Source organism: Phaethon aethereus, assembly GCF_964289735.1.
Source record: "Phaethon aethereus genome assembly, chromosome: 3".
NCBI lineage: Eukaryota > Metazoa > Chordata > Aves > Phaethontiformes > Phaethontidae > Phaethon > Phaethon aethereus.
The window spans coordinates 110,904,102-111,048,280 of NC_138576.1; the positions used below are offsets into that span (position 1 = coordinate 110,904,102).

A 144,179-nucleotide genomic window follows, 5' to 3' on the forward strand; every position below is an offset into this window, starting at 1 on the left:
AGGTCTGTATACTACAGTAGGAACAAGTCTCTCACAGCTAACACGGAGACTGAAACAGTACGAAAGAGTGAGAAATCAAAACTTAGCTGCACAGGTCTATTTAATAATCAGTTAAAACTTAAACTGAGGCAGAGCCAGCACTGTTTTCTGTACTACAACACAAGACTGCAAGGCTTAAAAATCCTTCTGAGTGACCAAGCCAGCACGGTTGAATAGTAGTAGGTTCAGTAGTGTTTGGAGAAGCTTATGCGAAAATACTATTTTCAAATAAGTTTGAATATTTGAAATAGAAAAAATAAACCAAACAACTTCTCCTGCAACTTCCACCTGCCATCAAAACATCATTAAACTTACCAGCTTTCCAAATCTGGTGCTTACTTTACGACAATGTGATTACACAGAAACCATACAGCTGTCTCTCTTAGCTGGACAGTTTGGGTTTCTACATGAAAGTTCAGTGCATGTCATATTTATTTAACGTCTTTACGATTGTTCAATAATCCAGCAATTTGTTTCTTAATTACAGCAGAATGCAGTTGCTAGCTGCTTGCAAGAGCAATGTTGAAATTACATTCAGAGATAAAAAACTACCATTTTCACGTGTAGCAATAACTAACATTTTTCTTTCTCTTCACAGAATCAAGTGCAAATGTCTAACAATGGTGATAGTAAAAGACAATTCTCATGCAAAAATTCTTCCCTGGGCACAAAATTTGCAGGACATCTCAAAACCACCCATTTTTCCATCTTTCTCTACCTCTCTACCACTAATTGGTTTTTATTTTCGTGTTGTGAAATTTCTGTTGCTTTTTAAAATATCGATGACAAGCGAGTTCAATTAGTTCGAGCCCACCAAATATCTTCTGCTGCACCACAAAAAAGGTGATCATGGCTGCAAAATACCATCGTGCAAAGCTGTACAGGTACAGCAGTGCAAGCATACCCAGTGGGAACACCGTCCAATACAGGAGCGAGATGCACTTAACTGCGAGGACCCTGAGCTCAGATTTACACGGCGGAATAATGCTTCGCCCTGTTGCACTGAAGCATTTGCCACCTTCATAGAAGTGTCGGAGTCTCTCCTCTTTCTCTTCCCAACGCTTCCGGCACCAGAGCTGCAGCTCCTCCTTAGAAGTGGGCACTGTCTCTATGGGATATCTCTGGACGTGGAAGTGAATCTCCTTCGGGAAGTTTCCATTCAAAAGGTGCTTCTCCGTCTGAGGAATGTTTTGGGGGTATGCCACAGTTATGTCATGGATAGCATCGAGATTGTCACCTAGAAGAAAGGTTTGGGGGGAAAAAAGGATCAATACAGATCATACAATGGTCAGAACACTAATTCGCTTCAAGGCACGACTGAAAACTGTCCAAATTGTGGCAGAAATCCCAAAGATGCATTAGCTATGCAGAGTATGTTTTATCTGCTAGAATCTCTAAAAGTTGAAAGGTCAAATTTTTCCCAATCACTATCTGTTCTGAATCTGAGCAAAAACCTTTGGGAACAAAATTATACACAGTACAAACTAATGTAAAATTACAACAATGAGTAAGAGGATAAAGTCAAATTTAAAGGAGAGAAGATGCATATCTGGTCTTGGATAAAGACCACCGTATGTGAGACTCCTCTTCAGTTATTCATATCTGAAAAAGCTGAAATTGCTTTTAACTAACGAAATACACCTTAGTGTATGTTCCTGTGAACACTGAGAAAGATTCAGTTTGATCTGGAGCAAGCGGCATACACAATTCTAATTCACTGAAGATTGAGAAAACATATATGAAACAGATACCAGCTAAATCATAGAATCACAGAATAGTTTGGGTTGGAAGGGACCTTTAAAGAGCATCTAGTCCAACCCCCCTGCAATGAGCAGGGACATCTTCAGCTAGATCAGGTTGCTCAGAGCCCCGTCCAACCTGACCTGGAAAGTTTCCAGGGATGGGGCATCTACCAGCTCTCTGGGCAACCTGGGCCAGCGTTTCACCACTCTCAACGTGAAAAATCTCTTCCTTACATCTGAACCTACCCTCTTTTAGTTTAAAACCATTAGCCCTTGTCCTGTGGCAACAGGCCCTGCTAAAAAGCCTGTCCCCACTTAGAAGCCCTCTTCAAGTACTGGAAGGCTGCAATAAGGTCTCCCTGGAGCCTTCTCTTCTCCAGGCTGAACAACCCCAACTCTCTCAGCCTGTCCCCACAGGAGAGGTGCTCCAACCCTCTTGAGGGTTTTTGTGGCCCTCCTCTGGACCCGCTCCAAAGGGTCTGTGTCTCTCCTGTGCTGAGGGCTCATTAAATCTAGGGTATCTCACAAAGGATGGGGAGTATCTCTGTAGCTCAGCCAGCTTTGCAGAGCACTCAGTTAACACAATTTCTTTAAATCTGACCAGCCAGTACTGTAAGGAGGTGAGCTGCTCCTTACTGCATTCCAGATCTGGTAAAGACAAGGTACAGCATAAATCGTGGAGAAGCCCAGCTTTAAGTAAACCACATATCGTTAGCTATTTGGGTAAAGCGAGTATAGTTAACCATTTAAAAAGAACTGCAGATTAGAAATTCAAGGGAATACTGATGAAAAAAACCCTCTACTCTTCACTACCACGCCTGATCGAGCCAACACTCTTGAAATGATACCAGTATTGCCAAAGTAGGGTTTGCTAGCACATCTTTGTAACTAAGTGTTTTTACATTTTGCACTTTCTAAATACCCTCTTTATCCCCCAGCCTCTGACCAGACATTCTTTTTAGATTTCATAAAGTAAATTCTGCTAGTGTAAAACTGATCTAAAAATAGGCACATGGTGCGCTGGATGTTGCATAACTGTTAAATTCTGCCAGCAGTGATTTATCCCGCTGTTTTTATTTGGCTGGCTGTCTCGGGGCAAAATAGAATTGGAGACTAAAAGCTGTCTCCAGTTGCAGCGATTGAAGACTTTTGTTCTCGTAGATGATGTCATTTCTTGCAAAGATGATCAAAACCTACTCTTTACCCCCGCTCCCCCTTTTCATTTGCTCCCCTTCCCTGGCATTTTGCCTTTCCTTTACAGCTCAAAAAATGACAGGGACAGAATAGAAAGTTACTTTAAAAGGCCATGTTCAAAATGATGTATGTAAAGTTCAACTCCAAGTATCACAAGAGGGGGGAAAACCCTATTCAGCCTTTTGGAGTATTTTATAACTGTGTCATCTTATAATGATCTCTCTCGGACAGTTGTGTGGCGGGTTACTTGGGTGTTTGCAGAGCTACATGTGGCTCCTAGGAGGCCTGTCAGAGCAAAATGCTGGTCTATCCGGCTTTCGTCTAGCTACGGGATCACATCCTACCTAAGCGGGGAATCACTGTGTTCTGCACGGGTAAAACCTTTCCAATCTCCTTCTAAGAGATGCCAAAACTGAATGTGTCTTAGAAACCCAGCCCTTACAAAGGGTAACAATGGCCAGCCTGCTGCAGCTTAGCACAAAGCATCTTCATTTTAGGAACCGCTCGCATTTTCCTCCCCCCTACTCCAAATCCTTCTGCCATCAGGAGGAATTACAGTCATCCTACAGGACAGACATCCCCCAATTCCTGGTCCAGCCAGGGTAAGGCCTGCTACATATGCCTCTAAGAGATATCCATCTCTTACAATCTGTCTTCCTCCTGATCCTCCATAGCTCCCCAGGTCCTAGTGACACCTAAACCCTACACACATTACCTCAAGAGGGAGGCCAGAAAAGTTCAGCCTTCCTGAGATCCTTGTATAAAAAAAGCCTGCTTTGAAAAGAGTTTCTGGCTACATGAGTTTCTCACCCATCTTGCAGTCATTTATGTCTTTGCAGCTAAATAGCCCGTCTGCCATTACATGCAAATGTTCTTGGCAAATCAAGGCTTTACATATAAGGATCACTGGCATACAGACCACAGGCACTACGTCGTCGGATTTGCTTAAGACACAGATTTTCTGACTCCCTGCAAGTGGGACTGGCAAGACTGGGCAGGAATCCCTGCACCCACACGGCTGGTCTGATCTCTTCAGCATGCAGATATATCTCTGCCTGTGAATTCCTGATCAGAAACAGGGGAGCCTCTACTCCTTACCTATGGACTTGGAGCATTCGCAAACAGATACCTTCCAGCAGGGCTTCACGCCAGGCTGTGGAAGCTCTACGTTACGTTATGGCTTCTAAATTAGTCACCCAGAACAAAGATCAAAGAGCTGCGTACCGGAGGGTGGACACTACTCTTTCTGCATTACAATTGGGGAAACCGAGGCAAAAGATGATTATGTGATCCGCTCAGTGCATCCAACTTGAACCAGTGTCTCCTAATTCCCAGGTGCAAGGTTCCCCAACTGAAGTGTCTTTTACACAAGAAGAGATGAAACTTCAAAGGTAGATTTAGCACATCTGAAAGCACAGAAACATCAGAAAGAGAGAAGACCAGAATACCAAGTTTCATATGCAAGAAGATTAGAGCCTTTCTCAACAGGGCCCTTGTTTGGGTCATACATATTTAAAAACTCCACACAAATGGCAGCCTGAAGCTTTAATTCCATGGCAAAGCAAGCATCTGGAAAGGACCAGCTTCAATCAGTTTTCTACAGCTACAGAAAGAAGCAAGCCCTGCTAGCGTTATGTGCAGTAAAGCTGCGGGATCCGCACTGCACACTTGAACAAAAAGGATCTGCATATTCTCTGCTGATTTATCAATTTATCTTTTGATATGGACAGGGTCAATGCATCAAAGCACCTGCATTCATGAGCAGGGACAAAATTCCCTTAGGCTAGGTTTAACCGGACAGTTTTGAACCTGCATCCTTGGCTAGAGCATCTTTACCGTCTCCGTTTCCCACTGAAGTTAAGCTCGTCTCAAAGATCTGGAGATACCTAACGGCACACGTTTCAGATCAGTGCCGGTCACCCAGCAAAAGAAAGTGATTCTAAGTGAAGATGCAAGGCAGTCACTGATTTTAAACATCTTCTTTCCACCTGAATTTAAAGATCTGCTTAAAAAACCTGCTTCTGCACATTTCAATAAGAAATTGCCCCAAAGGAAGCCACATCATTCTACTTTTCTAGTGGGTCAAAAATGAAGTAAGCAAGCATATTCATTCATTGCTCAGAGAAGCTGTCTGTGGACAAACCACTTTTTGCAATGCTTTTACTGACATTTGAGGGATCTTCTTTATCCTGTGTATATCCACATCCCATGGGGGAAGGAATGAAGGACAGAGGAAATCAAATAAGATCTACAGTTTTGCATATGAAACCTAATTAAGCTAAGAAACTGCCGTTAAGGCTAAAATGCCAGGCAGGTAGCCCAGCTCTTCAGGACTGTTTCAGTAGCTTTACAGTCTCATGAATTTCTGCAGTAGTAGAACTATATATCCTTCATACCCATGAACAATATTCTGTCCTATGCTTTATAAAAGCACCTCAGAAAAGGAAAGCTTACTACAGTGCTCAGGAGTGAATATAAAGTTTATTTGTAATTATTTTTAAGCGGCTATAAACTGCATAACATGCAGATGATGATTAATCCATGTGGCAGTCTCCATTTTGGGATGAGAAAATGCCTCAAAAGCACCATTCTTTTTCTTTTAAAACTTTCTGTGCTCCAACCAAAGTTATTTATATTTCAGGCTCTGTTGATACACAACATTACTTCAAGTGACTACAATGCACAGCTGGTTGCTTTGGGCATTGCGCTCAGAGGTGGCAGAGGAAGAACTTACCGGTCTCATGACCAAGATACCAGCATCAGAGAAAGATGTCGTCTTTTAAAAAAACATTCCCAAGGAAAAATTAGGACGTTTTCTTTCACTGCACCAGCTGTTCCATCGGAATTTTTATTCTACGTTAGAAGTTGCTGCATCTGGTAGCCCAGTAGAGGCGAGGCTGCTGCAACCGCCTGCCCCAGATAGGCGTGAGTCTGAGCACGTATTGCCAACACACACACGCACAAATACAGGCGTACAATGCACGGGCACAGACAGACGGACAGCCATAGATCAACACGGACAGAAAACACAGCACTCAAGCAAACAAAACGGCCTCATTGTGTTCCCCTCTCTGGCTGATAAAGATGAAGGTCTGTTCAGTGGGAATTATGCACATACGTACAGGCTAGTGATCCCTCCAGCAGCTGGCCATAGACAGTCTATGCTGCAGCTGGCCCTGGGTCCTTGGTCTTCCTAGGTGCTGGTACCTGGATGCACGAGCCCCTGGGGCCACAGCCCCTCTTCCAGTGGCTGGTACAGAACCCTTGCACAGCCACATACGCACTGTCGATCCCGCCACTAACTGGCTTTAGACATTCAGGGCCACCCAGTAGCTGGTCTTCGGATCCTCCCTTCTCCAGCTGCCTCATGCAGAGACAAACATACAAATTGGTCTCAGTTGACCCCAGACTCCACAGTCTCTTCAGCCGCTGAAGTCCCTCCAGTAGCCAAACTGTGACTGTGTGACGTCTCTGGTATCTGACCAAAGCTTATGGACACTTTGATACCTGGCTCCAGAGCCTCTCGTCCTACGTGCCCGCTAGTCCTGCTGGACAGTCGCTAATGATCACACACTGACATACGCACCCACACGACAGACACGGACCCTGGTCTTTCCAGCTGCTGGCACTTGGACCTCTATACGTACACCCACAGAGTCCCTTCACCCAGGAAAATAATTAGAAATGGAGTTTAATGAGAAGATGGGGCAGACTGGGATGATCAGGAGCAAGACACAGCCAGGCAAGTGTACTGACCAGATCCATTTACACGGGGCCAGCCCCTTCTAACACTTATTCCTCTATTTTACCAAACTACTTCCTCCCAAACCACCTTGAACCATCCTTTTCCCCACTTTTGGCTCCTCCCTTAAATATCCCACAATAAGTCCTGTACAATCCCCAAACGCTCCTCTTGGGCATCCTGTAACAAGCCTCAGAGCCCTGCAAGCACTAAGGCCCCTCAGTCTGTAAGGTGATGGACAGGAGCCTCTCCCACTGACTCGCTGTGATGGGTGTCACCCCTGGCCCACGGGCCGACAGCTCGCCCATGGCAGCCCTCGGAGGAGCTGGGGTAGGGGCTCTGATTCTCCATCTGGATTTTGGGGATTTCCCTGCCTGCCCTTGTGCCTCTGTGCTCCTTTGCATGTGCGCAGACAAACCTTTTATCTCACCACCTATTATAAAACCTTACAACTAAGAGCCTCTTACTAGCTTCAAAATAAAGATGTCACAGGTAAACTGAAAATTACTTTTAGTTGTGTGTGTTCCAGAATACCATGTCAGCACAGTATTTTAATCCTAGGGGGAAAAAATCCCAGCCTGAATGTAAAAGGCAGGATTAAACTATTTTCAGCTTCTTTCAAACACATTCACAAAGAGAATATTGCAAAGCAGCTGCAGTTGGTAAAAACTGCCGTAAGTGATGCTCAGCCCCACAGCAGAGTCCCAAATAAGTGGGCTGGTTGGATAGACCCATCCCCTCTGCTATAAGCATCGCTCAAGCACTGCTCATTCCTCGGTTACGATTCATGTCAACGACAAGGACGCTTTCTTGGTCATACCCAGGACTGAGCAATGCTGAGCAAGCTTGCTGCAAGACAAAAGGATTTATACAAGCAGTGGCTTTAGGGACGAAATGATGATTCAGAACAGAAGCTGTTAAAGCCAAAACGATCATCGGTGAGCCAAAACGCAGGATGGGCCCCAGACAAATCCATGCAATGAACTGCTCAGTCTCTCAGCAGCCTGGAAGGTGAACAGGCAGCCAAGTCTCCTTGGCATTAACAGTGGTGGCTATTACCCATTTCCATCCCTAGCAAGGATCTCAGCAGCCGTTAATTTTTCCTACTTTAGTTATCATTGACATTACTTTAAATCATACAAGGATTATACAGTCTCTTCCCCTGCATCGATCCAGCAGAGAAGATGCTATTCTTAACCACAGTACATCACAGAACAGCACGCCATGAGTTGTTGAGCCGGAATGGGGAGAGCTATACTGAGATGCTCTCACAACAAAATATTCACCATCACCTTAAACTAAGCTGTTCTGTGTTTTCACACAGAAAGTGGGACCAATACGTGAGGCCCTTGTCCATTCCACCTCCCACCACAATATAACCACAACTGCTTCCTCCTGCAAAGCAGCATGCCTGTCCCTTCATCCCATAGCCCCAGATGCTTCATACACTTCCAGGCTTCCTTAAAACACTGGCTGTAGCTGCCCCACCCACTCCATAATATCCTCAACCTTACATACATTTCCTTAGGAAACCCAACAGAAGGAGGCTTGGCATTTCTGTAAATAAACTGATCGGCAACATAACCAAAGTAGAGATGGAAACAAGTAGAACAAAACTAGTTACGTCTCACAATAACTGAGTATTGTAAGTTAGCTTTGAAACAAAGATGCATTTTTGGACATTAAAGCAAAAGCCGTCTAAAACTGCTTACTGGGAAACATTACTGTCTTGGCTCCTGAGATTGGAGTCATTTTTCTTTGAGAACATAGTATCAGGAGGGAGCAGCTTCAAGGATTTACAGCCCCTCCTGGGAAGTATCATCCTTGTGAAGATTTAAAACTTCAGGCAGCCCTCTTTAAAGCAGCGGTGTCAGCCAGGGTTAATCTAAATCACTTTCAACTCAGTAGTTATTGGAAATCTTTTTTTGGGTAAGTGTAGCAATCAAATAAGCAAACAAAAAGAGACAGAATGGTAATGCTGGTCTTGATTAACAGAGAAGAGCAATCCTGCATACCAATTTTTTCTCTAGCTATCTGATTTTCCAACGGCGTGATACAAGGAGAGAGGAAGGTCTTCCACCTGCCAACATGAAGGACTTAAGGAAACTGCACCTCTTGTCCTTGAGGGCGAGAGCCTGGAGAAGGGACAGCCCAGGCTGCTTTCTGCTCCCCGGCAGGGAGGAAACTGGATCTGGATGCTGCGTACAGGACTACTTGGATCCCCTACGAGGTTGCTCCGGCCTGACTGGTACAAAGATCAAGAGGTATAAGGACATCCTCATAGCTATCAGCAATCATTACATGTGTTTAATTTTTTTGTTAAATACATTTAAATCACATAGTTTTGCAGCCTGATGCCACATCTCATTAAGGTGTAAAACAATATCACTAACTGAAGTTGAGGGGGGGGGGGGGAGCAGGGAATCCGTTTTGACTTTGGAATCTCTGTAAATACCTCATTTAATTATTTTAAGTCCATATGAGAATGTTATCATCTGATCTCCTGAATAACACAGGCCACAGGAGCTTACGCAGAATGCTTTCGGTTTTGCCATGGGATGTTATAAGACAGACATCTCACATTGCCTTAAAGCTTTTAACATGAGATAGACAATTCCTCTAATTAATTGGGGGGGGGGGGCACGTGTGTGTGTGTGTATGTGCATTATTTCTACACTTTTACTTCCTGACCATATAACTCAGCTAAATTAAAGAGCTGTCTGTGCTCACGTAGGTAAGTGTTGGTCTGATCTGCCAGCTTCCTAAGTTGCTCCTAAGGAAACTAAACCTACCGAGCTTCTGAAATCTCAATGTGAAGCATGTTTTTAAGACCTCAAATCCCTCTTGTAGCTCTCTGAACCTCCTCTAATATTTCAACATACTTTTAAATGTGTGGGTGCCGGAACCAGGTTTTCCAAAATGGCCTCATTAAGTCCACACACAAACATCTAGTACCAACATTCCTATTTGTTTTTTGGTTTTATGCCTCCAAAGACTACGTCCTTTCTTGTAGCTACAGCACCGCTGTGAGAGCTGATATTTAGCCCTGTTTATTAAGCGTTATAAAGCCCTTTGCCATACCCTGGAAGGCAACAGAGCCAGCAAGCTATAGTGAGCGTGCCAGGATGGCACTTGGGTAGAATTCGAAGTGACATGCAACAGGGCTGAGATGCAAAATCCCACCGTTCTCCAACAAAGTCCATTGAGCCTCCATGGCTGAACTGGGCAGTCACCTCCCACGGAGACAAGACACTGCTGAAGCGGTAAGGGGGAGCTGGCAGGTACCGCTCCACTGTTTCTGGGAAACTTCTTCCAGGCGAGGAAAATACAGCCTGGCACACCATCCGTGAAAGGCTGTTGATCCCTGGTTGAGTCAGGGCACACAAACAAGCTATGGGAGAGTTTTTCCACTCACCTGTGACAGAGCCTGAGATTCTCCCACCCCAGGCTGGTGTCTGCTAATTGGCCTCATGTTTGTTGCTTTAACATGTCTCCCCCCTCGCTCCCTCCATAAGTCAAAAAATGAGGACTGAAGCTAAGCAAATAATAATTTACACAATTTTTTTGTTGTTGTTGTGGTTAATCATCATCACTACACTAAGCTTGTAACGCCCATAAAATCTCACTGACTTAAATGCCTCTTTATGGATTAAGCGATTCTTTGCAGGACTATAAACCAATGTTTCTACCGCGGTAAGAGATGATCTCCCCTCTTGCGAGCGATGCTCTTTTCTTTAGGAGACACACCTGCCAGCTCCCTCCTCTCCAAACCAAATGAGAGCTCATACAAGAAGGAACACACGGTGTAGTTCAGTTATGGTATGAGAAGTCAGTACTGTGGGAAAGCTGGGAAAGCTAAGAGCGGATGAAGAAGTGTATTATCCTGGTCTGCAATTTAAGATATATCGAGTGCTAAACTGATTCTTAGTTCGTGGATCAAACTGTACAAAAATACTTAGGCATGTGTCAAGCCAAAATGAAATAAAGAAGATTTTGCTCGTAATTACCGCATGCGTTGTTTGCACAGCTACACTCTACGGGAAAAATACAAGAATGGGTCGTGGTGCCAGATTTCACGCGTTTCACAACACTTTACAACCTCCATGAAGGCTCTACAGACACCACTCTATCCTGCCACCTCCTCGGACGTGGGCCCTCTGACCCAGCTGTTATCAAAGCCACGGCCAGCTCATCCGAAACACCGCACGTGGCTCCCGGGTACCGCTGTCAGCACAAACCAACTAATGACTTCGGGAACTGAGTTTGCTCATTTAAAAGAGGAATCTCTGAGCAGACGAGCGAAGGGCGTGCAGGGCAGAGGCGGGGACCTGGCTGTCGCGACGGGGAACGCGCCGACCCAGTGGCTCCATCCACAAGACTGCCTGGGGGCTGTTGCCCTTTGGTTTTCCCTCCCTGGCGCTGAAGGGTTATTTTACAAATTGCAAAGCAAAAGCTGGTTGAGCCATAAATAAACTACAAAATATGTGGAGAGGAGGGAGAGGAGGGATAAAAGGGTTGGAATAACAAGCTATTTTCAGTCACTAAGGATGACCAGGCATAACTGACTCACCACTCTATCATTCCCAAACTGTATTTATCAAATCCAGATAACAAAAATGCCATGTTTATTCCCTGGCCTGCATATCTGCTCTCTCCCAGCCTCCCATACTACAAGTCTGCTCTCTCTCTCTCTCTGGGATTTGATTTTCATAGGTATGTTACATGTTAGGAAGGAGAAAACAAGTTGTTTCTAGGCTTATAGTACACCACTATTCAAACAGAAAAATACTATTTCATACAAGAGACAGACACTGATGCACTGGCATGCAACTCTCCAATTCCACTAAGCTCTAACATGAATTTCCTGGCAAAGAGCCAGCAAATTCAGACGAGAATCACAATTATGCTTGAAATAAAGATCATTTACTATACTGCAGTGAAATCCTTTTAAAAAGCATTGCATGTACTCTACCTTGTCATGGTAAGATGTCTTTCTAGACAGGCAAATGCGCATAAATTAGGAAATGGCTGATTTAAAATTTTTTTATAAAGAAAGCTAAACTAGTCATCCAAGTATTTCTTGAAAGCTATGTACCACGGCAATTAAACAAAAATATGATATCAACTAGCCTTAAAATAAATGATACATGCACACACACAGAGCGTGTATAAGCAGCTCAGGCTTATTCGTGTTATTTTAATATAACAGGCTGCCCATCTAATTCCACTGTTACTTGTGGGGCATTTGAAATCACTGGGAATCTGAGAAAGAAGTAATCCACCCGTGTACATTTCTTTGCTCTCTCTGCCTGGATGAACAATCTCTCTCCAATGCAGATGGAATTAAGCATCAATCTCTACAAGAGAAAACACATCTCTCTCCGAGGTAATCCAGTTCTGCCAGAATCCAGCTGTTGCATCGACAATTTCCACTGTCATTTCTGACTGGCCTCACTGAGTTAACAGTAAAGCAAAACACTCTGGAACAGTTTACATACGCAACTGCCATACGAACCATGCTCAACACCGCAGGATGTTACTGCTAGGTAAACAACGCAGCTGGCTTAAAACCTGGAATTTTTTGAAAAGTGCTATGTTGTTCAAGATGTAAGGAGTAGCAGTATGTATGAACTGCCATGTTGTAGCACAAAAGCATATGTTAGCTTTCAGCATCTCAATTAAAAAACAAGCATTAAAGGCATTACCCTTCCCAATCTCCCTGCTCATTCTATTAGATGTTATTTATTTCCTCCTAATTCTTCCACAACCATCGCTTATACACTTTTCAAATACATCTAGCTTTTTTTTTTAATAGTTCTAGGATATGCCAGGATGTAGGGTAGGAATCTCCTCATCATTTTCTCATCATTTTTCATAATTTTCAAATTGTCTTGGATAGAGGAACATTAGACCCCAGCCAACCTGCAGACTGACTGTGCCACTTATTTTGAGTCTTGTCTTTTGTGAAGTTGCCATGAAGCTGGTGTGAGACACTGCGAGGAAAAAAAATAATTCACGGCAGATATTCAGAAGGAAGCAGTTGTGGCAATTTTCGCTCAGTAATCAACGCATCAAAATGCATTCTATCTCCTCAGAAACACCATGGACTTTCCACTTCCCATCAGCCCTTGGTTAATGCCAACGGAAGAACGGTGCTATGAATAGCATAACACCATCCAACGTGGTATTGCAACAGTAGCAATAAGTAAACAAACAATGGCTAGTAAAGAAAAGAGATTTTATTCTTGGCTTCTAGTGCATTACATCCATTCTCTTCTGTAATTCAGATATAAAGTTCAGCTTCCTTTCCTCGCCTTACTCTATTTTCTTCTTTTTTTTAATGGCTACAGATGAGTAACCTTAGGTTAATCCAGTGCACTTTGCAATCTGTTCTTGTCACTACCCAAAGTCAACCGCTAGAGAGTAGTCTTTAGCTGCTCAGTGACCTGACACAGTTTTATAACCCTGCCCTCTTCAAACCGCCCCAGCCATCACTCATGGTTAGCGCAGCCTTCAGCAGCCCCAGGAAGAGCAATCTGGAATTAGTGGGTGAACTTGGATTCCTCACAATACAAAGGATGGGCTAAATTATATACCTAGTACCGTTACATTTGGTATACACGAGAAGAAACTGCAAACGCATTCAAACTTCTGAGAGACTTGATATTACAAACACGGCCCATACCAAGCCAAAACACTAGATGAAAATGTACCCTGCACCAAAAATAGAGTATGAACTAGATGTTGAAAAAACACCTGCTAGCAGCCACCTCAAATATTTGGATGGAGCGCTTCCACGGATGTCCTGAGCCAATCTCTTGCATTTCGTGCCTCGCCGATTTGTGCTATTGCCATTCTTGGTCACAGTGGTTTGTTTTCGTTTCTGTGTACAAAGCAAGAGGAATGCAGAACAGCACCAGCAGCCTGACAAGGCGGCATCATTTCAGCACACAGGAAATTATGAGGTTTATAACTTCTCTCTGATGGATATGTATACTAAAGCCACATCATGGTTTTGCTCCACCTTGTTTTAAACCCAGGGCAAGGATTCTGCTCTGAAAACATTTCATATGCTGCTGTTAGAAGAACTTCTGTCAGGAAAGTCTGTTTTATTATCTGAATTTGCAGCTGAGGCATATTTACACAGAAACGAGCTCATCTGTACATCTCACTAAGTGAAATCAGTTTGGGGCAGAAAAGCACTCGGGTTTCAATTAAACAGCAGAGCCCTAGTCTTGAATTAGTCAACAAAACAGAGCCTCTAACTTCCTTTAATCTTCTGTCTTTACTGTAACCCTCCAGATGTAACTTAACCCTTTGATAATCAACTCTAACACTACTAATTAAATTTTCATGGCTTTTTTTTCGCCACTGACCGACGACGCAAACCATGGAGCCCCTTGGACACAAGAGCGTACAGCACTGCACATAACAGGCTGTTAGACCCATGCTTGCCTGCACCAAGATATGAACTTATTGCCCCCAATCCCCTGGTGCTAAAACGGTTTCCAGCAGACCATGATACACGCGAGTGGACGAATCTTATTAAATTTAATCAGCCCTGTACTTGAGGGAGCCATCTTAATCATAAAGGGATTTAACGAAAAGCCACAGCTCCAATGAATACTCTTTAATTACAACTGACTAATATTTATCCACAAAGAGGAATTTGCTTCAGGATTAGTCTGAGACCTGGAAGATGCCAAAGACATCAATTTAATAATGGAATGCCTAATTAAAGTATAATGGAAACCTAATTGTGATATACTGCTTTGTAGCGCACATGATTTATTTAGAACAATTGCTTTTCACTGGGCTCATTAGGGAAAGTTAAACAAAACACAATAGTAAAAAAGAAGAGGGAAAAACAGGCACACTGGAACTTCCAAGATGATTATAATCAGCTGATGAAAGACAGTGACATATTTGTCAGATAAAGCACTGCCATCCCTCCACAGGCTGTGGTTAAAATTTCTAAAAAGGATAATGATTATATAGTTCCTTTCCTCCCCAACGACATGGGATCATACCCAAACCCTACTGCAGCTACTTGGTGGAGCTCCTCTGGTGGAAAGAAGCCATGAAGTTGAAGGGTCTGACGGTCTTTGGATCCTCCCCACGCAGAGAAACCTCACATAACGCACGTGCCCTCCCAGCCGCTACAGAAGGAGAGCGGCTAGGGCAGAGCAACCAGCACAAACCCCCTCCAGCCCTGCCTACCTGCAGCCTGCGGGTACCGCTGACCGCTCTCAATCAGGAGGCATTTCTTTAAGAAGGCATTGGCCCTGCGGGTACCCATGGCACATAACCAAATGTCTCCTATTTTCCTCTCTGTCTCTATAAAATGTATTTTGCTATATAAAATACAGAAAGCTGCTCGAGTGATTCTTCTTGTAAAACCAAACATCCTCCTGTTTGCATCCTGATGGCACAGGGGTGATGGTCCCTCCAGTAAAATGGGTTGGCTGCTACCCACCTCGTTCACTCAAGGCAAGGTGAAGGACGTGCACTGTTTGTCCTGCATCACGCTTTTACAGCATCAGTGCACACAGTGTTGTGCTGACCCCCTCTGTTTTCTTCTCTCTGCTGGTAAAGTGCTAGGGAAAACGAAGCATGGAAAGGAGCTGCTTCTCCACCCTGTCGTGCCCTGCAGAAAACAGGCACTGGGAGGTCCAGGAGCAGATGAGCTTCCTCCGACAGTGGCTTCTGGAACCTGTTTTTTTATACACATCAGAAGGCAATCCCGTGCTGGCAGCTGAAGCCACAGATGAGAAAATGTTGTAAATCCCTGTTGTACAGGCCTCTGTGAACAGAAGTCTAAGATTGGTTTCCTGAAAATATCTGCTATACACTTCCATCTCTGAACTCCCGCAGAACATCTAACTCCGTTGGCACTGCGTGCTAGAAAGCTCTGAAAGCAGTCACTACTAATGTTTTTAACATTGCTTTTTGACACAAATATGAATACGTACATAACTAAACCACAATGAATAAAATGAGCTTAGGCAGTTCAATTTGTTTCATAGGAGTTATAGAAACAAATTGTCCACAAGTTATGAAGTCCATTGTTGTGAGCACACAATTGTTTTCCTTAAATATTTTAACTTGGGAAAAATGAAGTCCCCGAAATTTTACACACTGCATTGAGAGGACAATGCTTGATTAAGGGGAGAAACTACTTGTCATAGCAGAAAATCCTTCTGAGCTATGTTTTCCATAAATACACTTTGCTATATCCAACACATTTGAGTTCAGAAACATTTTCCCTCAAGACCGCCTGAACAACACCCCTGTGCGTTGCTTCCCCCCAGCTTACCACTGAAAGCACAAATGGCACCGTGTAGTCCTCGTTCCACAACCTCCTCCACCGGGAGATCTCGAGGTGCACAGGGACATCAGTAACGCATCCCAGAAAACTCCGTGTTCCTCGGTAATACTTTGGCATTTTCCCTTGAGTGCTTGCGTACGTACCATGGTTCACTACAGTCAACATCCAGCCTCACTAGTCTCAACATTTTGTCTCAGTGGCCATGAACACGCTAGATATCACCTGCATGGACTTTAGGTGAAGATGGCTATTCTCACTCATGTTTGGTCTATGGACACAAACAAATGTGGAGGGAAAGTACAAGAGCCCTCCTGACCACCAGTACACACACCAACACCTCTGCTCTGGAGGAATGAGAGTCAGGGAAGAGACCTGGCTCAGGGCTGGTGGAAAGCTCTGAACTGCCCGCAGGAAGGCTTTGCCATGGTACAGCACAATGTCTTCATCAGCCCGGAGCAACTGGATGTCTCCCGTTTTCCACCCCAGTGGGAAGGAAAAAGGATGTCCTTACAAATGGGAACAAAGAAGTTGCCACCGGTTCACATGGCAGGTCAACAAAGGCAGTGACAGAGTTGAAGTTTACCTGAAGAGGTAAACTTCATCTCTCATCTAAGGAACAGTTAAAGTTACACTTTTCAAGAGCTGCAGAAGGACAAACTTCCAGTTGGTCTTTCACAAATAAACGATGGGGTGATGAAAAATCCAGGGTCACTTGCTGAGTTCAAAGACAGTTTATCTCTAAGAGGTAGTTCTGGTAAAAACCTTTCTCTGGGCAAAAACAAGCAATTGAGAACTTTGGCAGCTTTGCTATATTTTTTGAAACACAGAAAGCATGACAAATGTTGAAACCCAAAGTCCACCACTCATCTCAGTATATTTCCTGCCTAAGCAATGGTGACACAAACTAACTCTCACCACCTCTTCCACTTGCCCTGCTTCTGAGAGCATTAAAAACAAGTAAACGAACAAAACAATACGCAATTATAGCATGAATATCTCTGGAATTACACATAATTAGTGACTGAGGCAAAAGAAATGCAAAAAAAAAAAAATCTCTTATTTTTATTCTCCCAAAGCCATGTTAACCTACAGTCATAAGTTCATTAATTGACGACAGCAGCTTTAACTATGTTGCGCTATCATAGAAATGGCCTTTCAAATGTCAGGGCTGACAATAAAATTTATTGGTCAAACTGGCAACTTCTGTTCAGACACCTGCAGTAACTCATGGTTAAGTGGACTGCACACCAAAGTGACAAATTCTTTGATTAGTTTATAAGATATATTGTATGTCAAATCAAAAACACAGAGTTAGAAGAGTGACTATGCTGCTGTAGTAACAGCTAATGTCTCAGAGAGGTTACAAAATGGAATATTTTTCTAGATCAGTCTGTGATCTGAAAAGTTGTCATAGTATCACTCCACTCTCACCAACTGCAGACATGAATGAATAATTCTATCCATAGAGTAAAACCCTGGCACACTTTGGCATTTTAAATTGACTAGTACATTGAGTTATGGTGCTGCCTGTGATGAAACAACATTGCAGGCAAGAGCTCCAACATGGAAATGAATTGGCTACTGTCCATCTGTCTTCACTGACTTTCAAAAAACTTCTCCCCTGACACTAAGAGTGATAAAATAGGTACCAACGTGTTTTTAGACTCATTGGTAAATTATCTTACCTCATCCAAAATAGGAAACTGATGGAGGTCTGGAAGGCTGTCTAACTTTACTGTATTCACATCTTAAAAGCTATTTTGGCTGCTTCTCAGTTACAATTACAGGGCATGTTTCTATTTCGCACCCTGATCTACACACCTTCAGGAGAACTAGCAGAGATGTAGACGGTAGTAGACTGATACAGCTGCATCTACACTGCTCTCCTGGTATTCCCAGGGCAGGCACGAGGACAAATTAACTACCTGTTCCTAGTTACTTACCAGGACCGCCCTCCGCGGTCTAGCTGCAGGAAAATCCTGCTGGGATTCCCAGAAGGAAAACTTCAGATGTGTCCGATGCTTAGGAAAAAAAAAAATCTCCTTTATTTGCTGGATTGGGACTTGGTGGTCTTTGTCACCTCCAGCCAGGTTAACCTCAGGCAGGGTACATACATTATCCTGAGTGCTTCACAGAAAGGCCTTGGTACCACCTGCCAGTAGCTGCTCAGCAGGATCTGCAGAGAGCCTAAAATGGCAGTATCTTGCCAGGGTAGAGCAGGAAGACCTACTGCTGGGTCTCATCCCCAGCCCAGGCCCACGCGTGTCATCAGAGCCACCCGGCTGAGCATAGGATCCCTGAGCCAGGCAGCTCAATCAGCGACGGGTCCCAACAAGTCCAGACCCTGCACTTTGGTTTTACCATCTGCAATAGAAGTATACATTACATCTATCTATAGATGTCACAGGCATACTAAAACACAATTAGAGCTTATAGAGCACTTTGAAAAATATACGGTAGTACTCAGACTCTTGAAAAAGAACTGTATACAGTAAAAGGGAAAAAGACTAGATGAACAATTACCTTCTCTTGTTTTCCTGTACTGAAGATACACTTCTACTACCAACAGCTGAACTCAATCTATGATGTACAATTTTGAAGTATGCTCTAAAACCAGAAATGTATCCCCTAAAGCAAGATGAAGATGACTAAATGCTGAGGAAATACATATTATTAAGGAATGATTCTAAAATTGATGAAAAGTCCACCATTTTGTCCTGACATCAGCAGGACCTCAACTAAAAATGTTGATGCTACAGCTGATCTATGCAGTCGCATCTGATTTACTACACATGATGCTTTCTCATCACGGTCTACTGTCTGAAATTACTATCCAGTAACAATACCTGTCTCCTTTTTGAATACTGAAAAAGGGAACAGCAGAATAAAATACCACTAAATGCATGATGCCCTGAATTCCTGATTCTTAAGTAAACATTCTCAAAGGGCTGTTTTAAGAAAATATTTACTTTTTGGTTGTTATGGTGATCATCTTTTCACAGCAGTTTATAAAAATAGGAATGGCTAAAAATAAAAATCCAAAGGAACCTAAGGCACTAAAAAAGGAATATGGCATGCAGATTTGTCTGCCTGAGAATAAATCTGCATATAGTGTCCTGCAGCAGCACTTTTTACAAAGGGAATTAAAGCCATGAAATTAACATTTTAATGAAGTAGAGAGACCATTGACGTCAGGACTACTCACTGATTGCTGCTTCCAGGTGGCCTAATGAGATGAAAATGAAGTTTATATCTTCAGCAAGTCTAAGCCAGGCTTGTTTTGTGACTGTGATTGAATTTAAATGAGAAGATACTGCTGTGTGCAAACATGTCTAGGCTGGTAAGTAGCCTTATCAAATCTAGGCATAATAAATGCTTGATTTTAAATATTTTATGTTAAGAAAAGGGGTTTCAGTCTTCCTTTCACAATTCAACATAAATACAAAACCGAAGTTTTATCATTAATTGTATAGCGTGCCATAGCTTTTGTATTGATTGCTCCAGGGATTCCCTTATAAAATTTTTACTGCAAGATGTGCTTGTTTATCTATCAAGACACAGAAAAGATTGTGGATTAAAGGTGAAGTAGGAAATCGTAAATTCAGTGTAGCCTGTGGATGACCCACGGTGTGATGTTTTGGTACCAAAGGCATGTCAGGCATTAAGGTGCAATGATGGAAATGTGAGACCACCATATATTGTGATACACAATACTCAACAAACAAAGAACTGCAGCACATCATAAATTCCATGTTCCTAAATGCCACTGAGAACGCTGCATTTCCTTTTTTGTCTTCACTATACATAGTGAATAGATATGTACAAATATTCCTATTTCTTATTAGAGGAATGAATCAATGTTGGTTTTGCTTCAAATACCATATTTCTACCTAAAGAATGAGACAACCATCATGCTTGGGACACACCCTCAGAATTCCTGTGAAATCCTCTCAGTAAGTTTATTACTGTTTCACTTTCTACCCTGTGTTACAATATTAAAAAATAAATAAATAAAAAAATCAAACCCAAAGCCAGGCTCAGTTCATAACACCATACATATTATTTAAGTCTAATTCTCACCTCATGCCTGGGCTCACACATCTGTGAAGTAGTCTTCAACAGTACTAATTTCTCACTTCATAAGATGTTCTGACATGCCATCTGCTGCTGCTGTTATAATTGATCAGCACTAGAGATTGGAGAAGGGCTGGAGAAATACAGAAAGTAAATTGACTGATCCTCCAACTCAGCTCTTCTCCCGAGTCTGTAATCTAGAGCTAAGGAACAGCAATGAGGGGCTTTGTTTTAGTCTCTTGATGGAATATTCTGTATTTGTCCATTGCAACATATGTAGTTGTAGGTTCATAAGAAGCAAAAAGGTAGCCCATCAATAGCTCTTCACTCTGTAAAATCTGAAAACTTCACAGGAAACCACTGCCATGGAAACCTCTTGTTTCTCTGCAAGATGGGGCTACGAAAGTCTGCTACTTTTAGCAGACTGCTTGTAAGCCTTTTACAGACATCATCTTTCCAGACAAAATGCATCTCTGGATACAATATCTATACTTGCATTCCTTCTTTCTTTCCTTCCTTTTTTTTTCTTGGTCCCCCCACCCCCAACAAGGGCTGTTGCACACAGATTACACCTGAGGATTCAGTAACTGGGTTTAAAAAAATGTCGCCACTGGTAATGTAAGTAATACCATGCCTGAAGCTATGCCCAACCCCTCCGCAGCACGGCCAAGCGACCTTCCTCTCTGTTGAGGCGGAGATTTCCAGAAATCTCTTTCTGTTTGAGATCTTACTAGGTCAGAAACACAGAGAGGTTGCTTGGAAGGACTTCATGAACGTGCACCATGCCCTGCCGTGGGGACTCAGACGCAGGGAAAGTGCCTGCTCGAAGCAGGAGGAACAGCTGGCAGGCACGTATTTGAGATGCTCCTGTATCATCAGCAGAACAACCCATGTTCTCACGGGCAAATGAACACATCTGAGCTCAGGACTGCTGTCTGGCCCCTGGGATCTACCTTGAATACGAAGCCTTCTGATCCAATGCTTGCACTACTTGGGTCGTTGAGACAACTATCCTGGACAGAGGGCTCGATATAAATGTGCCTGTTCAGCATGCTACCAAAACAGAAATGTAGCCCGTTCAGCGTGGTAGCAAACACCGTTCTCTCCAAAATGAGGTTTTAAGCCACTTTTATTCCTGGGATGCAGGTGATACAGCTAAACCAATCCAGTACTAACCCACCCCCGACAGGAGAGATCTTGCTGTCTCTTGCCCCACACTGGATGCTCCCATTGCCCGCCCGGATCCTGCAATGAGCCCTTTCAGCACATGGAGCTGGCAGAAGCTCACCCTGCCAAAGAGCCGTGCTGGTACTGGGGCAGCCCGGGAATGGGAACCGCTGCCTACTGATGGAAGCGGGACCCAGGTACTCCCACCGCAAGGTTGCGGAGTCACGAGAGCACGTCAGGCTGGACTGGGTACTATACACACAGCATGTTTTCCCGTTAGAAACTTCTTCCTTCATCCACCAAAGAGGATAAGCGCACTCTGTTTCCCCCACCCACCCAAGATGTGGGTGCAGGCTTGCCTTCTTACGGCAGGAGACCCAACCTGCAGCCCACATCTGTTGTTGGGAAGATGCGAAAACAAGATTACACAGAACACAGCGTCCTCCTGTAATTCATATGAATTCTGGGCCAAGGGTTGGAACATTTTTTCTTCATTATTCTACTGTTGCCCAGAGTAGCATTTTCCTCTATTAGTTGCTATTGCCTAGAACAGCATCTGGAACAAGTTAGGTAGCCAGAGGAGAGTAACAGACATGAGCTCAGTGTGTTCCTAAGACCTGATTTTCAGAGATACAACACACCTGCAGCTTTCAGCAAATTCATTACAGAATTAAAGGGCTCAAAGCTATCTGAAAAAATCAAGCCCATGCTGATTAAATCCACTCAGGAAGTATGCCACTGCTTTCTGCACACCATCTAAATGCTCTGGAGGCTTATGAACATTTGCTCCAAGTATGGATAGCAGTATTTCAGCCTGGGAGGTGACAAAGACATGAATAACCTCAGCAAGATCCACATCCGAGAAGGATGTTCACAAATTCCTGGCTAGCAACAGATGGAAAAAACAAAGGCATGGAACCACAGCTGTTCCTTTTCTGAAATGGTGAAGGACCCAAGAGGACCTCCAAGCTACAAACTCCAAGAGAGCGGCACACCCTCCTGCCTCCCTCCAGACATGTAGGCACTTACTCTATTCCTGCAGATAAATGCCCTCCGCCATTCAGTCCCAAATTTCTTCATCACTAACAAAACACAAGGGTGTTTAGATTGTGGAATAGGTGCATGCCTCGCAAGCTTTACCACGAACAACTCCAGGCTAGGTGAGATGAAAATAGCAATGCCGTACCCAAGTTGTGCTAAAACTGTGGTTTTCAGCACTTTTTAATCCCTCCCCCCTCCCCCAGTATCCTTATGCATTCATTTACCTAGAGCAGCAACAACTACAGCATATTCCCAAGATTAAAAACTTCCAGGGAGGAAGAAAACCACACTACATGTCACCCTCGGCCATCAGTCAGCGCTCAGCTCTGACACCTTCACACACAAAATGCCTCCTGCTGTCAACAGGAGGTACTCAGAAACGGTGCAGTGCCTCAAGGGAAGAACAGAACGAAGACTGAGCTACGCTACTACCTCCAGGTGTGCATAGCCCTAAGCTCCTGGATATTTGAATTTTGCAGAGCCTGTCTTAAAAAAAAAAAAAAAAAGAAAAGAAAAGAAAAGAAAAGAAAAAAGAAAAACAAGTGGAATAGTTCCTTGGGTTTTTCATTCCTCTCAACCAGCAGAAAAAAGCCTGAACTAACTTCAACTTGTAATTTTGGGTTTGGGGGGTTTCTCTGTTTGTTTTGGTGGTGGTTTTTTTTTTTCCCCCCCCAAACTGAGGTTCTGTGTTTCGGTACAGCAATTTCTACAAGGTGTTTCCTGCCTCCCATCAGTCCCCTAACTCTTTCATGACGATCTTAACTGATGGGGAATTGACAAAACATGTATCTTCCTTATTACAGTGTAAGGTGCTTAAAGGTACTTCCATGACATACTCATCCGATACTGTCTTTAGTAAACAGCACATTTCAGGCTTCCAGTGCTTTTTCAGTTTCAAAGTAAGAATTTCTACTGAACGCTTAATACATACATTTGTAAACTTGACAGATCAAACAGTGCTAACGCTTGATGCAACATAATTACTTGTTACAGAAAACACTGTTGAAACTGAGTAAACACATTTTTGAAAAAAAATTAAAAATAACCCACAGTACATCAAATACTGCACCTAAGACAAAACCCCTGCTTTGCCGAGTCCTTCAGTCTTGCTTCCCTGACTTTATACTGCTTCACAAGTGGCAAAGCACTTGACCAAAGAATTAATTGCAGAGACAGAAACAGTAACTTTAAATCCCACCTAGGGTTGTTTATAGGAAATCATGTGACGCACGTACCTACTCAGTACTAAAACTCTGAGTAAACGTCCCTGCAGAGACCCCGGTTCAGCCAGGAGAGACTCACAATCAAAGGGGCATGAAAAGAACAGCCCTGAACTAGATGCAGGCGCACTCTTCCATGACTTTTGCTACAGCTGTGAAACAGTATTTATAAATGGTGGGTAATGCATTTTCTCCAAACGAGGTTGTAGTTTGTGCACTTAATATTTGGAATTTACAGGGTTTTTTTAGGAGACAGAAGGATCATTTTCTCCGTATACAATGTGTACAAAAAAACATGCATGCTTAAACCTGTCCAATTATCTTTTCTGCCTTTATGAAACACATCTAGAATTTCCATCTTAAGTTACACATAGGATTCTTTATTCTAAGCGATGTGACTCACCCATGTAAACGTAACCTGCCAAGAACTCCTTACTGTAGTCAACTGCACGGCAGGCACATTACTGGCAACACTGCACGTGAATTACCTCAGTCCCTCCTCTCCCACTCACCACCCCAATCTCCAAAGCGTTAAAGCTCAAAAAGATGTTTCATGCTGCACTTTGGGAATACTCCCACCGCGTGCAAAATGACCAAAATTCTGTATGAAAACATTTTTCTTTTAGAAAGGATTCATCTCTTTTTGCATGTTTATCACGCAGTCGCTATGTTTGGAGGATATGAATCAAACACTTTGGTCCTGGTTAGGACCTGCAGAAAGTTATTATAATGCAATTCATTACAACAATATTTAGTTTTATGGATGAATCTCGAAGCAATCCAGTGGGTTCCAGGGAGGCTTTTACTAGGACAGAGGACATGCTTCACCTTTAAAGATACCCAGGCTGGTTGCTGCAAAACTTGATTCAGATTTTTAAATAGTTTCTGGTGTTTCACCGCCTACTTCTGAAAATTAGCTTCTAAGTGCAGTAGATCCACCTTTTTCTGTTGCCTAACTAAAGTAATCAACAGTTTAAGGACACCTTATTCAGCAGAACTTGAGTTTGTACTTTTCCATTTCTTAAGTGGAAACACGGATCACACAACTAAATGCTACGTTCACTTCTTGTTTCATGCACAGAATTGCAATTAAATGTTAACCTCATACATTTAGAGACGAAATCAACCAAAGTTTCACAAAAGTTATTTTTATATTCCACTCCGAAATAGAAAGGAAAGGGGCTATTTGGAAAAAAAAACCTGCAACCATTCTGAAATGGAGATGATTGAATTGCATTTGGTTAGGTCAAAGTCTGCATTCCTTAACCACGTTACAGAACTGAATGTCCTGTGTGTGAAAAAGACTCCAGTCCAGCCACTACAGAAAAAGATGTTCGATTTTGTTTTAGAGAGAAAAACATCGACAAATGTAACCTACTCTGGTATTCTGGAAATATTTTTTCCATATACCAAAACCTACTAAATTAGAGCTTAAAAAAGAATGCAACTTGAGTTTTTAAAATTTATTATTAAAAGTACCAACTCCTGATCTGAAAATCTACACACATATATATATGTAGTTATATCTGTATACTTACATGTCTTAAAAAAGGAAGCTGAAACTTTCTAGTCCTGTGGTTTTAGAGCAAAAAAATTATTCAAATTGGACAGAAACTGACTACTGACAGCATTCTATTAAACGTGCAAAACACAATTGGAGGAAAAATACAATAAACCAAAAAGCAAGCATGTTTTTTTAGTTGACAGGGTAACTAATAAAAATATATTGTGTTTCAACATGTTTGAAAGAAAGAAGATGCTTGAAGATGAATTACAGAAAGAATGCTGTTTGTCTTTCATATAAATTGCTTTATTTTTATTTTCAGAAACCTAATGTATTAACAGTTCTGAAATCAGATGTGCATAGCTTGCCCTGCGTATTTGTGCAGTCCCTTGACCACAAATGAAATTGCTAGATTACGATCTAAAATTTAAAGCAGCTCCTTTAACCTCTGGTACCTGTGTGTTCATATGCACAGCCACCAGTGCCTTGAAGAGTTTACCACCCCTCTGCGTATGCTTATTAATTTTCCCTGTGCCAGCTATATCTTTCATTTCCCTCAATTTCCTGCAATTCACAAACCATGTTCTGTGCAGAGAAAGCCATGAAATAGCCAAATGTGATTGCTGAGACAGTAAGTAAGAGAAGCACCGCATTATACAGCTGAGCATTATATAATGTGTTCTTCTCACATACATTATTTGATTTTCTTGGACACACAATTATTGCATGAGCAATACAAATCTGACGTCACTTTTTGTTTGCACATATGCTCACTGTAATAGGACACACTAAGTATAATATAAATATATAAATATAAATAAAGGATACATATAAAGTCATTTTGGTAACTACATCTGTGTACACCTACCGACAGAGTTTGCTGTAACCTGACCTATCTTTAATGCTACAATTTTTAAAACCAGCACTAAAGGTTACTTTGATAGGTTTGGCTTAGCTTATGATTAAAGTATTACCTCTAACATTTACCAAAAAAGACTCCTAAATATTCGTTTTTAAAAATCTGCCAGTGATGCTAGGAAAACCTTAGCTTTTTTAAGAGTTCTGAAATGAAAAGATTTTAAAAAATAATACTACTTTAAGTTGCATCTCACAGATCCTTAGTCCTCACTAGAAAGTGTTTATATAACATTTCCAAGCTATTCCATGTTGATATACAGACCCTGAATGTTATTAACAGAATTTAGCGTGATCAAAATCCCAGTAGGGCATGCTGACACTGCTCTCCCTCCAGCTGGTCTTCTCCATCTGAAATGTTCTCCAGTCCATAAACAGGAAAAAACTAATAAAAAGCCGACAGCATCATATGCTGCAGACACATGTATCCCTGCAAATGTGCACTTTACAATATCAACAGCTGTATGGGGGGAAAAAACCACACAACAAAACAAAACGGAACATTTCATAACAGGACTTCAAAAAACCCCTTAACAATTAAACAGTTTTTGGTCGAGGAGCTGAAACTTGTTACAAATATCCATATATAAAAGTTTCAGACTGTCCAGATGGGGAAACAAAGATAACATAGAACGACAGATGCCACTCTGAAGATGGTGCTGCATGAAAAAATGTCCATTTTTACATCTACTGAAACATAATAGAGGGTGTGCAGGAGGTGTAATCCTTCTGCCAAATGGACAGAGGAAAAAAAGAATTTCAATATGGGATGTGTCCAGAGACAGAGGTCAGAGAGAAAAGAAAGGAGAAAAGGTCACATTCAAGCATTTAATAAGCAATAACATTTTCTGGAGGATATAATTCCAAAACTATTTGGCAAAACTTCAGGACATCCATCAGCACAAGCAAAATGAGGGTCAGTTGGCTATTCAGTGAAATATTGAGCATTTTATGAGTCATAAATTTAATAAAATGTGGATGTGCTAAATTTACTCCACTCCCAAGTCACACCCTTTTTTGGTAACCTCTGTCCATGATATTCTTCAATGCATCAATAATGGGAACCCTCCAAAAAACCTAAACTCAAAGGAATTAAGACTGAATAAAAACAGACAATACATGAATACTGAAGTCCCATTTAAGGTTACAAAAGAATAGAGTAAAAACTCCAGACACACACAAAAAAACCCAGATATGTCGTTTTTGCTACAGGGTTGTACTTAGTGACGGGAGAATCAACATTTCACAAAGCTCCCATAGTTAAAGGATCAGGATCTGGTGAATAGTTTTGCTAGCCTCTGGTAGACATTTAGCAGCTATTTTACCAAAAATATCAATTGTTCAACTGAGCAATTTCCCCACATACTTCATACGTAACACTACAGGACTGCAGAACGTGTCCCTCCAGTCTGTCTGCCCGCTCTCTCACTGCCAGAGCTCACAAAAATAAATTTTGCTAGACACAGATCCGTAACGTGTACGGATGTTGCAAATCTGTGTCTAGCAAAATTTAGTTTTGTGATCTCTGTCTATGTCTCTCCCTGCAGCAAACCAGTAATGATCTAGGCAGCATATAGCAGCAGACTCCGAGCATTTAGGTCATTAGGTGATTCCTAGTGGGGCTGGTTATGCCACCATTTCTTTACTGCTTGCATCTCTCCCTGAAGCAGCTGCTGAAGGAGTCTGGATACTAGGTGCACTGACCATCGGATTTCATCTGAGGAGTTACTTGCCTTTAAAAGACCCTCACCACCACTGGGCGATGTCTTCTCAAACCCCATCCTTTGCTCGGGCTTCCGTGTGAACTCTCAACCACAATTTCAGCAGACAGTGCCCTGTTTCCCCAAGCCTTCAGAAGGAGCACGGGAGACTTGCTGTTACTCAGTCCCTTGGCACTATTCTGCCTGATGCCCCCTGACTTTTTATTTTGACTGCATGCTCTTTGGGTCAGCATTCAACATTAACAGTGGAATGGAGGAAGAGCTACCGCCATATAAAAAAACCTGAGTAATCCCCCCAAAACAAGCCAGACTTTTCATGAGTTACTAAGAGGTGGAGTGGGAAGACCCAGCCACAATTTGCAGAGGGCCTCACAGATACCCTACATTATGGTTTTAAATCACTCTTGGAAGAAAGTCAGTATTGGCTAAGGGAGAATCTGTAAATCCCAATACTTTTACTATCTAGAAATTAGCGTGAGTCATGAAAAAAAAGCTGGGTGGAGTGGGAGAGCAGGGGAAGCAAGGCCTAATTCAAGAAACCACCAAATATAAGCTTTAACTCAACCAAACGCTTATATGTTCCCTTTTCAGGAAAACGAGAGAGGGAGGAGAGGACGGGAAGCTAAATAGAATTGAAACTGGCAAAAAGTCATTTTTTTCCAAACAAATCTTCATGTAAGAAACCGTATCAAAACCTCTGCTGGATTAATGGACCTGTAAAGACATTGTTTTAAGGAAACCCTTCCCTGGCTGAGGCTTTGAATTTCAAGCTCCAGCTGGGAAGGGGTGAGGGGGAAGGCTCTTTTTTTTGAAATTCAGACAAGAAAGGTTATCACTGTTTTACAAGGACGAGTTAACCTGTCTTGTGTCGTCTTTCGACAGCGCATTTGTTTTTATATTCACTTATCACAAATGACTGCGTATTTCCTCAGGAGTTTCAATTCATCAGACGTTCTCAGAGAAGCCACAGCGCTCAGCACAAAACAAACTGATTTCTTAAATTTCCAGAACGATAGTCACCAGAGGTGAAAGACTTTGTATTACAGATACAAATAATCACTCCTTAAATCTTTAAAAACAATCTTCTGAAAATAATTCTGCCTAGTTAAACTCTTGGGATGGTAGAGAGGAAAGACACTTGCTCCTAAGACCATGCCTGCAGGCAGGTGGGCTTCCATGGTTTCCATGAAGTTGGCTGCACGCAGAGGTTCAGCTTTGGTGGCTCCTTTTAGAGTCTTCATGTGTTAAATTGCCATTATGCAATCTCTTGCATAAACATCACTAAAATTGCGACTGCTGTTAAGGCTACCAAACAAACTCATTAAAGTACAAATAGTTATATTGTTTCTAAGAGGTTTTGTTTGTTTTTCTGGGGTGAGGAGGATATTTGACAATTTTCAATGATCTTGCCTCTCATGAAGTACAACATGCCATAAACCATGTCATGATTTTATCAAAACCATTTCTTTATTACGTTCATTACAACACATGAGCCACTGCGGGCTTCTAATTTCAAGTTAAGTAGTTTCAGATATGGGATAACAGCCACATTTAGTGGAACATTTAGTTTCTTTTGTTCTTACTCCTGTTGTTTAAAAAACAAAAGAGGAATTAAATCATACAATATCTGTAATATTTGTATATGAAAGAGCATACATAAAACAAAAACAAGTGATGAATGTCTATGAATGCTAGTAAATATCTTCTATCTTTTAGTATTACTAACATACTCATGTTCAAAGAGAGACCAATCTGGAAATGGACACTATGGGTATTTTACTGAATTTTTTTTTATACCAACCATACTGCTTTTAAAAAAACCCACCCCTCCCCCAAACCTAAAGGCTACTTTAACAAAAGAAAAATGTTTACCGGTTCCTTGTTAAATATTTATAATGAGTTGTATCAACAAGGCACAAGCAATTTAAAAATAGCAACGTCTCACACCTAATAGTCAAGCTGACTTCTAATGAATGCATGTTTTTTCTTCAACCAATACAAATAAACCATTAAATTCTCATTAACCTCTGCCCATATATAGGAGGGGACAGCAAATACCAAATTTCAGGAGATTGTTGGTCAACTGGAGAAAGAACGAACCGTATCCCAGAAAATGGCCAATGTGCCAAATCTACCAATTTATTTCGTAGCCCAATGAATGCAGGAGTGCGAGGAGGAGGTTTTGCGGAGACCTGGACTCATCAGGTGCCCACCTCCCACAAAAGTCAAGAAGTTAAATACCCCATGGTCTTTTCAGATGTACCAAACTGAGTCAGGTGCCTATTTATACCTGTAAGAATCAATTACGTTCTTTTGTCAGCTGGTCCGATTGCTTTAGGTTAAGCTGCAGCACTTGAGCTGGCATTGCCATCAAAATAAAACAGCTCCATCCACCTCCTTTGCTGTCTGGCTTCAGCGTCGCAGCGCCGCTCCCTCCCCCCACGACCACTGCTATGACACAAGGATTTGCAGGCCAGATGGTGAATCATATCAAAAGAATTCTCCCATTGAAAAACAACCCTTTTCCTGTATTTTTCCCCAGTGGCAACTGGTGGTTTACATGCACATAAAACTACACGGTTGGTTACAAAGCTTTGGGGTGGACTAATAATAACCCCATCCCCTCCACCCCAGTTGTGCAACTTGTTGAGAAGCAAGCGGACCCAGGCACCGCTTCCCAGCTTATTTTCACTAAAGTTCGGTTGGGAAATAAAGACCTGAATTTCCAAGTGCAAACCCAAATATTCTAGTTAAAAGAAATGCAAATACTTGACTGGATGTACAGCAGGGAAGTCGTACATATTTCAACAGAGCTAAACTGTTGAAATTCACCCCAGCTAAGGATCCAGCCTTGGAAAGAGCAGGCAAGCAGAAAAGCAGCAGATCCTCACTGAAGTTGGTGAGAGCTGCATTCATCTTGGAAGGAAGCAAAATAACTTTACCCATAAAGGGCAAGATGTTATTAGTAACAAAATTCTTCACATTCTTTTCACGAAAAGACATTTCATATTGCAAGACGATATCCTAAGAAACTAACCTTAGATGGTTGGATTGAGTCTGCACAGTGCAATGCCAACTTATCACACGTTCTCCTGATCAAGACAAAAAAAAAAAAAAAAAAAAATCAAAGTAGGACAAGTTGTCCAGTCCAGATTGGGTTATTTGGTCTAAAAATAAAGTTCCTGAACAATTTTATGCTAGTATGAAACAACTCAGACGACAACAGCCAATTTCTTTTACTATAAAGCAGGCTGAGTACCTCCACATTGCAATTTCCCAGCTTTTTCATTACAAGACCCTACTGTAACTGCTATGTACAACATCAAGTTTAAACCACTTGGACTGAAGTGGTTTACATTTCAAGGCTCTTTCAGCCTCAAATTCTTTTTTTTTTTTTTGAAGGGAAGAAGGGACACCACAATCTCAGCTAAAGTAACTCAGCTATATCAAAGACTGAGGCTATGGAAAAAATGTTTTTGTTACTTAAAAAGTCACAAAAAAATGTCAGATGGTTTCTCCTTTGGAAAGGACTAGCATCCCCAAGCCTTGGAACTGGGACTTTAAGTTTGGCAGGAGATGGTATTTGTGTCAGTAACATGCCTTTTGCCAACTTCCAAGAAAACATTCCAAATTTGGCCAACAACTACAAGCCTTTGAAGAACCTTACTTTTGCATATGCTCAGCAAACATTTTATAGAGTTTACAATGGAAGTTTAAGAAGAATCTGTCCTTATTGAGTATTCCCAACTTCTAGCCTTCAGTTTGTATACCATTCCCTGTGTGTAAAAGACCATGCTATGTCCCCTCACCAGTCCTGCGTGTGACCATCCATGCAGCATGAGGAAGGAAGCCAATTCAAATGCAAAGGGGACAATTATTTAACAGCTCTGATTTGGCAACTGAAGGAGAAAACCAGCCTGTGGAGGGATGGTGACAGTATCTGTTGTGTAACCAGCTGTTGATTTAATGTTTAAAAACATTGTTAAAGAACATTAGGTTGTAAAGTTTGATACTCAGATGTAGGAAAATGCCAGACCTAAGAGTGCCTCTGCCTATATAATGGATATTACCTTTAGTTCTGTGATTATACACTACTTTGCCCCAGGTCCTGAACTTGCAGTGAATCAGAGTTGTGTAACAACAGAGTGCAGGAGCTTTGCTTCATTTGCTGCAGGACCAGAAAGGACTGCAACGAACAAAACAGAGTGAGGGGGGAGGAAACAGGACAAGTTCAACTTTAGGCAGTTGACTCTCAAACCAGTCTTAATGCTAAATAAAACCCCAGAGAACTGTATGCTATTTCTGCCTGTTTCATAAACAGTCCTTAATTTCTCATCTTCTGGCTTGGCTGACTGGAAGTTTGTAGGGTCAGTTTTACAGTGCTGCTGAGCATCCCCAGCTGCGAGCTGCATGGAAAGCACTCGACTGAAAAATACGCCCATAGGTGTCTAAAACCAGGCAGTAGACCTGACCTTAGTCTTACTGCGCTTCAATTTCCCACATGCATGAGATAAAAACAGACATAGTGAAAACAGATTCCTCCAAGATCAGGAAGCACTCTAGTACTAGAGCAGCAAGCAGTAGAAATGCTTATATGGAAATCTTGTTTTCAGAGAAGAGCTTGAATAATGCTGTATATAAGCCCCGGGGCCACACACTGAACATGAAGAGAAAACAAAATATTTAGAAGTTGCTCTTTCAGTCAGTGCTCAATGAGGCAGAGGACGTGTGTGTGTGGAGAACGGCAGGCAATCATGTAGCTGAAGACCAGATCATCTCATATATACATGTAAGAAAGCCAAATTAAGATTCCACAAACAGCTCTGTGGTGTTTGCTGACTTCTGAGTGTCAAATTTTCTAAGCATTATGAAGTTTTTTCTTCCTCTCTCTTTAACTTTGCTTTCATTGTTGGTTTCACTGAAGTAAAATGACCGGTCCCCCAACAAATGGAATAAAACAGTCCTTTAAGATTTAATGATATTGGATGCTGAAAGATGATAAAGAAATCTGGCCTCACCCCTAAAGAATACATTAGGTCTTCAAATAGTCAGTTTTGCATCAGCTTTTAAATTCAAATCCCAAACCTCATCTGTGAAGGAAGACTCAAATGTTGCAATATCAGTGACCAAGTCTTAGAGCTTTCCATTTATAAAAGCAGCGCTCATTAGCAACTATAAAGCTAAATCACTACGATTTTTCTGATTCTGTTTCTCAGACATTTATAAAATAAATTGATTCATTTGAGACTTGAACTCCATGTGAAAGTTGTAGATCTGGAAACAAGCTAAGGAAAAAAATTTGGATGTTGTCATTTTGACTTGCAGCTCAAGTGTTGAAGCCTCATCTACAAACTTCGCACACGTAAACTGCTTGCAGTAACAGTATATTCTTATTTCAGGCATTGTAACATGGACACAGTTGATGGCTCTAATTTTTTTAAATTATCCCTAAAATAAACACTTTTCCTCAGCCATTCCGAAGATACTCAAACCTTTGTAATACACAGCACTGTATAACACAGAGGTAAAGATTGTGCCCTGCTTGCCTCTGGCAGCATGTTTGCTGCAGATTAAGGACTCCTGTCTTAGAGAAAGCTGAGTGGTGACTCAACTAATCAAATTCAACAGTAGATTAGAAAGAAGGAACAGGGCTGAATTTGCAGCTCCAAGCTGAACTTTCTGTCATGACAAACAATTTGACAGGCATTGATCTAAATATTTTGGGATTTGTACTTCAAAATTGAATAGCCATATGCTTACCATCGAACGTGCCAAAAGCATCTGTTCTTTAACAGTTTCTGAAGTTTGTTTACCAGTGCATATTAATATACATTTAATAATCGTGTTAATACCCTCCCTCACCCCCAAAGACTAAAAGTTCCAAGAGAGTTTTAAAAGCTCTATACATAATCTACATCTGAACTTTTTATATATCCACGGGCAATTCTGAAATGAAGTAGTAGGAGCAGCATAAAGAGTCAGGATAAGCATTGCCATCTATCAAGCAATCCGCAGCAGAAGGCTAACGATGAATACACCTTCTTTTTCAACTTTTTCCTTCTCCTCACTCCTCCTCAGTTTTTCCTCTACACTCAGTCACCACAAGTGAGTTTCCTACCTTGCAGACAACAGGCTACCTCTCCGCTGAATTCATGCTGGAATTCAATGCTTCCCTGAGGAAGCAGCATGCTGCAGCTAAGCCTGCGCTTCGAGCATCCTCCCCTCTGCCAGGCCAGTCCACACCTGACATTCCTACTCCCTGGCAAGGAATGCTCCTTTTCATTACTTCCATGAAGTTTTGGAAATAAGCTGGTCCTTACGCAATCCTGGCATTAACTATGCCTGCTTATCACACTGATTCAGCACTAGTCCCTTTAATCAGTAAAAGCTATAATATAGACATGACATCCACCAAAGACTTAAATTAGCTTTTAAAAGGCTAATCTGTCCGATTGTTCCTAGTCAAGACAATACCTATGAAGACCATGGTTTTACTGTGAATAAAGCTTACATTAAAATATCTACCCAGGAAAAGACAATGTAAGAAGAAAGGCTCTATTTCAAGTGTGAATTCACTGCTTTGTTCTATTCAAATGTAAAACGGTGTTGTTGCTTATTATATTGCCACTTTCAATGTTGTTTAATTTACATAAAAATTAACTAGACTCTTGTTTTGCATGCATCAAGTATTCATGGTTAGCTATCTATGTATATTTAATATATTTCCATGTCATCATCCATTGCTAGATAATTAGTTCCTGGAACTCTTACTGTGTTTCAAACAGTGAAACGTAAGAAGATCTTATTTAACATCAAGTTTCCATTCAACAGATGAGTAGCAATTTCCGACTCATCTTCACCTCTTGTGTGTTTTGATACTTTTTTCTGATGTTTTACACTTAAAGGGCGTGCACATTTCAGTTACTGAAGAGACACATCACAGGCATCCAGTCTAACCAAGTTAAATGAGCGTTCCACACAGACAGCTAAACGCTGACCTTCTCTCACCTCCTTATCTTTTCTCCAAGTCATGCATCTATCCCAACATAGTGACATACAAGACAGTTACACAAGAGGAAGCCTCACTGAGATTTAGAATAAACACATTAATATCTATTGAAATGCCAGGATTTTAAACATTCTTCTATGCAAACATTATACAATTTTTTGTCTTGTGCAACAACACATCCAGCCACCTTATCCAGTATAGTCAGCATGAGATTTTCTACTAACTTCAACAAGTGAGGGATTCTGCCCGAGATCTGAAGGCCAAAAGGGACACTGAAAATTGACTTAATCTAACTTTGCACCAAAGACCATAGAAACTCCTGCAAAGGAACTTCTACCCTGTTACGAAATAAGACAGAACTGTTATGTTAAAAAAAAAACACCACAAAACTCTAAGATATTTCTATTCTAACAGTTTGCTAAGCTGGGGCACAGGTTTGATAGCCATTTCCCTCCCTGTTAAGATACTTGAGGCAATTCGCAGTTCTGGGATTAAGTTCCACTCACACCTGCTGCTCTTGGGCTAGACACTTTGGACCAAATTTCATCTTTGGTTAGCAAGATGACTACCTGCTGTTTGTTTGCTAGTGGAGGTTTATTCGTTCTTCCTTTCCAGACTTGGCGTTTCAGTCATTTATTTTCAGGGCCAGACAAAAACTCATGGAAAAACTACAGCTGGACACCTTACCCCAGGTCTCTGCACTCTGCCCAGCATGCCATTTAAGGTTCTGGTACAGACCTTCCTGTACTCACACATCCTCTGGAAGCTTTACTCAACACGGATCTGCCTTCAAATCTGATAGATATGATCATTCAAGCACATAAACCACTTGAAGCAAATTCATTTGAGACCTACCAGCTGGCCAGCTGTCATTCAGAACTCAAGTTTGGCATGGGGACCTTACTGTTCATGGCTGTTGATAAAGCAGAGTACAGCAATCCAAAGCTGCCTCTACTGTGTAACCTCGACCAGTTTATGTTGGTAAACAAAGGGAAACTACTGAACTCAAGCAACTTTACTTGTATTCCTGCTAACTGAATTTCAGTCAAAATGTGATATATGGGGTGCATTATTTCTACTGGACAATGAGATGGTAAAAAAAGGAACCAAATATATCTGGCATGACAGTAAACTACTGTGGAGAGCAGCTGGATAAGGAAGCTCTCAGTAACATTGAGTTGGAAATGTTACTATCACAAGTTTCTTGCCACACAGCAGACATCTGCTCCATCATACACTGGATTCAAACGCCATTGTACTTCGCAACTGCCAGGCATCAGCACAGCTAGGCTGGTGGAGGTACACAGAGCAGAAATCTCACAGAGGCTTCCGAAGGGTCCTTCTGACAAGTATCTGATATGGAGGGACTTTGCTGTGGGACATTAGCAAAGCATCATAACTTTCATGGTTGAGAGAGGGACCTATCCAAATTTTGGCTTCTTTCAAGCTAAGCATAATACACAGAAATGACTAGTAATTAACTGAACCATAGTCAGTGCCGGAGCAAGACTGTGGTGGAGAGTGCACAGAAAGTAGAAAGAAGAAATGAAGAAATGTCCAAAAGACGAAATCAGGAAGGCTCGAGTTTTCTTAATTCTCTTGAACTTCAGAGTTGACACAGCTTCCTCCCTCTGCTCTCAGATGAAGACAGAAACAAGGACGTAGTGGCATAAGAGAGAAGGAATCTTGAAGAATTAACTGTTGTCTGCAGAATTGGTGAGGCCACTTACAATACTCTTTCAGGCCTATCTTGAGGCATAGGCATCAGGACATGCAGAGGACAGAACCACAATAATTCACTGAAGGAGGATTACATGGAAGTTTATTTGGAGTGTTTACTGCAGAGAGGTGTAGGAGGAGGTCCTTCAAAAAAAATCCTGACAGTTTTCTAACCAAATATGTGGAAAAGACTAAGAATCTGGATGATCTTGAGCCACTGCATAATAGTATGCACAGTAATTCACCTAAAAGTATTACTGGCTGATAACGATGTAGCTGGGCATCAGGCTAAAACCTAAGCATACAACTCAGAGTGGGATACACCAGCAAAGGCAGCAAATTCCAAAATTGCTGTAGGCTGCCAGATGGTCATTTCCATTTCAGCAGAATTGCATGCTCTGTTTTGAAGGCTGGACTAATTTGACCGTTCTGACATACACAAGTGCCCTGTGGTCTGTGGTGACAACAGTTATAAAAGGCATACTGCTTCCCCGTCTATCCATTCATTGACATCAACCTGCATCTGATGGCTTCCAATTAATCTCTCTCAGCTCCAAGGTTCTGCTGATAAGCATCAGCTCCTCCAGACCAGATTGCTTCAATCTCACTTTACCTTGGTTGATAAATCAGAACATTTGTGACGTTCACCTAAAGTTACCCACAAATATACAAATATATTAGTTACTGCTCTTTGTTTTTGACCAAAGTAGACTACTATGGAAAAACAACAGAAAGAATAATTTATCTCATCTATGTGAGCATTTTGTTTCTCTTGTAACTTTTAACTCCTTTGGTTTATTCCTATTTAACCAGGCTCCCTAGTGTATTTATCTGGTTCTGAACATTCTTTTGTATAATAAACACTGCTGAAAATAACATCTTACGAATTACAGTAACAGCCTGAGAAAGATACATTATCCCCACACTATGCTAAAACCAGTTTCTGATAACAGTCATATTTAGATACTCTCCAAAATTCACCAAACATTTCCAAACACAAAATCTGCTTCCCCAAACCTTTTTTCCAATAAGAATACCTAGCTCTCAGAGTTCACTGTAATGCTAATGAAAACCTTTTTTCATACTGACTTAGTCGAAGGATATCCTGTCCTTCTGCTGCATTATTAATACCGCCAAACCACTGGAAAACTAAGTGCAAATGCCAATTCACTTAGTGCTATCATTCGGCTCTACAGAATTTTCCATTTTAGCTACAGCATGTGCTAAGTAGCAAACAAAATATATTTTACATTCAGTCCCAATAGCCTTTGTTTATCTTGTGACAAAAGCCTGACCACCATATCACTCATGTTCTTACTTGTTTATAATTAGTTTCTTAGTGTGTTTTGTTTTGGTTTTTTTTTCAGAGAAAGAATTTTGTGAAGTGTCATACTTCTGGGATCAAAACTATGCTGGTGCTCCTTTTTAAGATAATGGCTCTTGATTTTTGCCCACACCAGATATACATAGCAAATTCCAGGAGGAAAAGGCAACATAACATTTCTGCTCCATAAAGTAGAAGTACAATTTAGGAATTAAAGTCAGCAAAGAAATATATCACTTGAAAATTAGAAAATCTTTTGTGTTGGTTTTTGGTTGGTTTGTTTGAGTTTTTTTTTAAGAAAGCAAACTCTGAGAGCTAGAAGATGCTTATTATGTAACCATGTTCAAATATCCCATTTAATATACCACTGTTTCTTAAAGTGTACTCTGGGTTATTCACATATGTAAACCATATTACTGTATTTGTAAGATCTGAATTTGAGAATCTGCTGTCAGAATATACATCTTCAAACGCCTCTTACTTTTTTCAGCTACCTCTACTACTTCCATCCTTCCGTATTTGCCACAACTCTTCTACTAAAATAAAGAAAATATTTTAGGCATGTGCTTCCAGACATCAAAATACTTTGAGAAAACAATGTTGAGATAACAGCTGTAAAAGGGTTACTATAGAATTTTTGAAAATGAAAGCAACGTTTCTGGAATTATAACGAGATACTCCCAAATTCCACCTTTCTAATAGGTAGAAACTTAGTTCATTTCCTCAGGTTCACCCCTCTCAGGCTCTTCCAGAGAATGTTGCAGATTATGAAACTTGCTTTATTCCTTCAAAGCTTCTTGCATAACAGAACAACCTCAAAGCCCTGCTCTCCATGGGTAAAAGCTCTCCATTCTGGCTTTTTTTTTTTTTTTTCCTTTCCTTCATTTGAAATTAAAAAGAATGATACATATTGTTAAAAGTTTGTCATCCTAAGCAAAGGAAATAACAGACTGGCAAAACACAATATTTGTTCTCTCGCTCAGGAGCGTACACCACAACAGGGCTGCATTCAATCTCACTTTTTGAAATTCCTCTTTCTCAAGATTAGTTATGCAACCTGAATGTTCACCACTTTCCTTCTGTTTTACTTTGAAAAGATGCAGTGCCTGATCATACAATGGTTTGGGTTGGAAGGGACCTTAAAGATCATCTAGTTCCAAGCACCTGCCACGGGCAGGGACATCTTCCACTAGACCATGTTGCTCAAAGCCCCATCCAACCTGACCTTGAACACTTCCAGTGATGGGGCACCCACAACTTCTCTGGGCAACCTGTTCCAGTGCCTCACCACCGTCATAGTGAATAATTCCTTCCTTGTATCTCATCTAAATCTACCCTCTTTCAGTTTAAAGCCATTACCCCTTGTCCTGTCACTACATGCCCTTGTAAAAAGTCCCTCTTCAGCTTTCTTGTAGTCCCCCTTCAGGTACTGGAAGGCTGCTATAAGGTCTCTCTGGAGCCTTCTCTGAAGTGAGGCTATTTGTGTGGTAGGTCAAGACAAAAGATCCCGACAGTGGATCCTGGAATGTTTTCTGAGTGACATGTACCTACTCAGTTGAGATCCTCTTCTCAACCAGTTAAGAGGAGGTAATGGACCTCTAGCAAGAAGCCAGTGAAATCATTCCAAAAAACAATACTGATACACTGGCTTAGGGATGTCCCAGAATATTGTGCAGACTGAGTGAGCTCACTTTGCTCGTATTCTGGACTAGCTGAAATCCATGTTGGCTTCGTTACTACAGTCCCTTAAGTCTGTGTGTAAAGCTGTCCTAGGCTGGGCACAGTGCTTTCAGCCAGCTCAGAGGGAGTGGCAGAGTAAAATCAATCTGCTTTTAAAAAATCATGGGGGATATCCTTGCTGCATAAATTCACAACACCCAAGTAAGATTTGTTTTCTCTAACTGTATTAACATGGTTTTAGAATAAGATGCTCACCCTAGACAGTTTGCCAAGTAAGACGGACAGCCACCAGAACTCCTCTACATATACACAGCTTAGTATAATACACAACATACCACACCTTACAGGAAAAAAACACACCACGTGAGCCATAGGCTCATTATATTCCATCAGCATTTGGCAGTTTGATTTTAATGAATTCTGTGCTGTCCACTGCTATCCAAACAAGAAGATGTGAAAAAGAATATGCTGCTGGTTGATTACAACATGCGCCAGAATACAAAAAGGCACAAGACTGAAAGTCAAGAGCATTTATCCCTTCAAGGAGGAGAATAATCCTTTGAAAATGTTCTCTCCTAATGTACAACACTGCTATTACAAATCAGAAATTATGTATATATTTTAAAATTGAGTGCATGCTTACGTGCGTGTCTCAGTGTGTACTGTCAACAGAATTCGTTAGCACCACAGGTAGCATAAATCCTGATGAATCTCCACAGCCTCTCAGTATGGTTTGGAATGTATTATTAACAGGTTTATTAAATATTTGCAATGCTGTGGACATGCGGAGTGCACTACATGAGACAGCTACAGCTTAACTGCTACCTGCTTCAACAATGCTAATATACCAGTGAGATGGTTGTTTCAGCTGTACAAAAATAAAATACCTGCCTCAAAAAGACAGAGTCCTAGCAGATAGCATGCAAAGAATGGGAAGGAAAGAAGGAACCACATAGCTGCTGAGCACATGTTTCACTTAATTCTCTGATCCATGCTACAAGAGCAACAAAGTAAAGGGCTGATAGAGGAAACCAAGGAGCTTTCAGGTCTTTTAGAAGGAATGTTTTTTTGGATAAGTTAAAGCAGAAGTAGGACTGGTTAAATCACAGCGGTGCTGCTGACAGCATGAACCTGGAGAGCTCTTAGGCAAAGAATCCTTTTGAGGGATGATTTTTCAAAAGCATCCAAGCAGACTTAAAGAACACTAATTCTTGTAGGATTTTAAATGCGACTTATGTCCCTAAGGTCTGCCTTCTGTGTGTTTGGCTTTTCAACATCAGTACCCATAGCAACTTCCAGGCAATGCAAACGTGCCATTGCTCACAAATTCCAAAGTCTCTGAAGTGTTTTTGAAAATTTCTTTTTATTTATTGTGCATGTTATGCTTTTCTTCTAATAGATGTCCTTATTGTCTGTGCAATGCCAGAAACAATCAGGATGGGCTGGCTTCTTTCAGAGCAGTGCAGCGAAGGACAGGTGATTGGGGCAAGCGAGCTAGAAGGTTGCTCAGGTCCCCGCTTTCGGAACTGTTTTATAATCACCAAGAGCACTCACTTTTATTGTTATACTGCTAGGTCAACAATGACTACCAATGCAAACAAAACCACAATTTTGCATATGTCTAAATACAGATATATGGATTTTAGAGATACTTGTTTTAAGGTACGGGCATTAGCTTTTAACAGTATGAAATGGGACTGGGGAGATAGACTACTGTAGTGAATGCATATTAAACACAGTTCTCCAATTCTTAACCGGTAGCCATTCTGCAGGAAAATTAAATTATGGGAAAATACATTCAAATCTTGTGCCTGTAATCTGTAATACACTTCACTATAATATTTAATTCATAAGGTACAACACTTCAAATAATTGACATGGCACATAGGCAGTAAAGGGAAACCCTTCCTATATCTACCAACGTTTGGTGAGAACACTGAGAGCAAAGGCTTTAACTCCTGCCCTCCAGAATCCCGCAGTTCAGGAAAAGATTGACAAAAAAAATCCCAAAGACAGCGGTATTTCAGGTTACATATTAGGTGATGAATGAGGTGAAGAGTTGAATTTATGCTGATGTTTATGTTTTGATAAAAATCTATTTTAAAAAGCATTTATACTCTACTACAATTTTTCCCAAGCTCCTCTGCCCTCTTATGTTTTTCGTTTTTCAGTATCAGCACCATAGCAACATCCAGGACTCATGAATGTGGCACTGCTCTCGACATCTCTGGAGCGGAGCCTTGCAAATGATTGCCAAACTCAGGGATCTGAGTCAGCTCAGAAAAGTATGATGCTGGGCTAATTTTTGTATATCCTGAAAATAATGGCAGGGGACTGGGAGGAGGGCAAAGGGAAGAACAGCTGAAGCTGCAGAAGAAAGGAATTAAAGAAGCAAGCTACTTATAGTTTAATGATACATAAGCAGCAAATCTTGCAAGTAGAGGAGATTGAAAGTTTTATTACTATCTTACAGATTTGGGGGCTATATCTGAACAGTTTGAGGGTTCCAACATTTCCAGTAACTGAAATGATACTCCACAGACTTTCTCCCCTGCCAGCAATTACTCATATAGGAAAGTGGTATCAGGAATACAAAAAATACATTTGCAGCAACTTTAATGCCGCTGGAAATGAAAACAGCTAGCATCTGCAAAAAGTGGAAGAGTGGGGAATCCATCAAATAGATTGAGAATCTCCTCTACAGTGAGACTCTGATTTGGGATTAGTCTGTTCAGCCTGTAGATGCTGCTATTTTTCTAGTAAAACACATCAGGAAACATTCTCTCTTAACTGAAACTAAAACAGTATTTTGTTCTGGAAAAAGTATGTTTAGGCTCCTCTCTACTCAAGACTGCTTGAAGCAATTATCTGCCTTACTAATAAACAGAGCCAAGAAATGGGTATGCTGTGTAGAGCATCTGGTAGTGTCATGTGAAATAAATATATATCAATATTATTCCACTGTTTACAGGAATTAATTTCAACTTCAGCAATAATTAAATATGCTACCAATCCAGCCAATATCACCTGCAGCATCATGGATCATTGGCTGACAAGAATAAGCAGTAATTAATAAACTTAAACTTTACCTGAGGCTCACCTATAGTCTGTCCTGCAGCCATAAGTCTTTAAAGACAACCACAAATCTTAGTACCCTGACACAAAAACCCAAATCCCCTTGAGAATTCATATAGTATTTGGTATCCTTTATTAGCGTCAAGCTCGTCACAAGGATATAGCGAACAAGCCCACAAAATGCTGTTTGGTGTTTCGTGCAGGCTCAGGGGAGCACCAAGGGTATTGCAAGACCCTGTGCTAAGCTTACTGTGCTGCTGTGAGTGACATTGTAGGAAAAACCAAATCAAATAAATATTCCAATCAGGTGACTGCCCTTTCAAAATGCACACCCAGAGAGATCCTGCCAAGTCTAGACCAGCAGATACACCTTGTTACACATGGTCTCAGTCCACTGCCTAGCCAAACCGTATAAACAACTAGAAAAACCTTTTTTAAAACTATCTTGAAGAGGAGATAAACATTAAAAAAAAAAAAAGCAGGAACATCTTTTCAATTCTGAAGAAAACAATTCTGGTTTTTACTGAGCAATCATTTTTCCTGAACTCATCTGTGGCCAAACTTCAATTCTATGCATGCAATCTGATGAGCTAACATCTTTCCAGGCCTCCAGTTGAAGCAATTAAAAAAGTCCACATTTGCCAAACATTACCACATCGTTACCACAGATACTGTGTATTCTGAGTTAAGGGAAAACAGTGGAAACCTCTAATACCACTGTGGGGTAACTGTTGGCAAATGATAACTTTTTAATATGGTTACCACAGCGACTATTACCTACCTGCAAGGAGGTAAACGGAAAATGATCCACCGCATGGTGTATCTGCTTGTCACAAGCCATGACTCACCCATAAGAGAGTGGAAGGAGATTATTTCACCAGATGGATCTTGATAGGCTCAAGAACCTAAAATCTGAAATATTTCCGATGAGTACCATAGATGCGTGGGTGACACAAACAACAACATGTCAACCTGCAAACACTACAGGTGGTAGGGATTCTTACACACCTCTACCACAAACCCTCCAGTGAAAGGCTGCGCTCCCTTCTCAAAAGCAATGGAAGATGGAAAGAGGAAAGGGTGGGGGCTGAGAGAAGCGGATGGTTTGGAGAAAACCAAATCCTTCCCAGGATGACTGAAACTATGAACTGGTTGCCACAGAGGTGGGGCAAGTAGTGCAGAATACTGCTCCAGCAAGACATGAAATAAGAGACAGCAAGAGAAACTTCAACGTGTACCAAAGGCCAGAAAATATCTAACAAAGCTGGTGCTCATTCTGAGAAGTACGTCAAAGCCAAGACATGCAGATGTTTGCAAGATATGGTAATCATCAACGGTTAACATGATTCTGGAAAAAGTCAAGCTGCCCTTTCCTATGTTCCAGATTACAGAGACAACTGTCAGCATTTGCAATAAAGCACAACAGCCTGCACCCGATTTTCTGCACTGCTGAATTTCAGACACGCCTAGCGATAAAAGTGTTTTTGAACAAAGTCTTTGTTTTTTTTTTAATTAGCTAATTTGTTATGAATTTTCTACCAACACACAAAAGGCATAAAAGGCATGCAAGCTTCAATTTACATACTGATATTTCTATATCAAAGGCTATGCTGTTTCATGCACAGGATCCAATTCTCATAAAAGCACAAGTTCAATTATAACAGCAAGCAGGGAAGCTCTAATACTGCATTTTCAGCTAAAAAATTGCACAAAGTCTTTAACAATACCTCTGTAATTTTTGAGTATCAGTCTACTTAGTAACATGACTCTGGGAGGCACACGTGCCCAGAGAAAATAAGCAAATTAGAAGAGTCAGGAAGAAAGAATTTCCTTGCAATGAATAATGATGGTTTAGAGTTGCTGCTTAATCTCTGCTAATCTGATGGACATACGGGCAAAATTAGTTGATTGAGGACCTAAAGTTAATGCTCACGTGGCCACTTATATTTTCCTACTTCCAGAACAGACTGGTTTTGGTTTATGCATGCACTGAGCAACCAGCACAAACCGGCGAGAGCTGTTGTGTGAGACAGCAGTGCCGGTCAGTGTGCAAGCTCTGGCCTCGCCAAAACCCACAGAAATTTTGGCAGTGGCCCAGCGTATCATTCTGGGAGTCCGAAATCTGTTCAGTCACGAAGAAGGAAGCTAGCTTTCACTAAAGCAGAGTTAACCCTTACTGTCATCTGATGTGGGGTCCTTCAACATCCTGTACCTCTGTTACAGAGAAGACAAAGTAGGCATGAAGCTGAAAACTGAAGTCCTGCTTTACGCAGTTCAGTTTAGGCACATAAAACCTCTCAAAGACAATTCATTAGACACCTCTGTGATTAAGACCTGCATGCCTCACCCAAAATTTATCTGAAGAGGAAACAAACTTTGTGTATCCAAGTGGAAAGAAGTACATTTAATATACACATCCATTCATTTGTACACCCCGCCCACCATAGCCAGAGCATTTCGGTCAATGAACAGAGCTATTACAGACCTGAATTTTACACCTGCATCAGTTTTCCCTTTAAAAAAACTTTAAAAAATATAACACACTTAGAAATTGGCATTACTTCATTTTACATTTGATAGAACAAATGATATTCGTCTGGTAAGCTGTAGGTGCTTTGGACATAACTGTGCAGAGAAGCGAAGCGTCGTCTGTGCCAGAGGACAAGCTTTTGGCAATATTGTGGTGGCACTCCCCGTTGACATTTCATCCACTCATAAAACCAGCTTCCTAGCTCTCTCTCTCTTGTGAAGTCAGAGTAAGAAAATAGCTCTGGGAGGTAATATACTCTGGCTACGTCAAGTTGGAGGGTCTTGTTAATGAATTACTAAATTGAAAAGTCTCAACTTTAAACACCGTTTACACAAATACATCAAACTTGAGCATCTCAGCTCACATGGAAATTGCAGGGCTCAAGACAGAATCATCTCCTAAAGACAGTCTCTAAGCTATTTAGAGCCTTACATGGGAGCTTACTGTATTCTCCGTGCATAGCGAGGACATCCAGATGCCACTTCAAAGGACCTGCTGCGTAACTATTTGGTTACTTCACATCCCAGCAAAGGTGAACCGAACTGTATGTGCCAGCTTTCAAGAAGTGCTAATCATCACCTTCTATTAACTTAGATATCTATTAATCTGCAAATCGCAAACTGCCTCCCTAGATTATTAGCTCAAAAGTGCCATATAAGCACTCTGTACCATAGCCCAAATAAATGGCATTAAGACTTAAGTACATAAATACACATACATGGATACTATTGCTCCCAGAAAAGCATACAGAATCTACGTAACAGTTAGCAAGTGTCACAGGATTAAAATATTTACACAGATATAGATATCCTGGAGTGAACACCTAAATACAATCTTCCTGCCCTAGCAAAGAAACAGATTGGGATACTTGCATGCAATTACTGAAATGCTGTACAACCGTAAAACTAAGGTATAAACAGTAGAAGATATAGACTGATTTCTGATTGTGTGTATATAAGCATTTCTTTTGGGGCAAAACTGTCAATTTTGAATCAATCATGGAAACAGGATGAGAATCCTGTTTCTTTCCATCAGTAAGGATATACACTGAAGGCAAGCACGTTAAATTTGTATCTTTTATTATTTTAGGATGCTGCAGTTGGCAGCTGTTATCTGCAATATTTTTTCAGTTGGCTAATTATGAGCCAGAAATAAATCTGAAGCTGAAATACTATAATAAGGCAAATAATTCTGACTCTTCATCATACTGTAAAACCAGTACAATGTAAAACCCATAATAGGAATATCCAGTCCAATGTATCCAGATATTAAAAACTGTTGATGGATATAGAGGAAGTATCAAAAAGAGGTCAGTTTAAATTTAATGTTGGCAGAAATGATTGTCTGCAAAAGTATGAACAATCTTCTAATGATGCTTTAAAACCTCAGCTCTGTCTTAACAGTTACTGTTTACTTAGTCCTGAGAAAATACTTAAAAGCTGTGAAGCAATTTTAAGACAACGCTTGTAAACAACTATTTTCTCTTGACAGACTATTTGGCTACAATTACAGATATTATGCCAAGATAATATATGTAATTCAATGAATCCAGACAATATTGAATCGAATCAACTAGTATTATTTTCCATCTCTCTGAAACGGAACATTCAAGCCATCTGAACTTTCAATGTCATTTGGCACTTCAGAAAAAACTTTATAAAATACAACCAGTCCTGAAAAGCTATACTTAATTTCTGAGTAACCTCCTGACCTTTCACAGAAGGATCTCACAAACTAGATCTTCAAGAGTATTATATAAACAAGAAATGTTTGTAATTAACTTTTTTAAAAGCATTCTTATATAAAAGTGTCATTTAAATTCCTGCACATTTTTTCCACTTTCTAAGTCCCACATTTTGTAAAAGGAGATGATTTGCCCAAGTTCTGCCAAATGAGTCCATACATAAAATCTATTCAAAGTTTCAGGCTTTTAAAAAGGGTTAGATATGATTTGAGGAGGTGATCAAAGACAGCTATATAATGATTATATTAAAAAAAAAGTTATGACCAGTCTTAGTTTTGGTGTCTAGAGTTGCTTGTTCACATGTTGATTCTGTCATTCCAAAAAATGCTCACCTTTGTTCCCCAAAGAAACACAGCATAAAGCTCTAATTTTTCACCAAGTGCTGATTGAAACCAGGATTCATAATAGCTGAAGCAAAACAAATTATATACTTGATCAAGTGAACAGAATCAGAAAGAATCAAATAAACTGCTTTATTTCCCTTTGCTTTCTATCAATAGCCAACTAAACAGACACGATAGTGTTCCACATAAAGTACGTGGCATTCCGGTGGTCACTTTGGTTAACAAAGGTTTGGTCTTCCACAGGGTAATTCCTCTGGCTGCCATGGTAAGTCATCAAACTGATCAAATGTGCTTCAGCACTGAGAAAATGTATAATTAACTGAGTTCATACACTTTAAGTATTTTGATAGACTAGGGCCAGAGCGTTTGCAGGAGCAAACTTTAAAGCATGCTACAAAAAAAGGCTAGTGCTATTTTGAGTAACATGCATCAGTAAAGATTAATGAAGAATCTCACAAACCTGTTTTAAGTGTTGCAGAGACTGTCACAATTGACTAGAAATTCATTCATCATTCCAAAGAAGGATGATCTTACAGGGGTGAAAAATGCATATATTTTGTTAATCTATATTTAGCCTAAGTATATTTAATACTTTACCATCTTCATTAGTCCTTACTGAAGTTTTTGTTCCTCTCTTACTCAGTTCAACACCTTCAGGTAACACTCTATACTGTATATTAGGTAGCAAGCTGATGTTATCCAGCTACCATGAAGTCTTTCCATCTTTGTGTTCTCATGTCTATACTGTATTTTCTCTTATCATGTACAAACAATGACATTACATTAAACCATCTTACTTTAAATTGTTACCGAGTCAAAGGAACGCACTCCTCCAAAAATCAATGCTGAATCAAATTTACATCTTTCTCTTGCTTAAAAAATAGCAAGAACTGCAGTCCTTATTCTCCTGAGTACATTATTAATTATATATTGAAAGCACGTTCATAGTCTGTTTAGTCTTCAGTGATTCTAAGGTTTATATGGATGAGAAAACAGTAATGTGATCATTTACAAGTAAAACAATATTTTCATTGTCTTGGCACCTGAGCATAATGAAAGGAAAAACCAGTCAGCTCTTACCTGGGTTTCTGTTTAGAAGAGTCAGCTCAAAGCAGTAAGACCTATCACTCATGAAGAGCTAGAATGTGGAAAAAAAGCGAAGAGACTCAAAAGCCAAGGAGATGTATTGCCTAAACAATTTTTATTGCTTTTTTGGTGGAGATTATATAAATATATTTTTTTAATTAGCTCACATAATCTCAGCAATGACCTGGAAATCTTCATAGCAGCATCTATGGGCAAAAGAGATCAAATAGTTCAAATAATGACCATGTAAGAGCAAAAAGGCAGACAGAGGAATTTGAGTGTTGGTCATCACTGGCAAAAACCCATTCACATGGTTCAGAAATTTTTGCCACCTATGGAAAGCAAAGGACTGATTAACTGCTCAGATTATGCTGTCAGGGTGCAGATAGTGCTTCCTCTAGGAAGAAACTCTCCTGCAGAGATACAAGCAACATTTTACTGAAGGTTATTTTTTCCTGATTCTTCATTTCCTGTTCAGAAGGATTGTTAATAGTTATTTTTATGTAATAACAGGTAATTCTTTCATGCTACAGCTTGTGATGCATGTTAATCAGGGTTCTTGCCAAATTAAATTAGTTCTTTTCAAAATTTGAAAAGCCGTTAAACTTCTAATGACATTTTTCCCCTCTCTTCATCAACCTATTTTTGGAGCAAAATAATATACTCAGGCCTGAAGTAAAGACACTTGAGTCTCAGGAATGGAAAACAGCCATGAGCCAAAATGTATTCACAGGAGAGCTGTAGGGCAATAAGGTTGTCATCTATGCACAAAAATACTTTCAAAAGATGTAAACATGATGTTAAAATCTCCACCACTACCTCCTGCATGTTCAAGTCATACACACTGCTTTGTGTGTGCAATTATGAATGTGAAAAAAGGAAACAAGTCTATTTTTATGATTACTGCTACTATTGTAGCATTAGAACAGTCCAGAAACAGGGACTTGGTGTTAACACCATAACCTTAACAATCCTCATTTCCTTTATTACTGCTAGTATCAGAAATTAGAATTTTAAAAAAGGTATTCTAATAGTATAAATAAGTCAAATCAGAGCTGCATGGTAACACTAGATACCAATTGTGCCATCAGCATCTGAAATCTACCCGGACATCTATATTTTACAGATGAAAAAAAAAATATATACAGGCTTATAATATACTGAAGTGTTTCGAAGTCAAGCTACTACAGTTAGGTTATCCATAAAAATAAAACATTTCAACACAAATGGCTTGTATTTGGCACACTTGAAAACAATTGAAAACCAAATCTTAAATTAGTAAGTAAAAACTTAGTATTTTAAAATGCTAGTTGAATCACAGAATCACTAAGGTTGGAAAGGACCTTCAAGATCATCAAGTCCAACCATTAACCCAACGCCACCATGCCCACTAAACCATGTCTCCAAGCGCCACATCCACACGTTTTAATACTTCCAGAGATGGCGACTCCACCACCTCTCTGGGCAGCCTGTTCCAATGCTTGACCACTCTCTCGGTGAAGAAGTTTTTCCTAATATCCAATCTAAACCTCCCCTGGCGCAACTTGAAGCCATTTCCTCTCGTCCTATTGCTGGTTACTTGGGAGAAGAGACCAACACCCTCGTCACCACAACCCCCTTTCAGGTAGTTGTAGAGAGCGATAAGATCTCCCCTCAGCCTCCTCTTCTCCAGACTGAACAACCCCAGTTCCCTCAGCTGCTCCTCATAAGACTTGTGCCCCAGACCCCTCACCAGCTTCGTTGCCCTTCTCTGGACACGCTCCAGCACCTCAATGTCCTTCTTGTAGTGAGGGGCCCAAAACTGAACACAGGATTCAAGGTGCGGCCTCACCAGTGCCAAGTACAGGGACACGATCACTTCCCTACTCCTGCTGGCCACACTATTGCTGATACAGGCCAGGACGCTGTTGGCCTTCTTGGCCACCTGGGCACACTGCCGGCTCATATTCAGCCGGCTGTCAACCAGCACCCCCAGGTCCCTTTCCGCCGGGCAGCTCTCCAGCCACTCCTCCCCAAGCCTGTAGCGTTGCATGGGGTTGTTTGTGACCGAAGTGCAGGACCCGGCACTTGGCCTTATTAAACCTCATACAGTTGACCTCAGCCCATTGATCCAGCCTGTCCAGATCCCTCTGCAGAGCCCTCCTACCCTCCAGCAGATCCACACGCCCACCCAACTTGCTGTCATCTGCAAACTTACTGAGGGAGCACTCGATTCCCTCATCCAGATCATCTATAAAGATATTGAACAAGACCGGCCCCAGAACTGAGCCCCCTGGGGAACACCGCTTGTGACCGGCCGCCAGCCGGATTTAACGCCATTCACCACAACTCTCTGGGCTTGGCCATCCAGCCAGTTCTTTACCCAGCCAAGAGTAAACCTGTCTAAGCCACGAGCCGCCAGTTTCTCCAGGAGAATGCTGTGGGAGACGCTGTTGAAGGCTTTACTAAAGTCCAGGTAGACAACATCCACAGTCTTTCCCTCAATCTGAAGGAAATCAGGTTGGTCAAGCAGGACCTGCCTTTCATGAACCCATGCTGGCTAGGCCTGATCCCTTGGTTGTCCTTCACATGCCCCATGAGCGCTCTCAGGATGAACCGCTCCATGATCTTCCCCGGTATGGAGGTCAGGCTGACAGTTCCTGGGATCCTCCTTCCGGCTGTTCTTGTAGGTGGGCATCATTGTCACATTGTCTTGTCACACTGGCAAGCCTCCAGTCTTCTGAGACCTCCCCTGTTAACCAGGACTGCTGATAAATGATGGAGAGTGGCTTGGCAAGCTCCTTTGCCAGCTCTCTCAGAACTCTCAGGTGGATCCCATCAGGCCCCATAGACTTGTGGGTGTCCAGGTGGCTTAACAGGTCCTTAACTGCTTCCTCCTGGATTATGGGCAGGTTATTGTGCTCTCCATCCCCATCTTCCAGCTCAGGGGCCTGAATACCCTGTGGATACCTGGACTGGCTATTAAAGACTGAGGCAAAGAAGGCATTAAGTACCTCAGCCTTGTCCTCATCCTTGGAGACAATGTTCCCTGCCATATCCAGTAGGGGATGGAGAATCTCCTGCCTCTCTTCTTGTTAATATATTTGTAGAAGCATTTTTTGTTATCCTTTACGACTGTGCCAGACTGAGCTCTAGCTGGGCTTTTGCCTTTCTAATTTTGTCCCTGCTTGACCTAACGAGATCCTTGTACTCTTCGTGAGTTGCCTGCCCCTTCTTCCAGAGGTGATAAACTCTCCTTTTTCTCCTGAGTCCCAGCAAAATCTCCCTGTTCAGCCAGGCCGGTTGCCTTCCCTGCCAGCTCTTCTTACAGCACATGGGGACCGCCTGCTCCTGCGTCTTTAAGATTTCCTTCCTGAAGACTGTCCAGCCTTCCTGGACCCTTTTGTCCTTCAGGACTGTCTCCCAAGGGACTCTCAACCAGTGACCTGAACAGGCCAAAGTCTGCCCTCTGGAAGTCCATGGTGGCAGTTTTGCTGACTGCTCTCCTTACTTCACTCAGAATTGAGAATTCTATCATGTTGTGGTCGCTAAGCCCAAGACAGCCTCCAACCACCACATCTCCCACCAGTCCTTCTCTGTTCGTAAACAGCAGGTCCAGCAAGGCACCTCCCCTGGTGGGCTCACTCACCAGCTGTGTCAGGAAGTTATCCTCCACACACTCCAGGAACCTCCCAGATTGTTTCCTCTCTGCCGTGTTATACCTCCAGCAGATGTCCGGTAGGTTGAAGTCCCCCACAAGAACAAGGGCCAACGAATGCGAGACTGCTGCCAGTCGTTTATAGAATGTTTCATCTGCCTCTTCATCCTGGTTGGGTGGTCTATAACAGACACCCAGCAGGATATCTGCCTTGTTGGCCTTCCCCCTCATCCTTACCCATAAGCACTCAACTTGGTCTTCACAATCGTTGACTTCTATATGATCAAAACTCTCCCTAACATACAGAGCCACCCCACCACCTCTCCTTCCTTGCCTACCCCTTCGGAAGAGCTTATAGCCATCCATTGCAGCACTCCAGTCATGAGAAGCATCCCACCATGTTTCTGTGATGGCAACTACATCATAGCTGTCCTGCTGCACAATGGCTTCCAGCTCCTCCTGTTTGGTGCCCATGCTGCGTGCATTGGTGTAGATGCACTTGAGCTGGGCTATCGATTTCACCCCCAACTTCAGCACGCCACCCCTAGGTTCATCTCTAGCGAGCCTGGTTTTATCCCCTTCCCCCTTCAAATCTAGTTTAAAGCCCTCTCGATGAGGCCTGCCAGCTCGTAAGCAAGAATCCTTTTCCCCCTTGGAGACAGTTGCACTCCAACTAACTTCTCCCACATAATTTACTACATAATAGCACACAGTCAGAATGTACACAGCTTATAATGCCTATCAGTGTACCAAATACCTAGTAAATTCAATGCTAAAGGGAAATGAATAGTTCGACGCAATATTTTCCTGCCTTAAATAAAAGTAGGACTTAAAGGCATTTGAAAGACTGGACAAAAAAAATCATCTAGGAATGTGTTTGGTTTTTCTCTGGCTTTGTACTGCATAGAATCAGCCTCAAATATTTTCTTTTTATAACCCAATAGCCTAATTTGCATAGATCTCATACAGCAATACAAGAGAAAAGTATTTTCATTAAATTAGAAAATGACTGTATAACCACAAAGCTTGCTTCTGTAGCAAATACAGAATTTTTTTTTAGGTTGAAAATATTCCAATTGAAGACATTCCTTTTCCTAAACTGAAAATTTATTCCAGGCTAGAAATATTATTATGCACTAGGTTAACGTAATGCTGGAAAGTTTTAAGTAAAACAAGCTTTTGAAATCATATATGTGGCAATTCTTTTTTACTACAGCAAACTGAATAATAAACATTCAAGATATATGAAAAATTAAGATGTCCACTACTGAACTTCCAATGAAAATAGGGTCAAATAGATAATATGGACCAGCTAGGATTGTCGAGCTGGACAAAATATCAAAGCATTTACAGTGATTTTAGGATAGCTTAGTGGAAACCAGACAACATGCAAGTCAGCTCTGCTCTTAAAATCCAAGCAAGGATTCGAACGGGGGGGGGGGGGGGGGGGGGGGGGCGGAATCTACCAGCAGGCTCTTAGTCTTTTTAATAATCTCAAACTTCTTCCTTTGGCAGTTAGAATAACCAGCATGTGTTAAAGATCTAGAATTGCTTTTCCCTGAAGGGCTAGCCTATAAATAAGTCACTTCATATCTACCGTACATGTCTATTTTCTTCAACCACACGTTTACAGATCCTGCAAACATTCATTCATCTGTATTTGAATTGCTGCCACATCAGTATCATTTAATGGCCACACTGTTATGGCCTCAAGTCTCATAGAAATGCCCATTCCCAACACAACCCACAGACATCTTGATCTAACAAGCAATCACATCATTATACTCTGTTCCCCTGATAATAGGGAATCAACCTCTAACCTCAGATTAAAACAGGGATGGAAGACCATTTCTAGGTAAAAAGCAAGCATCATGCATTCTCTTACCCACCACTCTGTGCCAAGCAACACAACTCCTATTTTATGCAGCTTCTCCAAGTCACCATCACCTGAAAAACCTGGCAGCACTGGGGAGCTGACTTGCTGCATCAACATACTGCCGTGCATTCCCTTTGTCCATTTAACATAGCAACTTGCTGTCTCAGCTCTTGGACTTACAACCAGAAGCTTTTCAGAGCGGGCAGTGTTATACATGTCTGCGTGTTCAGTGTCAGACACACAGTTGGGGTTTAGGACTGATACAGACAATAAGGTTGAGCTTCCTTGGGATCTTTTCCACTATTTTTCTGAGGCAGACTGCTAAACAAGCCACAATATTAAAAAAAAAAGTGAAAATGTTGTTTTCATTCACTGCATATCTCCTGATGATATTAGTATCTGTTATCAACTCTCTCAAATCCCTCCATGTTACAATAATTTTCAGTATGGTTACAAGATACAAAGTTTTTCTGAAATTTCTGTGATCAGGATACATAACGTTCTTCTGAAATTATTTCAAGCAGTTTTGTGAACATCAGCTCCTACAGCTTGGATGAAATTCGTTGTCTTAAAAGAAAAAAAGATCATATATATCCGGAGGAGGATTACCTTCCCTTAGACGCTCAACCACAAAAGTGAACCCAGTAGTTCGCGGATGTAAGACGTACTCGTATTTCTGCAGTCCACTCTTTTCAGCGAATTCATTACTGCGGGCTTTGGTATTGGCTGAAGGAGAGAATAAAAAGCACCATTTTCTATTAATGTGCGTTGTAGACCAAGAATTAAATATAATTATCATACGACAGGAACAGTACAACAGCGGTTCACACAGTACGAATGTGCAACAGCTTTTCAGATGGAGGCAGACTGCAAGTATGCTTTTGGTTGGCTATAGTATGGTATGAGGAAGAGCAACGTGGATTGCAAGAAAAGCCTTTTTACCCTCTCATTTAATTTTTAGAAAATAATCAGCAAATCTTTCATATTTAGCAAATGCAATCTGAAATCTAAAAGTTAATGTCTGTTAATAGTTCTCTGTACACTTCAACAATCATTTTACAGTAAAATGTTCTAATTGGCTCAATTATTTTTTTTTTTAACTCAAAAGGCGCAATGCCTAGTAATGTAGGTTTGATATTATGTGCAGAAATACCCTGAGGTCAATGTTTAACAACTTTAAACTTATTTTGGAAAGAAAACATTAAATGCAGGAAAGCAGTTAACCTAATACATTAAAATGGCACTTTAGATCTTCATTCTGAACTTGACACATTTTATTCATCAACTTGCACTGCACATACATACGCTGTTTTAATTTTTTGATCAACTGCCTCAGTGTGGCAATACATGCTTGCTATCGTATGCAGAGCAAGGCATCTGGAAAGCAGCATGGCTAAACCTTGTGTCAAATGTGTTTCGAACCTTCGGCAAAAAGAAGTCTCTCACGAACAAACCAAACAACAGCATTTCAGAGCCAGGTGCTAACAGAGCCCACTAAGCAAGGAAGACGTGGATACTAAAGTGAAAGCTTCTGAAGACGGGCGGAGAGGAAGCAATTTGTTCTCCAGTGATGTGCAGGAGCCTCTTCCAAGCAGCCTCAGTTAGCAGCCAAGCAGACTGTGCTACCTACACCTACTCCTTCATTTTGGGTTCTGCTGTGCCTCATCTAGGGGCCAAAAGGCAATGGACACATGCACTGTTCCCGTGGCAACATGGAAAAAAAAATCAGTTTGATCAACTAACTTATTCAATAACTAGTATTTATATAGTCTTACAGGTGTTTTAAAAGACAAAATCCAGCAACAGATCTATGGAACAACTAATCCTTGCCTAAGGAACATCTAATCTTTTTCAAGCAGAAACAGCTCTTTTTTGAAGCGTTCACAGTTAACAAGGATGGGAGATAAAGTAATAAAGAACATATTGCTGCTTAATAATTTAACAGAATTGATACTTCTAGGTAGGTCCTTTCCCTTACAATCACCATCATTTTTCCTGTAAAGGAACAATAGCACAAGTGGACAAATCAACAGTAGTGCGAGTTTTTGCAGTAATGCAACTTTCTTGCACCTTTTTCTCCTAAATTATATGAGCTCTTTGTTCATCAACAAATGTGGGTATGTCTCCTAAAGGACCATGTACCTATTAATAAATGCTATAGCATATCAGTATACTGAGCATTTTTTCCCTGTGATCTATTATTTCCATTCATAAGAGTACTGCTTTTCATACATGCAACCCTTAGGATTTAGTGCACGGATTTCCTAACCATGTGATTTGGAGGAAAGGAAAACTATTGCATGGTAGCCAAGCAGGTGATTCAGCAAAGTGAATCCAAAGATGTAATGCTTGCCAAATTGCCAAAACATCATATTTTCAAGTATTTGTACATCTTCAAAAAGCATTGCTAAAAGTACAGAATGTGTGAAATACTAAAATTATGCTTGGCTATGTAACTTAAATTTATCTTTCCTTGGACTTTATGTCTTTATGGCATTATGTCTTTAACCAAATGATCAGAGTATCTATTTTTGTCTGTTCTACTACTACTCCATTCAATGTTGAAAAAGGACTACTCTGAATCAGCGACGGGAACTTGCCTTTAGGACCCCTACCTCTGTGACAGCAAAACTTGCAAAGTGAGTCATGACCAAGAATTGGAATGGCAGAAAATGCAAGAGTAACCTGGTAATTATTAAATGTTCCTCTGAAAAGCTGGATTCTACCTCTTAGACATAATTGTATTGCACTATTAGCTCAACAACTTAAATTCTATTTTCTAAGAAATTATATAATTGATCACCAATAGTGTTCCTATAAAAAGTATACAAGTCAAGAGTTTCTTTCCAGATTCTGTGGTGATTCAGGTAAAATGCTTTCAATTAATTTATCACAAAGTTTTAAGCTAATGTATTGTTTCTGCCAAAGGACAGAGGAAGTGTCATCCTTATTTTCTGCATATCCAAATTTTGGTTTCACATTGGAACACCTACAACTTGCAAAGCAAGTCAATCAAAGCTTTGAGACACAAATGCCGTGTCTACACAAAGCTAAGTAGTCTCAAAAAAATAATAATAAATGTAAGTCTTAAACTGCACACAGTTCATGAGCACTGGAAAAAAATCCTCTCCATGTGTCTGCTCACTAGTACTTTGTTTCAGAGGGATTATGAAAACCAATTCCTTGGTATTTGCAAAACACTCCTACTTGCACCACAAGAAAACCAAAAAGTAAGTGGGTAGATTTTTTTTTCTGAGCAAGACCTAACTGATGTTGCAAAAAAGGTTTAGGACCTCCACTGCCCATTGCCTTGAAATAATCATCTTCACATCTCCTCTTAGTGCACCTCCCAGCACTTGGAAAGAACTCACTGTAAACATCTGTAAAACATCTTCTAAATTTCCCTTTGCTACAATGCCTTTCTAAAAATGTGTGAACAGCTGGACATTGGCACACCGGCCAACACTCTTCAGCTATTTCCTGATATTTGTATCCTTGTCTTGCCTCTGGACTGTAAGTTTTATATAACAGAGATTGTTCCCTTCCCCTTTTCCATGACCCTAGTGTAATGGGATTTTAGAACTAGAATAATGCTCCCAGCTCATACAATGATCGTTGTCATCTGGAAAAATCATATCCCTCTTCCCTTCCTAACAACTATCAAGCCACAGGTCTTTGTGCATTAACCAATATTTATTATAGCAAACCAGGAAGGTCAAAGGGGTTTTGATGCTATCCTGAAAGCAAGGGTAGAATATGCTTTCACTCTACTACCAAAAAGAATAATGCCCTTCCTCCCCCTCCTGCTACTCTTAGTTTCTTACTCTGCTATTACTTATGGACAAATGCACAGATTGCTACCTTATTCGATCTAAGCACCTTGGTGCCTGCTGCTGTTTGGGATCCCTGTGCGAGAAATCTGTGCCGAAACCTGCTGAGGGAAATTCAGAGTAAGTCTCCTGCTCAGCACTGGACTCCACGAACACGACAGAAAATGCCATGTTCCCCATTATATGAAACCTAGAAGTTAGAAAACTGATCCAGGAAATCAGAAATCCATTTTTATAACCTCTCCAAACCAAGGGAATTCTCACAGCAAACATCTCTTTAAAATCCCTTCATCAATAGACCAGGCTACACTGTCAGCACTGCAAAACTTATGCAGATGCCTCATCATTCTGCAGTCCAGATTATAACATTCTTAGGTGAAAGAATAAACAAAAGTGAAAGATGCCTTTGTAAGCCTCATAGTGAAAACACTTCCTTAAAAAGAGGAAGCATATGTTCTCTTCTTTGCTTCCAACCAATGCACATAAATTGCAAAAAGCAGCTTTTGAAGCAGGGACGGGAAATGAGCTCAGTTTGGGTCTCCTCAATCCCAAAAGGTCGCTCACATCATTTGGCTAAGGGTAATGCCCCTCTTGCTTACTCTCTCTGAAAAATATGAGTAAGCATTGCTTTCTAGAAACGAGTATTTTCTTTCTTACACTGCACTTAAGCCAAAGTAAATGTACCCCCTGAGTTTTTGCTCATCATTCCAATTAGGTGTATTTTGCATTTTAACTCCTTAGTTCTGCTTGCTCCTATGATAAGAAAGAATAAATAGAATAACCTATTTTTATGGAAAGCTGCCAGTTTATTAATAGAGGGTGATGTGGGACCTCTCCTGATCCAGAACTGCTTCATGCTCTGTCTCCTCTGGTCTCACACTGACGAGCCTCTCTTCCAGTCTCTTTCAGCTAATACATGCTGCTTATCAGAGGGTATGTTTTCTGGGGTGGTGACAAGTACAAGAAGTCCAATTTAGACACTACTGCAGAGCAACTGTCAAACTACTCAAAAGAACAAGAATATAACAGTTCTGGCCATAACCTCTTACTTTTTTTTGCACCTGTACTGCGTTTGGTACTTCATTTGATTACATTTTTCCCCCCATTTATCTCAAAATTATGTGGGTAAATCCCATTTAACACATTTTTAAATTATGGGAAAAGCTCAGAAAGTCAGCACTTTCTAGAAGCATCACGCTTCAGAAATTTATCTAAAGTAACTGGAAGAAGAAATTATGCTAACACATTTTCTTGATTTCTGAGTTAGAGCTTTAAGAAGTTAAATTGCTTTTACCCCTGAAAATCAGAAAATAAAGTGAACAAATTATTTTTTTTAAAGTCAAGTTATATTTTTAATTTGTGAGCTCAATTAAAACAAAAATCTCTAGAATTTTACTTTGATGAAAGCCAGAATGCAGTAACAAGCTGCATTTGTGCGAGTCTGAAGAGTATTTGGAACTAAAACTCCAAGACTCAATGAAAAGCTCTCCATGAAATATGTATGCAGTATTAGCTCCTCTCAAACAAGCTCACATGCTTTTGCAGATTCAACATTATCCAGGCTGATGTGTTTTGCTGGACGTCACCCAAAAGAATTATAAACTTCTCTCATCATCCTATTGGAAAGCCGATTCTGACAACTTTACAACTATTTCTGATCAACTCTTCAACCTTTTTTTTTTTTTTTTTGCTAGTACTAGTGCCCTGAAATTTGAATATTAAGTACTACTTTTTCCTTTAAACTGACTTGTGATAAAAGCATGCGTGTACTTTGATGACTTCAAGTACTCTCAAATTACATTGGTGCCGGACAGTGAAAGAATAAATGAGTATTCAAAAAAATCTCCCGCAAAAAAATAATTTAAAAATCCCTCATTTATCTGTATAGGTTTGCACAGAAAGCATAAAAGCTATATTGGCTTACAGTTCATATTTCAAGAAAAAATTAAGCAGTTGATCTTATTTGTGCTACTTTCAAGCTATCACATGTTAAATCAACCTCTACTGGTGCTTCTGAACAATATTTTTTTTGCATTACCAAAGTACATCACATTTACTAGAAAAGAGAAAAATCCAACTGCAGTTCATTGTTACCTTCTAGACGGAATATTGTATGTGATCAGCATCACAACATTCCTGGCAAAATCTGGGCTCTAGCAAGCTTTCCTACTTGTGTTTGAGCTGTTCCTCAAGGAAAAAAGGTCTGTGCAATCACACTCTGTCCACCTGTTCCCCTTAACTTTTGAAGCTATTGCTGCCTGCAAACAAAGTTTGACAGAGACAAGAGATTCAAAGATAATTAAGCCTCACAGGAGTTTTAGAAAAAACAACAGCTGAGTAAAGAGGAGCCTCCAGGAATAGAGATCTTAATAACGGGAAAAGCCAGGGCAGACTCCATGGGTATTTAGTCTGTCAGGGCTTTCAGCACAGCATGCAGCAGTCCATCGGTTAACGCAAGTATTGGTGAGGATAAGCCGCAGTACACGATGGCTCTTGCCGAGACAGCAGCAAATTTGTTGAGGAAACGTCACATGGAAGGAAACACAAGGAGAAGTTGGAGTGAAGAAACGAACATGTATAGGGATGCAGACACAAATCCATAGGAAATGAGGCCTTAGCAGGCAGAGGGCAATACAGCAACTTTTTTTTGTTATTGCTTTCTGAAGAATTACTACAAAGGGTCTTGTAAGGAACACCAAGAAAAACAAAAGTACAAACAAAATGGTGGGTTGTAATCCAGCTTTCCAGAAGCACTAGATTTATGGTTGCTTTGTTTTCTTCAGGGCTTCAGAAAGTCTGGCTATATGGTTATCTGCTGAGGGCTTCTTTGTAAGCAATTACAATAAAATACCTTTGATGCACTTAGCTTTAACCTTGAAGTACTCCAGAATGAAAAGATGACCAACCTATCAGAAATAAGTATATAATTATTACCTCAAACCCTATACATCCAGTCTGCAAATACATTGTTCAATGTATTGTCATTGACAATCAATACATTGACATTAAGATTTTTTAAATTTATTTACATAGCCTCTTCCACTGCAAAGTACATCACCAACATGAAGTCAGGCAGTGGCCCCTGTATAAATAGTCATGTTACATTTCTTTGAAATCTTCCATTCTCAGAAACCTGAAAACACACAATTTCTTATAAAAGGACTAAATCTATTGTTGTCATGCAGCCACTGAGAGGATAAAAAAAAAAAAATGATAGCAGCACAGACCTGCAGAGCAATTCAGCTTTTCAGTGTAGTACATGTAAAATGTTATTTTTCATTTTAAGCACCAGAAGAATTTTGTTTTCAGAAGTAATTAGCAGTTTTGGAATTTGGCCAGAAAACAAAAGCCATTGCCTCTATTTTTGCAAAATGTTCCCTAGGATATTGAACAACCATTCAGAACAAAACTGCTTTTTATTTCTTATTCTAAACAATGAGGTTGCAATAGGTCCTGATATGTCATTAACATAACAGTTTTCTGAAAATATTTTTTCAAAATGTTACACAAATTACGTTATTATGCTCTATCATCCTCATATGGCATAAACTTATTGCTTGGTCAGGATTAGCTTGCCAAGGGATTTTGCCCTGTCTCCTATAATATTTTAAAATATATGAGCTAATGTTTCCTGAGAAGACAATTAGATAGTGGTAGATACTTACTTTCACAGAAAAAGCCCCAGGGTTTTGCCTGTCTCTATACGTCATATTTGTGCATAATAAGATATCAAGGTGGCATTCATTACCGATGGAAAGTTAGTGAACACCGGAGATTTTAACACAACAGAAGCCAGCATGGCTGCCCAAGGAAGCAGTGCCCTATCATCTTCCTTGCCCATCACTCCGTCCTTCCCAACCACACTGCTTTCTCCCTGGGCTGGCTCAATAAATTAGGGGAAAACAATCAGCACCCATCTGCCGTGGCTTAAACTGACTTCAGAAGAGCAGCACAGTTAGTGCAGATATCCATCTGACACTGCAAGGTTGAAGAGTACATGTTACATGTGCATGAGGAAGGAAAACCAGAACAACGAAATACCTTTAAAAAAAAAAAATCTGTCAAAAATCTGTGTTCAGAAATCCAAGTAGAGATTTTTTTAATATTAAGTGAAGAATCTTGTCTGCATGAATTTCTCAGTGGATGGTATCCACAGCATATAATTAAATTTAGTCTAAGTCATTTACATCAGTACAACAGCAGAGAGAAAACCTTGCATTTCCTTAAGCAGCTCCACATTCAGGTGGTAGCATCCCCACACCACTGCCTTTGGGACTCTGCAGGGCAAGTGTTAACACACTGTGGCTGTCTCAGTCCTCAGCTAATTCTTCTTCTTTAAAACTGCAGTATGAAACTTCCTCAGGTCTTTAAAATCTGTTGTCTCTGAGGAATATTGGGAGGGATTAGAAGGTATACATTAATTATGGAATAAATAGCAAACAATCCAATTCTTTCAATCATCTTGAGATGGAATCACCTGTTCAGAAAGAGAGTGTAAGTGACCCAAGGAGGAGTCTCCTGATTTCATGAATAAGCTTAAGATTTCATCTCAAAATTCAGAGCTAGGAAGGTACAGTTGTTCATGAATTCAAAGAAAAAAAATAAAGTGAGGTAATTCCCATCCTTCTTCCTAACAATACAAAATACCTAATTCAACAAGAGATACTATGTGAAGTAGTCCAAGAACGTACAATAAATTTATTTTCTTTTAGGAAGGCTGATCAAATGATGACAATTCCCTAGAGTGTGATAGCATCTGAATACTATACATACTAATTTTTAAGAATATCGGGAATACAGAAGAAAAAATAGCAATATATGTTAGTTATTTTTATATTGTGTCTGGTACTTACTGATCTGACATTGCAATAAAGTATGATTTGAGAATATCTGCAATGGAAAGCATTAGTAATCTTTTAAATAAGCTAAAAGGTAGAAGTTCAATTGTAACTGATTTTCTATTTAAAGATCATACTGCAGGCATGAAGAACCACAGAACATTCATACAACATTTTCTTTTATTGGCAATTGAGTTGTCTTCAACACTGGTTAGCAGCTTGCTACTGATGCCATAAGATACCTGTATTAAGGTAGATATTTTATGAAGAATTAATGCTACAGAATCTAACTTGTTACTCTTATGATAATGTCAACATTTGTTTTAGGGAGGTATTTTTCTTATACAGGCAGATACAGGCTGCTTACATGGCCTAAGAAACAAGTATCTCCATTTTCTCCTCTTAAAACATTAGGCAAGAAATTTAGTAGAATCATTAGTTCTCCTCTTCAATCATTCTTCCATAGGTCTGAAACAATTTTGCAGTGTTTGCCCCAGTAATACGGAAAATGGGAACATGCAAGTGATTTATTCCAGGTCTTGAAAGCTACTTTTGCTAATGCAGTATACATACCGTACTGACCAATATGAAGCCATTTCAATCATCAGATGCTTTGAAATGTAACAGTCACTTCAGGAAGATTGGCAAAGCCTCTCAGTGGAACTACATTTGTGCCTCTCAAATGCATCAGCACATACGATCATTAACTATTATTTCTACTGTCCACGAGAACCCAGCCCTACTCCTGCCTTAAAGTTTTTTTAACTATTTCCATAAACATCAAAGAATTTCCATGTTGAACATTCCATGAGAAGATGACAAATGCAGCCTACCTGTGAGATCAGTTCCTTCTGGAAAGATGAGGAGTTGTAGTGGTTCACGAATGTCACAGAAATAATCCAGCATTTTTTCAAAGTGACTCTTGTCATCTTCCCACTTTCTCTGAATGAAAACAAAGGCAGCAACCTGCATCGCCCAGCCTAAAGTTTAAAAAACACACCTTTAGTAACATTGCACTCTGATACTTCCACAGTGACTGTTATTCCAAAATATTTTATAAATTGTGTTAGACACAACATTTTAGTTACTGCCCACCTGTCCTCACTTCTGATTAAGAGCACTTAGTTACCTTGTAAAAGGAGTTTTGGATAGGAAGGAATGCATAATCCAAATAAATAAATCTAAATAAATTTGGAATGGCTACAGTTTTGCAAAACTCAAATTACCAGAGTTAGAAAGCAAGAATAGGGTCAACGCTGTCATGAAGTGAAGTATTTAAAACCATGGCCCTCACTATAATATCCTTAATCGCTTCAACACTGATTTGCTCAAGGGAAGGTGCTGCCCCTACAGACAAACATCTCAGCAATGCACTGCAGGATAAAAGAAAGCTGCATTATACACATTTGCCCTTAGTAGTATTAACCACGTGCATTGTGCAGAAAATATCTATTGTTTCCAGGGCTTTATTACATATACCTTCTTACAATCTTCATTAATAATAAAAGCAAATACAAAGTTGTTCTTTACATTGATTACAGAAAAATTTGATATATACTCATTTGTTTGTATTAATACACAAGACAACTGTGAAGATTTAGAGCCTAACATCAAACTGACAATGTAATGCAGTGAAATAAATGAAACTGCTGCTGAGCCTGCAGCTCAGGGGTCACACGCCATTATCTTCAATAAACATTCTTGGCTTTTTTGGCACAATTTCCTACACAATATATCATGTAATATTAGAAGTCCACTAGTTCAGACAGCAGGATGAAGAATCAGGGCTCCAGTTCCACCACACGCCCATGATGCTTCCCTTCTTAAACAGGGCTCAGAGGAGCATGACACTGCCTTACCACTGTACTTGCCTAGCTTGTATCTCATCAGAAAACCTGCAGATAGATACTCCACATCAAAGAGAAAACATGACAGCTTCCCATTCTGCTCTTTGCTCAGCATGGTTCTCAAAGTCTGTTTTTCCTTTGCTGGTGACTTAAAGCATGTTATTCTTGCACTTTATTTCAGCTCCTCTTTATAGGGATTCCATTCTATTCTGTTCATGGCAATATCTTACCAGGGGCACATGCTAGATAACCACTTACTAAAGTCACCAATTTTTAAACTAACTTCATAAGTCAGTCAGCCTGGATAATGCATTAACCAAGCTGCATAATCTCTTCTGTAATGGATAGGAATCATAGAATCATCACAGAATAGCTTGGGTTGGAAGGAACATTTAAAGGGCATCTAGTCCAATCCCCCTGCAGTGAGTAGGGACATCTTCAACTAGATCAGGTTGCTCAGAGCCCTGTCCAACCTGACCTTGAATGTCGCCAGGGATGGGGCACCTCTCTGGGCAACCTGGGCCAGTATTCCACCACCCTCATTGTCAAAAATTTCTTCCGTGTAGCTCGTCTAAGTCTACCCTCTTTTAATTTAAAACCATTACCCCTTCTCCTATTGCTAAAAAGTCTGTCCCCATCTTTCTTATCAGAGATGTTAAAAAAATTTGTAAACTGTATCATGGGGTAGATACTTTTGATTTTTATATCAACTAAACAGATGGAGCATGCATAACTAACATGCCTTCTCCAATCTGGGCCTAATGAGTCTCAGATATCCAGATAATAAATGATACCCAGATAACTGAATACTTGAAGTGGTTATGTGAACTAAGAAAAGAAATGCCCAGAATGCAGTCTCAGCAAATATTTTCAAATTTGCACACTGTACTTGTTAAAAGCCCTCTGTAAACAAAAATAAACTTTGACCACAACATTTTATGTGCATCTAGGTAAATATCACATTCCCACATCTGCAGTGTCAAGGAGTATCAGTACAGCTTTATCAACAGAGGCTATCCATGTTTAAACAAATCATTTGCAGGAAAAAACAAAGGTCAATTTTAAAGTAGCTGAAAAATAACTTACATAATTTAACTATGCTTTCTTCTGGCATTTAATCATCTACTGCTACAATAAATTTCACTACAATGGGGCAAAACCAATATTTTAAATTGAACTTATCAGGGCTTCATTTTCACATTTGTGTTATATAAAGAGGACATCTTTTCATACCAAATGGTGCCACAGTACTTGGTTCCTCTAGAAAATACATGGAAATGGTATGAAGCTGTGTCAGGGAAAGTTCAGACTGGACATTGGAAAACGTTCTCCACTGAGAGGGTACTTGGTCACTGGAACAGACTCCCCAGGGTAATGGTCACAGCACCAAGCCTTTCAGAGTTCAAGAGGCATCTGGATGATACTCTTAGTCGTATGGTTTAGTTTTAGGTAGTCCTGCGAGAAGCTGGGAGCTCGACTTGATGACCCCTATGGGTCCCTTCCAACTTGAGATATTCTATGATTCTATGATACTTCATCTGAAATCAAATTCATAAAACTGGGCACAGCAAAGGAAAAAAGCCCTCTAAGCAGAAACTGGCATGTCTTGTACCATACCATTTACAACTCTGAGGACTTTGGTGCTGCATGGAACAGAGTAAAATCACAGAGAGATTAGGAAAGTTGTGCTGTGGTTTTGATGTTTTCCAATCCTTCTTATCTCTCAGCCCAGACCTTTTCTGTTGTTTTATATACTCTAGACACGACACGTAAATCAGTTTATGCAAAACCTGTACTGTGCTAACCCATTTTATTGCGTGGTATCACACATCAAGCCTAAATTACTCAGTCCTTGTGTTCTCATTGCAGCAGAGTCCGTAGGCAGGAAGAAGGGAAACGAGAAGCAAAGTAAATGCTCACTTGGGAAGCCTGCTGATACTTTGCGAGGTCAGCAGCTCCTTAGGAAGAGTGATTTTGATCCACAATAGGAAGGGAGCATTGGAAAAAACCTCACTGCCAGATCCCACACTCTTCCCCACTCTTCTTCATGCAGCATATGGCCTTAAATCATATGTAAACTTGCATATAAACTCTTTCTAGTGGTCACTCTTTAACACTACTGCGAACATCAAATCACAAACACCTTTAGCTACTAAGAAAGCTGCTGCTTGGATGACTTGTATTTTACCTGACTAAACTGCCTTAAAGCTGAGGATATAATGTAGTAGTTTCCCATTCCTGTCCTAAGTAGCAGTGTTATATACAGGCTATGAAAAATTCAACAGAGGCAGTAATTTAATGACAGTAGGGTGGTGGGGAGGGGGGAGAAAAGAGAGGGAAGTGAGTTGGGATGCATGCAGTTTTTAAATAAACAAGAGGTTTGATTTTCTAACCTTTTCAATAGATAACATCCAGCGTTCTGGAAGACTTTTTCTTTCTTTAAGTGTATATCAAGTGAGATAAAACAGTCCCGATTGCTCAAATAAGAACAGATTATCTAACAGTCAGATGACTAAGAGTAGAGGAGCCAGGTTTTCCTCACCGCTTACCCCAGCACAGCACACTGCACCAAAGTATTTTACCATCTATGAAAGTGGAAGAATTTTCCACATTCACCCATGCTTTAAGGCCTCCAGTGAAAGGCAACAAACGCGTGAATTACTGCCTTCAACCAAAACCCTCGTCCCTGCACCGATGGGGAAGAACGCCTCCTGTTTACGTGTCTCATGTCCCACCAGATTCAAACGGGAAAGGAAACCCAGCAGAGGCTTGAGGACACATGCCTCTGAACAAAGCAAAAGCAGCTCTTGCTTTGATTTTCATTCCACGGTGTTGTCTGCATTGTGCTGCTGGAAAAACAACACATAACAAGTCGGATGCACAACGTGGGATCCGAATGGGAATGCACAAGAAACAAGAGGAATTCAGTAAAGCAATGGGCAAAACATGAGGTTTTGCTAAGCAGCAAGGTTTATGAATAAGCAGCAGAAGGAAGTACTTTCTCATGTGCAGCCTGCAGTGAGACACGCTGTTCAGTTAATTACTGTTAAGTTTAGGTCAACATAATTATGGTCCAAGTAATTATATTTTGCTCTTTTGCACAACGTTTTTGGTCATCTAAAAGCTCCCAGGCAACAGCAATTTTCCTAGCAAAGGCATCATTTACTTGACTGGGGGGAAAACGGTTGTCTTTTGATTTGCAGATTCTTGAGAATCAGTTATACCAGTTATAATAACACAGCAGAGAAACAGTGAAGCTAAAGAAATCGTAACAATGCAACTCTACTTCTATGCTAAAACAGTCTTCTTGTAATGGACATTTCTGACAACTAACATTGCCTGGAAAAGTATACAAAAAGCATCACACTGCACAGCTCTTGTTCAAAATTGCAAAAAGTTGCAGCACAAAAACCTATAGATAAGAGTAGCTAGACACACTGACCTTTAAATCAACTTCTCAGAGCTGAAAAAATAAAGAAGGCAGCTTCAAATCTCACGTAGCACATACATGCTAATGATACATACTCCACACTTTAGTACGGCTTTATCAGGACATAATTATACACAGAAAAAAAAATGACACTTACACAAAAAGGAATGCCTGCTGTTGAACTAGAGAGATGTGCTGTACGTAAGAATTTCCTTACTGCCTTAGGGATAAAGCAAGTTATAGCTTATGCAGGTTGAGAAGCTGCAGTATTGTATTAAAGATGCTAGTTGCAAGTATAAAGCTTTTTAAACTCTTAAGACCCTGCATTTCTGTTTTCCCCACCCCAAAATCTTTTAAAAGAAAATAAAACTTGAAGCTGAAATTTCTTAACTGTGCTTTCATTGCAACGGTTATTTGAGCAAAGGGAGCAAGTAGATACGAGGGATGGAGGTGGCAATAAACAAAAGAGAGAAAGAGGCAAGTTATGCAAAAAAAAAGTCTTTCTTTGGTTTTCTAGCACAATTTTATGTACATTTGCATAAACCTCTCAGAAATTAGATATCCCAAAAAAATCATGTCTCTGTAGGAGGAATATCATAGCTGATATTAAAAGCAAAGATAAATCAAGAACATGGTAACCATATATTTCGTATAGGAATGCAACAGAACGGCTAGTAATACTAAGCCCCCTGCAAACAAATTCAATAAATGATTCAGAACTATAGAAGCAAGTAGGAAAGTAGAAGGTCTAACTATGGGATTTCTGTATTATATTCATCCATCTTCCCTCTTTTCTTCCACAGAGTTATTCACTGATTTTTCATATCAAAAATTCTTCTGGTCAAAATTAAAAGCATTATTTGGTCTGCCTGTATTCAGCAGGGATCTGGTCCTGATCAGGGCTTTTGAGGCAACAGTGAACCAGACGTCTAGGCTTCATGAGGGAAATCACTCGGAAGCACATGATCCCACTGTACACATACACAAATAATTGGGTTCATTAACAGTTTGTTAGTCCAAGTGTTTTGCTGCATAAATATCCACAAGGCAACCGCCACACAATTCTGAACGTTCCTTCTTTTAAAGATGGGTAAGTATTAAAAAGGCACTAGCACATAGAAAAACACACAGGAAGCCAAGGCTCAAAGTTACTATGCATACACTGTTAAGTTTTCATCAGTGTATTCTGCTAAACAGATTTCTGAATATTCAATAAGAATCAAATATTTTAGTGTTTTTTTCTAGATAGTTGTATATCTAATAACCCAAAGCAAATTAAAAATTAAAATATTTTTAGAATTTTATGTAATGGTTTGAATGCACAAACTAGGCAAATGAATACAGAAATGCTTCTTGAAATAACCTTGTGGCACACAATCTCTGCTCCTGGCAATTTTTTTTTAACCATACTCATTTCCAATGATGTAGTTAATAGGAGTATAATGAATTGAACAACTACTATCCGATTTGGTGATTTCTTTGAGCAAATTAAAAAACTAGCTAAGAGCTAAAATTCACAAATATAGATTCACACTAGCACTCCTAATTTTATAATGAAATATGTGATTCCGTCTATTTATTAATTTGATTCAATCTATTTGTAAAGTTGTCTATTTAAACACCGGTATGCTTCCGCTATTGCCTTGACCTATCAGACTCTGAACGTTACTTTAATCTATATCTGGTTTTAAATTATTTTTATGGTTTACATTCAGACTATATATTTCATACATGTATATAACACATAGTCTACTCTTTGCTTGGACAGAGTATCATCTCTTCCAATGTATATGAAGCCTAAACCTTTTTTCTTACTAAGGCAACTTAAGTGAACAAACAGCAATGTTAGAAACATAGAATTTTAAGGTAACTGAAAAAAAGAAAAATATTCTGGTTTTGCTCTGATCAGTTTTACCTTTAATTTCTCCATATTTCTCATACATTTGTTTCAGTACCAAAACATTCTAAATTTTATATTTAAGTCACATGCAAATGTTAACACTTTCTGTATTTCCTTTGCCTTGCTTCATTCTCTTGTTGGAGAATATAGTATGTGCCAGTAGAAACCTCAGCTTATTGTTTGTTTATAATACAGTTAGAAGCTTCTTCAAACCATGTTTACAGTACAAGATTTACTTGTCAGGGCAATAACAATGTTGTCAAAAAGCTAGCCAGATACAGTGGCCTATGTCTTAACTGTGAAAATTGAACTGTGAAACCTTCTAGAAAGGATATTCCATTGAAGAATTGATACTTCTCAGCCAATACAGACAGAAAAAAAAAGTGTGAAAGTACATAGGAAAAAATCATGACAGCAGTAGTTAGCAGGATATATATGTATATAAAGCACCCAGACAGAGGTATACCATGCTCTTGGAAAGTATTCTTTCAATATTCAATCCCTTAAATCATGGATCAGAATGATGCTTTTTGGACAAGTCATACTCAAATATTCATTCTCTTTCCTAAATTATGTAATTTTTATAGAATATGGACAATCAGTTGATTACCATTGTATTAGAGCTGCTTAGACAAAATCTTTGTGCTAACGTGCTATAAATGCCATTAAGGAACATTAAACCTTTTCAGTTACAATATCTATCTTAAATTAACACTTCAAATTTGATTTGATGTACTGTGTAAAATCAGAGTAACATAACATTACTCAAAACTAAAGCAAACTAAAGCAAAAGCTTAAGCCTCTAGGAAGGCTGGAAAGTTGCTTTTTCTAATGCATTTTAAAAATACATCAATACAGTGAAACAGTGCATGAAATACTAAGTATTAAAAAAGATGAGTCTTGCCCAATACATATCTGGAGAAAAGCCCCACGTCCTTCCAGTATCTCCAAAGACAGTAAAGAAACAATCTCTGGCTGTTAGATCACGGGAAAGTGAAAAAAACCTAAAGAAATGCATCTGAAAGTGGCAGGGTGCAGTGCGAGTCTCTCCTATGGATGTGTCATCTGTACCACAAGTCAGAAATGGTGAGAGATTTTACAATTCAGTACCTGTTTGGTAGGACTGCATCCTCTTCAGATACTCCATTTCCTTATGGCAGGACCGTGAAAGTGAAGAGCAGAAAAAGGAGTGGAGACTAGATGCCTACCGAGGCGGCAGAAGAGAACCTAATTAACGTCTCTGGCTGTATCTCTGCGCTGTGGACCCATAAAGGAGGGAGTTTCTTGCCCTGCGCTCCCAGACTCTTTTGATGTGCATTTGGGAGAGGCAAAGGGGGCAGAGAGAGGCTGGAGTCCTTATTATACAGAAGGGATAAGGAAGGTTTAAATGGAATATAGGCTAATTATTTTTTTTCCTCTGAAAGATTTGGGAGAATTTCTGTGGTATTCATCCACAAATATTCCTATCATGTCTTTCCTGGATTACTGAACAAAGACAAGAGCCAGCTGGAAAACAGACACCTAAGTCTTTTCTTCCCCACAAAAAAGATGCATGTGAATTTATAGGCAAATTAAGCTGCATTTTTGTTTCACAGTCTAATCCTTCCCTCACACTTAAAACTTCTTCAAGCCAGTCTTGTGTATCTGTCTTCACCATGAACAACTGGTAGAATAACAACTGTGCTTTCCATTAGAGAGCATACTTTTCACCTTCTACTTTAAAAATCACGCAGGGTAACAACTCTAAGGTAATTAAGTCTGGCAGCTCATAACGGAATTGCTAGAAGACAAAATGTCACAGCTCCTCAAGACTCTCGTTTCAGTTCATTTTAACATAACAAAGATACTTGAGATATGAGCTATACTAAAAAGTTCAGTAGGTTACACTCTTAATTTTTTAAGCCGATAAGCTCTATTGATAAGAATTTGAATGCAAATCCAGCTATAACTGGAACAAAGACGCTTTCTGCTGAAGTATTTATATCCCTACCTACGGAAGTAGCTGTGGCAGCACAAACACTTCCATGGCAATATAAATGCGTTCAGATTCCCCGCAGCGTGCTGTTTTAACTATACTTCAATTGAGTTAAGTGCTAAAATTTTCTAGGCTTAGCAACACAAATATTTTACTTCATGGTAGCTGATCCATCATAGCTGTCGGTGTGCATGCTCTTAGCCCGTGGCAAAGGCAGGATAATTCGAGTTGTTTTGCCCTGCTTCATTGAAAACTAAGATGACTCAAATTACTTTGAATTTGCTTCAGGCAAAGCTTGCACACATGGACAGCTATAATGGATCAACTGACATGCAGTAAAAGATTGGTGGGGCTAAGGCCGGTGCTGAAATAGAGCACAAATCCTTTTTTTATTTTCCCCCGGCACTTAACACAAGAAGGGCCAAGCCTAACTTGCGCCTTTGAGAGCTACAACACGAGCGACCGGATGAGTGAAAAACAACTAAACAGCTCCTACATCTGCAGTCTCTTCAAGAGCAATGTTAGCCACAGAAGAACTTGAATACAGAGATGAAGACGTGGGCAGAGTTACCCAGTTATCTCTGCTCCCAACTACTCCAGGTTTGCCTGCTTTGCTTATTCTCCTTTTTCCTTTATCACCTTGTCCTTTCCTAACCTGTTCCTGCCCCAATTCTCTCCAGCTATAATTCCCTGCTTTAGTAGCCTCAGTGAGCCTTCTTAAAAATCGTAAGTCTTCCAGATATGTCCATCAATGGTGCCTGCAGCACTTGCATACTTTACATGCATACACTGAATTACGGTGTTATTTATCTTTTCCATCTGCATTAAGCAAAACCAGAGTGAATATTACCTCACATAGCAGCCAGGCACTGACAATAACCCCTTTAGTTACCCTCTCTCATTTTCTCCATTAATTTATCTAAGAGTCCTCAAATTAAACCCAAATTTTAATTTATTTTTCATGTAGATGTTGAGGCACTTTTAACCACTAAAATCCAAATATTACTACAAGCCCACCAATAATTAAAATCCTATTTAAAACAATGAACACATGCAAATTGTCCATCATTAAAACATCTCGATTTCCAGTGAAGCATTACTGGTTCATATCACGACAAGACTTTTACAAAATAAACTATTAAGATAAAAAATTAAAAGGATGCAACTAACTACTAATGAGTACCTGGTCACCTGATACTACTGTGTTATGTACCTACTGGAACAATATGTATTACACAGCCTACGCTAAACACAACTGCATCATAATCCGTATCACTTCTGATGCTATCCCTTATTAATTGAGACTAGGTGAGAATATTTATTGTATATATCTATTGCAAGTAGCGTAGAGCAGTCGTATCTTGTCAGACTACACAAGAAACTGTCAATGCCATTAGAAATTCTCCTTGAAAACTGATACTGCAGAATGTGTCAGTAGTTTGTGATGATGTCAGATGAGAAACTGCAGCAACAACTAAGAGCAGAGTAGTGCTCCCTCGAGACACCAATGTTGGCAAGTTCTACTGAAACGCTGCAAGAATGTTTCTGAAATTGAGATTACTGAAACGTAACACCTCTTTTCAAAAACTTTACTGCGCACAATTTATCAAGCCAAAGCTACAGTTCCAGGAAGAAAGGACCATCTGTTTTTCTTTGGGCTTCTTTTTTTAAGGCTCACCTTTAATCAATTTAAATTTTTTTTCATACACTGGAATGCAAAGAATTAATAACTTAAGAACTAGGTAAGTGACTCAGTGCACCTCCTCGAAATACTGACTGCTCTGATTTTAAACACAATTAACTGGAAAATAAACTGCCTACTTGTAATACAGACTCATTAAACCTGATACCTTTACACTTTTAACCTCCAAAGGGGGCAACAAGGACTCTGGATCTGTTTGCATTCCAAGCTTTCCCCTTCACCTACTGTATATACCACTTGGATAAGTACAATCTCTCACAGACCTATTTTTACACCCCAACTGGGACAGTACTTATAACAACAAAGGTGCAATGCTTAACACTCACAATGTTTTCAGCAACATGGAAATTAAAGGGTTGCATTATAAACCTGATCTTACACATAATTTTAAACTAAATACTTGTAAAAAAAAAAAAAAAAATCCTTTGAAAGACAAGAAAAAAAATGTGCTGAAAGCAATACAGTATATTCATTCAAATAATTCTCAAACTCAAAGTAATATTACCATTAGGTAAAGATTTATTAGACGTTACATTTAGCCAAGATGGCAATACTTCCCTAATCCTATACTTTTGACTATGTAGAACTAATTCTTATAAATATATGAAAAGATGAAACTGAAAGACATGATGAAAGTAGCTGTTGTAATTTCCACAAATATCATACCTTAAATTATCAATATCTAAAGTATCAACTATAGGTACAGTGCACTGAAACTGTCCAGTTGATTTCCAAGTTATCTTCTTGCCTTTAGGAGCTCATAAGATAAACAAAACTTTTATGGGAAACTACTGGCCACAGTTTAACAAAAACAAAACCTGACAAATACCTATTAAAAGGCGATCACATAACAGAGCAGGGCCATGAAGAAGTGGAGAAATTCTACTCTTATTGATGAGATTCAGGGCTTTCCACTTTGGACACCGTTTCCTGCTATATTCTGCACCAAACTTCACACAGACTCATGATGAAATATTTTCTGTCAATCTTAATTTCATCCAAGAGTCCCACCTTCCAACTATCCCTTAATTATGTGGCTATACAGAACACTTTATTTTTCCAAGAATCTACCACCCAAAACATAGGCTGACTGAACATGGAGACACATATTTCGAAGGCCTCTTTTCAGATACACTATGGTAAAATAGAAGCTGAATGTTTATGATTTTAGATTATCAAATTATGGCTTGAGTGAAGGATGTAGTTTAGCTGGATTCCTCTCCTGTAACTAAGAACGCAACATTAACAGTTTACTAAAAAATAACCTAAAATTTTTACATTGCAATCAAAGTCCTCAAATCCCATATATTGTGAAGGGTGCTTAGGGATCTGACATATAAATAGTGGTTCACAGCACCACAGATCCAGGCACCCAATCGACTGCCAGAAATTGTCATCCTGTAACGCAAACAACCGGAGTAAATGTCTGCCTGTGCCACTTCTACCATCACAGCCCACAAAGTGGAGTATGAGCCCAGAATTTCTTAGTGGCTTAAGCTACTATGTCAGACTATGAAGAAAAATGGCATCGTGGTCTGCTAGCTTTGACCTGCCACAGCTCCACCTGCCTGAGTCTACTCATCAAATCTATTAGATGCACTCAGTTTATGCACAGAACTGAGACTTGAAAAAGTAAAATAAATCAAACTCTAAACTCCTGACACCCTTTCAGGAACTAAATTTTGCTAAGCATAACATAGCATCCAAGCTCCTGGAGCTAACCTTCCAATTCAATTAAAGGTATTAACAAGCATACATACAAATGTTTTGTTACAAAAAAAAATGTACGCTACTTTTGGAGAGATAAACCTATTAATCTTCTTCCATCACTGCTTTAAAAAGTTGCATTTGCAGCCGATTCCAGGATTTCAAAACATCTCTGCTGTATTATGAAGATAGAACATTTATCTAAATATGTATTTTCTCATTTCCCGTAACGTTGAGAGAGATGTCTTTTGTCAAGTAAAATTGACCTTAATGTTTAACTGTTAGGGGAAAAAAGTATGTTACCTAGTTGTAGCTCTTATTTAAGAGGATTAAAGGCCCAGCAAGTGAATGCAATAACAGCAAAACAGTATGAGAGTTCCTCCGCATGGAATCCTGCCAAAATTATCTGTTCAGATAAATGGCCTGACAAAAGGGAACCATAAATAAGGTTACTCTTTCGACATCATAAAGTTGACGCATATCCTGCCCAGGCTAGTTTTGTATAAAACAGTAAATAAATCTAAGAGATAAATAAAACGCAGAGAAATGCTTTTATTTCAGATAAGTCTGCCCATTTATTCAGAAACCATTCGCATGACAATTTTTGGCCTATCTGAAACAATTTCTCTGAGTATGTGCAACTCTGATCCATTTCCAGCCTACATCACTATAAATACCGATTATTTCATATCCTGTACAGCATATTTTGCATTACCAAGTTCAATTTAAAACTACAGTTACTAAAATGAACCATCAACTTTGCAATTGCCTACAGTGCTTTTTCTTCCTATTTTTTTGGCTAAAGCTTCTCAAGAGTATAAATTGGATAATGAAGAAAGAAGCGTGATGACAGCATTTGCAATGTGGGGTGAAACAACACCAAAAACAAAGTGTTGAAAGAGACTTTGAAAAGACTCAAACTCTTTTTTCATCATTTTGAAAAACGCTTTCAGTACATAAAGCAGAAATATTTTTACCTATAAGCAACTGCAGCACATGCAGTGCCTTTAAGAATAAATGCTTAAGCATGTAGGCTAGGCGTCTTCCGGGAGATTTATTGTTTAGTCGATAGGCCACATATTTTACACAAGTTTTTTTTTTAAATACTGAAATAGAATTTAAACCTAGGTCATTTAACAGGCTACGTATGGTGCTGGGCAATATTTAAACACATTTGCCTTTCAAGTTAAAAGGTTTAGTGACCTACCAAATCCTGGAATGCTTTTGAGACTGGATTTGAGACAGATTTTTTCAAGTCTGAGGTAGCTGTATCGCAGCAGGCAGTTCCACAGGAACATCCAGTCCATTCGTGTGCGATGGTTCATGATAATGACACTCCTTTCTCCAGGAACAAATCCGTCACCAGTGACAATCACCTTGGCACCAAACACCATCTCCAGCAAGGCCTAGAAATAATATCTCAATATTATGGCTTTACTCCCAGAAGAAAAGCATCAGCCCATTAGCAAATTAATTTGAATTATATCATTTCACTTATTCATTCACATTATCACTGGTAAACAAACTTCTGACTGTTTTCTAATAAAGCAGCCAGCTTTTCCACAGTAACAGTTAGCTGTTTAATGGAAGAAGAAACAACAGCTGAATAGCACTTCCTAAAAAGCACTCTCTTACAATGTCCAACATTAAATTTTCTTTCCCCCCGTTTTTCCCAGAATACTATCATGTAGGAATAAAAGGGAATCTCTATGGTTTACAATGTAGTAGGTAAAATCTAAGGATAGACTGGCTGCGCAAATCATCTGTTGCTCAGTACTGTCAGGGCTGGGAAGGCATTAGAAGCTGCCTTGCTTTCTGCTTGGGTCCAAATGGTCAACACATTTGTGTTTGACTTCCACTTGCAAAAATGGCTAGAACCTAATGGCAGAAAGAGTAGCTGACACAGAAACCCCAAACAAGCTTGAATAAGTGTAGTGATGTAGACCTAGATCTGTACAACTCTACAGTGCTACCCTGAAGCCTGGGCCTCCACCCTACAATTATCCAAAAGCATCAACCACCAAATGCTGGTACACAGTCATCTCAGAAGTGCTGTCCCAAAGCACAGCATAAGCCTCAAACTTGGAAGGACACAAATGAGCCAGTGATGCTAGAAGTTCACATATAAAACATGTTTCTTTCTTTACCTGCTGTGTGGCTCTGAAGGTTCAAGTTATAAACCATATGTTGGTGGTTTATCAAAAGAAAAAAAGCAGGCAATAGCTACACTATAAGTTTAAGAGGGCCTGGTTTCATAACCTGGACAGTTGGAACAAACATATAACTAGACTAATTGTACATAACATCAGAGCCCAACAGCATGCTCTGGCCATGTTCACACCACTAAAGTCTCTCAACCTCCAAAACAAGGTGGCCACATACAAATTGCCTATTGAAAATGGCTTCTGACCCATGACCATTCCCAAATCATGCAAGAAAGTGTATGGAGGAGTGTTGGTTACAGCAAAAGACCAGGACCAGGTAAATAATTCAAAAATATGGATGACTGAATGCTAGTGCCTTGCAACCTTTTAACACCTAGTGGAAACAGTGGAAATGTACAAAATCCCAAGGAAGAGAGGCAGACAACAGATATTACCTAGGAGCATGACTTAAGGTCCTAAGGTTAGGGCCCCTGGCAGGGCACTGTCCAAACCAGTTAGCACAGAAAAAGAAACCACGTAACATGACTGAACATCTAGAGGAATAAACTTAACAACTGGCCTTAACATAAAAAAAAGGAACCCGTTCAAATTACCTCCTTACCTTCTCTCCCCATTCTTCCTCCAGAAAAAAAATATATGAGCAGCAGAAAAGTTTGGGGATTTAAACAGAGCTCTAGAAAGTGAAGCAGCTTTCTGTTCTGTGCATATTTCTGCCACCTCTGTGCCACAGAACCTCAAAGAACACAAATTTCTCAGTTTAAGTCACCTGTAAAACTGGAATGACATTCTCAACAATCACAAATGGCTTGAGATCTCAGAATGAAGTGTTATATGAGCCAAACATTAATAGTAAAAAATACTATTAATAACTCAGCTCACTGCAATTCTGGCAAACGTGTTTGCTATCAAGAGTAACTATGGACCACTGCAAAAGCAGAACAGGTCATATAGCTCAAAATGGTAAACAGTTTTCAGAAAAGAGAGAAGCAGCCTTTTTTGGCTAGTTTAATAAGAATCTTATTACATATTTAACATCTAGTTAAACATAATAATGAACAGATGCCCTGTTCTACATACCCCAATGCTACTACAAGCTGAACTAAACTGAAACAGTTAAGACCCACTCACTGTCCCATCCTGCTGACTCTGCTAGAAAGGAAAAAAAAATGTGTCAGAGGAGTGAAGAAGGTGTAAGTTTCTTATACCTACACAGGTCAGGGTCAGAGTCTCCCTGTTGGAGTCCAACTGGTCCAACATCAGTTTATTGTTTGGAGACACAAACTCAAGTACCTACTTCTCCTGACTAAGAATGGAGTAGTGTAAGGACAGAAAACTAAGGCAGTTTAAGGACAGAAAACTAAGGTCTGAGCCTCAAAAAGGTTAGGTGCAAAATTCTTTTCAGACCCCTTTGCTGAACCAAAATCCCCAAGATTCTTATAAGACAGAATCCTTTTCACAAAAATATTCAAGTTATTTTCATTTAGGTCCAGTGCTGCCTGAAATCAAACTTCTAGATGGCAAAAGTTATCACAAATTAGTTGTAATAATCCAGAATTATAAAGCCTAGTTAGCTAATCAAATAAAAGACCAATATTTGATTTTGGGGAGTTTGCAATTTTAGAAAAATTGAGAGACAAACAGGCAGAAAGGATCCATTTTATGACGCTATCAGTACTCAGCTAAATTTCATCACAGCAAGAAATAACAATCCCTCTATTTCCTTTACTGGTAATTATTTCTTCCCTCCTAATTTCATCGCATTTAGTAATGATGAAAAGGACAAAAGTATTAGAACATGGAACAGCTCACACCCCTTTAAAACACACAAGTCAGAAACAGAGAAAGCAGAAATTATTTGGTATGTAATAAAGATGAATCTTCCTTTATGCCACAAGACACGTATTTCTGCACATCAATATAGCATTTTACTTCAGAAAAAGTATAACAAATCTTTAAAGGCCTGTAGGAACAAAGTCCCTTGGCTTTTTGAAAATGGATGAAGAGACAGATCCCAATCATACTGCCTTTCCTTAGGAACAATTCAGGAAAGAGCTTTATTATTGTTTTCCAGACTCCTATAGCTATAAAGTTGATGCAGTATAAGTGAGGAAGACTATTTCAAGGGAAAGTTCTTCTTTTTCACCTGAAATCATTTGTCTCTCACCTACAAGGACTAAATTCTAAGAGGATTAAGTAAGAGAACATTCAAGGTCAGCAACAATGTATGAGACAGTGAATAACCTTCATAATTAGATAGCTAGAGCACAGTTGAAAGAAAGAGTAAACTCCCATAAATAAGACAACTCATTTAGGAAGTTTGTAATTTAAGAAGTTCTCCTGCTTAGTAATGCTTCACCTACTCTTCTCTGATCAGCCTCTAACTGACACTGGATGGAGATGTCATGGAAAGGCCTTTTCAAGAGTACAATTAAGACATGTTATTAGCTTACGTATAAACTGTGGAAGAAGAGGAGGACTGTAGACAGGCACACAATCTGCAACATTGACCTAAAACCAAACAAAGTCTACATAGATAGTAAGTATGTTAAGGGCTGTTTTGACAAAAGCATAAAAAAACTTTAAAAAAATATTAAATTAAAAGTGTTAGTGAGCAAACTAATTCGTGGGATTATGAACATTTGCCCAGAACTTGGCTCATAATGCAACTTACCACTGGGAGTGTGAGCCAAGTGGCCACAACGCAATCGGTGATCCAGCGATACCAGGCCGGTGAGATAAACATCAAAGGTAGAAAAGGTCCAAGCATGAATATACTTCCAAAAAAACTTCCCAAGAATAGTGCAAGTACAAAGTATATCCCTTTCCATGACACCATGGCTCTGAAAGAAAAAGTTGGCATTATGTTAGAGACATAAACTAGAAGTAATTACATAACTCTTCAAGTCCATAGGTCCAGTTTGAGGTAATATTCCTCTTTTTTTTTTTACCATGGCTAACAACATATGATGACAGTAAACACTATCAAAATGTTCTACCTCACAAGCAGCAGTAAGACAATGACTTCATAAACACAGTGATTTGTAAGGCATATTGGGATATTAAAGGGGTCTTAAAAGTATCAGCTATATCATAATTTCCTCCACTTATTACAGTATGTAGTTCCTCTCTAAAATCTTCAGCAAGCTATTTTTATTACACACAGGTACAGAGAGCAATACAACAGATCACTTCTGATATAAACTTTTCAGCCATTACCTCTGTCATTGGCAAAACACTAATGTTAGCATTTTCTGAAGATAGGGAACTTTTCCATTTCTCCATTTTGTTTCTTCTTGCTAAACCCAGTGTTGCAGAAACTCATCTTCCCCATCTAACAAGGGTCTACATGTGACCTCCTTCAGAAACCACTCAAGCTTTGTGAGACTGATCAGCCATTTCAAACACCATTTACCCTTTCATCACAACAGGGCAGGCAAGCAGTGGCTGAAACCTCTTGACTCACCCTGGCTTACAGGATTTGTGACTTTTTGAAGTCTGCTGTACTTCAACTGTCCTTATCAGTTATTTTCCAACTTATTCCACCAAAAAGCCAACAGCCTTTGGTTTTTAAGACAGTAGTCTAGACTTGACATATTTCAGTGTCTGTGCTATCAGCTAGACTCCCTTATTATAAATCAAAATGCACAGTGCATGGAGCTTCTTAGTTGCATTACTGCAGAACACTCAGCAATCCTCCAAGCATTTGTAATAGCTACAAGCTTTCACAATTATACCAACTACTACCACCTATAACAAAGCAAATATGGAAATATTAATTCTCTAAATTAGGGCCTAAAAATAGACTGTTTTCATCTATTTAGAACTAAATCAATTGTTTATAAAATCAAAGGTTAAGTACAAGTCATTTTTCAGTCACTTTACTGAATTCCTTTTTTGACAGGCTATTTTCGAAATTATAAGACAGACAGGACTTCAGGACAAGAAAAACAGGAAGCTGGTGTTTTTAATTTTAAAATGAGCAATGGAAAAGTAATCCATTAAGCCTTGTGTACTGTAACATACATGATTTATCTCAAACATGTTTTGTGCAATGTCCATAGCAAAAATGTTTGCACAGCAAAGTATTCAAAAGTCAAGAAATGGCAATGCTAGTGTTGCTAACACACAAATTTGCTTCTGCTACTTTATGTCGACAAGTAACAAGAAAGTAGCTCTATTTTGGGATACTTTTAAGTTTAAGTAATTTCCTAAACTGTACACATTTGGAGAAAGGCCAGGAGGCCATGCAAATTTGTTAATGTAAGAAGGATATAGGAAGCTGTATTTAGCCTGACTTCTGCAGCATAGCAAAAAAAGTAACAGTAAATACGAATGGTTGCCAATAGCTATATCAGAAAGATTTTAAACCAATTAAATTTAAATTCAAATACACATTATTTACATCCTGGAGTACAAAGCCCTCTCTTTCCTGCCAAAAGCAGGAACTAAATAACCGTTGTCCACATATGCAATGAACTAAGTCGGATCCACTTTGACCTAGGAAGGGATGCTTGAAGAGCACTGCACTGAAGAAACAATGCTCCAACTGCCTCCTTGTATTTGTTACCGCAAACCTGTGTGGGGAAAGTCCGAAATAAAGGCAGCAGAGGACAAAAGAAAAAAAAAAAAAAGACAGAAAATGACAGAAACAGAAAGGGCAAAGAAAATTTGCGTTAATTACAGCAAGACTAGAAGAAAAGGCCTTCTCCTGACATATCAACATTTGAGACCTACTGCAAAAGGCAGCAGAGGGGATTAAAATGCAATGTGCTTTATCAAGTCAGGCATTTTTTGAGGAACACACACAGCAAAACAGCTGGAAACATTTAGGGACAGCTTTCAGACAGGTAAAACCCACTAGCAGACACAGAACACAAGTTTGTTTAGCTTCAGCCAGCCACTCCAGTCCTCTGCAAGGCTGCCCAGAGCCACTGGTCATTGAGTCAGATGCAATGACATCCGCCAGACACCCTTGCTCCAGGCAGTTGCCAGACAACACAGAGGCACACGTTCCAGTTCCAAATACCTGAATACCGCACACAGTCAACCACAGAGTTAATGGGAGAAGACATCGCTCTGTCATCCTCCTAGACTCTTAGGAAAGCAATGTAGGTCACTTCACAGAATCATTAAGGCTGGAAAATACCTTCAAGATCATCAAATCCAACCATCAACCCAACACCACCATGCCCACTAAACCATGTCCTGAAGTGCCACGTCCACACCTTTTTTTGAATACGTCCAGTGATGGTGATTCCACCATCTCCCTGCGCAGCCTGTTCCAATGCTTGACCACTTTCTCAGTGAAGAAATTTTTCCTAATATTGAGTCTAAACCTCCCCTGGTGCAACCTGAGGCCATTTCCTCTCGTCCTATCGCTGGTTACTTGGGAGAAGAGACCAACACTCTCGTCGCCACAATCCCCTTTCAGGTAGTTGTAGAGCGCGATAAGGTCTCTCCTCAGCCTCCTCTTCTCCAGACTGAACAACCCCAGTTCCCTCAGCTGCTCCTCAGAAGACTTATTTACAGGCTGAGCTTTTCACAGTTTACACTGGTCCTTCCCTCAAATTAGAACACAGAGACAAATATATAAGGAAAAAAAAAATCTTTTCTGTGTTTTATGTGAAAGACTGTCTTGTAAACATTGGGGTTTTTTTAGATGAAGGTATCTAAGCTATGCAAAAGACCTGAGGAAGTTCTGAAGTTCCTCTTCTGCAACCTGCACCCCAACAGTATTTTCTTTAACATTACAATATATACGTATGTTATACTGCATTCCACTGGCTTAAACACTGTGGTGTTTATTTCTAGACACAAAAGATACCATGTGCTTTTTTAATCAGTGTCATTTATCTTTCTTGCAGCCACATTTTTAACAGGTGATACATACCATATTTTGCTTATTGCTTACATATAATACATTCTGTATCTTTACACATGTATTTATCTACAATAAGGGATAGACTTTGTCTCTGAATTACCTCCACCACAATAAAGCACATACCATGCCATCAGGTATGAGTACAGAAAAACAACTCCCTCCTAATGAATTTGAGCAGAACTGCAAAATGAGAAGCCTATGACAACGTGAAGAACTTACAGCAGAGAGTAACCATCTAGCTGGTCATCTGAAAACTGTGTTCAGCAAGCTCATTTTAGTAACAAGGTAAAATTGTTAACACACTCAACGCATTTGTTTTCATTTGTGGCTTCATATAGTGGAGTTACAGCCTGGACAATAGGTTACATGACTTAAATGCACCTGCCTATGCATGTCAGTTGAGAAACGTTTACATACGCTCCCATTTTAGCCAACAGTCAAGGATGGGCATTTGTCACATAGGCTGCTGGCCGTGTTGGCTGCCAACAGCACGTGCCCTGGGCTAGTCAGCAGAAGCACTGCCCTGCCCATGTTTAGAGCAGGGAGAGCAGAGAGGAGGCTGAAGCCCCAGGCTGGATTTGCCACGCTTGCCGGACCAGGGGCACCGCTCAAGCCATGTACCCTCTCTGACTCCAGCAGTGCCACGGGGAACCAGCTCCAGCACCTCCTCAGCGAGGAGTACAGCGCACAAATTTGGAAATTGTACAGAGCCAGCTCTGGCCAGACAAAATAACTGGTTATAACTTTGTGCCCTACTAAAGCTTCAATAGTTTGGGAATTGCCCTGTTTGAAACAGTACAGTCGTGGTCACACAGTGCTGCAACTTGCCTAACAACCCCTCTTTCGCCTGTCTTTGCTCAGCTCTGTATCCTCACCTCTTCCCCTTCCCAACAGCAACCCCTCTCCCAGCCCCGCAGCCCACATCTCCCATCCCGAGGCAGCAATACCCCTCCCACACACACCCTGTTTCGCCCTGGCCCTTGCAACACCAGCTTCTTGGGGCCGGTGAAGAGAAGCATGCTCCAAGCGGCACACGCTTGGCAAGCAGGCCCAGCTACCGAGTCCCACCAGGCCAGGCCAGGCTCTGCACGCTGGTGTCACGCTGGTGTCGGCACTACAAGGGCTGGCGTACCCAGTTTACCATCGTGTCAGTCACCTGAGGAATTCCCAGACACCTACTACCTATTGACTCTATTATCATCCTTTTGCATCCCTCAGTCCCTCAAACACCTAGTTTATATCTATAAAGATATTTTGTTTCTGCGCCAGCCGTCCCAAATCTAACACGTGCACTCAGCAAGAGAAGCAACAGCTAAAAATCAATGCAAAATACATGCCTGCAACTTCAAAACATGATTAAAAAACAACCAAATAATCTCAAAGGGAAAAGAGTAACCTAATGAGGACTTGCAAAATGATCTAAAATAAATGTGAAAACTCAAAACAAAGAAAATCAGAGCTCATTTATGTCAGAGATGAGACACCTGAGAAACGACTTAAAGGATTCGACAGGAGGTCTGAATAACAGAACCCGAGCATTTTCAAAGTACAGAAGTATTCCTTTACTGCTGCTGACAACTACCTCTTCCTAATGCAGCGATCACTCTCAACACTGGATTTAGCACGTATTACAGCCTTTATGTATCTTAAAGCTACTTTCCATTTGCTGTGTGAGTCAGAGTTGTGAAGAGACAGTCAAAATTATTTTAAAATTCAGGCTGAAAGCTGCAAACAGCGAGAAAGACAGCACCCTCATACTGGGCATGTAGTTCATCTGTTTTGTGGCAGAACTCCAAGTTATTGGGGTACTGTACTTCACATGTTCTCGTTGCCATAGCAGAAGGAAAACATGCTCTGTCTCCAGGTAACGGGAAACAGTAATTCTTAAAATACAATTTTTTATTTTACAGCTCAGTTAATTTTAAAAGTTCTTGGCTACAATGGGACAAATTACTTTCCAAAACAGTTGCATTTTTGTAAACTTCATCTTTATTAGAATATTTTCTTGAAATTATTTCAATATTCTATGAAAACACTTTGTGCAAACATAAAGCACAGGCACACGCCCATGATAGGATTTTAGCCTGTTTTGCTTACCATCTACACATTTTTATTCAAGGTACAGCTGGAATGACAGACAAACCACAGCTTGTTATGATGATGATTTCAAAGGGTTTTACACAGTCTGTTCTTCACAACACAACTAATTTTTCTTCACAACTGCTTCTATGGCTTCTAAGTGGGCAAAGTATGCAAAGTAAGTTTATCTGGTATGAAACAAAAAAGTTCTAAAATTAAAGGTCTGGAAGTTTCACAGCAGCCAAGACTCACCACACGCTTCACATTTCCTTTACAGCTCCTGGCTAATTTAAAGTTCTTGTACGAACAGGTTAATTCGTCTTCCAGGTTCAATGTAGAACAAGACTTAACCTACAGTATGGAATTAAGCAATACTACCTGAGAAACAGAGCCAGCTGACTGATAACTAGAGAGATTTTTAAGCACTTAGTGTTATGCAGTCAACAAATCAGGTTTATTACACTACTGAAAAAATACAGGAATGCTCTTTAGTGCCAATAAAACAACATTGTATTATTACCGGTCAGTATGTTTCCATTCAATCAGCATGGGCAATAAAACTGTTCATTAGTCTTCAAGAACTGAATGGGGAATACTAGGCATTGGGTTTAATTCTTCTTTCAGTCAATTACCAGTGGAAAAGGTAAATGTTATCTTCAATTAAAATCAAGGAGAAACTCACACAGAGAGCAAATGATGCCTTTTCTATGACAGTTCTGCAAAGCAAGCCAGCAGTTAACTGCGAACTGACTTAACCGGGTTCTGCATTTCCTCTAAGCACGGCAAATGAAAGAGGTGAGCTGGAAATTCCAGCTCCCATATTCAGTTTTGCATTCTGAAACATAATTTCCAAGTCAGAAGATAAAATTTACACAACACTGTTTAAAACCTTTCATCTGGGTGAAGTGAATTGGACTTCAAGGAGGTGGACAAGAGGGGAACAAAGACTGCCAGCTTCCCAGGTGCCCATTAAAACAAGCCATCAAATGAATGACCCAAACTTTTAATTGTTCACTAGTTTTTAAGGTTACTAAACAAAATCGTCTACACAGGAGAACGGGCAACTGGACAATCCTTCCCAGCTTGCGAGGCAAATAACGCAGGGGTCTCGGCAACCACCGAGCAGGTGGCCAAGTGACAAAACACCAGCCAGGCAGACAAAGTTTCAGTGGAAATGACACATCCTAGCAGAATGTTTCAAGTCCAACCTGTTTGAGCATTTTGTGTTTGTTTGGGTTTTTTTCCCCACAACAACATTTCAAAGGAAATTTTTACCAATTTTTGCACTCGGAGCAAGAAACTAGTTCCTATGTAGTACCATATTCCAAAAACCGCTTACAGCAAGTTTTTGTAGACTGACTCAACTGTATTTCCCGATCTACAACTTACCCCATCTCCTTGATCACGTAACTTCTCACTTTGCCTCAGTTAAAAGAGCTGCAGAAATAGCAGAGGTTATATGGGAAGCAATGATAGCAAGAAGCTGAATTATTAATTGCACAGATAGCGACTCTAATTGGTAGCCCGCATGATACAGGCATGAAGCTCTCTCAGTCTCCACAGACCTCTTTATGAACTACATTTTACTTCTGATCCTTCTCTTGGGCACTTCAGTATTTTAAGGAACATACAAATATGACACAGATCACTATCACAAACACAAGAAACAGGCACTTGACCATTAAAACTACTTCCCTTTTATTCAGTTCTTGCATTTAAAAACCTTTAAGAGATTCAACACTTGTCTCATAAAACAATATATGACAGGGCAATAAAAGATAATCATCATTACAAAGCACATCCCTGACACTCTCTTAACAGTGTAACAGATATTAGCTTACACATGCACGAAATAAAAAGTACAATACTTAATGAGTAATTTCTGTAAATATTACCAACAAAATATGATTATTGCTGCATATTACAATTTATCATCTCTTTTATTTGCCAAGACTTAATGTGACTATTATAATTCAATAAAAAATTCAACAGAATATTTAATTTGCTCTTCCAAGTAATTGTGTCTTTCCAAATGCAAAAAACCTGGCTGAGATTCTTTGCAGTACAGCCTTTAGATACTGTAAGCAGATAATTCAGTCAGGGTACAGACGTCAAATCAGTCCAATGCTTTTTCACTCTTGTTTACCTGTACTCTTTCCACTGTTGCCCCAGACAACCATTAGACCAATAAAGCTTGAAGGAGAGCATGGGCTAAAGTATTTAAGATCATTTGTAAGAGGGTATCAAGCAACAGCTGCTTCCTAAAAAAAATAAATAATGATTTATGGAAAAATAGCTTGCTTTTACTCCTTACTATATTCAGAAAATCTAGATGAATTGACAAATTTGAGCTGCTGTAGGAAGAACTGCACATGAGCTATTTCTACCAAAAGCTACCTCATTTTTTATTATGCATATCCTTCAAGTTACTGTGGCCCCACAAGCCTGTATTAAACAGCAACCAATATAAAAAGAGTGCCCTGGCTAACAAGTCATCAAAAATAGGTTTGGCAGATGAAGAACAGCTTCCCTCCAACCCTTTCATCCCGTCTTTAAATAAAACAAAAAAACCCCAACCCCATAACCTTGCAACAAATATGGAGTAGTGGTCAGTTCTGGAGTTTTATTAGGTATATTACATAAAACCTGCAGGTCAGCTCTAGGCCCAGTCTACTTTACAAAAAAAGCTACCTGTGGTCAACAGCTGGCAAATTTAAGTCCTTTGGTTTTATAAGTCTACAACAGACCAAAAAGCTGACCAACTTTGACAGATAACAAATCCAAGTAAAAAATATGCAAAGCAGATAAAATATTCCACTTTGAAGTTACAAAACAACCAATAAATCAATATCCCCCGCCCCCCCTGCATAAGAGCACCCCAACACTTTAGTTCACAGCTATTCTTGGCGGGGAAAAGTGGCATTTATAATTTCAGAAGTACTTATTTCAGAATAAAATCCTCAGGTGGGGAACAGAAATCAAGGACTTCATGCTGAAGAACAGTTACTCAAAGACAAAACAAGTAGAGTGTTCCATGGAATATCTTAAAATCTCTGCCACTGACGTTGAACCAAAGCCACTCCCTGAGAACAGTGAAAGCTCTTCAAGTTATTGTTGCACTGCAACAGAACCTGAACACACAATTTAAAAAAAAAAGTTGAATTTCCAAGGATCTAAAAATTTTGCTGTGTTCACCGTTTCCAAGATAAACTCTTTTCTCAGCCTACTTATAGAACAGTAACTCACAACTCCCTTCTGTGTTAGGACACATCCATGAAACTTCTAATAGCTTTTCTACCCTCATCAAAACAGAGTTTTCTCATCGGGTTAACAACTCAGAAGAAATACAGGAGACGTGTATGAACAAAATTCAAACAGCCTGTTCAACAAGCTAGGAAAACCACCAACCGTCACTAGGATAGGAACAGCATGACAGAAAACTTACGCTAACTCATAGTATTCTAGGAGTGCAATTATGAAAATAAAAAGCGGGGATGTAAAAGCAGACTTTCAGAGGCCTTAAGCAAGGAGGCCTCAAGCAACTTGGAGAAAGTTTCAGGGAGAGCTTTGTATTTATGACCATCCTTCACAAAAAACCTCTCTCGTTTTTAGAACAGAATATATTAACCCTCCTTCTCCAGTTACAATGTATGCTACAATTAATTTGATTCTGGATGGGTAATATTACAGCATATTTGATTTTTTAAAAAGTAAAATAGCTTTTATTTATTAATATCTTTTATACTGTGACAGCCATTACCTGTAAAACAACAGCAATTGCTAAAATACTTTATTCTTACTCTTAGTAGCACATTCCATGCTATAAAACTTCGGCAGGCCCCATGCTAAAAATCCCAACAGCAAACTTACTGAAGGCAGTGAGTCTCCACTTAGAATCAACTGCGAGATCAGATGATGGATTTTATCCACTCTCAGAATTGTTAAAGGGATGAAAAGAAGAACTAGAGACTTATCTTCACTTCAGAGTGTAAGTCACTCTGGCTAAACAGTACTTATATAACAGATGGAGAACAGTACCTACAGACAAATTTATGTCACTATTTCTTTTTTCTTTTTAATACTAATAAATTGCTATTATCAATTGCATATAACTCTGTCAAGCCTTTGAGTCTGTGCAACTGCCTTAAGCTTTTTAAAATATATTCCCAAGACAAATATCAAAGAAAAAAAAATTTGCAAATAACATTAAAAATGTTCTAGCCACTTAATTGGAAAATTCCATAGTTTAGAGAACGTGAAATTTTGCAAGGCTGCCTTTGTATCAGGAATTCACAGCACTCTGAAGCATACTTATACACCAGCAAATATCACATGTTTATAACAACTTTAAAAGCCACATAAATTGTAGTTTTCTAGTGAGTTCTGCTTACAGACTAACTGCTTTCCAAGGTAAGCACAGTAGAAACAATAGATCGGTTACCTGACAGGCTTCGAAGAAAAAGAGGAAAAATGCAGTAGTTCTGCAGAAAATTTACAAACATTTCATTCCCACTAGAAGCAGCAGTGTCAGTTGATTTGCATTTGTTCTATTTCTGGACATGAAATCCTGTTCTCAATCTGTTATGTTTTGGCAAAGATGGAACACCCAAAGCGATATAGCCAAAAGCCACACGTTGTCAAACTACTGTCCCACCACTAACTAATAATATTTCTGCTTCCAGACCTTACAGTAAGAGACGAAGTTCTGCTGTGCTTTTCAGAGCTTTCTAGAGAACAGTCTTCAAACCTCATTTGCATAGCTCACCAGCAGGATCAGTCAACAGCATATCTGGATATTTCTAAGATTACATTACAAACCAGTGTTAGGAACTGAAGCTTTAATCCTGTCTTCAGCTCTGTAATTCTTTCTTTCCACCAGCTACAAAGGGAAGCTTCTCTTCTGACAGAACTCCAAAGGCACATCCTCAGGGCTTCAAGTTGATCCAGGTCTTCAAAGCCATTTCTGACAGAGCGCTGCATTTCACAGCGTAAACACTTCCTCCACGCATTGGTGTGGTGCTGTGTGTAGATGCAAGCTTTGCCTGGGAAGACGCACAGCTGAGTTAGACGATCTGTACTTGAGCTAATAAAGCTCCGTGTCTCAGCAGGGATTCTCAGCCCATGCACAGCGGCAGGCTGGTGCAGATACGTTACTTCTGGTTGCAAGGCTACTGAATCTGATTCTATAAAATACACTTTATTCCACCCCCCACCCCCAAACTTTAAGCATTCTCAAAGCCAAAAAATGTTTTACCAATATAGTATAATAAAGCAACTCATGTTTCTTGTTAAAGCTGAATGGCTTTGGTCCCTCAAACACATAAGAAGGTACAAGTGACCATTTGATTCTTACTTGTAAAGTATTTTGCATTTAGATGCAAAGGACCCAGTGCTATTGACAAATGAATAACAAAATGTTTTGCATGACCATTTAGCAAGTCCATTTTATCCTATAACAAATTACCTGTATAAGAAGCTAAATAAAGTAATTCAATACTGAAACAACCAGGGAAGTTATCTGCCAGTGCTTATGCAACACTTTACCAAGCTGCCAGAAGACAAATGGAAAAAAGCAACATCTAAGACTAAGATTTTTAGCTTTTCAGCTTTGTATTATGTAAAATAGTAGCTCATTTGAAATAGAATCTCACTTTCTAATAAAGTTTGCCAGAACCAAAAAGAGCTTATAAAAAAAAAAAAGTGGTTTAATAGGTGTTGTATTTTCCATCACAAAGACCAAGTCAATGTTACAGTAAGAATGAATTTCAAGTAAGCCGCAAATACATTTGGCAGTTGCAGATTCATTAGATAAGACATGCTGTGGCAGACACTTAGATGCTAGACAATCCAAGAATAAAATATCCATGAAATAATTACAGAACAGCAAATGACCTAGTCAGGGAAATAACCCATTATAGCTATTCAGCTAGATTTTACACGTGCAAACAATGCTCCAGCTTAACAAGAGCTATTAGGAAAAAAAAGAGGAGGAAAGAAGGAAAGCCTAACATGAGCGACAGACCAAAGAGCCTCTCAATACACTTTTGGGGCATTGTTACAGAGCGACTGACCACTTCCAGTCTCCGACTCAGTACCACAGATGTTGCTACAAAAGTGCCTTAAAAGCTGCACAGTGATAGAGGAAAGGAACAAAAAAAAAAAGACAGAACAACTTTGGCAAGACTGTGATTGTTGAAGCAAAAAATTGTTTGGATAGTTAAGAAACTATGCTGCTCATACGCCAGGGATGAGAGGCCAGAAGACAAAGAATATCCTGACCTACACCAAAACTATTATGTGGAAGATAAAGATGACAGGTGACAAGGTAGACATAGTCTAGAGTATGCTCTCTCCCCCTAAAAGAAATAATAATAACGAAAGAGTAATCTAAGACGAAATGCAATGACTCAATCTTTGCACTAGATAAATCACATCCAAAAAAGGAAGACATTATCCAGATTTGTCTGTGCAAATCATGCTACCAGAAATATCTAAATCCAGAGTCTTCTCATAGCAGTTTCTGCAGTCATGGAATATGTTTAATATCAACTGTATCTAGACTTTTCTTTAGGGAGACAGATTTAGAGTTAGTGATGTAGCAATTAATTACAAAGATTTTTTTTCTCTCCCTTTTTTTTTTTCCTCTCTCACTACAAGAATTACTTTTCCAGAGAAGATCTAGCATTCTCTCAGTTATTTCCAAGTGGGAACACACCCTGGCATTTGTTTCCCCTTTTAGCAAGTGCCCTGACCTTTCAGGAAAAATTATACAAAACCACAGAATTCCTGGAAAAAATCTGCTATTTCTGATTGGCATACTGATATCACAGAAAGAAAAGCTGAAAGAGCTTATCTTCAAGCTGTAAAATATGCTCATTAATAAGTGAAGTACCTGGGCAACCGGCTAAGGATATCTGTGAGAAAGCACGTACATTTTTTTAGTTCATTTGCAGAAGAATTCCCAAATGCAGTCACAGCTCTTGAAATGCCTTTAATGATTTCATCGCAATGGGCACTGTGGAGGTGGTATTTTTATTGGGGAAATTATAAACAATAGACTTGTCAAAATCAGATGCTCATGACATTCTACTTCCCTCTCTTCCTCATCAGTTTGAGGTTTCTCCCTGTGTCTTATGAAAGTAAACACACTGCTGAAACTCTCAGTACTCCCAAATAACCAACAGACAGTGTACCTTTACATACTTGGACACTTTGCATTCAAACAATACAGCCTCAAGAAAATTAGTCCACTTCTGGCATGACTGCAAGGCATGCTGAAGTTAAGAAAAAACATCCCAAGCACAGCTACAAAGTTGAACACAGAAGCACCAGCATTAAAAATAACAGCATTGGCCATGAAATACTCTCATGTCCCAGAGCTAAGTGACATTTTTCATCTGAGCATGGAACAGACTGCTATCTTATCCTACACTGAGATGTTCAGCTCTGAAGTATTTTTGCTGCCAGCATGACCATCAAGCAAACAGCTTGATAAACAGGAGCAAGAGTAGTGATGGCAAATGATGCAACACAAGGATCGAAGACCTGACATTACACAGTATCACTCAAAGCTATTCATTTATGCTAGCATAAGTAAATACTAGCAAAAGCATGGAAACTAGAGAAATTATAGATACAAGACCTTCACACAAGGGAGAGTAAAACTGTTCCAACTCTTTACCAGTTAATTAATTCATAACATTTTAGTAGTTGAGTCAACTTGCCATCTTTCCCAGACAGATAAAACCAAGATGACATGCAAGGATCCTGCTCTCCAAGCTCATGAGCAGAATGAACAGTATGCGAATTTCGATTCTAGTGGAGGCACCTAGTCGAGAAACACTTGCTCCTACTATCTTCACTCATATGGAGAAGGGTGTTAAACCTAATTCTCCACAATGGCACTAAAATAAGAGCCTCAGTGACAAGCAAGGCAAGGGTCCTGCCCTTCAGCATTCTGACTTATCCCCTCAGCAGGTCCACCTTGAGCAACAACTGAGGCAGTAATACCTCTGAAAAAGTTAAGCTGTGATTGTTAAGTTTTAAAACTCCTAATTTTGACTTTCACAAAGGAACACATGTGGATACTTCTTTTGAATGCTTCAACTCTTAACAGTATATATGATTTCTTGTATGTACTTTGATCTGAATTCGAGCAAGAACACTGTCTTCCCATGAAGGTAGCTCTTAATAAGTATATGGCCTTAAAAGCTCTCCACAGAAATGCAGAGAGAATTATATTGTTTTATTTAAAGATCAATAATACATTTTCTATAGTTTAAACAGAAGATAAATGTTTGCAACTTCTACTATGACATCCACAAATGTGCTGTGAGAAAAATCCTAGGCTGTCGTAGTATCAGTTATACACTTGGATTAACACAAATAACTTAGATTAAACCCATAATTTCTCACAGCTAAAACATACCTTTTTTAATTTTATGTAAAGTTCCTTAACACTCAAAACTTTCTTCTCACACAAATCATGCTCACCTGCTCCTGCTGTTGTCACAGATTAACAGCCAGAGAGAGGACAGAAAGAACCAAAACAACGCAGCAGTGGGAATAAAGGAACACGCTATGTCAAAGGCAAAGCCTGGAGCTATTGGAAAGCCTTGTATTACAGCTAAGCAAGGCAAAACAACATGCCTTCTAACAAAGACAATTGGAAGCCAGTTACAACCCAGAAGATTAATGTACTGACTCAGGCATATATGAGCCTGAGTTTTCCATCGCCCTTCTTTCTCAAGAACTCTTGTCTAACTCACTGAAGGAGGGGTAAAGATGGTTGTATAAAAGTTTTCGAAAGTGCAGTAAGGAGAAAATTTGAAAACAACTTGAGGAAACATGGATTCCTGCTGAGCACAGAGTTTTCAACAACAGCTAAGACTTATTATATTGAATTTTTTTTTCCAACATAGATACAAGCTACAACATCTGTTTCCCTTCCAGTTCAGCCACAGCTGAACATTTTATTGAACTATTACAGTAAGAAAAACAGCTTCCATAACTTTTAAAAAAGATCTCTTCTTTGGGGCTCAAACAGATATATTATTAAAGTAATGCTGGTAAGAGGAATCAATCATTGGACTAAGTGATGCCAAGGATTGCTGAACAGTTAAATCTGATTACTAATTTTGATGTATTGATGAGAACATCAGAACAGAGTATTCAGAAAAATATACTCAAGACAAATGTTCGTGAAACTCTTTAAGTCTTCACTTCCCCTTTGCCCTGGATTTCACTATATCAAGAAACATAACCTTCTACATTAATATTTAGAAAAATTTTATGGGCAATGCATACAGTAATTCAGTTTTTCAGTTTTTTAAAAAGATATTACTACCCACACTTACTATTTAACCAAAGTTCTCCTTTGTTGGTTTGGTTTTTTTTTTTTGCTATAGAGTAGGGAACAGGAAGGGAAAAAAAGAATACGCAACACTTTTGTTAGTACCTGTTGTAAAACTTAAGCTAGCAATAGTCACCAAAGCCAGCATTTTTATATCCTCCTTCACCAGTTCAATCTTATGACAAATTCACACTCTTTTCAAAACATACACTGAAATAACACAGCCATATAAATTCTCTTTGGAAGCAGCTGCCTGGTCAAATAGTGCATGTGTAGCCCTGCACTAGTCCTGGCACATGCTGCTCTTTGATACATTCCCATTAGGCAAAGGATGTGGAGGTAAAGGGGCTTTGAAGGGAATATCATTACAGGATAAAACCAAAAGATCCAAAGTATCAAGGTTTTATTATGGAACAACCCATTTTCTAAGTAAGTTTCTAACAACATCAGATGAAACTTACTATTGATTTCCTTGCAGAAAGCAAAACACTGTTTGTAGACATACTACAATATTTACAATCAAATAATCTTTATTATTTACACAAGCCATTTTGAAGCCTTTCCTTGTAAATCACATCTGATTCCAGTATTTGGGGTTTTTTATCCCATTTTTTTTTTTAATTAAACTTTGCTCCATAGAAACTTCAGCAATTACGCTTGATGGAATGGGGTAAGAAGTTCACAGAAAGCTCTCTCACTGCATAGGCAGTGATGACAGGATGTGTTAAATATGCATTTTCTCACCTTAAAGGTATGTCACTGGAACAGCCTGAGGACCAGAAGGAAAAGTAATGGTCTCTTGGCAGCACACAGAAGCTGCCATTACCGTGACGAAACATTAAACCAGAAGCAGCTTGTAGAGAGACATCCTCATGTAAAGGAGCACATTTCTTCCAAGTGTTTTAGCTTAAACAGATACCGAAGACAAAAGAATTGAAGTAATTTTAAGAATCACCTTCAAAGTCAGCTTTCACTTCTTTTGTATGTATATTACAACAACATTACTGTGTTTCTGGAATAATGGTTTGGTTGTTTATTTTTTTTGAATCTTTGAGAGAAAAGATTAAATTGAGAAAACATTAGCTGCTTTCTGCTTCACACCAGCAAAGTAGTACAGACTTTTAAAAATCCTGGATCAAAACTACCTCCTTATGCAATTTTGAATTTGCCAAGCCTAGCACCAATCCATCAAAGAAGGATTTCCTTCATTTTACTTTGGGCATTTACATAAGTACCTTAAGTTGGGTCACCGGAATTATTCCCCCTCATTCCCCATCCCATCTCACTCCATTCAGTTGGCTGATCCTATAATCTAATTTCACAAAAGAAAACTCCATTTTCTCTTCCTATGAAACCGCAAATATACACACAGCTTATGTTCATGGAGACTTAATCCACAGGGGGTTAATATTTTAGAATTTCTGAGTAAAACTGGCAATCACAGTAGGGAAAGCTAAGGAGACACTTAACCTCAGGGATGCCTCACTCTCCTCACATCTTTGTGACATTAGAACCCTCCAAATCCAAGCTACTAGGCAGACAGTATTTTTTTTTTTTTTTTTTTTTTTTTTTTTTTTAGTTTTTCTTCTGAGAAAAGGGAGGGAAGGAACAAGGTACAGGATGGCCTGGAAGACTTTCCTGTTACAGATAAAGGGTTTCCTACAAGAACATACAACTATTGCTGTACACCCACACAGCTTGGAGTTTTGAACAGAGTTTCAGCAAATAATGAAATTTAGCCCTTTCATGCTGTTTTAGAGATCAGTTCAAGAACCAGGTTATCAGACTCACTAGCATTTAAATATGAAAAGGATAAGAAGAGACAACAAAAATTGCCATTTTTCTCTTTACATACAAGAAGTGACTAAACACGTGCAGAGTCGTAAGACACTTCAGCGATGAAAAAAACCTGTTTGCAAAATGAAGTGCTTCTGCAAAATAGCTCCCTCTTCAGTTTTCTTTCAGTTTGTCCATGCAAACTTAAACATACAAAAGAATATCAATGTCACCAGAAGACATCTGGAAAAACTGTGTCAGATTTAAACTGTATTTTAGTTGTCATGGGCTTGCCCTCCTCAAAGTTTAAAGCCAGAAGATACCATTCGATCCTTTAATCAAATGTTTATGGTTGGCTATTCAATTCAGTTCACTTAGCCAACAATAGTTTTGTCTAGAACAACCTTTCAGAAAGTCGCCCTGTTTGAAATACCAGCATGTGGATATCTAACAACTCCCACTATTATTCTATTGACCCATATTTCAATTTAATAGTTTTGTTTCCATAAAGATAACTGCAAGCTAACCATGAAACTTCAGTCTTCATTTAGATAAACTGGACAAACATAATAATATATCATGAACAGCTAAGTAAAACACATTCAATCAACCAAACTTATTTTTCATATAATCATATGTATTCAAAGACCATCCTAAGGCCAGATGCACACTGGGCACACATCACCATGACCACGAGAGTTTTCCCTTAGCTAGTCCTATTTTCAGAAGAAATAGGTTAAAAAAAGTAACAGATGGTGAAAGACATCAGACAGAAAGACTCCCTACTCCCTATGCTGTGAGGTTAACCCATTATCCTCTAATAGTCCCGAGGATATAATCTCTTACTAATGCCATGAGTACCCCAACCTTGTACCCCATACTCACTCTTTATATAGATAATACATTAGTAATAGGCTACCAGTCCTTAGTAATGGACTATTTAGTACAGTCGTTAAAGTGGTAAAATTTTATGTTACTGATTCCAAAAATTTTCTTCCTTTTGTCATGACAACTATATTTACTGGATAATTTCTCTCTCTACTCAGGAACAGCCACATTTGTCTCCAGTCAAATTATTTGTAATTCAAAAGAGTAAACAGTGACCAAGCTGGGAAATTTAGTTTGCCTAGTTTATCAAGGGACTTTCTGAGCATGCATCTAATTTACAATAACTTGGCTTTTCAGCAAATACTTACAGCTATTTGTACACTCAGAGACAAGAACACAAAAACAGGATTGTAAAAATCAAACACAGCAGGCTAGTTTTTGCTCAGGGTTCCTATCCAATTGAACAAATAGCTAAATAGCATAGATCAGTACTTAATTTGTTTTGAAGTATCAGCACACCTAAGAATTTACACTTTACTTGTGGAAATGCATAAATACACCTAAATCAAAAGTGAGCTGCAATATATCTACCTATTTGCGGATGGAAAATTCCATTTTAGAAAGGGGATCTAAGCCAGCATTCCCACAGTTGAGGCAATTGCCACTTTCTCTCAGTATATGCAAGTTCCTATGACATAATATCTGTAAGTTAATTCAGGGAAGATTTATCTAGTTATATTGGGGGGGTAGTTTTACTTTTTAAATAATTTTAATCTTATTTTGGATTTCAGCTTATTCTTAAGACTTCTTTTCACGTATCCCAAACTTGTTCCAGATGTAGCAATTTATCCAACTAGAAGAAATTATGCTATTAGTGATATGGAAAGAGCGTAGCTAAGTAGTCAGCTTAATTTCTTTACAAAATAAGCTCCTTTTTCATAAAGGATGAAGAAGTTTAATCATGAAATTTTCAACATTAGGAGGACTGCACTGCTTATGAGCAGGACAAGTGAGATTCTTCTTTCAAGACTCTCCATTTGGTTGCTTGTAAGTTTAGAGACAGGAAACAGCTAGTTACAGAAAAAGTAGTATGTGTTCACATGAATCAAAGACACTACCAATGTGTACATCAAAACTGAATTAACTTCTGCAGGCAATTTTAATGCTAGATTTTATTCTCCAACAAATTAATAATTCAGAATTTAAATAATTTCATTTGTTTCACTAGGGAGATCACATGCTTTTTCGAAAGACTCAGGTCTTATAAATAATACAATCTATCTGAACCCTGGAAGGCGGTTGGGAGAAGAGGGGGAAAAAAAGGACAGGCCTTAATTCACTGCAAGGAGCATTCAGATAGTTTGGTGATCAGATCATATAAACCTTTATGGAATAAGATATTCCAAGAAACACTGCCAAGACCTTCAAGGGTTTACAATGCTTCAGATGCACTGAATTGTTATACCAAGCTTTAACTGCACTAGTAGAACCTATTACTGTCGATTTTTCTACAAAACAAGTAAGCCCTATCTTACAGGTACTAGAAGAACCCTGAGAGTCTTGATTTTTTTTCCCTTGTAAGAAAACTCATATTGTAGACCTTTAAGCATGTCCAAGAGTTTGGTCAGACTAGATGTATTCACAGCAAGTATTTATGGATTCCATAGAACTTATTTTATGAGTGGCAATAGGTTGGTGAAGGACTCTGGCATTCTATCAACCTTTCACGTCTCTCACACTGGACAGTATTTCCGTTTCTCCAATAAAAAGGAATTAGTCGTGCAAGTTTTCGACCCAGAAAACAGCTGCCCTTACCAACGCAGAAGATGCCAGGTGGCATATCAGGGAATGAGTTCTAGGGAAGTCTATATCCAGCAGAAAGAGTGTACAACAGCACGAACCGAAAACTGCAAGCCAGAAGCTATGAAACTGTTACAAATTCCCTCACTGGACTTCTGTCGATACAAGATCTTTGCAACCATCAATAGACATCTGCTAAAATAAAACATCCTACTTCCCACCACCTCTTCCCTCACACAGTACACCTCTGATTAATATCCATTTTCTCTGGAAGTGCATTCCTTGCTTCCTGTCTTTGCCCACAGGCTGTAAAGAGAAGTTAGAGAAAAGAGGGCATGGTGTCCCTATGGAGAATAGACTGCAATGTCTAAGCACACAGAATAATTTCAACATTAAATCAGAATAATTTCAACATTAAATATACACCTTTGCAAAATCCACATCACAGCGGGCAGGAAAAAGTTACCTACTTGCCTTAAAAAACAAACAAAAAAAAACCCCAACCAACCAACCCACACACACACAAAAAAAATGCAAACCAAAACAAAACAAAAAAGCCCCCCCCCCCAAAAAAACAAAAACAAAAAAACCCCAGAAAGCCCAAACTGTGGACTTAAAAAGGAATCAAGAAGGAAGGTGGAGTCACCATCTCTGGAAGTGTTCAAAAAAACATGTGGATGTGGTGCTTCAGGACATGGTTTAGGGAACATGGTGGCACTGGATTAATGGTTGGACTTGATGACCTTGAAGGTCCTTTCCAACCTTAGTGATTCTGTGATTCTGTGAAGTGAGCCATGGGGAAAATTTCAGGGAAATTTCACATGAAAAGGAAACCCATAAACAATTTTAGAAAATTTTCTCCCATGCCCTTTCTTTTTTCTTTCCCAGAGGCTGGATGGAAAAGGACAGGCCTCAAAATACTTTTATGTATCCTGCTATTAGAAGGAGAACAAACCAGAATAGACCACAGTATGCTCCGATACCCTCAAGATTTGTCTGTTGCACCTTTTTACTCATGGAATTAAAAAAAGGTATTGCATCAAGAACTGGCAACTACAAGCATTCAAAAAACTATGAATTGGATTGCCAAAAAAACTAAACACATTAAATAACCATTCTACTTCCAGTTTTCAGACATGCTGTCAGGAAATGAATGGTTTCTTTCTTGTCCTACGTCAAATGAGCAGGTGGAAAATTCCCAAGCACGTTCTTCTCGTGGCTATGTTCTCAATCAGCTGGAAAGCAAATGTGTCAAAGTCCCAATAAGGTCATTTGGATTTATGTCTTAGTTCCCTCCCTGACGGTCTGAGCCAGCCTTCTATCTTTGGCTCACAAACTACAGAAACAAAAAACTTGGGACTGTTCAGATGCAGAAAGGGAAAAAAAAAAAAGATCCTTATAGATGAAGAGAGGTCCTCAACAACCCTACTATCAATTGGCTTTACTTAAGCAAATTATCCTCTTTCCTCTGTAAATAGCTTAGGTCATCACCTAATTAAAGAAAGAAAAGCAAGCTGCTTTGCTGTTCCAGGTCAACATACTTTTTTATGGAAAGCACAACAGTTTGGAGAACAGATGGAAACACCAGCTGGAAGTCTCTAAAGGATGCTGATCTTCCTAGCTTCTCAGAAGACTGAGGCACAGTGCTGTGTTTGATACATTTACCTGTTCCCATGCTTACAACCTTTGCAGCTTCTAAACAGCTCTCAGATTCAGTCTTGATTCTGAACAGGGCTCAAGAAAAGGCCCTCTCAAGAAAAGTTTACCACAAATAGAGTCTGTAGGGTAATATGTTTGAATGAATTCAGAACAAGAAAAATTGAGTCCTCATGCAAAACATTTGTTTCCAGGAAGCTCACAGAGGGATTCTGCTACTGAAATGACATTGTGTTTGTCTCTAGAACAAGCGTGGTTTTCCAGGAGTCTTCCAATGAGACATTGCCTGGACTCGATTAATCAAATTTTCTAGCTTTTGCACTCTCCAAAATAAAATTAAAAAAACAAAACAAAAACACAGAAACTATGTTAGCAATCAAAACAGAAGTAGAAGCACAGGAACTGAGAAGCTCTTTTCTTACACAGACATGGTGCTCAGATTCCAGACTATGTCTCAGTTTGGGTGGCTGTTCCCTCTAGTTTGGGAATTCCAGTCTGAGAGACATTGAACTGGAAATACTTCATAGATACTTGCCCTCTGGAGAACAGTCACAATTAGGATCCTCAGAAAAAATCTTAGGGAGGTCACAAGTCCCACCATGACTCACACGGGTAGAAATGGTTTTAAGAAATCAATTACTGGCTCTTCGAATGTCTGATGACACAGTTCATACACAGTCATTGCATTATGCAGATCAATCGTGTAGATCTGACAGATCAAAAGGCAGCAATCTCACAGAGTTTGAATGCATAAACCCAGGCAGCAGAACTTCCTCTAGTAAATCCACTGATGAAGGAATTATTCTTTCCTATCACACGTATGCACATGATTATGTTCAATGACTTGTTGATATAAAACACCTTTAGGAAAAAAAAAAAATCTCTTTAAACTCTCACAATAGTGAATTTATTGTAACCCCAAGAATTTCAACTAAAATAAGAACAACCTGTAGAAAACAGCAGCACATGTGACTCACGACAGACAAGCTGCAGCCAGCCATCAGCATTCAATGATTCAAAGAACTGCCCTTGTGAACTCTGTTAATGGTTGCCACACACATCTGGTATTGAAGAAACCTGAACAGCAATTTTGTAGCTGCAGATAACATCATGATTATTGCTCTGAAAACCTGCTTCCTGTCCCTCTTGCTGTCATTTGGTCTCAGTTTCTGATCTTGCTTCTCAGCACTGGTCTTTGGCCCTTCAGTTGCATTAACTCATTCTGCCAGCACAGCCTTGGTTTCTAATCCCACCTTTGGTCTCCTTAACAGATCAAGTGAGATCCAGGAATCTACCTGGATAGGCATCTACCATGCCTACCATACCTCCTCACCTTGCTTACTACTTCTGATCACATCACTGAAGCTGGAGGAAGAATAAGCAGGCATTGATCACAGAACTAGGACCACTCTCCATGGAGCCTGTATCTCCTGGTTTTCCAGTTCTTCATACCAGTATTTCACTCCAGTCTATCCTAAACTACAGAATCTACCCGCCCATGCCCCAGTTAAGATACTTCACTATCAAGCAAGAGAAGAGCAACTAGCATCAACCCAATTGGTATGCTAGAAACAAGAATAATAGCTGAGCATCATGAATGACTAGCAGTTGCCCTAGAATTTCTTGCAGCCTTAACAGATGAAGAATAAAACCTTAATAGTCAGATAAAAAGTATACCCTTTACAGTACTTGTTCTCTAGCATTTTCGTTTATGGCATCTACTCTGAATTAGATCAGAGGCTGAAAAAGAGTCTGGTTTACTTTGCGGATTCTTTGGGAAGTTTTGTTGTTATTCTGGGACAGGGAAGGAGAGGAACATTTACAAAAAACCTGGCAAGAAGTGGCAACACCCACTTTTCCTTTGTTATCTTGGCCCCCATTGGTGATATTTTTGGATTTTCATTCTGGAAAAAGGAGAAAGATGAGGAATTGTCTGAAGGAGTGTTTGCTGGGCTGCTTGCCCTCATAAAATTGGAAAATTGCCCAGACTGAAGAAAGAAAGGATTCTATAAACTCAGATCTGACTTGTGTTTAACAGAACAACATTTATGGAGAATGAATATTTACAGTGTCTTGACCTAAGAGACTTCATTATCTTGTATGGTGTTGAAGAAAGAAATGACCAATGGAAAAACAACACAGAAACTGCCAAACTGAATCAGCACTAGTCCACCCAGTCATCCTGTCTGAGTGTCTTGAACCACATACTTCATAAGAAGGTGCAGGAAGAAAGCCTGCAGTAGGCAGTGATGGCAAGTTTATTCTTAGTCTCTGTTAACATTTATCTTAAGCCATAAAATACACAGGCTTATATCCTTCTCAACATTACTCATTCATTAGCAGGCTGACCTTGTCTTCTGTATAAACAGACCTAATCCCTTTCTTCTGTCAGCAATCTTTAAAGCCTTCTTCACTGTCGCTGAGTATTCAAGTCCATAACGGAAAAGGACTGACAGCAGCCAGATAACTTGAGCATTCGAGTAACAAAGGTACAAATCCCACCCTCAGTTTCACTCAACTATCAGTAGCAGATAGTCAGATAGAAGGGAGCTGATTAAAAGCTTGTAACCTTCTTAATGACAAGTAAGCAGTGATTCTCATCATCATCTTCCACCCTCTCCTGGAATCTTTAAAATAAAATTTAAAAGTCTAAACTCTGTATCTTGTCTTAAGGAAAAGTTCCCATTTTATGGGATTTCTTACTAGAAAGCATTGTTAGCTGTGAACAGCACCTCAGATTGTGTAAAACAACTGGAAGGCTTCAGGGAGCACACTATTAAAGAGGAAGAAAGTAGTATTGAAAAAATTAGATCTTACATCTGGGATTTGTTCAGACAGTTATTACAGAGCAAGGGATGCTCTTGAGAAGCTGTCTCAAAGCCAAGCGGATCTTGTTGAGCTAGCCAGCCATCCAAAGGTGCCAACTACTAAGATTTAATCAGCCTTTAACTGTTGGAGGAAGTTCCCATTCTGCTGCAGCAACAGCAGGATAGGAACTGGGAAAAGGAAGGACACAGCTATATTAATAGGCACAGCTGGCATGACCTTTAAAGAACAGCTGGGAACTACCAGCTTAGACAGCAGAACCAGTATGAGCAGTCATGTAAAGAGATCAAGTCTGCAATGACTCCTTGTAAAAAAAAATGATTTGTAATCTTATACAGCCTACGTTGTTAACACCACAGGGGGTGTAAAGACATGGAAAGAAAGATGCCAACTGGAGAAGTCTAGTCTAACTAAACAAAAATATGTATTCCTGTTGCCTGTATTATTTATAGTATAATTTATTCATCACCACCCCGGACTATGAAATGTCTGAGCAACTTCCAGAGAACAGAGAAGTGGTTTTTTTCCCCCCTCCAAAACATGAAGAGTATAAGAAACACAACTGATTATGACTATTTTATACAGTAACAATGCAATACTATGATTCATTTGCATTAGTCTGACTAAATATGTCATTACCTTTAAAAGGGAACACAACTAATAATTTTAAAACTCAAAATAGGCTTCACATCACATATCTTTCTATGTGATTTACTCCTAATTTGAATATATTATGCTGTCTTTCAAATGTTTTTGTAGGTGCTTATCAGCTTTGCTTTTTTTTTTAACTCATGTTTGCTTTATTTTTCTTTTGCTTACCAAGATAATGCCTTATGTACAGAAATTGTATTTCTAGAATTTTATATAGAAGAGAACTACATCACTACACTACTACCATAACCATGCTGATATGAAATGTAGAGGCCGTTTGTAGCCAAAGAAAATCAAATGGCAGAGAAGACGACAATGAAATATGTGGGAGCAAATATGCAAATAAACCCTTTATAATGAAAGGAAATAGTACTAAAAGTCTTCTAAAAATGTCAGCTAGGGGAACTCAATAAAGGTCAAGGCACTTCGAAAAGGAGAAGTTAATCGGAGATTTTTCTGTATTTACAGTCTTTTGTTCAGTAATTCAGCACCATGTACTCTAGGTTACTTTAAAGCTAAGAAATGACCTTTCTTGCCAGCATTCACTGTTCATTATCCCAGAAGTCCCAAGTTTTGCTTGAAGATGCCAACCAAACTTGTTGATGTGTAAATTGTCTAAAGCTACACCTTGCAGGATACAGTGATGTTAGCTTCCAAAACCACTACTTAGAATTTCACCAACATGATTAGTTTTCACTGATGTTGCATAAACCAAAATAAACAACAGGTGGGGAATGACGCCAGAACTCACTTAATAGACTTTAAACAGTCTTTAATGTTACTGTTCCCACCACCAGCAAACGAAAATAGGTGGGGCAAATATTTTTGTGCCAATAAAAATGTTTCATTTAACAACAAAGTGTGTGTCAAGAAGGCCAATTAAAATGTACAGGCACATTTTGAAGTCACTGAATTTAGAGCCACTTCAAACTTGTGAAAATAAACAAGCATTTCAAAATAGGAGCATTTTCATTACAAAAATGACAAGCAGATTTCTGTCACCTAAAAGGAAAGTCACTTTTTAAACAATTTTCTTTAAACTGTCACTCTCAAAATGAAAGCAAAATCAAGAATGACAGAAATTGTTTTTGATACAATGCATGCTCTTGAATCATCTTGGTATTTTGTAGCTTAACAACCACATTTTCCTGTGTTTGAAGTGCTTCTCTCCCTTCTTATAGTGCAAGACCATTACACAAGAGGGAAGAGCCTATAGCAAAACACAGCAAGTGCTTCTGTCCTTCCTTCCTCAGGAAAGAAAGTTATTTTCCTATGGTGGCTTAGTTACAATGTAAATTTAAATTGCTCAACAGGAACTAATAGTACAGCTTCAGTTCTCAATTCACACACTTCCAAAGTCTCCTGAAAAAGAGGAGAGGAACACTGTTTCCCAAATAACGCCCCTTATTCTGCAACCTATTTTAAGCTAAGTAGTTATCTCCTCTGAAGCTGATGAGTGCTTTAAAAGAATAGGCGTCCTTTATTTTAAGGAGAATCATCTTCCCCTGTTAATCACCTATGGGTGACCTCAAACCAATAAAGACTGTATGACATTTGCACAACAGAATAACACAGAGTGGCTGAGGTTGGAAGGGACCTCTGGAGCTCGTCTAGTCCAACCCTCCTGCTCAAGCAGGACCACCTACAGCCAGTTCCCCAGGATCATGTCTAGTCAGCTTATGAGTATCTCAGAGAGGCTTCATAACCTCCTTGGGCAACCTGTGCCAGTGCTCACTGAACCTCCCAGTAAAAAAGTGTTTTCTGACGTGTTTCAGTTTAAGCCCCTTGCCTTTGGTCCTGTCACTGGGCACTACTGAAAAGAGCCTGTCTCTGTCCTCTTTGCATCCTCCCTTCAGGTATTTATATACATTTCTAAGATCCCCTTCCACGACCCTTCTCTTCTCCAGGCTGAGCAGTCCCAAGTCTATCAGCCTTTCCTCATATGTCAGGTGCTCCAGTCCCTTCATCACCCTTGTGGCCCTTCACTGAACTTCCTCCAGTGTATCCAATACATATTTGTGCAGGGTCTCAACCCTAAAAATTTCTGGAAGCATCCCTGAGTGTCCTTATTAGCTGGGACATTAAGCCCCTGAGTGTCCCTTTAGCTCCTGCACAGGGTTCCTACAACAAGGAGAAAGAGAGCTTATGGCCCTCCAAATTCAGCATGATGGGGATTCTGTCTTTAGCCACTAGAATAATTCCTTTAGTTCTGGTCCTAACTCAAACCAGAATAACTAAGGTCAACTTTTAGGAAACTCTGAAAGATGCCAATGCTTCTGAAAGTACCTCCTTGCTAGCTGCAAAATTAAGAGACTATAAAGTCACTTAAAAATTCATCAGTCCTCAGCTCTATTTCAAGCAGTTTAAAACTTCATGAAGCAAATAATTAAGCTTATAATGTTGTTTTTCAATATTGAAAGGCTGAGAGAAAAACTAGAGATAAAAAGCAAGAGATTAAATGACAAAAAAAGAAGATCAAGAAAATAAAGATGACATTTTCATACCAATTACTGCCAAAAATAAATGAGAGGAGGGAAACAGGTGAAACTTTCCAATTTTAAAGCTTTTTATAATGCACATAAAGTCTCAGTAGTTCTGTGTCATAGTATGGCCTAACAAAATAGTTCAAATTACTTCAGGAAAAAGTAAATATATTCCAAAACAAAAAAGTTCACTGATCTTCCAACATTTCCCGCCCCCCCGCTTTTGGTAAGAGGACCCGTTACCAAAAATCTAAGTAGACTAGAAGACATGAGCAACAGCTGAAAGATCCTTTTCACTTATTTATGTTAAGCCATTACTTTTTCATAGTGCTTTCCAGAGCAATTTACAGTAATCTGCAGTATGCAAAAAAGCATAAAATAGACAAACAGAATGAGAGGTTATTTGATAAGTATTTCTTAGGACGTCATAATTTTTAATAACTAAGATTGTGGCAAAGGAGAAAGAGATTAATGGTGACAGAGCAAGAATTAAAGTAGAGAAAGCCATTCTAGTGAACTCAGCATAAATATCCTGGCATTGCTTGAGGCTTGTTTGGCAGCTGCTACAGACACATCTTATCTTCAAACCATACAGCACAAAGACACTCAGACCAATCACTTTCTGCATCTCAAAATGTTGATAAACTGGAAACTCTGAAGGGGTTTGGAAATGGAAAAGCATCAACATACAAGGGTAATGAACAGAACAAAGAAAAACTTAGAAAACTAGCTTTGCACAAAAATCACTCTTACAGGATTCTCTATCCAACAAATAGAATTAAGGTGCACAGATAAACATCTTATGACTTATACTGTTGGGATCTTAGCTATTTTACAGGAAATAAGAAATTTAAAGTGATCTAAAACCTCTAACAGCATAATCGTAAGCCTTTTCTACTGGTAACAGATTCCAAGCTTCAAATCAGGTTTGACTGCATTAGTCACTAAGGAAAAATGTAATAATTTCCTGATACTTCACTGAAATTCTTAGAACGAACTACAACAAAAATTAAAAGTAATCCCTTTTAGAAGGAATATCAGAAAAGGATTCTCCTCCAGTTGTTCAGGAACGCTAGGGATTTAAAATATTTCAAAATGGCTGGTTGCAGTTCAACACAACATGGCTAATGGGACTCATCTATCAATTGTCCCATAACACTTAATGCAGTCAAATAATTTCTCTTTATAACTTTCCATCTCTAGCTTCTATACTGTCAGATAAAGATATCAAGCATATAGATGGAAAAATTACATCAAGATATATTATACCTCACCCTTTTAAACTCAAAGTAAGTTTTTCTATACATTAAGAACCAGCTCAACTCAGCTGCAAGATGCCCCATTAAAGAACATCTACTACCTGCAATTTTGATACATTATATATTATACATTTCGGTAATATAATTTAGTCACTTTCCGTTATGCAGAATGGATAATGGAAATATACTCTGTAGTGATAAGATTTCCACCCCCAGCCCCCCAAAGTTTTTACTTTAAAAGTACATAGAGGAGTGTTATTTCTCACTGGCAGGGAATTCAGAACATCAATTGTAATTTGTAATCAGATATATCCATAAAGATGATTATTGTGTCCTCAATCGACAGCTGATTAAAAGATTTAACTGACGATCAAATAAGGTAAACTAGGATAAAACTAAAACTCCAAGCTTCACACCTCATTCAAAATGCATCTCTCCAAGCTATCCACTTCTAAAGATGTCTACCAGTTTATCAAATAAGCTTTGTTTCATTTTAAATATCATAAAAGACTAAGATATATTTAGACCAAATAACTTCAAATACATTTTTCAGCTTAACTTCACTGTGAAAGCCAACAAAGATTGGACAAACCTGTCTATTACCAATTAGACAGAAAAAGTCAGTCAATGCATAGTGGTTCAGTATTAATTTCTCAAAAGAAAGGCATCCTGATCAACATCCTTCATCTTGATTGCAGAGGCATCAGACTGAAATTGAAAAAAGTGGTCCTAGATGGCTAACACAATTTTCACAAGAATTACTATAAAGAAAATGTCAAAATGTGAATCAACCGATTAAAGAGGATATTTTCCTCTTACTTCTCCTTGGAACAATAACCATATGCTCAATAATGCATACCTAAATACACAAAGATCTATTTCACTCGGGACAAAACCAAGATTTAATTGAGTGGCGTAAAGTAGGATCTGTATAATTAATTCAGTCAAAAGGTAGAATCGTTTACATTTGTTAACTTCTCTGTAGAAATAACCTGGAACACTGACAGATTTTTTTCCTAGCCCTGACATAATTAGTGGTCTTGATACTATATTCAGGAGCTCAATCTAGTTACCTCCCTATGGAGTCAGCACTGATCTCGGATAGCTATCATTTTGCATACAATAAAACAGATTGCCTGTAAAGCATAGTTTCAGACTACAGATTAAGTGATTCCGTGGAAGTCTAACATACAATACCTAGTTTCAGCCTGAAAAGCATTAGGTCAGATACAGCACCATCAGAATTTACATGAAGGAGAACATCACCTTTAGTAAGGGGTCATCTGCAGCATAATTACAGTTTTCTACATTCACAGCTAAAAGGTCAGGGGCATTCAGCACCAGCCAGAACATTGTTAGTGAATTGTTACCTTCATATCACACTCAAAAAACATTTGGGATACTGAAGCTACACAGTCAAACATACAGAAATTATAAAACACCAGAATTAAGGCTGTTCCTTCCTGGCTGGTTTATTTGTTTTTTTCTGAAGAGGAACCCCGCCTCATACAATGCACATGCTTTGACAGCAGGGTTAACAGGGAGATACTGCTTTGTATTTCTTTTTCCCCTTCTCATAGTACAGTGCTAAAATTAGCCTATATTAAAATCCTAGGACAAATGTCCCCCCCTCCCTTTTTTTTTCTTTTTCCTCCATATTATGCTCTTTATACTACTCTCTGAAAGTGTTATATGTCAGTAATTTATTTTCACAGCAGATCATATATATATATATATATATATATATATATATTTATAACTCAAGATCCACAGCACAAAGTAGATGAATTATGTCTGCCTAATCTGGCATGTTTCCAGACTAATTTTTTTCAGAATATTTGTCACCGTGCAGTACATCACAAGCACAATTCACAGTTGCTATTAGCTTCAGCTGCAGCTGTAAAAGCTTTGCATTCTTTATTTTGCAGGTGTCCAACTTGAAACCTTACTATTCAATACAAGGATCACAATCAGTTATTGCTTATAACAACATTATGTGTCTTGCTTATCAAGTAAAAAGCAAAATCCAATTCTTAAGAGTGGCATTTAACTAAAGAAACCTTCAGACGATCATCTTCAATCTTTTATTCAGTTCAGTATACAACATCAAGCATGTGCAACAAGTAAAATGGGTTATACAGACCGCATTCCTTAAATCTACCACATTCCTAAAATATAAGCCATCCTGAACAGTAAGTTTAAGGGGAAAAAGGTAACGTGTTAATAGAATTACAGACTGCCAATTCAAATATGGCGATGAGGGTGACGTTAAAAAATTTAGCCCTTCTATCATTTGGTACTTATGTTTCTGTTGGTATTTTAACAAAGTCTAAGACCACGAGCGTAGTGTGAAGAGATTTTTGGGTAACAACAGCTGCTCGTCTCTAATAGCAATCATTTAGGTTGAGAAATGTAATTTTAATATTTTCAAGGAACAAAAGAAAACACTCTGATCTTTATGAATTTCCAGAAAATAATTATAATGAAAAGGTAGGGTATCTTAAACAGAGGACTACCTAACATTTCCATATACAGTATTTATGCTTTTCTAAAATAAAAAAACCTCAACATTTAAGTAGGTCACATAACCATAACATTTAAGCATACCCGTCAACCTCTTTTCCTAAATTAAAAAAAAAAAAAAAAATGGAGCATTTTCTAGAAAGGTAACAGACATAACTGCTTCTGTATTTGCTACATTTCAGGGTAGATCCGATAGCATCAACAGATTAATGGGAAAAACAGCAAAGTGGTAATTAAACTAAAAGTTTAAGTTTCAAACCATTACAGTAAAATCTGCATATTCAGTGTAAAACTCCTTAAAGCCAGCAGGCTAGACTGGATTAAAGAAAGAGTAAATCCTATCATATTTAATGTTTCACATGCCTGATCCAGTTACCTTTTTATGTGCACTTCACTGTTTTCCTCTACAGAAGCAAAATAATGCCTCCTAGTGCTATTAATTGCTCATAAAAGATTTTAAAATAAAAATGTTAATATGAAAATCCTAAAATGTAGCCTATTTTCTTTTTGACATAAATTCTGTCCGTCAAGAAAAAACAATGAAAGCAAGCTTGTAGAATTTGAAGGTAATAAAGGATAATGACTCCAAGTCATCTTTTTTTTTCCCCCGCCCTATTAGTTACATTGTAGTCAGAAAATTTCTTTATTCTACATTAAGGAACAACTTACCTGAGTCAACTTTCTTCTGAAAAAATAAACTGATGGCTTTTAATAAAGGTTGCATTTAGAAGAGGCTTATATAGAACTTCCCTAACATTCTTCCAGAGCAAAAATAGATAAAATGCTTTAATTAATCCACTTTTCCTTGACAAATATTTCCTTTACAATGTTTTTAATATAACTCAACATTGGCTGCATCTTTCATGACAGCTGGTATTTCCTTAACAGAGAATGTATCAAATGGTTTATGTATAACGTTTTTTCTAAAATTAATTTCCTTTCTGTGTAAGAAGTTAATACACCAGGAAAAAAAAGCATGAATGTTTCGTGCCATGTGGGATATAACAGTTCTAGAGTTTTGCTTTACATTAACCCAATAATGTTTTTGTAGAAATATTATTATTGTAGCTTAACATTTGGAAAGAGGAAAAATACTTGCCCACAGCTTTGCTTCTCTCCAGATCTCATTCCAATATGAACTTCACTTATGTTCTAGCTCTTCAGTACATGCCTGGTGGAAATCTGACAGCTCTTGGAAATGTTCAGCTTAGGGGAAAGATGTTAAGAAAACATTCATCTAGTTAAGACCAAGAGACTGATGATTCTATATCAAATACCTCCCAAACCAGAAATTAAAGTTCTTGAAAACTTCATTCTAAACATTTGTATCATTCAAGCCATTGAAATTGTCAGAAAAGCACACCATAACCTTTCTCAAGAGAAGGACAGACATTGAGGTCTCATGGAAGATGCACCTCCTGAGGGCAGGCCACTCCTCCATATTGACACCAAATCCCAAGTTTCATACAAGCATTCATTAAAGTATTACTCTTCTGCCAGATCAGATCGTTTTCAGTACTGCTGGAAATTTTCATTCTAAAATATTCTGCAGCCTGTGAAATTCCAGGTACAACTGTATTTTGCAACTACTATTTTCCATCTTTTTTGTTATCTCCTAGCCAGTATGTCATTTTGTGATTATCACTTAATACTGTACATAGATAATATCTTGCACTGAAATCCAAAGCTACCCAAGAGTTTCCCTGAATTTTAAGGTTTGTTTATTTTACGTTTATGAATAAATGGTATTTCTAAACCTCAGGAAAAGCCTGTCCCAAATATGCCTTTTCTAGCTAATTCTGTATTTCAAGACACAGTGAGAGATGGTGGAGACAGGAAACGCAATCCGCCTTTCTTTCTAACATGCAAACTCATTTTAGCATTCTGCTCACAACAATGATACCTTTTGTTCTGAAAGCAAGCTTAACTCTGCGTGCCCAGCGCTCATGATAACAAACCTATGGACAATATGTGCAATGCTAGTTTGCTTAACAGATTTTTATGGATGTCTTACATAAAGTTAAAAAAGAAAAAAAACACCCATATTTACCGCCTTCATTTGCCACTGTCTACATGTAAAATGAACAAGAATCTGAATACACTTGGGGCTATAGGCAACATGGGAATAACTTAAAGCTTCCCTTAAGAAAAGGGAAGTGAATATTTGCTATAGCCACTTCAGGGGCATAGTGCTGTTGCGGAAGGGTGATGGTCTGCCAAACTGCAAAGGCACAGAGAGAAGGCAGACCATAAGAAAATCTTACTAACATGTGACTGACACAAAGCTTACTAAATCCTCTAAACTTTTCACAAGGCCCTTTAATTAAAAATAACTGCTATTAGCATATTTTCAAAGATATTCTACTGCACAAAGGTGCTGCGTATCATCTCATATTGTTCTTCACTAGACTAGCCCACTGCAATTACTTTAACAAAAAACCATAATTTTAGTTATTTTCCCTTTAGACAGAAGATAATACTTATTCCTATGTTATCACCAATAATTTTAGCAATATCCCTATTGTGGCCACTCAAGCCACATTTGCTTCAGTCTATATTTAATTTCCATACTATCGTAACTAGAGAGTCTTTGTCTCAATCTTACAGATCAATCATCTCTCAAGGTCCTTCAATGACCTACTGTAATAAGAACACACACAAAAATATAGCTGTTTAACCCTTGACATCTTTGCAGGCATTTGTCATTCAAAAACCAGTAAGGTGGCAGACAAGATAAACACACCGCTCTTTTACTCACTGTCAAAATATAAATAAGATGTGTTATTCAGTTAAAGCATTGTCCTGTAAGTGGGATTTTTTTATTGCTGGGTGGAGCTGACACTGTTCAACATCTAATCCTGTATCCAACAGAGGTGCAGAACTAAACACTTCTCAATATTTAGGAAAGAGACCAAGGTTCTTTCTTCAGAGTAGGACTGAGATACAGTAAGTATTGCCTACCTTTATTACAACATAAGTAAAAAAAAAACATTCTGCAAAGACAGTTTTTACAAAAATTGCTATTGTAGTGTAAATTTTGGAAATTGAGATCTAAAGATGCAACCATTTATGACAAAATAATGAGGGAACCATTTTGTAATGAATGGTAGACCCATGCAAACACTGGAAATAGTGGATAACTGTCAGGATTTTATTTAAAACTTGGTATTCAAGTGAAAATTTAAATCTGATGTTCCTAATAAAAGAACACTCTTCTCTGAACAAAGCCATAATTTTGGGAGACACACACCCCTTGTCACTTTCAATGGTTAGAAATAGATGAGTCCGCAAAACACTTCTTAGAAAAATACTTGTGTGTCAATCTGATTTACAAGGAAACTAGTGCAAAATCAATCCATCTCATAGAGACTGCATTTTGTGCTGTAAGACCTATCTTTTTTCTAAAACAGTCTGTCCCCAAAGTTTAGAAAGATCAAACATACCCAGAACATTACATTCCATCTTCCTAGACAGCCTGCAATGATTTAAGAGAGATTAAACCAAACACCCCCTTTCCAAATGTGAAATGCATGCCAATTCCCAGAACGTTAATTGTTTCCACTATCTGATGATGAATTACACATAATTAGTTCACTGGCAGTGCATCGTTTTTACTTGTCCTGAGGACAAATCCACTGACCTGGGCAAGAGACCTTGAAAGAAATTGCTAAAACTGTTTTCTTTTTAAGGGAATTCACCAGTTAAGTTGACAGATTTAGTGGTGTTTTCACACTGAAGGGAAGACCAGAAGAAAGCTACTGTCTATGTAGGAGGCTGAAAGGAAATTATTAGCCTTACCTTACCAGACTCTACAGATTGGCTCAATAACCTTGGTATGATTGTATTACCCTCACACTTTCTGAAGTTGTACTCAAGAAAAAGAGGTCTTCCATGAGTGAAGAATCAAAAAACAAAAATAAAAATGGATTGACTCCCAACAGAGACTTAATATGTAAGTATTTCTTCTACTTGTTCTGCTCTTTGAGAAATCTTTTGTAGTTTTCCTTGTCTTTATTAAATGACCTAGTGATGACTTCCCTGGAGCACATGGCTCCCAACTCCAGCTAATACACAATCTAAAAAAGTTACACAGCATAACCAGGAACAAGCTCCAAGTTCTGACCACAGCCTGAAAGCCAGTTTGCAGTTTGGTTCACTTTGAAAAGTTAACTTCCATAGAACATCACGTGTTCACCCCCATCTCCTAGCTTTATCTCACCAGAAGAGTTAAAAGTTGTTTTCCAGTGAGCACAGAACATGTAACTGCCATTCAGTGAGCTGAATGCCTGAGAAATTCCTACTGTACCACATGAATGCTGGGTGAAAGCTAGTCCTGCTTATGAGAAAAATCGTTGAGTGAAATTAAAAAGTGTTCCATTTAAATCTCTTAAAAGTAATAGCACTGAGCTGCAGCAATTGGAAAAAAGGTAAGCTTTACTAGTCATTGATAAATTTACTATTGCTATAGTATTATTAGCTTTTTCAAAACCAACGTTCTTTACATTCTAGCAGATCATTAAAATCACAGTAACAAACACGATTTTGATAGCAAATGGAATTATCAGCTGAACAGATGCATGATTACTATAAGAGTAAGTATCAAAAACGAGAAGGATCTAGTCATTCTAGCATCTGAATAATAAAATAAAGCATCTGAAAAAACTAAGTCAGACTTCTCACAGTTCCATGTCCAAACCAGGACAACATTTCTTTTCTACATCGTTTTCATTAAATAAACAGTGTGTCAAAGTTAACCAGCATATCTCACATAAAAGCACACTGCATTCCATATAATGGAAATCCACACAACTCATGTCCCTCTCATGACATTTGTCCTCACTTTTCCCTGTGAAAGCATCTTGCCCTACCTGTGATCAGTAGAAATGGTCTATCTGAAGACAAGTCTACTGACAGATTGACTCCCTTGACCTCTGAACACTTTAACAGCTGGAAAACTTTCTTGGCATAGCAAAGACCTTTTTTCCTGCATTTGGGTCAAAACAGTGATTGATAAGATTGGTAACAGTTTTTGTGGCCTTTTTGCTTGGGTTTTTTGGGGGGGGGTTGTTTGTTTTTTAGTAGTTTTCTAGGAACTGAAACTACCAAATGTTTAGCAGTAATTCAGGGAGTTGTAATAGCTCAGACTCATTCCCACTTCTATTTCAGAATGCATACAAGGGTGAATATTCTCTACACAAAGCTTAACACTTGCTATACATCTATTTACAACTTCAACTTACCAACTGAAAATGGTAACTACATCCTGCCTAAAAAAATACAAGATGACCAATGAAAGCTTCAGTAATCTCCAAAACAAGATTACAAACAAGTAATCTTCCACTTGCATGGAAGTCTGAAGACCAGCAAGCAATTTACTTTGCTTTGATGTTGTAACTTAGCTGCTTGATGAGTGGAATTTACAGTTTCTTTCTGAACAGTTACCTTTCAAATTTCAGAAGCACAGCATGAAGTGCTTTCAGTGGTATTTATTACAAAGACACTACTAGTATCAAGCCATATTTGAGACAGTCTATAAATGGTTTTTCAAATAAATTGTAAAAACACTTCAAAAGTCTTAATCAACTTAAAAATACTCATTTCTGCATACATTTTTCTACATAAGTTAAATCACATTAGGAGAACATACTTTTTAAAATATGGCTTGAGCTAATTTTAAACATGGTTGGAAAAGTTTGGCCTACACCGATTAAAATCTATATTTAAATTAAAGGAAAATTTAACCACAGAAACTGTGCTCATTTTAGAAAAACAAGCATATCACTGCCAAAGTGCTGTCCTAAGTTTAGATTGTTGTCTGACTAAAACATTATAATTACAAGAAACTAAAATGGATTTCTAAATGTTTCAAGATGAAACAGCCATTGGGTAATTTGCAAGATATACAATTATCTTCTGAATTCAAACACATAATGCTAATACTTGATCTGAGCAAATGCAGGCTGTAGATCATTGCTTGTCTGGAGACTGGGGAAATCAATGTTAAAAATCAATACCAACACTAGATAAGAGTAACCTTAATGAAACCTAAGAGCAAAATTACCAAGTGATGTGGAATTAATTACTTAGACAAAGAATTTTCTTTGAGGAACAAAAAAAGGTTTTGAATTTTGTCTACTGCTTCTGCTCCTCCAAGTGCTGATCAAACTGACCAGAGGCACTTTTATCCCTGTTAAAACTGCATCAGTGGCCATTCAAGGCATTTCATGCAAGCTCCTACTTGTAGCAAGACAGTAACATTTTTACCTTCAAACACCAGAAAGGGTCCTTTCTAACAGATTTGAAGGGCATTCAACATATTTTCTGTTATTTCGCAATTAACATTTATATTTGGGTGGAATCATTATCATACTGACCATGCAAAAGTTAAAAGGAAAAAAAAAAAATCACACACTAATCCCCTATCTGTATATTCATTTCATGTAGAACCGTAATAAATTCCAGTTACTTTGAAGAGTACGTTAGATCTTGATCTGTGACAACCATTATCAGTTTGATGCAACTAACAGGACTTCAGGAAATCAAAGTGACTCCATCCATGTTGAAAAAAATCACGACTGTGTGTACTTGCCAGTACCTACACTGCCTGCTATTGTTTGTCTTTGATTTAGCAAGAGAAATGAATAGCTTGGCTGCGTTTTATTTCTTGTTCTCCTGTAAAAGCCTGGGTGTTTGGTTATCTTTTGACTCTTCTGACTACAAGTAGCTCCACTGTTTCACTGATTTGTTGAAGGAGTACAAAACAATCTATCATGCATATATTAAAGTAGCCAGGAACTGTGAGCATGTCTGTGCACACAGTAGTTAAAGGAACACTTCCATGATTCAAACAGTAATTTTATAAAAAGACTAGAGCATTTCAAGAAAAATTAATTCTCTTTCTACAAGCAATGTGTGGTGATCCACATAACTGCTTCATACAGACTCATCAGGCAGTCTATTCACTCAGCCTTCATGGCACCTCTAAAGCTGCCATCAAAAGAGAAGGGCAAACAGATACAGATTTCTTTCAACCATAAAATATGCTGGATGCCTTAAAAACAACAAAATCACCATAAGCTCAGTGAGAAGGCTCTTGAGATGAAGCAATACCTTTCAGAACTACTGGAATGAAAGAAATACCTGCTCCTTTGATACCTAAAATAATATAAATAGTAGGTATTATACCAAAGGATGCCCCCCTCAAGAGTTATGGGAGTTTTAATCCACAGATGCAGAGTCTTGGAAAGGCATGTTTAAGAGCAGCAAGATAAAAAAAACAGTTTTGTTTCAAGGAATCCCTGAGGGGATGGGATGGGACACGGGACCAAAAAAGACCCCAAAAAATTAAGCCTGCTGTCAGATTAAAGGCAAATTCATGAAAGGATAGTGTGTGAACCTCATGGAGCAATTCATTTGGTATTGACGAGCAAAGACTCCCCCAGTTTTGAACCCCTAAGCATGTAAGAAACCTTAATACAAACAAATCAAATTCAGAAAATTAAGCTTATTATAGCAAAACAAGTTCACAAGCAAACTAGTTCAGCTAAGAGCAAAAGACTAGGAAAAAGAAGAGACATTTTTTTCTATGTTTCAAGAAGTCTGCTAACATTGCTCTCTCGCATCTCTCTGTGCCCTGCAGCAGCAACAATGGACTTTAAAAGGCAGAATTGTCTTTCAGGAGCAATTTACTTTTTGGTCAGATCAACAAGAAGTCACGTAAAACCAAACTGTGAGCCTTTGCCCACACTCAGCGGGGACCTGTTTCAAAAAGTCAACTCTCTAAAGGTTCCATTTTCCCCTCTCTTTGCAGTAAGTGCTGACCAAACACCACATGCAATGCAAACAAGCCAGCTCTCCTTGGTCCATAGCTAATAAAACATTAAATCAGATTATGGAACTCAATACCACATACAGAACATGAGGAATCTTGTCTGTGTGTTCTCAGCATCACAGCCTGAAGAAACAAGGGAACAAGGTAGGGACAACCCTGAACAAGACTAACTGGAGAACAGGAGAATGAAATAAGGAAAAAAAGAACAACAGAGAAAAACAAAGATTATTTGTAAGTGATGATCAGGTAGAGGGAAAGCATAAACTGAGACAAAGACTCTGCACATCCCAAGAAGCTGGAAGTAGCAGCTGACAAAAGGAAGAGGTGTGTTTTGACAAAGCAGAGCTGGGAGTAGTGGGGGGCAGCAGCACACTGAAGGACAGGACAAGTGATGTGAAAGAAAGAACATAAATGAGACTGTCTAAACAAAAATTAAGAGATAGAAATTCTACAGGGAGAAGTCTTGGACAGAATCAAATAGAAAGCCAGAAGAAGGACAAGAGGATTTGCACCTGAGACAGTTCAGGTGATTAAGAATCTAGCATGGCATTATTAAAAATAGCTGCTGAAGAAGTAGAGACTCTGCAGGAACAGATGAAACACACGACAACGTGCCACCGGAGCAACTGGAGAAAGGGTTTGCTGGATCAAGTAACCCTAACACTGCTAAAACCCCGGGTGGATGTGGAGATGACACCTCATTACACTTCCAATTTTCTTTTCAGATTGGTTTTACGAGGAGGGTAGGGAACTCAATGAAAGCAAAACTCATCAAGACTGAGGAGTTGGAACATGTCAGAATCAAGGTTTCCTGATGCAACCTCAGTTTGGTTTTTATAGGAGGATACAATATTATTTTGCCTTCAAGATTCCTGCCTCACCAAGTACACATGGTAGACCAGACCCTGAGGTCTAAATAAGGCTTCGTAAGAGACTTCCCTTTTTCAGCACAGAAGCTGTTTGGCAAGAACTGAATGGAGAAAAGACAACAAAAGAAAAGAAAAAGAATGGAAAAGAGATGGGAAAGTTCCTTCACAGGCTTACACTCCCTTCACTCTTACCACATATTCCCAAAAGTCATGGCTGACTTCTTTTTTAATCCAAAGTTTTCAGAAGTTTTAAGTGTAGCCTGGTTTTCTGAATGACCGATTTGAGATTTGATTTCTTGAGGTACAGTTTCACATTGTACTTAACCCACAGCTGGTTTACATTAGTGCAGAAGGAGAAACAGCTTCCATTCATATCAGAGCAAACACTCACTAGAATAGCTTCCATCTGACAGAAAGCCATCCCCATTAAAACTGTTAGATCAACTGTCCCTGCAACCATCCAACCACTAAATCCGCTACAAAGAGAGTAGCAGTAACCCATGACCAGTGATGGTGAAGGAGTGAGACCACACTCTTCAGCTGCAATCCACACACTGACCAAAATATGTATTCACACTGTTAAACTGTACCTTCACTTGCTGAGAAGCCAGAGTACAGCTGCCACTGAAGCTTTGCATTCAGAGTATTAGATAATATTATAAAACCTGATTATAAAGTCAACCAACTCATTTCAGATTTCTGTGTTCAATGTGAGACATGCTTTGGCTTTCCTCCTTTTTTTATCCTAGTTTCCCCATTTGTAAAGTAAGAAGTAGGGGGAGACCATCTGTTAACCTCTCTGTGTTACAGTGGAATAAGTTTGTGCTTGAGGAACATTAAAATGTTCATGTGGTAACTATGACTGAAAAGTTCAAAGGTCCAAAAGCAGAGAGTGGGTGGTGTCTTCAAAACAACAGACAGCTACTATGAAGTAAATGAGATATGGCAATACTTAGCAATCAATAAGCAAAATACGCTACCCATTATGTGAGCATAGGCCACTTCCTTCCACTAGCATAAGTGGAGATTAAAAAAAGTCTAGTGACAACCAAGTACTGTACCACAACGAACACACATAAGCACCCATGTGAAGCTGCACACACAGTTTAATTCTAGTATTTATTTTTAGTATGCAGCTTTCTGCAGAACATCATTATGTTCTCAACAGCCCGGTTGTGAAAAGTCACATTCCTTGTTCTGATACTCACCCTGCACTTCTTACACAAGAGACCATTCAGGTCAAAGTTTAGCTTCGCCAGACAGCAAATCTAGCCGAGACAGCAACGTACACACCAATACCAACGGGAAAAATGACATCAGACACAGTAAACAGGGAAAACCACCCAGCTACAGTTGGCAAAAATTGACTGACTTCTATGTATGTGCAAGTCATAACAAGGCAGTCTACTTTTCCCAAAAGGAAAGATACTAAGGATGAGATTATAATAACAAGCCTCCGTTTATTCCTCTAGGTGTAACAAAAGTAGCAGTACCGAAACTAAGGTTTGGGGTAACGTACACGTTTCACACACACTGCACGTATCCTCAGACAAGCTCAAGCGCTCTCCTCCAGCGGCTCCTCGTCTGGCATCGCCGCGGCTACCAGCCCTCCTACAGCGCGGCGACCATGCCTGAGGAGAAACGGGAGGCAGGTGAGACAGGCCGGCGGGCCGCACCTCGGCGAGTTAAAACCAGCAAGGCCGGGCCAGCGGCGGAGACCCGGAGCCGTTAGTCAGCCCCGCCGCACCGCGGGGGTCAGTCAGACGCGGAGCCCGCAGCGCCACCGCCAGCACCGCCGCCCGGCCCGGCCGGGCCCGCCGCCCGCCACGGCAGCACTCGCGCCCGCCCGCCCTCACCTGAGATGGGGCAGCGCCGCGGCGGGAGGAGGCTCCCCGCCTCGCTCAGGGAGCCGCCACCGCGGGAAGCGCGGCCGCGCCGCCACCAGCGCTCAGCGTCGCCAGGGCCGCCGCGGCCGCCATGTTCCCGCTGCCACCGGCGACCTCTGACTCACCAATCACTTCCGGTCACGGCAGTCAAGCCGTTGCCATGACACCGCTCCTCGCCCCGACCTCCCTTAAAGCGGCAGCAGCCACCCCACCCCCTTCATACCCCCAAACCCTCACACACTCGTTACACCCACGCACACGCGTGTGGGTGACAGGCCTAAGGAGCGACCGGTGGCTGCAGGAACCGTGGGCGCGGGAGCGGCAGGCCCTGTCCCGCACGGGGACACACAACCGCCCTGGGGTCAGCCCCACTGCCCTTGGCCTCGTCTCTCCCAAAAGCTGGGGCCACCCTCCAGATCCCCAGCCAGGAGCTTGGGCCCTGCTCGCCTGAAAAGGAGATTTCGGCCTGGCCTTTTGGGGTACGCAGAGCTGTGCTGCCATTCCCGTGGGGCAGCTGGTGGGAGAGGATGGCTTCAGGCGCTCAGGAAGAAAAAGCACTCATTTTAATTTAGTTATTAGCTAAAAAGGGACAATGATTCATCAGCCCAACAGTGCTGTACAAAGGGGAAAACCCTACTACTGTTAGCTGTGGATTTTGTCATAAAATAGCCTGTCGATTGTTGGAGATGCAGAAAATGATCGTGGCATGATTTCCACTGCTACGAGGAGATGGTTTCTCTTAACTTTCTCTGAAACTGGCACTACTTTCAGCTTTTATTGCACCGTGCTTTACTGCCGCTCACTGTTGATGCCGTTAATCTTTTTAATACTCTTTCCACATGTGTGTTTTTATAAAGTAAACAAATCTGGTGAAGCCCCCAATCCAAGAAGGAAAACTCCATGAGGTTTTAAGCAAAGTTTTATGCTTGTGTAAAACCAAAGTGAGCCCATGCCCGGCTGACTAGAGCTGTTGGATTAGGACCAAAGTGACCCGGGCTCTCTTTCTGACCCCACAACAATTTCACATGCATGGGCAAACATACCCCTCTGCAAAACTCCTGCAAAGTATAAATACCAGGGCAAAACCTGATCCCATACCCATTTACGGATATATTGCCCCGTAGCCACTCCCCTGGTGGGATCCCTCTTTTGTACTGCAGGTAGTTTTGAGGATAACATTGGCTCTCCTGAAGTGGCTACCATCATGCAATGAGAATTCATTGCCTTAATAAGTACCTTTGTGGAGCTGAGAATCATTCATCAATTTGGTCAATACTTGAAATAAAAAAAAAAATTAGGGAATGAGCCTTCTGGGAATCTCATCCTAAAAGTCATAAAAATGTTGGACATTCCATTGTCATCCCTTCTTGAGGGATCTCATTTTTTCATTCAGCCTGCAGAAGTAAGGGCTAAGGGGGAACTTAACTGTTGTTTTCCACTGGTGGAAGGTTCTTGAGAAAGTGGAACCAGACTCTTCTCAGAGGTGCACAGCAAACAGATGAGAGGCATTGGTCCCATGTTGCAGCAAGAGAAATCCCAATTAGATATTAAGAAGGAATTCTTCAAAATGAGGATGGTCAAACACTGGAATGTGCTTCCCAAAAACCGTGTGCACTCTCAAAAGTAGCCTGGACAAGGTCTTAAGTAAAAGTACTAATAGCATCCCAAATCCTTGAAAATGACTTAGCTGAAGAGATTAAGAAAACTCCCTGTTAGATTGCACTGTCTCTTGTGTCAGGAGGCTGTTTGTTGAGTGATTCAACTCACCTGACTGGTGCTAACTATAAAACAAGCATTTAGTCAGACTTAGTCATTCATCAAGTTTCTCCCCGCTAGGCAGCTCCAAAAAGTGACCCATCCCATCCTAAAATGGATGTCTAAGACAGCTCAGCACCTGGAGAGCTGAAATGGCTGACTTTGGTAGCACTCTTACTGATCAGATAGTTAAATCTAGGTGAAATGCATGCTCCCTGGTGCCTCCTGACAATAAGGACATGAGGAAGGCAAGCTGCAGAATTTTAAGTAGCTAAGTGCAAGACCTTAGGATGAAAGAAATAACATAGGCAGAATGGCTCCAAGAGGAAAATGTGTCTTGGATTGTCAGCCATTGACTCGTGGCCAGGCTCCTGGGCAGCCTCAAAAGTTTGAATAGAAGCGGGACATCTGCAGTGATGGCATCTGCAGCAGGGCTCCTGGCACAACCCTGGAACGCCAAATGGGAAGCTGTCCTCAAATTATTATACTGCTGTTGTATAGGAAGGTGAGAGACATGAAACTGCAGTCATATCTAGGTGTGGCTTTTGGTATTTGTGATGCAGGGAAGTCATGACTCTTTTCATTAGTTTGATAAACTGATAATGGGCAAAAATGCATATGGGAAATTGTCTCTCAGGTTGAAACTCTCTGTATGGAAGATATCTGTGCTAAAATGGGTTAATAAAATCTTGAAGAAGATTTTGTAGCTAAGTAAGGAGCTTTGGCACTCCAGCATGTATCTCTGAGCAGCAAAATGCAGGCCCGAATCTTACTGCAGCCCACTCTCTGCCACTTCCAGGGTGATCCTGGACAAATCACTTCACTCTTCCTATCAGTGTAGTAGGAATAATGACACTTTCTTCTTGCTGAGAGTGCTGTCAGGAGATAGTAATCAAAGTTCATAATTTGATTAGAAAATGTGAAACACTATACAGCTCTCCTTCTTACAATGCCAACACCTGGCTATACAAAATTCCAGTTAAGATATTTTACTTATAACTGTGGAGAAAACAATTTGCTAAGACAGATAATAATGAGTAATTCTCTTCCTGTTTTCCTTAAGGACCCAAAGCAATTTTGTATTGTTTGTAGAGAAATCATTTTGTCTATCACATCGACATACAGCCGATTGAAGAAGAACAAGACATCTTTTCAACCATTCACCATGGCACTCTATTAGAAAATAGAAAGGAGAATTTCATTTTCAGTTGCAACTACACGGAAAAGTAGAGAAGCACCTTGTGCTTTACAATCATATACTTAACACTGAACTTGTGTGAGGTGAGTTAGTGTAACCATTTTGTTAGAAAGCAAAAAGTCTGCTCAAGAAAAATACAGGCATTTATAATGCCCCTACAGTTTTTGTGAAAGTGGAAAGTACAATTTCTACAGCCAAAGACAACAGTGAAGGGAAGAAAAGAATGTTCAGTATTCAGCAAAAAGGAAGAATCCGGCTGACTGGAAATGTATGTGCATTTCAGAAGGCTTTGTTAAAACAATATTAAGGTACTGGCTTTACCTCCACAAAAATAATGCCATTTGAAGCCAAAGTCAAGCTTTTGACATGTTTGAAATAAAATAATATAGATTTAGTTTAGCCATCAAACAATTCCTGTGGGGAGAGCTGGAAGCAGCATTTCCAACAAACTTGCTCCCTGTATCCCTCAGCCTACCTCCATCCGCACCACATTAGTTTCGTCTCCTCTCCACGCCACGGACAACAGCCCTGCAAAGCAAGAAGCAGTAGGTGCAGGTTGGCCAGCAAGTACCAGTTGCCAAGAGAAACAATAATGTTTGCTCAGTGGGGGCATGAATTTACTTCTCGCTCCTCTAGTGTGCTGTCTGTATTAACAGATCTTGTAGGAACATTATTGTTTCTGAGACTATTGCCCTTCCATCAAATTTGATTGAAATTCATCAAAAAGGTTCCAAAGCTATTGGAGGTGGACTTGCAGCCAGACTGAAAACCAGCGTGGCCACATAAACAATATTCATGTGGAAAAACAGACTGAAAAAGTAGTGAGTTGACTCAGTGGGGATGGGGGAAATCAATGAAAACCTCTTTGGAAGGGGGTGAAATTAAAAAAGATTCAAACTTTCTAGTTATTCTAGCACCTGAGAAATAGAAAGCGAAAACAGGAATTGAGACGGACTACCATCCATCCACTGACAGGCCTTGGAAATGTATGGAATGAAGAATTTAAGATGTTGATAGTAACACAGAAAAGGGAATCTTTTGGCTATACCTGGGGTAGGCTTTACAAAATGTTTTTAGTGATATGTTTTACAGTGGGACCCTTCCATCCATCCTGTGTTGGCACAGCTCACCTGGATGACACATGGCATCATGGAGCTTATAAAAAGCCGCTAAGAGAGGGGAGACAGACAGGAGGGGAGAACGTTTGAAACCAGTGTCACTAACAGCAGCAGTATGCCTGAAACATTTTGGGTTTTTAATCATGATTGCTTAGTTATGTGTTTTACTCATAGACTAAATTCCCTATATATGAGCCTATATGGGGCCTATATATGAGCTGAGGGAAATGATAGACTATGTGGCACTCAAAAGGAACAAAAAGATAAGCAATATGGAAAATATCTTTAATCAACCAGTCACGCCTCCCTAGAACTTCCAGGAAACAGCAGAAAGAAAATTCTTGTTCTCCTGTTCCTTGCAAAAGCTCAGTTGCTTGAATGAGGCAAGTCTCTAGCGGCTCTTGTTGCTAAATGGCCTGGGCTATGCTTGCATCAAACCATTTTCAAATTGTGACCCACAAGCTACTTATGGGTCTGCCGAGAGCCTGCTGTTCACATGGCTATTTCCACCTCCTGAATCACATCAGAACGTGTTAAATGCTTTCCTAATGGTCCTATGCCATGTAAACAATTGCAGAATTAGCCCCAGAGATGTTATAAAATGGTGAATTGAAGGAGTGGGAAGAAGAAGAAGAAGAAAGATTGTGTGACAGAAAGGGAAAGGTAAGAAGGCATCGTAGATGCAAGAGGTGAGAGGTCATGAGATGCTCTTCCCAAAGACCTCTGCCCTAGATAGCAGTGCAGAAACCATCACCAGGGTCTCTGCTGTATTTTCTCCTAAAACCCTTTAGGATGACTCTAGCGTAATTCCCATGCTCTGCCCTAAGACTCCTCATATAGCTCATTTGCGGAAACTAGAGTACTCCATGTCCGCCTGGATTTTTCCTCCCTCTTGGGTTTTGTAAGCAAATTTAACTGCCTGTGAGAAGAGCTAAGTTACTTGATGCCTGAACCATTCACCTTCTCACCTTCATTTTCCTGCTTTCCTGGAGGGCTCGAGATAAGGATATGACAAGCCCATGTAAGGATTTTCACCTCTCCATCTGCTTGCAAAGGAAACCAGATATCCGAGCCCACATACCCTCTTAGGTGTGGAAATTTGCTAACTGTTCATAACATGCCTAAGCTGCACTTGTTAAATTTTTTCAGAAACAGCAGAAGTAGAGAAGGGGCCTTGACTCAAAGGGTGTCAGCACAGCAGTGAGTAGAGATTGCCGTCACCAAATCAAAACAGAGGAGGCAGTGACAGCATGGAAAGCTTGCACTGATTTAAGCTGGTATAATATTTCTAGTGCCAGTAAGAAAGGTGTCTGGAGACAGACTGAGCTCGTTCTTATGCACAATCCCATGAAGAGTGAACAATAAGGCCACTGTTTACTGCCCTACAAATATAGTAACTGGCACAGGTGATAAAATGGATTTAGCTGATTTGGGAAACACTGACTTTAAATGCTTTTTACTATCAAATTCAAAAGGCATCTGCAGGTATAACCATGAAAGGCAATTCAATAAATTACTGGTTTTTTTAAACTCCCCAAAGCTAAAGAGAAGATGGATTTAATTCAGAAATGTTTATTTGATTTAGTTGCTGTTTGGTTCACAGGAGACTCCCCGCAGGGGCAATAAAAACCAAGGCTGCCTTTTTTATAGTGCAAAGATTTTACACTGCAGTCCTCTCCAGTCTTTTTAAACGTGCCCCTCTCTTGTTTCAAATACTAAGAAATTCCATTCATCATGACTCAGAAATTTCAGAGATGGAAATGATCTATTAAGCCCTGTGATCCATCTCCTGAGCAGTGCAGAATTGCTCCCTATAGTGCATTCGTATTTTTAATATTTTGTCCATCGAGTTTATAAGGTCACATTACCGAAGTGGTTTAAATCACATTTCATGTTTGTGTAAACAAATACCTGGTTGTTGCATTTCAGTGTAATTGGTCTTACAGACGTACCAGAGAAAGGAGGCAAGAAGTAGGTAGGATAAATGGCAGGTGCCAGTATCAGGGGGGGTTGTTTTGTTGTTAAATGTGATCAGTGCTGTGCACAGTGAGCTTTCAACTATTCCTCTTTGGAGAACGGTCATTGTAATGTCAGTCATTAGCAATTTGCTGTTGGTCACTTGGGAACAGCATGTTTCCTACAAATTGCTTCTATTAGTCACCAGTTCTTGTCTAAATAATTCACTATGAGAGAGAGAGCCGGGGTGAGACAGGAGTTAACAGGATGGCAGAATGTGTGGATACATTGTTATAAGGCATATACTTTACATTTTTTGAATGACAAAAAATGGTGGAATGGGCTCTTTTGCTCTGGGGTCAGGCTGGAGCAGCACCACCGAAGTCCAATGGAGCTGTTTGAAAAGCCAAGGCTAACATACATGAGATCAGTATCTGGCAGAAATACAGCAGTACATTTGCTTGTCTCTGAAATGCAGTCACCTCTGGCATGAAACCTGGCAGCTGTTTCACATAAAATGGTAAGGATGTGGACCAATATTCCTCAGGAAAGGAGGAAGAAAAAGAGGAGGAAGAGCATGGAGGAGTCTCACTGGTTTGCACCCTTTGGATTCCTGTTGCCAGCCCATTTAGTGAAAGCTCCTACGACAACCACGTGGTGTTGTTAGTTCAAGTACCTGCTGTTTTGATAGCCTTTTATCTCACTGAAAATAAGTGTTTTGGCATGACAGAAAGTAAAAGGAACAAAATAATTTAACTTACGTACTAAACAGAAAAATGCCATGGCAGAGAAAGCAGGTCACATTCAGTAGCACATCAGCATGCAGCTATGTTGGTCTCACCAGGAGCTTCAGGCTTCCCACCATACCATCTGAATACGTTCTGCCTTACATAACTGTTTTACTGCTCTTATGGTCCTGCTATACTTGGTTTGTGAAAGCTGTGCTGGAGAGAGTGGGGGGGTAAAAAGGTTACAAATGTCCTCCCGATAAAACTCATGTCATAGTTATAAGGAAATATCTAAGTTTGTTGTTGATGAGGTATGTTAGAGATGCCAGAAGAATGGGCTTTGAGATCATACAACTCATTCTGGAGCCTCTGAAAACATATATTGGGACTCGAGTGCAGGCATGTTCAACAGAGGTGTGGAGAGTGAAGCAGCAGGACCTTTGAATCTAAAGCTGCTGATCGCTGGGCGCACGCAGAGGGGACTGGACGGTTATTGCCCAAGGGCTAGGTAGGAGCCTGAGGGGGATACTGGGAAACCTGAGCATAATTATCGCTGTTGCGGGAGGAGGCAGCAGCACCAGGACAATGAATGGGGGTCAGAGAGGGGACAGAGGATCCACCCTTACATAAGGCATTTCTCAAAGTTACACAACAAAGAATAGTAATAACACTAATGCGCTTTTATAATGCATTCCTATGGAGATTTTAAATGCTTTGAAAAGGGAAGTAAATATTGTATCGTAAGGTGGCAGATGGAGAACCTGGAGCAATGAGGAAATAAGTGGCTTCCTTGTAACTGTAGGGAGAGTCAGAAGTGTGGTGGGGAACAGAAATAAGGTCTGCAGAGCCCTCTAAGCACTTGGTCACAGCCTCTCAAATGCCAGGGTCTGTTGGACAGGAGGAAACTTGGCAGGTTAGGAAGAAATTTTCCCTAAATCAGGAAACAAATCAGAACAGAGAAGTCCATTTTTCAAGATGGGAAAAGACGTTTGGTGAAAACAAGAGAGAAGCATTTTGGGTTCCCAGGATTTTATTACTTTTTTTAGTGTGAGCCAAAGAATCCTATCCAAGTTTCCAGAGATTATCCCCCACAGGAAAAGCAAAGCCCTAATAAAGGACACAGCAATTGCACACTAAAAACAACAACAATAATAAAAAGACGTCTTTTGTTTAATCACCTGGACAGATCCAGTGTAACGCAAATAACATGTGGGATAACAAGCTCCAGGAGACAGGTCACATCTACAGGGGCTTGTCAGGCCAAGGCAGCAAAGTGAGACAGACCGAGGTGCTGGTGGGGAGTGAGGAAAGGCAGCACTCCCCGGTAGCATGCACCTGCCTATGGGCTTCGTGGTCAAGCTGCTGTTTGTCATCAGTGCCAGTGACCCTCAGGAATTTTCTGCCCTCCCAAAAAACTGTTCAAACCACTTGTTGATTTCCCAGTGATAACAAACCCGCTACTGGTCCTTACTGTCTGCCTGGGATGGACTAGTCCCTCTGGGACTGCACCCTGCCACCCCCCAGGGTTACCATGAGGGGAACAACCCAACCTTGGGAGCGATTGCTGGATGCAGAGAGAACTCCAGCTGTGTCCTCTGCCTTCGAGCACATCTGCCCCATGTAATGAGGAGCGCTGCCATCACTCTGTCCTTGGCCATGTATCGCTACATGTTGATGACAGCCTCCAGCTGCCACAGTGTTGGACTTGCAGCTCTTGGTCCATTCCAGCTGCTCTGCCTCCGCTCATCGTGTGCAGCTGCCCTCTTTCTGCCTGGGCCATTTGTTGTCCTTAGGTAGGCAGAAGGCCTCCTTGCCTGCCTTTGCGTGGCTTGAGCTTATGTGCAGGAGCCCCAGGCAGCTCCTGTGACGTGTGTCCTCTCTCCTGCCTGCAGTACTGCTGTGAGCAGGACAGGTCATCCAGGAGAATTTTTAGCTGGGAAGATCAGATTATGTGGTTCAGGACTTTCCCTGCAAGACAGAAATTGAGCCTTTATCAAAAACTCAGTTCTCGGCTCCTCCTAAACTGAAAAGAGGGCTCAGCTATACAGCCAGAGATATTGTTGTATAGATCTGTAGGACTAGTCCTGTGTTTTCTGTGTTAATTTAGATTGCAGGGACTTATGAAAAAATAGATGTCCTGTCACATGAAATGCAGTAACTAATAAATAATGATCTGCATTTCTCCAGCTGCAACATTTACCAACCATTTGTGACTACAGTGTTGTAACAGGTCAGTGAGCAGCCAGGTGTTGCCTCCATTTCTGAAAGGGGCACAGGACCATTGCTGAAGATCACTTCCTTTTCCAGAAGGGGTGGTGCATGGCCTCCTACCTGTTATAACCCCTCCATGGACAATATTGCTGCCAGGAAGAGCTGTAATCTCCCCTGGGTGAGGGGAACGGCATGACAGGCACTTGCAGGACACGTCTCCAGATCACTCTCCCTGTCTCACTCCTTGGACAGGCTTTATCCATGGGTTCGGAGGGGAGCAAGGCAGAAAAGCACCAGCCATCTCTGCTGGAAGGGCTGTACATGTGGCTGCCAGGAAGAATTTGGTCATGATTATGTGAAATCCAGTGCTGTTTGGTCAGTGTCAAGCTGATATTCTCCTCTACTCCGGCTCATCGTGGACAGGATCCGGCATTCTGGGCAAGAGCAAACGCAGCAGCTAAGGCTGGCATGGAGGGGACTGAGTCGGCTTCAGAAAAAGCGTGTGGCTTTCCAAACATCTTGCAGTCCAAAGCAAAACCAGCAGTTCTGACATGCTGTGAGCAATAAACAATGAGCTTTGTCAGCATGTCTAGAGGAAATGATAATTCCCGGAGTGTGAATGATGAAATGTTAACCAGGATGGAGGCTTTGGATAGCATTGTGGTTAGGAAAGCATATGTGCATCAGTGTGGAAGAGCTGACACTAAGGCAAAGAGCTCTAACTATGGCATTAAGATTTTCCAGGTCTCTTAGCTTACTCCGCACTGGTGTTTTCTCCTGTTCCCTGCATAAATTGTAAAGCATCGCTTATGCCAAAAGGGAGATTTGCACTGTTGTAACCAGCACCTAAATCCACCCCTCTTCCCGCATGGCTCTTCATCACCTACAGCTCAGCACTGCCATTCAGCCCTCTGAAGCACACAGGCCTTGGTGCAGGTCAATTTACTGTTGAACATGCATTACGAGATTGGCTATCCCTCTTCTCCGTTCTTTGTACTAATAGGCAGCTCTGATTGCTCTGGTCTTTTCAGCTTAATGTAAAGCCTAATGAAATCAGTGGGAGTGTTTTTATAGGCTATGGTGACCTGATAGAGACCTGGTAGCCCTGTGCTTAAATGCTTTGCAAATCTGTTGCATAGTTTCAAGGCCAAAAAGAGTCAAGGTGTATTTTTCCCCTTGCTTGGAGGACATTCAAACTATCCACTGCAAATCGTGTGAGATGTTTCCAGTCACTCCAGCAGTGACATGCATGTATTAGCAGAAAACAAGAATAACTAGAATCAGAGAAAATGATGCAATTATTCATAGTAATAATATTAATGTCATAATTTCATCACTGTAGGGGTCTGTTGCAATAAATAACCTTGTGAGTTATCTTAGTGTGTGTGACAGAGGACATATGTGCATATGAGATCTGATAACACAATAACTTCTACCCAATGTGCCCTATGAAACATGGAATTTTGATCTCACTCTCAAGCCAGCCATCCTGGCATTGTTTTAAGAAAAAGTGACATTCAGTCCCATTATTCAATGCTAGAGAAAAAAAAAAAAGACTCAGTGTTCTGCTATGGCTAGTGTTACCCTCAGGCATTTCTGGCATGTTTCCGTTGTAAATTCATTTTATATGTGGCCAGGAAGTACAACATCTTGTTGCATCATGTAAGAAAATACCATATTTCTTTCCTGTTGCTCTTTTCCAATCTACAGAAGCATCTGGTGGGAGCATGTCAGAAGACGTGTCATTAAATGTAAGAATTTCAGCCCACAATGCAGTTTCATGCCTGAGTCTCATCTTGAAAGAACAAGGTCAAATCATATTTTACTTTTCTCCCTGTTTAACTGTGACTTTTTATTGTGCTTCTCTCTTTTGAGCGTGGCAATGATTTTCTCTTCTACCAAAAACTGTTTTTGCCACTGTCACTTCTGGGCAATTTGCTTTTGGATAGAGAAAAAAATTAACACTGGTGCTTTCCAGGAAAATCCTAGTGCTGTAAGTTTCCACGAAGCCCAGCCCACAGTTTAACATGTCCAAGTTTTGAGGCACCCTTAGCAAAAAAACACAAAATACTACACAAGGAAAAGTAATAAAAGGACAAACACTGCAGTTTGCATGAGTGATACTGCAGGGCTTAAGATGATGGCTAGCCACACTGTGGCATTTGATAGAGGGGCACAGATTTGTTGGAGAATATGAAGCTCATCTTTAGTGTCATAAACATGTCCTCTCTCCCACATCTTGTTCCTTTCTCTTCCTCCCTACCTGGACAAAGCCAACATCTGCTTCACCATTCCCATCATTCTCACAATGGCAACCCCAAAACATGTCTGTTGAGCATTAGGAGGAAGGTATAGAGCCATTTGCACATCATAAAAATGACTTTCATTACTCTCACTAAGCCAAGATCCAAGCCACATAGTCTTGCACACTGTCTACTGGCACAGTGCCTGTCAGCTCACTGCCCCATGCATAGAGAGCTGGAGCTCTGTGGTGACAGAATTGGATTGTTTCTCCCATGACCTGCCCATTCCTGTCTCCACACCTTGCCTCCCACGAGGGTCTCTCTGACACCTGGTTAATCTGGGAACTAAGATGTGGATAAGACAAGTTTCATTTCCCAGCGGTCAGACTGGTTCCTCTGACATAAGCCTCACACTCATAATAGAAGCAGGAAAATTTGAGAAAATACATCTGATGTAATTAGTGGAACCTTTCTGCCAGGTGGTTAACAGCAGAGAAGAATGTCTGGATTTAATACACCCATGGCCCTTCTTGATAAAGGACTAAATTCCAGTCTCCACTTAGAAACCTGAGAAAACTAAACATACTCTCCCCAAGAGCTCTTAAAGAGATGGATTTCCACCACTTGCTCGCATTCCCAGATCTTTATTAGGCAAGAGGGAGCACAGTCATAAAGCCAGGCAGAACCAGCAATGGCAATATATATCCAGATAATGAGCAAAAGGCCTCTCTTTTTCATATCTGTTGGCAAGGGTCCACCTCCCTCCTTTCCCTCTCTCTAGTGACAAGGTCCCCCAGGGAGAGCCCCATGGCTCCAGCAACTCACCTGGGGTCAGGATCAGTGAGCAGTCCCATCTAAGGCAGCGATGCAGGACCCCAACTTTGCTGCCAGTGCTACGGATAGAAGAGCTCTCAGCTGAATGCACAATCACCCAAAGACCTGATGATAACACACACTGATGCTCCACACCACCCTTGGGATGAATCAGGCCATGTGGCATGGAGCTGCCAGGCAGGAGCTTAGGCAGCAAAGTGCCATCAACCCACGTCCAGTTATCGACAAACTGGCGTTGGAGTGTGGTCTACCCTCTTCCAATGTGCTTACTCTTACCACATTCTTACCTCCTCATAGAGCCTACAGGCAGAGGTGGAAGAAGAAGCACTATTCCAGCTCGCTTTACAGCATATTGTTAAAGCAATGCAAGTATGCGAAGGACAGACCACTTTCCTTTCCTGTGCAGCTCTGATGCTGCTTTCTTCAAGACACTATCGTAAAAGTCAGGTGACCACATCAGTATGTCCTGAGCACAAGGGTCCTTAAGGCTTCTGGGTCTCAGGTGGCTGGAAAGGAATAACTGTGGTTTCCAAAACTGTTTTATCTTCTCAGTTGTGCTTGACTGGGAGATTGCATCATCCCAGTTCAGAGGTGGGAACCTCATCTCTCCTGTCTGTTGGGTTGCTGTAACCTGCTCTGCCCCGTACTATAATTTCAGACTATTTGGAGGCTGCTGCTTCATGCTGACTAGGTAGTGCCCAAGGCAGTATTTACCATGAGAGGTATTTCTACATGTGTGCCATCATTTGCAATTGCTTATAAATGCTGAAGACGTAAATGTTGGTCTTCAGTCTGAAACCCTAGATGTTTTAACTTATTTAGTCAACTTTAGGAGACTGACAGCTTTTTAATTACAAAATCTATTGCTCTCCCCTTCCATTCAGTCTTACTGAGTCTATTCAGAGCTTACTGAAATACCCAATAGCTGGGTACTAATTCAGTTAGCTCTAGGCTGGATTCTTCACCACATTCATCTAAGTTCAAAACTAAGCATTACTCTTAGAGATGAAGCTGTGGAGCTAGAAATGATTGGGAAGGTATACATGGAAAATGATAAGTATGAGGGATTTGGATGTTTTCCAGCTTTGGCATATTACAGCCTTTTGCCTGATTAATTTATATTTTTTGCCCATCCTAAGTCTAGAAACATAATCAGAAAACCTAAGAGAATCCTTCTGAGACCCTTTAAACTTACCTTCCCCAGAAGAAAAGGGAGGTGCTTTCCGCTTTCATGAAATCCCCCATTAAAACAATACATGGCCTTGACTCCAGTGCAAGAAGCAGCAGGACAGGAGTCAGGACTGAAGGAGGAGACTACATGGAAAAGACAGAGATAGTCTAAACAGCAGCAAAGAGGCAACACAAATTGTCCGTGGGCATTTATCCAGGCAGATTCGCACATCTCTGCCTCCATCACATGCGGCTGATACCCAGGGGTAGCGGTATTGACTGGTCAGTGTCACAGTAGAGCTTTGGATAACATATCCAGCCATTCTCCTGACTGGCTAAACACACTGCGTGACGTGGACAGAGGTAAGAGAGTCTGTCTGGACAGTTTCAGCGAGGAGCAGGACTCATCTTTCCCACTCATATTGAAGCATTTAATTTTAGTTCTGTTCTTTTCTCTCTCTTTTTTTTTTCCTTTTTTTCCCCCTATTTCCCAGAAGGCGCCCATCCAAATGGCCCTACGAGCCACCCGTGCCGTGTAGCTGTTTCCTGTTGAGCAGCCATCAGCTGGCAGCAGGCGGTGGGGATGCTCGGCAGCGGTGGCTGCAGTGACCTCTCTGCTTGTAGGGTTTGCACAATGCCCGGGGAACTCCTGGAATGGACAGGAATGATGTACACAGGAGATATTCCTGGGGTCATTACACGCTGAGGGAAGAGCCTGGATCGCAGCGGTCTTATTAATTTCTTTCATTCATCTTCGCTGAAGTCAACAGTTGAAAGCAATTTTAAGCACTTGGATCATACAGGATATATAAATACCTGTATTCTGGCTGGCTGTAACAAGTCAATGATAAGTATGACTCCCTGGTGAATGAACAGGATATCACAGGCTTATTTCATCTTCCAAATGGGTCAGAGTTGAATCTTTTTCTAGTTTTCCACATTCATTTTCTCTTAACAGGTTAGGTCTTTACTTGGAGAAGGCATTGTTATAGTTCTCAGAATCACGATTGCAATGGAAACACTTCCAGATCTTCTGGAGATATTTAAAATAAATTTGTTACAACCTGCAATTTGGTTCCACTTTATAATGAACGTCTTGATTTTTATATATAGATATAATTTATGCTTAGGTATTCAGCCTGTATTCCACATATGTAGATCCAGTAACCTTGAATCAATATGTATGCCTTCATGACTACTTTAAAGGGAATTAAATTAATTAACCTTTATAGGAGATAACGGCCTTTCCTATGGTATCCCTGTTTGTGAACCATTATCTGAAACAATGAAGTTATATCCTTTGCTTCAGATGCACTATTTTCAATAACAATATAGGCTTTGTTAAAGGTGATAAAAAATGTCTATAGTATCTTAAAAGAAGAGTAATTTCGCATTTTTTTAAACGGTGCAATTCTAGCATTTGTAAAAATTTCAACAGCCATTTACAAATGCTGAAAGTTTCATCTGACAGCTGGTTGAAAAATGTGGAAAATACTGAGGTGAGCTCAAGAGTCAGATTATTTTGGCTAGTGCGAGTATTTCTCTAGGCCTTAAAAATAAGGCAGTGGGTTAAAACAAATTCTGATCTTAGCATTAGACTTGTAGGCAGAGTGTAATATGTGTGTTGTGCTTTCCAGTGTATTTTGGCGCTTGTACTCAATATACAAGGTGTGTATATATATCTATATATCCACTGAAACACTCTCGACTTTTCTTCACTTGTATGTTCAGCTGAGCTGTGTTTGGACTTCAAAAGATATGCATGCAAGTACACACGCATGTGTATGTACACAGACGTCAATCCAGCTCTGAACATACACATAAAATAGATGCGTAATTTATGTTTATATCACACTTGTTACCTTGCTGAAGCCTTTCAGTGAAAGAGCTCAAAGTATTTTAAAGTCATTTAAGAACCACATATCCCATGGGTGTAGTCATGAGCTGCTGCTATACCTTGTCCCCTGTTCACATATTTCACAAGCAGTGTGCTCAGTTCTGTGCCTCTCTGTATCCATACTAGGTACATAAAAATTGAGTCTTTCATCACTGTTGCAAAGTGGATTCATTTATAAGTTTCCCAGTGAAGTGAGCTGATTCCCCCAACTCCTTGCTGGTTAGCAGGGCTAGGAGCCATACCCAGGACTGTTACCATCCTGAACTGTGTACTCATCATCAGAGCAGGTGATCCCTTCAACGTCTCATTTTGCCACACACTGCTCCTTTAGGTTTTCATATCCTGCTCATCATCCTGAAACAGAAAGACATCTGAAGCACCCTCAGTTCCAAAACGAGTTGCTCAGAACCTCCCAGGATTCGTCCCAGTTTTGTCGGAGAAAACACAAGTGCTGTGATCATCAGATGGGTGAATCCCAAGGGAGGACCACAGGGTTTCTGTTAGACACTTTGGTGAGCCGGGCACAAAGCTATCAGCAGCCCAGGTCTGATCTGAACATCATAGAAAGAAAAACAAAGTTTTAAATTAAAAAAAGAAATCCCATCAAGGTTAAGCCACAGTCCATCTGGATGCTTTCTTCCTTGGTATTAATTACGAAGACTTGACCTGTAATCCATAAGAGATATATGAGTGAGATGTAAGCTCACTGCAGTGGTGTGTAATATTTTGCTAGCTAACAGGGCATCCAATCCACCACGAGCAGGAATTCATCAAGTCTCAGGGGCTACCTAAAGCACACAATCCCTCTAAATGAGCATTAATCTCCTCCGTCGAATCTTCAATCTCATGAACTAATAAGTGATGCTAAAGGCTTGTTTGCTTTGGGAGCTCCCAGCGGTGGAGGGGACGACACTGTACCCAGCTCCAGGCACAGCAGCAAGCAGAGCCCTGAGAGGAGTGTGGGTAATGAGGCAGATTCCTGGCATTTTTAATTTTTATTTGTGTGACAAAGAGCCCTTCGCCCTTGGTGCACCAGCGCTTTGCCAAAATTTGTGAGCCACATGAACGCCGGACTAAAAAGATCCCACTAAGAGTCTTGAGCAGTGGGATCAATAGTAATTTCCACAAACTGCACTCTTTCACATAATGCCTCCCTCCCCACTCACCGTGGGATAAGCATTGGGACACAAGGCTGACATTTTGCAGATGCTGGGAGCGCAGGCGGTTCCGGTAGCGGCTGCGGCGGCAGGAGGAGAAGGAGGCAGCGCCGGGGAGAGGCACAGGCGACTGAAATTCATTACTTGGAGAGGTTGCGGGGGTCAGTGACAGTGGCGCTGAATGGATTTTTCCAGCCGTTTCGAGCTGAGATTTGCACTCTGTAATCTGAATGCTTTTATCTATTTCTGAAAATAGACAGGAATTTTTTCCACAGGCTGCTCCAATCTGGCCATGGAGATGCAGGGAAGGATTACAGGGATAAATTCAGGTTTTGTTAAGCAAGCGTAGCTTTTCCAAGCCAAACATAGACAGCTTTCTCGCAGCATAAACACGCGTACAAGAGTTCTCTCATTAGAAGGACACATCTCCTTGTGCAAGAGATGAAAGCACTATGTGCCATGCACAGCCCTGTAGCCCATAACTCCTGTTTTGTACGTTGTTTGCCTCTCCAGGCCAGCTGTGCTAGAGCCAGCGAGACCTTTCCAAAGATGCAGAGAATGGTCTAGATTTGTTTCCCCTGCTGAACGGACAAGTACTAGTTTACTCAGTGATTATTTTCTCTTTCACTCACATTTTGCTGCAGTTGAGCTTCCTCCTTTGCTTAGTCATGTCCTCTTCTGGCAGAGGTTTCTCTGAAAAGAGAGCTGATTCTAGAAATTAGCTAGGACAGAAACCATCGGGTGGGTGTATTACAGCACTTTCAGGAATGAGGAATTGATAAGAAGCCAGCTTGATTTACTAGCCTTTTTCTATCCAGAGCAGAAAATATGATGCTGGGACCTGGTTTTGGTGTTACTAAAGTGTTCTGAGCTAGAAACTAAGGCACGTGCTTGAGTGCCTGTATGCTAATGACTTGGGGTAAAATACCATGGGATAGCAGGACTTGCAATTTCATGGTATCAACTGTTGTCACAAGGTTTTACCATTTTCCCGGTGTCCCTCAGTCCCACCACCCTGCCTCTGGGCAGCTCACCTGCCCACCCTCTGGTTGCATGGTCACTCTCATGCCTACCTCCTAGCCACCCTTTTCTCCTACCTGCGCTTGAGCACCCCCGCTTTATGTACAACACACGTTTTATGAAGCACAGATACACCCTTTTTGGGTGGAAAGAGTCAGGTACGGAGATGTAACCCTGCTCTCTCAGTCTGCAGGCTGGGGGCATGTCATTAATAGAGGGCAAATGTTTGTGCAGAGGCGAGTACCGGGCCAGCAGATCGGGAGCTTTGCTTAACACCCTGCCAGGAGGTGGCTCTGCCTAGCCATGCCCAGGTGGCAACAGAGCCCCAAAGTAAACACCCTCGAGCAATAATTCTAGGGAAAAGTGAGGGAAAGAAAAAGGTAATTCGGTTACGCATTGCACTTATTAAATGACAGTAAATCCCTTTATGGTAGGGAGGTATGAGTCTGGATGGAAAACAGTATACATGACCAGGGCCACATCAGGGCTGGCAAGGGTTGGAAAACCATGCCAAGAGCTGAGCTGCTGAAGCAGCCTGACAGCTCTGAAAGATGATGATGGGGAGTGACTGTCCCCTGGGAAACTCCTCAGCTGGAGATTGAGAGGGGAAGAAAAGGTCTCTTAGGAGGCAGCCAGATCCACTGAGCTTCAGCTGCTTGACAGAGGTTTAGATCAGCCCTTCTCAATGCAATGTGGCACGTCCATCAAAACCAGAAAAACCCCAAATAAGTAAGTGAGTGTGAAAACCCATTGGCATTCACCCATGCCCTTAACATTTACCAGCAGTCTCTCACCACCCTCCTGTCTGTGTATGCTGCCATTTGTCTGAGCTCAGGGCACAGTTTCATTGTGAGCCAACAGCAAGCACTGCCGGGGGGGCAAACACCTTCAGACACAGCCATTTCCTGGCACAGAAGAAGAGACGTGAACCATTTCCCTCCAGCCAGTTAATACTGGCAGTAAAATTAGTTGAATCTGTAATTTGGAAATTAAGTTTCTATGGTTTACCAAACTGGTTAGACTGGAGCTTTAAACATCACCTTCTTCTGGACAAGGGAAGAGACTAAAAACAAACCCTAAGGATTGTTCAAAGGAATTTGCTTGTGGGGGGATGACATCTGTGCATATGGCAGCCCAATGCTGAGGACTTAAGATGGTGCTTGGGCTCAGAGGACTGTCTGCACTTGCTCCTAATGGTCCTACCAGGTAGAGTTCCCTGTGCACCAGCCTCCCCACACCGGTGGTAGATGGGTTCTGTGCTATCAGACCTTCCCCAGTAAACAAATAATGGCAGACTCCTGTTCAGCCTTGTCTATTTTGGGATCTCTAGCAGTCCTACCGGTAATCACTGTTATAAATGTTTACACTGATGGGAGACTGGCCCATATTGTACAGAGATAATAACAGTACAATTTGATATTCATGAGGTGCTGATGATCTCTAAATATAGAAACAGAGTAATTATTGCTGGCATTACAGGCTGGATTTCAAAAAGCAGATAAATGGAGAAATGGATATGCTATTTATTGCAGCTTCAATGGTAACAACTGGAAAGCTGTCTCCCTTGGTTAAGCAAGGACCAGACTGCATAAGGCAGAGCTCAGGGCTGTGAAAGCCTACCAATGGAAGAGAAAAGCACAGCTGGAGAAAAAAAAATCTGAAAATGCACCTAATGCCCAGCTCACCCCAATGCACGCGACTACACGAGATGGCAATGAAGCAGGTTGACTGTACCAGGAAAACCTACTGTGACTGGAAAAAACATCGCAGACTTTGCTACCAAAACCCCTGAAGGAAAGACAAAGCCTTTGGCCACCACAATCGGTGCAAGTCTGCAGCTGGAGCCGGCTGCCAGGGTGCAGGGAGAGCATGCTGAACTGAGATCACAACCGTTTCATCCGCAGGCAGTGAGCTTTGGCTTCTCTCCAATTTCATGAGCTGCAGAGTCACTCAAGGCTTGTACACAGCCTGTAGGATGAGCGGGGTGTATGGCATCCCCACGTGCTGGCCACAGAGTGCGCACCTTTCATCCTCCCCCTAGCCTGACTTCCTCTGATTCATTTTAGGAACATCCAGATCTTACTGAAGACAACAAAAATAATGGGTACTCAGGGCTTCTGATAAACAGGCTGCTGGTTGACTACGGAGTCCTTCAATACAGGTGCAGGCACCTAGCTTCAGGCATGCAAGCTGGTATCACTGAGGAATTTTCTGGCAGAATCTCTCCTCCGTCGAATGTCCTAGATGTTGGGGTGTGTGTGTTTGGGGCCGTGTCCTTCTCCCAGTCTCTAAAGGGTGCTAGCAAGGTTAGTTACCTAGTGACTGGAGAGATAAGATACCCATCTGTCTGGAAGCATGGCCTTTGCAGTTTCCACTCAGCAGTGGTACCCACAGAGCTGAACACTGCACTGGCTGGACTGCCGGAGCCACCCAGGATACAACGCTGTTCTGTACAGCCGTTCCCTTCCACCCCTGTGAGGAACTTCACCCCTGGCTGGTGCTTCCACAACAGACAAGGACAGATTTGCTTCGACTTTGACCTTTACCACCACTGTGCTGAACAAAGAACTCGCCAGTTTCTGTTGCTGTAGAAAAAAACACATGGACTGTAGCCAGGCTGTTGCCCCAGAGGGATCAAAGGAAGTGAAGCCTTCAAACAGAACAGGGCAGGGGCTGTAGGTTCATCTGGGGTTTCGTTGTTGGTCTGACTTTTGACAAGGATTTTCTGAAGTGAGATGTGGAAAGGATAAAAGTTACCCACTACTTTCAGACTTTGGTCTGAAAGTTAATTGCAAAGAGAATGTTTCTAACAGCAGTAATTCCTGAATCGGTCTCCTTATTAGCTGGTTCTGCAGTCCTAAGAGTCAAGCAGCAACCTGAACTCTAAATTTCTCCAAGGTTTAAGGAACTGGTGCTTGCATGTGAACTTCACATGGATCACCCCAGTACATGAAGAGCTAAAATTATTCACATGCTCTGCTGCTACTCTTCTGCCCTTCCTATATCTTCTCTATACATACTACTAGCCAAAAGGGAAGAGAAGGAGAAAAGGAGAGAGACAAGGGAGGGGAAAAAAATCTAAATAATTGCAAGTGAGAAAAAAATGGAGTCAACACTCCATAGCATGTATATGGTATTTAATGTGTTCCTGTAGGTATACAAATATTATCTAAACCTTGAAATGCAGTATAGTTAGTTGAAGTGGGTTATTCTGTATTGTTGGAGCCGAGGGAGTCAAAGTTCTCCAGACTTTTACAGCTTTTTGTCAGACAACACCTCAAAGTTTTTACTTAAGTTTTACAACCTGGGAAACCAAAGCAATGAGAGGTTACATTGCTCAGCCAAGGACCCACAGCAAGTCACCAGTGTGATTTCCATGGGAGTTCAGCCTTGTTCTCAGTCACCAGCACTATCAGACGAGAAGGGTCTTGGTTAAACTGGACATGCATGTGGTTTCAAACTAGTTGTCCCCAGCAGCATGAGCTACATGGCTTTGGGGAGACTCTCCTGTGCTGTGCTTGGCTCTGTGTCAGTATGGTGGAGAGAAATGAGTGGCTGTGACCAAGCTGGTGTCACTGCCTGGAGGTCACAGTGACTTGGCAAATGGACCCCAATCTCTCAGACAAGCTCCAGGCTCATCTGCACCAAGTCAACTCCCACACTGACAGATTCACAAGGCGTTTTGCTTAAATAACTGGTGGGGGATGTTCTCGTTGTTGAACATGTGTTTCAGTTGGATAGAAACCACTCAGCCTGTAGGGAATCTGTGCTGTGGCAAAGGCGGATCAGAATGGTATTTTTTAATTAAAAAAAAAAAAGACATTTCAAGCATAGTTTGTACTGTGCCTGGGGAGGAGCTCTCTGCCCCTGGGGAGTTTTCAGGATGCTGAGCTGTGACAGCAGCTGTTGCTTCCCTACTTGCTGCTCTTAAGCAATGTATTGCTCTCCTTGGCAGGTGATGATGGAGGCAGAGCACCACCTTCTCCAATATAATCCAAAGCTCCATGCAGTCTATTCAGGTTACAAAAGAAACCTCAAACAGGGATGCTGCTTCAGAGCTAGAGGACAGAGGTGTTCACGCTGTTGCTTGCAGGTCCCCAAGGGTCTTGGAGGAGCTCCAGGGGGTCCAGCACAGGACACTAAGAGAAGTGGATATGCTGGTAGGAGGCTTGGATTCACTATGAGAGAAGTGCTGCTGGGAAATTTGTAGGCTCTACGAATCAAAATGTTAAAAAATGCAGCTCTCAGGTCTGCTGCTGTAAGCTTTGTGAAGCAAAGACAAATCACCAGTCTCTAGGAATGATACTAAATTTTGTATAAGGGAAAAATGTGGCATTCATTCATAATTTCCAGTTTTTTCCAGTTCCCATTTAGTCACAGTTCAAGGTTGTGCTTCCCAGTTGCAGCTCTTTACTGTTGTTTTTTTCCCCCCACAAAATATGAATTTTGTCCTGATGAGGTCAATGATTGGAATTTTCTATTCAAGAAGCTTTTCTTCTTGGTCACAGATGGCCGTAGGCCTAGCAACTACGCAAGTCTGAAGGTCACCAGCATCCTGTGGCAACAGTCAGGGTTTCTCACCAAAACCAGTTCTCTGTGCCTGAGACCTGGTCCACCCCCACATCAGTCTGGTTGCATGAAACCAAGGGATAAAATAGAAGTGAAATAGGAATGACACAGGTCCCAGGAGCTACTCTGGCAACATTTTATTTGGTGCATGTTCTCTGCCTTGGTTGGCCTTGTTTTTTATAGTTGTGGTTAAGAGGTGATAACTTCTGGGGCTTGGAATAACTCTTCATTTTTTAAACAGCTCCTTTGAAGCACAGCACAGAGGAGTCAAGGCGTGCATTGAGAGAAGAAAGGAGCTAAGATAACAGGAGAGAGTTAGGGTGGAAAAAAGGTGGGAACCCCAAATCTTCCCTTCCCACCCAACTTAAGGGCAGAGAAGTATGTCAAAAGCATGTCTTCACATGCAACCACAGGTCAGTTTGCTATTTAGGACAATGAGGGTGGTAAGTGGAAATAATCGTTGTTTTTAGCTCAGATGAACATGTCCAAACCAAACCTTCACAGCTATCTTTCCTCGTAACTTTTTCCACTTCCGCTACCTGCAACTCTCTCTTTGGAATGAGTGGTGGAAACAGTCCTTGTGGGTCATGAGAAAGGATCAGACCTCTAAACATGTTGTTATTCCTGTTTTCCAGCTCTCGGCACTCACAAAAACAGATGATTAAATAGAGTAGGTAGCAGTCAACTGACCCAGCTCTCCTGGCAGGTACAGGGAGTTCTTTGCAGAGGAGCAAAAATGCTGGAGTAGACATTTTCCCTATTGCAAAGTCACTTGTTACTCTTTACAACCAAAGCAATGCAGATGCTGCGAAGAGGCATCACCTTACTAGAACACCCTTTTTTGCACTTCTGTTCAGACTTATTATTAGATACCTTGTTTGCAGTGCCCCGTAACAAACTTAGGAACAAATTAGCATCTCTCATACTTTAACAAGACAGTTTCGGGTTTTCTTTTACCCATGTAATTACACAGGAGATAAGAGAATGGGTTTTGACTTTGATCCAGGTTTCTTGTAATGAATAACAAAATAAATAACAAACATCAATAACCACATACTCACACACCCCTTATCTAGTATGGGTAATTTTGAATTTATGATAGCCTTACCGCTTAAAGAAAAAGAACTGAAAATAACTATGATGGTTGTGTCTTTCCTCTCTCAGCCTATGGAGCTATGAGGTCTCCAAACACCAAATGAACACCAAAGTTCATTTGCTGCTGATGCACAATCACCCCTCTCAGTGAACTGGCCAGTGTTTTACTTCTGGAAAAGTATTTTTTAAAACAACTTTTAAAATTTTTTAAAACAAGGTATTTTCTGGAAAAGCTTATGAAACACATGACACACTTGTTGGAAGATATGGGAAGTTTTAACTTGCTGCTCTGTTTCCTTGCCCTGTGCACACTCCAGGGAGAGAGCACCATAACCTGTGTGGTGCCGAGGTGATGAAACATGCGCCTGGTCAGGATGGGGGAACAGGAGAAGGCGGATAGCAGAAAGGAGCCCACAGGGCCTG

General features: G+C 40.2%; 1 protein-coding gene across 1 annotated transcript; it reads right to left on the reverse strand.

Annotated features, from left to right (window-relative positions):
* Positions 1–767: 767 nt before the first annotated feature.
* LCLAT1 (lysocardiolipin acyltransferase 1) lies at positions 768–87,273 on the reverse strand (the record flags this gene model as incomplete). Its single annotated transcript, XM_081997917.1, has 6 exons — positions 768–1,276; positions 54,321–54,437; positions 63,213–63,359; positions 76,148–76,346; positions 79,777–79,945; positions 87,212–87,273. 6 exons carry the CDS (start codon positions 87,271–87,273, stop codon positions 768–770), a joined length of 1,203 nt encoding a protein of 400 aa, XP_081854043.1.
* Between the last annotated feature and the right edge of the window lie 56,906 nt (positions 87,274–144,179).